The sequence below is a fragment of the Diceros bicornis genome, chromosome 31 (assembly GCF_020826845.1).
Source record: "Diceros bicornis minor isolate mBicDic1 chromosome 31, mDicBic1.mat.cur, whole genome shotgun sequence".
Classification (NCBI taxonomy): Eukaryota; Metazoa; Chordata; class Mammalia; order Perissodactyla; family Rhinocerotidae; genus Diceros; species Diceros bicornis.
Window position 1 is genome coordinate 19,536,807 of NC_080770.1, and position 127,359 is coordinate 19,664,165.

The 127,359-nt window shown below is 35.6% G+C and overlaps 9 protein-coding genes and 3 pseudogenes across 9 annotated transcripts; 4 read left to right on the forward strand and 8 right to left on the reverse strand.

The window, feature by feature from the left end:
• The first annotated feature begins 4,577 nt into the window (after positions 1 to 4,577).
• Positions 4,578 to 5,516, forward strand: LOC131395398 (olfactory receptor 5D14-like). The gene has a single exon (XM_058527288.1). It carries the CDS (start codon positions 4,578 to 4,580, stop codon positions 5,514 to 5,516), a length of 939 nt encoding a protein of 312 aa, XP_058383271.1.
• Positions 5,517 to 13,670: 8,154 nt separating this feature from the next.
• Positions 13,671 to 14,624, forward strand: LOC131395399 (olfactory receptor 5D18-like). Its single transcript, XM_058527289.1, has one exon. The coding sequence runs from the start codon at positions 13,671 to 13,673 to the stop codon at positions 14,622 to 14,624; it is 954 nt and encodes a 317-aa protein (XP_058383272.1).
• An 11,282-nt stretch (positions 14,625 to 25,906) lies between these two features.
• LOC131395722 (olfactory receptor 5L1-like) lies at positions 25,907 to 26,857 on the forward strand. The gene has a single exon (XM_058527561.1). It carries the CDS (start codon positions 25,907 to 25,909, stop codon positions 26,855 to 26,857), a length of 951 nt encoding a protein of 316 aa, XP_058383544.1.
• Positions 26,858 to 34,479: 7,622 nt separating this feature from the next.
• Positions 34,480 to 35,412, forward strand: LOC131395723 (olfactory receptor 5I1-like). Its single transcript, XM_058527562.1, has one exon. The coding sequence runs from the start codon at positions 34,480 to 34,482 to the stop codon at positions 35,410 to 35,412; it is 933 nt and encodes a 310-aa protein (XP_058383545.1).
• A 10,731-nt stretch (positions 35,413 to 46,143) lies between these two features.
• On the reverse strand, positions 46,144 to 47,082 carry LOC131395724 (olfactory receptor 5W2-like). Its single transcript, XM_058527564.1, has one exon. The coding sequence runs from the start codon at positions 47,074 to 47,076 to the stop codon at positions 46,144 to 46,146; it is 933 nt and encodes a 310-aa protein (XP_058383547.1). The 5' UTR covers positions 47,077 to 47,082.
• A 5,612-nt stretch (positions 47,083 to 52,694) lies between these two features.
• LOC131395725 (olfactory receptor-like protein OLF2) lies at positions 52,695 to 53,606 on the reverse strand. The gene has a single exon (XM_058527565.1). The coding sequence runs from the start codon at positions 53,604 to 53,606 to the stop codon at positions 52,695 to 52,697; it is 912 nt and encodes a 303-aa protein (XP_058383548.1).
• A 6,919-nt stretch (positions 53,607 to 60,525) lies between these two features.
• On the reverse strand, positions 60,526 to 61,456 carry LOC131395726 (olfactory receptor 5W2-like; annotated as a pseudogene).
• A 10,355-nt stretch (positions 61,457 to 71,811) lies between these two features.
• Positions 71,812 to 72,735, reverse strand: LOC131395727 (olfactory receptor 5W2-like). The gene has a single exon (XM_058527566.1). The coding sequence runs from the start codon at positions 72,733 to 72,735 to the stop codon at positions 71,812 to 71,814; it is 924 nt and encodes a 307-aa protein (XP_058383549.1).
• Positions 72,736 to 78,956: 6,221 nt separating this feature from the next.
• LOC131395400 (olfactory receptor 5W2-like) lies at positions 78,957 to 83,115 on the reverse strand (annotated as a pseudogene).
• A 7,189-nt stretch (positions 83,116 to 90,304) lies between these two features.
• LOC131395401 (olfactory receptor 5W2-like) lies at positions 90,305 to 91,243 on the reverse strand. The gene has a single exon (XM_058527290.1). The coding sequence runs from the start codon at positions 91,241 to 91,243 to the stop codon at positions 90,305 to 90,307; it is 939 nt and encodes a 312-aa protein (XP_058383273.1).
• Positions 91,244 to 91,376: 133 nt separating this feature from the next.
• On the reverse strand, positions 91,377 to 101,448 carry LOC131395402 (olfactory receptor 5W2-like; annotated as a pseudogene).
• Positions 101,449 to 110,144: 8,696 nt separating this feature from the next.
• On the reverse strand, positions 110,145 to 111,083 carry LOC131395728 (olfactory receptor 5W2-like). Its single transcript, XM_058527567.1, has one exon. It carries the CDS (start codon positions 111,081 to 111,083, stop codon positions 110,145 to 110,147), a length of 939 nt encoding a protein of 312 aa, XP_058383550.1.
• Between the last annotated feature and the right edge of the window lie 16,276 nt (positions 111,084 to 127,359).

Below are 127,359 nucleotides of genomic sequence, written 5' to 3' on the forward strand. Positions count from 1 at the left end.
GTTCACCATGATGGAAGAAATCTTTTATAGCTAGAATTAAGTGTCAGAATACTCTAAATCACTCCATCTATTTCAGGCTAAGTTGCTTTTGGGCACTGGCCAAGTGATAATTCTTGCTTATTGGAAAGATTGAAATAATATGTCACTACCATTATTCTGAAGTATCACACCACAAAAATGCTTAGATTTCAGGAATATCATGCATAATTCACAAGAAAAAGTATCTGAAATATGTAAATACATTGCAAAATATCTGTGGAAATCTCTCTCAAAGCAATGTATACTTACTTGCTATATTGTTTCAATTATGAATTCTTATAAAAGTTGGCCTCTTTGAAGACAAAATAAAGGAGAATTTCTTTATGATTTCAGAGCAGGCAAACATTCAGAAAGCAAAATAAATGTTACCACAGTAAAATTAAAGCATATTTCACTGAAATACACAGCAACATTGAAAAGAGAATCCTCAGAATGAGAGAAAAATTATGCACCATATTTAACTGACTAAAGATCAATATCCACAATATAGAAATATCTATGACAAATTAATTAGAGAAAGAGTAAATAAAAGTGTTAAAACTTATAAAAATATAGGAAACAAATCATCTTCAGTTCATCCTTGTATATTTTCTGTGTATATCATGACATGAAAAATTGGGGCAAATCACTGCTCTAGAGAAACTAAGTACATAGGCCCAAAACGAACGGTACAAAAATGTCCAGTTGCATATTGCGTGTAATGACAGAAATGGAAATAGTCTAAATAGACATAAAAAGTGATTATAGTCATACAAATGAACACTGTATAAGTTAAAATGATTGCATTAATATATATCAGTTAGTTATAAATCTCAGAAATATTGTTCAATATTGTTTACACAGTTCAAAAGTGCAGTGAATACTATATATTGGTTAGGGATATTGACAAACAATAAATAATATCATGGGTATGAAAATCACCAAATTAAAGATGAAGGTTATAAGCAGGTAAGGAGAGAAGGCACTGAGATGGCAGAAGCTTATGAAAGAGTCTTTAGTCCAATCTGTGATGTAATGTTCTAAAGAAGATTGGCAAGTTTGGGGGCTGGCCCCGTGGTGTAGTGGTCAAGTTTGTCGCACTCCACTTCAGCAGCCCCAGTTTGCAGGTTTGGATCCCAGACACGGACCTACACCACTCATCAGCCATGCTGTGGTGGCAATCTACATACAAAATAGAGGAAGACTGGCACAGATGCTAGCTCAAGGCCAATCTTCCTCAAGCAGAAAGAGGAAGATTGGCAACAGATGTTCACTCAGGGCCAAACTTCCTCACCAAAATAAACAGGCAAATGTCCATTTTTTTTCAATTCATTCTCTCGGTGCTTTAAAGTTGAAAGTGTAGCTTGGAGCATATTTCATTTGCCTTTTGCTGAGGAAAAACCACCCCAGAACTTAGTGGCTGAAAACAATTTGTTATTTCTCACCATTCTGTGGGCTGAGTGCACGATTCTTCCGCCAGTCTCACCTGGGCTCATCACGTGGCCGCAATCTTTTGGGAGCTCCGCTGGGGCTAAAACTTCCAAAATGATGTCACTCTTTGGTCAGGTGAGCGGGTGCTGGCTATTGGCTGGGGTGCCTCAGTATTCTCCCACAGAGTCTCTCATCCGCTGGTAGGTTACTCTGGCTTCCTTATGTGCTGATCTCAGAACAGTGTTTGAAGAGACAGAAGGAGAAGCTGTAAGGCGTCTTGGTGCCTCTACTGCAGAATCTACTTAACATCATTCCTACTACATTTGTGTCGTCAAACATGTCATAATTCCAGCTTAACAGATCCATCACTGTGTTCCATAGTGGAAGCATCACTCCTCCAAACCACTAGAGCTCATAGTTTCATTTATGCGAAGCAGCGATTTAGCTGGTGGATCATTAATGATAACAGGGGACAGATCCATCCCTATCTCCCCCCCCCAGACCCAAAAATTCTGGGTCTCATAAACTATTGGAGAAACAGTAATGAACACTAGTTCCAGATTTAGAGCATATAACAGATTCTTGAGGCAATTATTCCATCCTTCTAAAGTATTGTCAACAAGCTTTTCCCTAACTGAGTTTTAAAAAGCCTATTCCAGGGCCGGCCACGTGGCTTAGCGGTTAAGTGCGTGCGCTCTGCTACTGGCGGCCCGGGTTCGGGATCCCGGGTGCGCACTGACGCACTGCTTCTCTGGCCATGCTGAGGCCACGTCCCACATACATCAACTAGAAGGATGTGCAACTATGACATACAACTATCTACTGGGGCTTTGGGGGATAAAAAAAAAAGGAGGAGGATTGGCAATAGATGTTAGCTCAGAGCCGGTCTTCCTCAGCAAAAAGAGGAGGATTAGCATGGATGTTAGCTCAGGGCTGATCTTCCACACACACACAAAAATAATAAAAACAAAACAAAATGAAACAAAAAGCCTATTCCAATGTTCCAGGCACACTTTTTGAATTTCTGAATACTAGATGAATTTTCCTCTACCACTGTCTTTCAGGAACACCCCAAGGCAGGATTGCAGTGGTGCAAATGTCCACTTTTGTGTGGTGCCAGCATATCATGCAGAATCATCTGAAGATAAGGCCCCAATGCTTTCTTCCATATTCATGTTGTCATAGGGAAACCTTATGAGGCTACAAGTTCAGGCTGTGAAAGTGAAAGCAATGCAACAAGAGTATGGACCAAGCATCTGGACCACTTGCTCAGGAACAGGAGTGCTGTTGACTGCTGTGCATGCCTAATGTTCTGGATTGGTGAGATAGAGAACAGCCAGGGCATGATGGGAAGTGTAGGTTGCTTAGTAACTTAGTAGCCTGTTGTCAATCATTCAGTCTCTATTAGGGCCCATTAAAAAGTCAGAAGCTGTTTCTCAAATGGTGAAGAGTTATCTGCAGAGGAAGCTATTGCTTTGCTTTAAAATCCTAAAGGTCTGATCTGTAATCCACTCTAGGCGCTTATCCAAATTTCTGAACAACCCTTATCTGCAAATACTCTTCAAGGACAATCATATATGCTGGGTCATGTGACCCAACTAGCACAGCAGCTGGCATGGCAGACTGGACTTGTTAGAGTTTTCTCTTGTTTTGAAATCCGTTCAAAATGGAGAACTCTTCGGGAAACTTCGTAAATGTTTGGAATAACTTGCCTAAAGTTGGTATATACTGCCCTCAAAGTCAAGAGGCCCACTGAATTTTGTTACAGATGAGGCAGGACTTGAGAAACACTGCCTTACTTTGGTTTTATTTTAGTATTGTTAATTCCAGAGGGCATTTTAATTATGTGCAAACAAGGCCTGGTAGTCAATTTCAAGATGCAACTTTTCTGTGTAGTTTCAAGGAAATTCCAGCCATTAAAAGTGGTACAAGGGACCTGGCATTTGCCTTGATGACTTGTTTTGATTCTTGAGAGGAATAACTTGCTAGTGATTCTCCAGAGTCTGAGTCCCCAGGGCTAAAGAGTGGAATGTAAGAGCCTCGGGCCCCAGTTATACTCAGCTCACAGAGAAACAGGAGGATGGTGGCCTGTTTCTCTGGAGCAGGTAAGTTTATTCAAGTTTTCATGAAACAGTTAAAATATTACATTATTTTCATGATATAGTAACTTGGGTCTACTTTTATTTTTCTTTTTATGTTAAGTCACTGTGTATACTATCCAATTCTGAGTCCAATAATATTAAAGAAAAAAGTTAATACTCACGGAAATATTTGGCTTCATGTCTATTGACAGTCATTTGATGAAGAACAGAATAAACTTTTCCCCTGGAAATGAATATTTATCCATATCTCTTTATGTGCATCTTAAATTGGTATATAAGCTTTCACAAGAATGAGAATTAGTTCTGAGAGAATTCTTACCTGATAAATCTTGAGACTCTTAAGAGATATCTATATAATGTCTAGGCTGTAACAGAAGTTAACCCTTAGACTATAAACCCTAGTAAAGTGCACACTACACTCAGAGGTCAAAAGAAGCTATTTTCCTCCTCAACCCTCAGCAGCTCAGCTATTCAATGCGAGATGTAGCCTTTACCGAAAAAAGGTGCTTAAATTGGACTGATATATTCTTTTCCTAGATTTCTCTTTATTTTACTTTATTCTTGGAATAAAAGCATATTCTCTTGAAGATGTTAGTTGATTTTTGTGTACAGGTAAAATAGAGTAGCAATATGTGTTGTTCTGAGGCAAACATTTCACATTTTTCACAAACTCCATCACTATTTTAAGCATTTATGTGCAAACATTTCCTATCAGTTATGTGCATGTTATGATACTAGCTAATGTGTGGACGTACACACTAAAATATGATAAGTATTTCTTATGGAAACACAAATTGCAATGGAAATGCAAAGATGTTTCAGAGACTCAGCTTGGTTTGCTGTATCCATAGCAGTTATCTCCATGAGGCTCGTTCTACATGGACAAAATTAACACCAATAACTCTTCTCATTTTCTTTTGTCTACCATAGAAAGTCATGGCATGTTTGTCACTCACCTCCGTAAATCTTCTCTTTTGCAGAAACAACTCTCCTCCCCCACCCTCTCCCTTTAAAGGCAATGTGGAGATGGTTGTAAGAAATCTGAGTGTGGAGACAACCTTTGTCCTCTTGGGTTTCACAGATTACCCAGAGCTTCAGATTCCTCTCTTCATGCTGTTTCTGATCATGTATGTTATCACTGTGGTAGGAAATCTTGGGATGATAATAATCATCAAGGTTAACCCAAAGTTTCACACTCCCATGTACTTTTTCCTTAGTCACCTTTCTTTTGTTGATTTTTGTTACTCCTCCATCATTACTCCCAAACTGCTTGAGAACTTGGTCGTGGCTGATAAAAGCATCTTCTACTCTAGCTGCATGCTGCAGTACTTCCTGTTCTGCACTGCTGTGGTGACCGAGTCCTTCTTGCTGGCAGTGATGGCCTATGACCGCTTTGTGGCCATCTGTAATCCTCTGCTTTATACGGTGGCCATGTCACAGAGGCTCTGTGCCCTGCTGGTGGCTGGGTCGTATCTCTGGGGTATGTTTGGCCCCTTGGTACTCCTTTGCTATGCTCTCCAGCTAGACTTTTCTGGGCATAACATAATCAACCACTTTTTCTGTGAATACACTGCTCTCATTGCTGTCTCGAGCTCTGACATACACATCCCCCACCTGCTGCTCTTTGGTTTTGCCACCTTCAATGAGGTGAGTACACTACTCATCATCCTTGCTTCATACATATTGATTTTTGTGACTGTCTTAAACATCCGTTCTGCCAGCGGGCATCGCAAAGCCTTCTCCACCTGTGCTTCCCACCTGACCGCCATCACCATCTTCCATGGGACTATCCTTTCCCTCTACTGTGTGCCCAACTCCAAAAACTCTTGGCAAACCGTCAAAGTGGCCTCTGTATTTTACACAGTGGTCAACCCCATGTTGAATCCTCTGATCTACAGCCTGAGGAATAAAGATGTGAAGGATGTCTTCCAGAAATTAATGGACACAAAAGGCCCATTTCCCTGAACCAATCTCCAAGGATGTTTTTAATCCTAGGAATAATGGGAACAGAGCTTTCTAAAACCTAGAGCATATATTTGCATGAGATTTTTTTGGTGACTGTGATGTTAGTATATTGTGAATTGGTAAACTGAAATCCCTTGAAGTTATTTGTGTTGTATATCACTGAAGCATAGTGTCTTTGTTGGGAGATATGGATGGACATGCTGTGTGATAAAAGGGGGAATGATCCTTTTCTGACACCTCCATTCCTTGGGTTCTGTGAATTCTATGAAAGCACAGTCTTCTGCTTTCTAACAGTCAGCTTATGCTGAGAAGTACATTGGGCAATGACAGTTACATCTAGATGATGACACAGAGGTTCAAGAAACTAGCCTCGAATTGACAGAAATGGCTAATTTAAGAGAGGAACTCAACCTTGTTGACTCTAAATCTAGTGCTTTTTCACTATAGTTCCTCTGAGGCTATTAGTCTGAAAGGTCACAGGAATTAGTTTTGTCCTTCAGAAAGGATAATCTCCGGAGTCGTTGCAATATTCCTAGATTATCTTTGGATATTATTACTCAAAAGGCTGCATTCCCAGTATTATCAGGTCTGGAAATCTCTACAAGCATTACCTAGTCTAGTTCCTATGTTTTAGGACCAGGATAAATGGAATATACATTTTATCTGGGAATATTGAGGAATAATGTTACAACATTTCCGTTCTAATGTTTATATGAATGCCAAAACAAGTACGAACATCTGGTAACAAACATCCTAAAAATTAAAGCAAATTATAGTAGGAAGGCTAACCCTATAGAATTTGAATAAACTTAATGTCCTTATTATTAAAACAGTGTCATTTGGAATGAATAGATAACCATTTGAGAAGGAAGATAAAATTACATCTCTTTATTTCACACACGCTCTTTTGGTGTGTGAAATAAGGAAGAGATGTAATTCAAAACAAATTTAAAACTTAGATTATATGAATACACAAAGCTTCCTGGCAAAATAACAGATAGGAAATTAGGGATTGGCCCTGTGGCTTAGCGGTTAAGTGTGTGTGCTCCACTACTGGCGGCCTGGGTTCGGATCCCGGGTGTGCACTGATGCACCCCTTGTCCAGCCATGCTGAGGCGGTGCCCCACATACAGCAACTAGCAGGATGTGCAACTATGACATACAACTATCTACTGGGGCTTTGGGGAGATAAGGGGGGGAGATAATGGTGGAGGATTGGCAATAGATGTTAGCTCAGGGGCGGTCTCCCTCAGCAAAAAGAGGAGGATTGGCAGGGATGTTAGCTCAGGGCTGATCTTCCTCATAAAAAAAAAAAATTAATTAATTAATTAATTTAAACGACAAATGAAAAGCTGAGGAAAAGTCACTACTTATGTTACACATAGTGGAGGAGAACATGAATACCCTCTATAAAAATATACACAGGATATAATTAACGTTCTATACAAAAGAAGACAAATAGCCCTTAAATACGTGAAGAGTTGTTCAGTCTAACTCATAATAATAGGAATACAAATGAAAACTGCCTTGAGCTGTACTTTCTCACCTTTCAGAGCGGCAGAAATCCAAAAGTATAATGATATGTCCTTCAGTGAAGCTGCAGGGAAACGGACATTTTGATACATTGAGGGCAGGAAGGTAACACGTTACATGTGATTTGAAGTACGAGCAAATTTACATACGCATTTATCCTCTTTCAAAGCATTCTCAGTTCTAGGAATCTACCCCAGAGATAGAGTGGCAAAAATATGTATAAATAACATATTCCAAACATTATTTATAATAAGAACAGACTGGATAAAATCCAGTATGAAGGTGGTTTATTAAACTACGGGTCACGATAAAGAAGTACACAGCTGTGCAAATGGAAAGAGGAAGGTTTCTGTGTATTGCTACGGAGTGGCCTCCAGAAAATTTTCTTAAGTGAGTAAAGACAAGATGCAGGAATGTTGTATAGCACCATAAACTGTTGAGGGAAGACGGAAAGGTGAAGCAAACACTAGTAAAGATAGGAAGAGACGAAAGACAACTTTTAGGAATGTACATTATAATATCGCTCTGCTTTAGGGGAATATTTTATATTTTACATAGTATAATAGACATATTTATGTCCAAAAGTAAACAAAAACATCTCTAATTTGAAAACAAATAAAAACAAATGAATCTATAATGTTGGACACATGCTCATAAAGTAAAACATTTTCGATGAAGGACTTGAAGCACAGAATTTTTAGTGTACATCCTCGTTATGCAATGTTTATTTTAGTATAAAACAGATAGTAATTATTGAAATGTCAATGAAACTCAAGTTGTAAGCATAAAAGAAGAGTTACAGCTCTAAAGTAACAGAAGGTAAGTAAAAAACTTTTCATCTTAATTTGAAATAGAAATTTATTTTGAAACAATTTTTCTCTCTTAAAAATAGTACCATTCATAATGATAACGGAATAGCAATGAACATCCCTATTCTCAAAATTTTCTCTGAAAGGAAATCTTTGCTCTCTAGCAGACCAGAGTTTTTTGGAGGAATAGCTGTTTTGAAGTCTGAGGTAGAAAATGTAATGGGCCTTGAGCAACTTAATTCCCAGAAAGCAAGAATGCTATGAACAGCTAGCTGGATCATTTCAAAGAGACTCAGGACGCAATTTGAAATGGCTCCCACTGGCTTATGATCAACATAAAAATGAATATTGACGGCAATTCATTTAAAAGCATCAAATATACTTACATCTAAAAATTTAAATCTAGATACTAAAAAAGAAAAATAATACATCACTGGTTACTATTAATAGTTGCTGGGGGTATCAAGTCATTACTCTGAAAATTGGTAAAAAAAAAAGAGTTAAATAGTTATTCTCTTTCCTTTAAGATTTGTATTTCAGGGTTACCTAATAGTTTACGAGGGGAAATTCAGAACAAATAAAAGCAGAATAGGGATGGAATTAGAAAATCACAATTTTAAAACTCCTAATAAAAACCTGGATCCAGGCGATGACTCAGTAGCTATTAAAGTCATTGAGTGGAAAGCTGGTGGGAAATGTTAAAAGGAAGCAACCCAGCTGACGCCCCCTGCATCCACGGACCAGCCTAAGCAGCGCTACACGCCGGACGGCCAGTCAGCACGTGAGCACAACCTGCCGTGACGGGCAGGAGTCAGCCCACCCACGAAGAGCTCTCGCCCGAAAGAAACGGAAGAGAGAGCCTGAGCTAGTAAAGCTTCCCGATGTGAGTATCAGGTTAAAAGAATTGGTGCGGGAACAAGTCGTTATGACAAATAAAGCAATAAGCCAAATACAGAACAGGCAGCATTCTACAAATGCTCCAATTTTTCCAAAAAATCACCTGAACACACATACATGTACACACACACACACACACACACACACGGAACTGTTACATACTACACAGAACATAATGTTACATAATACACGGAATTGTTACATAATAAAAAAATTTAGTTATAACAACCAAATTTGATTCTTCATTCAAACTAACTGTAAAAATATATCTTTGAGACAACTTGGGAAATTTAAACATGGGTTTGGTATTAAATTATATAAGAATATGTTACTGTTTTTCTTAGGTGGAATTTCGGCATGAGTGTTTATTCAAATGTTTATTTTATCGATGGTTACATTTTTTATAAACTCCTATTAATGACTTAGTTCTGTAAGCAAGTGGATTGATAGAGAAATATAATATCCTATAAATATAATTATATTTTAAAGGACTCAAATTTATAGGATTGGAAGTCAGGGACTCACTGTCCCTAAAATGTCTTGACCCGTCAGGACAAAGAACACCACACACAGTCTTGCTTTCCAGGCTGCACACAGCACTTTCGGCCAACAATATATTTGGGAAAGGAAAAAATCAGTGTAGTGAGCAGTTCTTGTAGTCCCTTGTTTTGAGGCTTGTAGAATTGGCTGAAGTACTTTTTGTTTCCTTGAATAGCTTCAAAAGAATTAAAGTTTTAAAATTACATTGACAAACCAATTTCAGTTTTATCATCCCAGATTATTTCTGCAGACCTGAAATTACTTAATGATAATTTCTTAATGAAAATGTACTGCAAAAACACTCAACTAATGTCTTCCCATATTTTCTTATTGTTCTAAAAAATACCAACATAGTGGCATGAACACAGCTTTAAATGACCACCCATAGATATACCCAGATAGGCTTCCTTCTTTTTCTTTGTGTCATAAATAGTATCTGCCTGAAATATCCAAGTTACATTTTTGCAAAAGAGATTTAGAAAGCACAGAACATCACCACAAACTGTAGAATCATTTAGATGCATAAAAAAAGCTGACTATTTATTTCAAAATCAGTTGTGTTTGCTGTTCCCTTTACCTCAAACTCAACACTCTTCTCCTGGTTATTTGCACAATTTGGCTTCTCACTTCATAATGGTCCATGATCAAATACCATCTCATTATGGTCTTCTCTGACCTCCCTATTTAAAATGACACCTTCGATTATATATTTTTTGCATTTATAATTACTGGAAAATGATTACATATTTATTTGGTTTTTTGCATTCCCCATTAAATATAAATTTATTGACAAAGGGACATTCTTTCCCCTTTTCCCCAGTACCTAAGATAACACATAGCTCAGAGTAAACATGTAATAACTATTTATTGAATGAATGAATGAGTAATTATGTATCCTCATTATGTACTCAACCTTCTTTCCCTGATTTCTGCCTAGAGATAGAAAATTCAGCAGAGTGGACATTTGTTTTTGTTTTGTTTTATTTTGACTGCCTAGTTTCAGTAATCACTTCTAAAGTATCTTATTGTTCTTTGTGAAGTGTCTTCTCTCTGAACTGAAATTCCTCATAGTTCTGGTAAGTTTGGCTCTATTCCCAGTTCCTTGGAAGCTCATATTTATCATTCAATAAGGATTCTTGCTACACTTTATGCTAGTCACTGATCTAGGAGCTTAGAACATATCAGTGAATACATTCTATGCTTTTCTGGAACTTTTATTCTAGGAGGAAGAAACAAACGATATATAAGAAATGCAATAAACAAGGATTAAAACTATATTTGAATGACGTCAAGTACTTTAAACACTAAATTGGGTAGTGAAGTAGCCTTTACAGTATAATAGTGTGTTCATGGAAGGTTTTATTGAAAAGGTGCGTTTGAGCAAAAACTCAAGGGAAAGTATTTCAGGGTAGAGAAAAAAACTGGTAGAAAAGACCATAAGGAAGGAATGTGCTACATTTTTTGAGAAACAAAAAGCAAGGAACAAAAGCAAAGAGGTAAGACTAGCTAGAGAGAGAGTAGTAGAATAGCTCAGAGACTTAAAAGGGACTAGATAATTTTCCCAACTTATATTTAACTTTTTAAATATTTCTGCTTTAAGTCTCAAGGATCACGATGACCTAAAAGATGGATCTTCACACTTCTCCAATATGGTGAGAGTGGATGGTGTGGAGGAAAAGGGTTATGCTTGGCATATAGTAGTCACTCAATTAATACTTGATAATGATGACTTTTATAGTTACATGGTTCTGATAATTGTAGGAAGGTATGGGAGTACTCAAGGAGTTGGAGGGAGTGACTTTATAAATTTTTATCTGAAATGCCCCTCACGCTGCTCCAGGTTTCCTAGTACACAAGAATTACATCAGAGAAAGATGATTAATTTTAATTGCTTATTTAATACCCTCAAGAGAATGGGGCAATAGGTGGTTTCTAGGGTTCGTGTCCCAAAGGTACTGACTATGTCTGTAAGAACACATGCATAACTCCCAACCAGGAGATGTCCTCCCTTTGCCATCAGCAGGTTTTAAGATTCTAGAGACAGATTGATATTAATTTCAATGTGGGGTATGTAGAAAACAATGTGAGATCTAGACCATGAGATTTAGATCTAGACAGTTCTGGAGAAATATTTAGGCACCACCAAAGTTACATATCTGAACGTACAAGAAAGAGAACAGGTACTTATTCTACAGAGCTGTGTGTTAGACGGCCTGGCTCAGCTGAGCTCCTCACTAACAGCCCGTGAACAGCAGGTACCGGTGTGTGTGTGGGGAGAGAAGAGCTCTGAGAATTTGAGGGAATGTGCATTGTCCTGATTCTATAAATTTTTGGAAGTGGAATCAAGGTAGAATAGACAAATATTTGAATAAAATGAAAGAAGCAGAGATTGAATAGACTCTAAAGTGAAAAACAATTAAACAGGACCAGCTTTAATTAAGAGTATAAAGCAGGAAACAAGAGTATAAAACAGGATCCTGAGAGCAAAAATTACAACAAAATGGGGAAACGAATTATAAGAAAGAAGATTTCAGCTGTTATATTTTCTATACAGCATTTGGGACACAAGAGCCATTATGTTAAATATAATATTAGTTTAAAATGAATTCTTAGGGCTGGCCCCGTGGCATAGCGGTTAAGTGCATGCATTCCTCTGCTGGCGGCCCCCGGTTCGGATCCCTTGGCGTGCACCGATGCACCACCTGTCAAGCCATGCTGTGATGGCATCCCACATAAAGTGGAGGAAGTTCACCAGGATTTTACCTCAGGGCCAGTCTTCCTCAGCAAAAAGAGGCGGATTGGCATGGATGTTAGCTCAGGGCTGATCTTCCTCCCCCACCAAAAAAAAAAAAGAATTATTGAATACCCTGGCTAAATTAAATATTGTATAAGAAAAAGGTCTGATAATTAGAATGTCTGGCTTTGTGATGGATTGTCTTTTGATGTTGTCTTTAAAACTCAAATTTATGGGTATAGGAACAGATTGGGCCCTTGTGTGTCTGAGTTTTGCATATGATCTGATTTTTATTGATGAGCCATCTGAAATGTATTTCTTGTGTTGTGAGATCAGAGATAATCTTACCAGAAAGGATAGAAAAAGAGTTTTCTAGGATGATAAGATCTTAGACGTGCTGGCCACCATTTTGAGAAATATAATTCTTTTGCATTACTATTTTCTCAGGAAATGTCTTTATAGTGCAGTACTACCTCCAATTTCCAATCCCTCTCCCTCTCAGGGAATAGAGGACAGAATGAATATTCTATATGTCTTGAAAGGAGAGTAGAAAAAGAAAAAGAGAGAGAAAGACCTAGGAAAGGGAAGTTTCTAAGTCAGAGTCTTCACTATGGTTAGTTAATTCCTGGGAGAGAAAATTTACCTAAATCCCATTCTCATTTCATCTTGATGCTGCTTTCTGGTATAGCTCTGTGGCATATACACTGTCATTGGCCTATTTCCCATAGTTTTAGAGTCTCTAATTTGTCAATTAAAGGTATGATGATTTAATAAAGGAAATACGTTAGTGTCTAGAGTAGAGCGTGGAGTAGAGTCTGGTGTAAAAAAGTGGATCCAGGGCTGGGAGTCTGGGGCTCTGGGATCTAGTCACAGATGTGTAGATTGGTCCTTATTTGCATGTCATTGCAAAAGCCAAGATTCTCCAGCTTCTGTTTTGTCACCTTTAGAATAAGGAAGTAGACTAGATTATCTTTATCATCTGTTCCAATTTTATTATTCCTCATGCAATGAGGAAGGATTGACATTTGGGACTTCCTGAGCTGAGGAGCATACTCTCTGAAAAAAATTAATTAAGATTAATTTTACTGAGTCAGAGAAAAAAAACGAAGGTTAATTTGCTATATGGAATTAACAGCAAAGGCACAAATGTAAAGCATGAGGGGTGTTCATTCTTAATGTCACAGTGTGAACGTGTAATGCAAAAATTAATTTGTTTAGAAATTTCACATTTTATTACTGATTATAGGGCTGACATAATCAGTCATCGTGTTATGCTAGGCTTATCTTTTGTGAACTTACAATGTTCAAGGAGAGCTGAAAGTGTTATGGGAGGACTGGATTTAAAATAACCATAAATCCCTAGATTTCATATTCTTATTTGCAAATATTAAAAATTACTACTGAGAACTAAAATAGTAATTCAATAATTGTATTAACTTAAAGAAAAATTTTAAATAGTTATGTTTTAAAATTTTAGATATTTAGTATATCTTGCATTAAAAATACATAGAGAAATTCTGAAAGAGATATTTTGCTTCATCTTCCTGTCTTGGGGAGGGGTAGTTAACCATCTTCTTACATCCTCACTCTCCTTAATATTTTTGCTTCCAGGACTGATTCAGATTCTAAGAAACAGCAACCATGTTACGGTCAGAGAGAAATAAAACTGCGGCCACGTTCACTCTCTTGGGCTTCTCAGATTTCCCAGAACTGCAAATCCCCCTCTTCTTGATTTTTCTGGCCATCTACAGTGTCACTGTTGTAGGGAATATTGGGATGATTGTAATAATCAGAATTAACCCCAAACTGCACACCCCTATGTACGTTTTTCTCAGCCACCTCTCATTTGTGGATTTCTGCCTTTCCTCCAGCGTTACTCCTAAGACCCTGGTGAACCTAGTTGCGGAAGACAGAACCATTTCACTTTCAGGATGTGTAGTACAATTCTTTTTCTTTTGTACCTTTGCAGTGACTGAATTCTTTTTATTAGCTGTGATGGCCTATGACCGCTTTGTGGCCATTCGTAACCCTCTGCTCTACACAGTTGCCATGTCCCAGAAACTCTGTGCCATGCTAATGGGTGGATCTTATGCATGGGGAGTAGCTTGTTCCTTGATACTCACATGCTCTGCTATCAAATTATCATTTCAGGGTTTCAACACAATTAATCATTTCTTCTGTGAATTCTCCTCATTGCTGTCCCTCTCTTGCTCTGATACTTATGTCAATCAGTTGCTCCTTTTCATTTCTGCCACCTTTAATGTGGTCAGCACACTACTCATCATTCTCATGTCTTATGTATTTATCATTGTCACCATCCTCAAGATGCGTTCAGCCAGTGGGCGCCGCAAAGCCTTCTCCACCTGTGCCTCCCACCTGACTGCCATCACCATCTTCCACGGCACCATCCTCTTCCTCTACTGTGTTCCCAACTCCAAAAACTCCAGGCACACAGTCAAGGTGGCCTCTGTGTTTTACGCAGTAGTGATCCCCATGTTGAATCCTCTGATCTACAGTCTGAGAAATAAGGATGTCAAGGATACAGTCAGCAAAATAATGAAAACAAATTTTCATATTGAATGCATGCATTGGTAAACGTTTGCTTCAGTTTTAGCAGAACACCTTTCTGATTTTTGAATAAACTGTGTATCAAGAGTTCATTTTCAAAAATCACTTTAGATTTTCAAAAAGAAAGAACATGAAATTTAGGTTAGAGAGACTATATCTGGCTCTGATTGTATAAACCAGAGAAGATCAATTATCTTGACTCCATCTTTATTTACAAAAATGATATAATATGATTTAGTTCAAAAAGTGGTGTGTGGAACAAAAGAAAATGTAGACAATATATCTGGTATATTGCATATGTGCAGTAAATGTTACTTCTGTTCCCCTTCCTTCTCTGAAAACTGATAGGTTGTAGGTGCTAAAAAAAAATTTTATATTTTATATTTAGTGAAATAGATGACAGGAAAAGATATAGTTTCACTTTCCAGAACCTCACAATTCAGCGTTGTTAGTAAATATCACAATAGGGTTGGTGGGGAGAGATAGTGCAAATCATTTGTAGCTCTCAGTGCTTCATAACTGCAGGCTTCTTTTACTTGGCCCTGAAGGGTAAGTTTTTAAGACAAATAAAAGAGAAAGACAGTAGTTTTATTCAGGAGTAGAGAGCATGAACAATGTTCAAGAGGCAAGTACATATAATTAAGTCAATGACTCAAAACATATTTTGAGCTACTATTTTATGCCATATGCATACAAAGTATCTTGTTAGATACTCAAAGGAATGAAAACTTGCATAAATTTTAGCAATTATTCTAAATTATCTTAGGAAAGAGTTCCAGTGTGTGGGATGAAAGGATTTACAAGAATTTTAGGAATATTAGCTTGTTTCTTGAAATAGTGAGAGCAAAAAAAAATAAAATATATTCATGTTCTATGCTTTATGCTTCCTTTCTGTCACTGACCAGTCAGTGTAAATATATTATTAATTCATATGGTAGCTTGACCAAGGGTATACATCTATTTTCTTCCTTGGGACTCTCTAGGCAGTCTTCATCAAATAATTGAACAGATTCGTTGCAAGTATTGAGAACAAGGTGCTTTCCTTAGACTTTAATGTTGCTTTAAATTAACCCTTATATTTAATTATATCTAAACAAAGAAAAAATCAACCTTAGATTACTGTGTATATGAGGGAGGATTGATTTTTCCTCTAACAACTGTAATGCCTATTATAAGATGCCCTCGCAGACACAAGTTTCTAACTTGGAAAATTTATAACATCATATTGATCTTTTATTTTATCTCTTCTATCATGAGTTTTGCTCGAATTATTTATACATGTTTTCCCTATTATACTCTTTGTGTCTGAATGAACTTCCAAGTTTAGTCAATAAAATATTGAGAAAACAAATTCTAGGTGTTTTTGTGAAGGTAAAATGAAAACTGGGCAACAATTTGATATTGGCTTAATGAAGTCATTTGAAATGATTATATGGTTTTAAACTTAAAATGATAAATTAATATCACCTTTTTTTCTGGTTAATATTTGGATATGTAATGGCAACCAACATTGTTTTATATATTCACAAATAAACTGTCTCCTTCTACACATTGTCATTTACTTGATATTCAACTGAAATAGAACAATCATGTATAAGTAGCAGAAAAGTTATATTGGTCTTGATTGGAATCAGTGATGAATAATCCATTCTCAGAGAATAAATCTATGTTTCTGTTCTATCTTGGCAAAGGATGACTAAATTTTTGTGAAGTCAGAGACAAAACCCCTTTACTTGTTTTTCTGAGGAAATGGAGATACATATTGTTTAAGTGCTCTGATCATTGTTTTAAAATTAATGGGTGACATACTCAAGACAACAATTGGAGACTTCAATCCTACAGGCCTTAAGACTTTTCATTAAACACTGATGTAAAATTTCATACTCTTTCATTTTCTAACTTTAGACTTCGCATTATCTTTGGTAACTTCTACAGCTGCTGTAGAACATGATTTTTGTTAGTGTGATTCAATCTTCATTAACTCAGGTGCTTCTTAAAGAAATCAATTTTTAAAAATCTATACAGATGTTAGAATTTTCAATCGACTTCAAAAATAACTCAACATAAATTTAATTGAAAAATAAAAATCTAATATCCAGTGCACACCAAGGTTATCTTATGTTCATAATAATTAATTTGAAATATAGAAAGCATCAGATTTCATACCATTTCTTTTATCCCTGAACTTATATTTAAAATCACTTACTCTCCAGAATAATATCCCTTAAAAATTATGCTAGTATATTATTTTGCAACAAAAACACATGTAAATTGACCTATTTCCTTTGTTAATAAAGTTTTAAGTGATTTTTATCTACACTGAATTATCATTATAATGATCATTACCTTACTTCTATTCAATAACTTAAATGTTACACATTTTTGTAAAATTTTCAAAGATAAACTATATAATGTCATTAGAAATGCATCTTGATATTGATTGAGATGATTTTATTTTTATTTTTTATTTCAATTGGTAAAACTATCCATGGATGAATATTTCTGTTGCTGGAATAATACAGATTTCAGCATACTTAAATTTGGTTGTATTATGAAAAGAAGGATGGGAACACAACAGTGATTTTTTTGTAGTAGGAATATCACTCAGTACTTTTTAACATCGCGGACATATTAAGTCAAAAACCTCATGAGCCCTTATCATTAATGGTTATTTGAGTAATTTACTAAATATAATTATATGCATTTCGTTTCTCATTTAAGGTGCATCTGGTAATCTAGTTTTAAAATGAAGCTGATGTGCAGTTATTGGAGAAATTCACTTTCTTACTTTCTTAGAAGTTTATAAAAAAGGCTTTGGTATGATTTATTAAATGGCAATTTTTAAAAATGTGTTATAATTTCACTTAGTTAAATCTTTCTTAAGCCTATATTATTAGTCTTCTGGTTTAAGTATTGGAGGTAGCAAGCTAGAAAGAGATTTGCTCCCAACATTGCAGCACAAAAAGCTAGATATTCTGCAAATTTTAAACATTTTTGGAACCCACTGGTTAGCTGGGGTCACTAGGCCAGCAACTAACACAAACCTAGAGTTACCAGTGACAGCATTCCATTTATTGTTAGAGGAGGCGGAAGAATGAGGAGAGAGAGCCTCTCTGGGTACATGTGCAAAGGGAAGACTTAAAGTTTAAAGTGGATTATACATTGAAAATATATTATAAGCCAACTCTCATCCTACATGTACGGTAACACCAGAGTAGTTTGAAGCTCGTGGTGCACTGAGGGGGCCACAGTGTTAACAACACTGAAGCCCAGCTCAACTCCAACACTTAATGTTAAGCAAAAAAAGTGAGTTAATTTCCCGGCAAAAGTACCATTTACTTCAGTCTCTGTTGTCCTACAAGTGATGTACGTTCTTAAGCAAAAATTACATGGCAACACAAATAAGCAGAAGAAAGCAACCCACTGTAAAAAAGATAAGATATTAACAGAATTAAGTTCAGATGTAACCTAGACATTAGAAACAGCAGACAGGCAACCTAAAATAAATAGAGTTCCTATGGGCTCTATTGAAAAGGTAGACAACACGAATGAATAGACGGGGGGTTTCAGTGAAGTCATGGAAACTATAAAACTGAATCAAATAAAAATGCTAGAAAAACATTTTAAAAAATAGAGATAAAGGATATTTTAAAGGGTACAACTATAGCTTCAACATAGATGAGGACAGAATTAGTGAAATTAAAGATAGATCAATAGAAAACACCCAAAATTACACACACACACACACAAAGAGTGAAGAAAATAAACATTTAAGAGCTGGGTAACAATATCAAATAGTAAAAGTAACTATAATTTGAAACTCAGATGTAAAAGAGAAGAAGGTAAGGGCCAAGGGAATATGTGAGGAGACAATGGCTAAGAAATTTCTTAAATTAACAAAGGACACCAAACCCAGATCCAAGAAGCTCAGATAACACAAAGCAGAAAGAGAACACACACACACACACCCCACAGAAGAAAAGAAAGTAAAAGAGAAAATGTTGATTGCAAGAACCATTACATATTGAGCAGAGCTTTTCAACCTCAGGAATACTGACATTTTTCACTGGATAATTTGTGTTGTGGGGCACCGCCCTGTGCATTGTAGGCTGTTTAGCAGTGTCCAGGGCCTCCACACACTAGATGCCAGCAGTACTCCCTTGTAGTTGTGATAATCAGAGATATTCCAGGCATGGTCAAGTGTCCCCTGTGTGTTTGTTGGAGGGAGGAGGGCAGAATTGGGGACAAACCCAAATCTACTTTAGAAAAACTAGTCTAAAGGAAAAAAAGATGAGCATTACAGCAGATTTCTTTTCAAAAAAATGTGAAAATCAGAAAAAATGTACAGAAAATGGAAAATGTTAAAAGGGAAACAACAAAAAATCAGTCACTCCAGAATGATATACAAATGAAAATATCTTTCAAAAGGGAAAGAAAAAACAACTTTTTTGGGAGTAACAAAAACTGAGAGAATGTATTACATGTAGGCATGTACTACCAGAAATATTAAAATAAGTTATTCAGGGAGAAGGAAAATACCACCAGACAGAAAATCAAAGCTACACAAAGCAATCACACTGGTAATTCCTTAATGAATAAATGTATTTTGTTGCATATTGTTAGTTGTTCTAAAAGACAGACTGTCTGAAGGAAAAAATAGCAATGAAATGGCATTTATAGTCTGTAAAAGTAAAATATATAACAATAACGTGAAGGATAAGAGAGGACTTAGAAATTTACTGTTTTATGATTCGTAGAAGACCTATGATTTATTTAAAAAATTTATGGTAAACTCTTAGAAAACCATTATAGTTTTTAAAAAAGTAAAATAATAAATCAATAGAGGAGAAAAAATAAATAGAATCATAGAAAAATTCTTTCAATAGAAGACAAAAAAGGGAAAGTAATAAGGGACACATTAAACAGATAGAGACAAGGTATAAAGATGGTAGATTTAATTCAGCCATATGAGTAATTACATTAACTATAAATAGTCTGGACATCCAAATTAAAAATGGAGATTGTCATATTGGACATATAACAAAATAAATCTCTGCTCTATGCAAAGAAATCTTCTTAATTATAAAGACGTATTGAGTTAAATATAAAAAATAAAAAATATCTCATGCATGGATATATTAATATAAATCAAAGTAAAACAAAACAAGAACAAAAATAGAACAAAACAAAATCTCAACAGGATTTTTACCTTAATTGACAAGCTGATTCTAAATTGTATACTATAGGAACTAGAAAAGACAATGTAGAAAGTTACAAAATCATTGGAAGATTTTCATTACCTGATTTCAATACTCACTATAAAGCTAAAATAACTAAGACAATGTGGTATTAAAAATATAAACATTTAGATCAATGGAACAGAATAGAGGATCCAAACACACACACACACCTAAATGATCAAATTATTTTCCACAAAGGTACATAAATTTGTAAAATGGAGAAAAGATAGTTTCTTTAATAAAAGATGCTAGATCATTTAAATATCTGTATGCAAAAAATGAACTTCAATTCATAAATCACACCATATAAAATAATTAACTCAAATGAGCATAGAACTAAATAATATCACATTTATAAAACTTCCAGAAGAAAATATAAGAAAAATTCTTTGTAATTTCACATTGGGCAAATATTTCTTACATACGAATTCCAAATCATGATCAATAAAAGAAAAATGATGTGAGATGTCATCAAAATTAAATACTTTGCTGTTCAACAGCCACTATTGAAAGAATGAAAAGACTAGACACATAATGGAAGAAACTCTTTCCAAGTACACGTCTCATAAAGGATTTGTATCCAGGATATAGAAAAAATTGTCAAAATTAAACAGCACACTTATAAATAAACCAAAGGCCAAAGAAGAAAGCACAGGAGAAGTTATAGAAAATTTTTAATAGAGTAAAAACAGAAACACAATCTATAAAATTTAAAAATATGTTTCTAAAGTGCTTAGAGGGAAATTTAGGGCTTTAAATACCAATATTAGAAAAGAAGAAATGTCTCAAAACTAGAACCTTAGCTTCCACATTTAGAAACTAGAAAAAAGAATGATGAACTGAAAAGATCAAAAAATAAAAGGAAGGATATAATAAAGACTGGAGCATACACGAATAATAGAAAGATGAAAAACAATAGAGAAAAACAAAGAGTTTGAATTTTGAAAAATCAAATTGACAAAAATTTTATCTAGAATCACTAAGAAAAAAAGACACAATATAAATTAACATAATCAGGAGAGATATTGACCTTGAAGAAATTAAAATGACTAAAGTGAATATTATAAACAACATATGTGAACATTAGTCAACTTAGATGATATGGACAAAATCCTAAAAAGACAAAATTAACAAAACTGACAAAAGAAGAAATAGAAAATCTGAAGAGACATAAAACAAGTACATAAACTGGATTTTTACTTAAAGGATTCTCTTTTCCTACCAATATCTAGACACAGATAGCTTCATTGGTTAATTTTACTAAACATCTATGTAAACATTATACCAAGCCTTTTTTTATTTTAATTTTATTTATTTATTTATTTATTTTTTTCCCCAAAGCCCCAGTAGATAGTTGTATGTCACAGCTGCACATCCTTCTAGTTGCTGTACGTGGGGCGCAGCCTCAGCATGGCCGGAGAAGCGGTGCGTTGGGTGCGCGCCTGGGATCCGAACCCAGGCCGCCAGCAGCAGAGCGCACACACTTAACCACTAAGCCACAGGGCCGGCCCCATACCAAGTCTTGATTAACTCATGTCAAAAATAGAAGAGGAGATCCTCTTTCCAACTCATGTTATTAAGCCAGCATTACCCTGATAACAAAGTCAAAAAGGAAACACAAGGAAAGAAAAAACAACACAATATCTCTCACGGTTGTAGATACAAAATTCTCAGCAAAAGTATTAACAAAATAAATCCAATAATACATATAAAATGATAATAAATTATGCCTAAGTGAGATCTATCCCAGAATGCAAGGTGGGTTTAACATATGAAAAGTAATTAATGTAACACATCATTTATAGAAAATAAAAGACAAAGACCATTTGGCCACCTCAATAAATGCAGAAAAGTATTTAACACAATCCAACATCCATTTAAGATAAAAATTCTCAAAAAAGTAGAAATAGAGAAAATTACTTCAACCTACCAAACTTGCTTCTAGCATCACACTTAATGGTTAGGGAGTGAGCGATTTATCCCTAAAGTAAAAAACAATGCACATGTCCACTCTCAGTACTGACGATGGATAGATAGAGAGAGAGAGAGAGAGAGAGAAAGATAGATAGAAAGATAGATAGATGATAGATAGATTAATAAATCAGTCAGTCCTCTGGATTTGAAGTAAAACTCATTTTATTCACAGACCATATGATCTTTTAAGTAGAAAATCCTAACCATTCTACATAACCCACACAAAAACCACTGGAGTAGTTGAGTTTGTCACAGTCACAAGGTACAAAATCAATATACAAAAACAATTTTAGTTCTATATAGTAGCAAAATAATATCTGAACATGCAATTAAGAAAACAATGTGATTCATGATGACATAAAAAATACTTAGAAATAAATTTAATGAAAGAAGAACAGTCCTTAATACTGAAAATTACAAAACATGGTAGTTGGTACTGGCGTAAGGTAGACAAATATATCAATATAATAGAATTGATGATCCAAAATAAACACATTAATGCTTGATCGATTTTTGACAAAGTTACCAGGGCTACTTATTGGGAAAGGACAATCTTGTCAGTAAATGGTGAAAAGTAGTTGACTATTTGTATGTAAAAAAGATGAACTAAAACCTAAACTTCACACCAAACACAAACATTAATAACTCAAAATGGATCATAGGTCTAAAGTTAAAAAAAAAAAAGTACCAATTATATATCTGATGAAATTTTTATACCAATAATATACAAAGAAGACTTACAACTAGAGTACAGTCATGCACCACATAAGGACGTTTCGGTCAATGATGGACTCCTTACACAGAGGTGGTCCCATAAGGTTAGTACCATATAGCCTAGGTGTGTAGTAGGCTATACCATCTAGGTTTGTGTAAGTGCGCTCTATAGTGTTTGCACAATGACAAAATCACCTAATGACACATCTCTCAGAACTTACCCCCATTGTTAAGTGACACATGACCGTATAGAAAGTCAAATGCAATTATTAAAATAGGCAAAATATTTGAATAGACGTCTCAGCAAAGAAGATGTAATCTGAAAGGAATATTATGAGACGGAAAGAGGTAGAAAGACATGCTATGAGTTTAAGGTGCCTTGTTTGAGGAATAAAAAAATCAAAGACAGTCTTAAGAACAGCAATATTCCAAGTTATTCCTTTTTTTGACCAACAGGTTTCTACTCATGGGGTTAATACACCAAATATGAGTTGGTGGGAGCTTTTCTTTTCTTTTGTTAATTGTGAGAGATGATGTGGGAATGGAGAAGCTCAGCCTTGGATGCGGTCTCTGGCACATCAATTTTAGGAACATATTGTATGGTGGTTGAGAATATAAACATTGATTTACTTGAAACTACTTTTCCTTGAAAAGTCTTTGTGTGCACCCAATGATACACAGAGACAAGGAGAACACGGCGGCCTAGACTGATGTTATAAAGTCAGAAGAAGAACACACCCAGAACAGATCATTGAAATGATCCCATTTGATGGCTTCCAGCATTAGACACGCATTAGGAAAATACAGCCTAAGAGCTGGTTCTGGGTCTGTTCTTTTCCCTATTCAGTCATTTAAGTAGGAAAAACTAGAGAGCAGCGTGGGGCCTTTTCCTGCAATTTATTGTGACTTTGTCCAAGTTACAACTCAGTGTCTGTGCTGCCATCATTTCCTTTGTAAGATAAGAGTAAAAGCAGAATTCTTCTCTTGGCTTGTTATCATGAAAATTAAATAAGTTAATACTTGTATAATATTTAGAATAGGTTGTAACACATAACAAGTGTCTAATAAGTATAATCTATCATATAGTTTTCTGACCAGTATGTTTATTTTCTTCCTAGTGTTTGAAGGAATTCTGGTGTGGCTTTAGTCACTGTGACTTGAAAGAATTTAGGGGATTTTGTAATATTAAAGAAAGAGAGAATTCATAAGAAACATTCATGATGTTTCAGAATGGCAATATGAGATGGGACTCTCACATATGACACCAAGATGCAGTATTATAACGCACTATGACATCTGGAAGAAGGCATGTTTGGTTTTAAACAATTATTTCACAAATTGGGGTATTCAAAAAAATTCCTGATGATATTCCACAGGGAGTATTATCTGTGTCTTATATCACATGTAGTATTCATTTAATTTTAGCTTATTTTTATACTATAGACATTAATAACTGACTTGGAACTTGAGGACCATTCCCCAAGAGCTTAAATGACAGTATAAATCCCTCACTGTTACTGTACACATTCTAATGTCTTCAGCACCAGGGAGGAAATGTCTTTCTCGGGTATGTTAGCTAGGACTAGTCCCTGGTTACTTGAAAATGAAAATGAATATATTTTCCCAGCAAACAATTATTTGAAAGATATGTCTACCTCACCTGGCTTCTAATTAGAGAATGTTTTAACAGAACGCATATTCCTGTGCATTTACTAGTTAAAATGCTTTTGTCTTTTAGTATTGAGAAGCTGTTGATGGTGAAATTAGAACAATTTCCTCTGTAACATCAAACATTGATGTGTATGAAATACAGAGTAAACAAAATGATAAGTGTGTGTGTCTCTCTCCTTCTCTTTCTACCTCTTTCCACACTAATTTCTGCCATGGAATCTAGAATTTATGACAATGAGCTCACTCATTGTCACCCTAACTCTGAGAGTTGAATTAATGCCTCTGAGCTGGTCATGGGGAGTCAGGACATGTGAACTATCTCTGCTCAGTACATGAGGTGAATTCTTCTGGGTTTACCATAAACTAGTTTCTTATTATCAGCCTAGAACATCAGGAAGAAAATTTCTCAAGTTGATTTTTCTGCTTTAACTCTGAAGTGGTCAAATAACTCAGTGTTTTGCTTCAGGTAAGTAACTAAAGGAAAGTGATATTTCTACTTCTTTAAAATTAGTTCAGGATACGGAGAAAACATCAGATTATGTTTCCAGTCCAGAATCTCTTCACTCAGTTTCATTGTACGTGTGTATATGAAGGCATGGGTACATCCCTCCTGCTGTCTAGGAAAGAAGGCAGAGATTAAAATTCCTCACTTTCCATTTGCCTTTGCCCTAGACAGGGCTGAGTGGTACATCCCACTTATATGGAATATACAACGTGACCACTTCCCCCAACCAACAATTTGAAAGAATTTGGGAAAGTTTCACTTATCTCCTTTTTAATGTGAATAAAGGATTTATCTCTATAAGGTTGTAGCCAAATCAAAGTGATAATACATGATGTCTCTATCATATGTGTTCATACCTCTACATGTGCATCTTCATTTACATCCACATGTATACATCAAGTGTACTATTCAGTATCCTTTTTTTTTAAAATTAACCATCTCTAAAATATAATTTCAAATAGCGTGATCATTTTCTACCCTAGATCTGATGCACCATAGTTTAAAAATTGCTCTATTTTTGACAATTAATTTTCCCATCATTCATATAAACAATGCTTTAATGTGGCTTAGGACATACTTTTTCACAATTTTATCAGTGTAATTAAATATTTATTATAATAGGTTATTAAAAATAAAATTTCTCATAAAAAATATCATATAGCTTTTACTGTTGTCAGGGTTAAGACTTTGGATATATGGAGCCACTAATCTCAAAAAAATTGGTCACAGTCCCCAACAAGGGAGTTGTACAGGACCTCCTCACCTGCTGCAAATTTATGCAACTCATAAACTGAACTAAAAAAATAATAGTGTACACTATAGAGGATCATAATAGCTGTTACCCTACTTGAACAGAACTTACTACACTTTTCAGGGAGCAGAGTTTACCTCCATGAGGCTTAAAATCATTGAATCTATTTCAAATTCCAACAAAACACCTAATTTAATTCATCAACCCAATTTAGTGTGGTAGATAACACTTGGGAATCGTATGAGTTTCTGCTGATGCTTAATTTTGATCAGTGGGATGCATTGAGACATTGAACATTTTGAATTATTTGACAACTGCGTTTTAAATACACTGTGTTTGATATCAATGTTATATTTTTCCAAAGTCAATATTAATGTGTTGTTTTCTCTCTTGTTCTCTTTTCAGAAGAAATACAAAATTTATCATTTGATTTCCCATCCTGATAATGGTGGAAATGGGGGAGGAGAACTGTACCCTTGTGACAGAGTTCATTCTTCTTGGTTTATCAGATGTCCCTGAGCTGAGAGTCTTTCTCTCTCTTCTGTTCCTTTTCATCTATGGAGTCACAGTTTTGGGCAACCTGGGCATGATTGCACTGATTCAGGTCAGCTCTCGACTTCACACCCCCATGTACTTTTTCCTCAGCCACTTGTCCTTTGTGGATTTCTGCTATTCCACAGTCATCGTGCCAAAGATGCTGTCCAACATCTTAAACAAGGAAAAAGCCATCTCCTTCCTGGGATGCATGGTGCAATTCTACTTGTTTTGCACATGTGCAGTCACTGAGGTCTTCCTGCTGGCTGTGATGGCTTATGACCGCTTCTTGGCCATCTGCAGCCCACTGCTGTACATGGTCTCCATGTCCCGGAAACTTTGTATGGTGCTTGTTTCTGGCTGCTACCTCTGTGGAACTGGGTGTTCTCTGGTTCACTTGTGTTTGGCTCTTGATATCCGGTCCTATAGGTCAAATGTAGTCAACCACTTCTTTTGTGATTTGCCCCCTCTCTTTACTCTTGCTTGTTATGACATCTCTATTAATGAACTCATGGTGTTCATTGTGGCCACTTTCAATGAGATTGTTACCATCATGATCATCCTCACCTCCTACTTGCTTATTCTCATCACCATCCTGAGGATGCACTCTGCAGAGGGAAGGCACAAAGCCTTTTCTACCTGTGCCTCCCACCTCACAGCCATTGTTGTCTTGCAGGGAACAATACTTTCCATTTATTGCAGACCCAGTTTAAGCAACAATAGGGATACTGACAAAGTCGCCTCGGTGTTCTACACTGTAGTGATTCCCATGCTGAACCCCCTGATCTATAGCCTGAGGAACAAGGACGTGAAAGAAGCTCTCAAGAAAGTGTTGGGATCCAAATTGCCTTTTGAAAAGCTGTTTTCTTAGATAGACTCAAGGTTTCATTAGAGACATTTAAAGAGGGGCTTGTTCTGGGTGGATGTGAATGAAAAGCAAAATAGAGAAGTATTTTTTGAGCTAGGAGACAATGCATGCTTTTTTGTTTTCCATTGCCTATCTTGTTAAGACAAATCTTATCCCTTTTATTGGAAAATTCAATGCGTCTGCTACCCTTGATCCCTAATTGCCTCGAATGGGTTTTTGAAGTGATATTGTTAGACTCAATTTCTTGGTGTGAGATAACATTAATATATTTATAACAATGTGCACATAAAAAGATAAATCTTTTTATCATCCTTAGTGCATGCAGCCATTCTTATTAAATCAACTTCATTTTTTTTTACATGAAATAAATATACATTATCCTCATATTCTCTCTTTTTTCTTGAAAATTTAAAGTAAATTTCCTAAGTGTTTATGTGTATTTCTAAGCATTATTTTTTTTTTTATTTTTTTGGTTCTTTTCTCTTTTATTACTTTTTGATTGCTAGGTAATAATTTTACAACTTTCAAAACCTTCTTTTCTGCAAAATAATGTTAATATTACTCTACTTTTCTAATAAAACTTTCATGAAAATTAAATGATGTGTCTTCAGTTCTTAGCACTATAAGTGGTATAGCATAGCTGATTAAGAAATTATCTGCTGTTATTACTAGTTTTTTTTACTTTTATCTTTTGTTCTTTATTTTATCTTAAGTCTTGATTAGACAAGTATATTTGATGCCACGCTTTTTTTAAGTTTCCATATCCTGGTTAACTTTTTTGGCTCTGCCTGATATTATTTTAAGCATTTACTGTATTTTCCAAACTTATTATATTTTAAACCAATTGCATTAGCTTCCCACGCCTTGTGAAAAAAAGTGCCTACAAATTTGGTGGCTTGAAACAGTAGACTTTTATTCTCTTAAAGTTTCCGAGTTCACAAGTTTGAAACTGATATCATTGGGCCCAAATCAAGGTGTCAGCAGGACCGTATTCCCTCAGGGGGTTTTAGGGGACAAGGTTTTCCTTATTTCTTCCATATTCTGGAGGCTGTAGGCATTTCTTGACTTGTGGTCATATTACTTCAGCCTTCCTTCAAGGTTAGCATCTTTAACTCTCTCTCTTCTCCATCTTGACTACATTTTCGTGTGTGTGTGTGTGTGTGTGTGTGTGTGTAAAATAATCTTCAGTCTCTCTCTTACTAGGACACCTGATGGCATTCAGAACACACCCAGATAATCCAGAATAATCTCCTCATCTCAAAGTCTTTAACCTAATCACATCTGTAAGCAACTTTTTTCCAAATAAGATGACATTTGCAGGTTCCAGGGATTAGAACCTGATAAATATAAGGGTCCATTTTCAAGCTTAAGACACTCATCTTTTAAAGCCCAAATGATAGTTTACTTTTCCTATGTTCCTACAATGTTAACACTTCATTTGTTTTCTTACCTTCTTAAGCTCTACTTTTGTATTTGTTGTTATCTATATATTTACTGGAGTCATATTTAAATGCAACAAAGATCTTTGTTGCCTTAGTGAAGTAGGAAAAAGATGACTTGAGATTAAAACTTGGGTCCAGGTTCTGATCCAGATGAGTGATTTTTGAGGAAGACACTTAAACTTGTTTGACCTAAATTTTCTCCAGTATAAACCAGGGATAAGCTGCCAGCCTCAAAGAGTTATCATTGGACTTAAACATAGTAACAAAACCGCAAGGACCTGTCCCTTAAAATGCACTCTTATTAGTGATTCTTTAAAAGAAATCTTTGAGGGTAAGGACCACTTAGAAGTATTCTAGTGCCCTTGGTGAAGACAGCTACTTATTATTTCCTTAAATAAAGAAGTAAGTAACCACTAAAAGAATGAAGTCATATTGTGCTTATGATGAAAATACGGCTCTGTACTGTTTTTCAAATGTTTTAAATAGAAGGAGATTTCCCATATCACCCATGAGTCTTTGCATTTTAAGATGAAGGTAAGAGAAACATCTTTCACCTTTGGTCCTCCAATTAAAACAAGGCTTCTCAACCTTAGCAATGATGACATTTTGAGGCAGGCAATTCTGCTCTGTAGGTGTCTGTCCTGTGTACTATGGATGTTTAGCAGCATCCCTGACCTCTACTGATTAGATGTCAGGACCACCCCTCCCCACTTTGTGACAAGCAAAAATATCTCTAGACATTGTAAAATCTCCCCTAGAGAGCAAATTAATCTGAGCTGGGAGTCACTGGACTAGAGAGGATCAATATACTAGAGCTCTGGTCTCTTTAGTGGAAGCTTCAATATTAAGCTCTCCTTTGTTTAAGAAGCCTTTTCAGCTACCCAGGTGCTCACATTTTATACAGTTACTACTTTGATCACTCTCCAGAATCTACAATGTCCCTCCCGGAGACTTTGGATGTTAGGGCTTCAGGGACACAGAGTTACCCACACTTTACCATGGATAACTATCCGTCTCCAAGTTGTATTAAGATATAGACACATTTTTCATATCTAAAGACTGATTGTTTCATTTTGTTAGCAAAAAAGGACATCAGCTTTACATTCAGCTTAAAACTTGAAATGTCAGATTTTTCTTTCCCTCCCAATGTTACATCATAGGTAACACCCCCAGTTGTCCGGGAATAATTGAGGTACACTGAGTACTCCTCAAAGATGTCTGAAAAGCAACCACATAAAAGTTTCTTTTGTACTTCTTTAAGTGGTTTTGTTTTACATGTATAATCTGGTCACTCCCTTACTTTTAAATTATAGGGGTCAATATGTCTTTCTCATTCTTTTACTAATAGCATCTCAGTTTTCTGGTGGGGACCCAGCCTTTCCTATTCTTGGTGGGTCTCTGTCTTTGCAATTAATGGGATTTGGAGAAGTGTTCATGGCAAGACAGTGATTGTTTTCTGGGTGGACACTCGTAAGCTAGTGACTTAACTATGGGATTTTGCTGGAATTATTGAAAAAGAAGAGTTTCTTTCTGCTGAGATTAATCCTCTGGGCAGAGGGAGAAGCTCAAAACTGCTCATATCTCTCTTTGCTAAGATATATATTTATACATTATATATATATATGTTTCAAGTATTATCTTTGTTCAGTAGGCAACACATTCTCTATGAGTCTCATTTGCAAGTCTCCAATCATACCATGGACTTTCCAATCTCCATATAATTGCTTATGTTGTTTCATCCACTCTCTCTCATTCACTATTCTATAACTGAAGAAATTCTTAATGTTGAGTTCAAATTATCCTCCTTTTCGCTGTTTTGTACCTGGAACACTGCCTGGCACAATATATTCACAGAGTAAATGTATTTATTGAATGACGATTTTCTGATCTATTCTGGCCTTGGATGGCCAGAATTCCTATTGAACATAAATGCACATAAAGCACATATCAGAGGCATTAACTTCTTCATCCATCTACATGTTTGCTTGCAAGATCTTCTAATTTTCAATAGCTAGATAGATACATTTTTGCTTCTTTCCAGTTTATTCCACCATCCTATCACATAGAACATTCTAATAGCTGTTTGATAAATTGCTTTTAACCAGTTAAATCAAATTGGACAGCAAATATCAAAATCCAATTTTATATAAAATCATCTACTATTATGAGAGCTAAATATATTTTTCTTTGAGATTCTCGGGAAGTAGAACAACACATTACATCATTTCAATTTTGTTTAATCAGCTCCTCAGTAGAACCATTTAATTGCTCACATAACTTGTCCCGCTGGGATTCGGATATTAGTGTGTGTGTTCTTGGGACCTGATGTGAGATTGGAAAGCTAATCTCAAAAGCCTCAAAGCAAAATATAAAAGATCTTGCGTTATTCTAAGGAACTACAGCCTTCCTAAGGGAGGCACAGGTTTCTTCTATGAACACAGAAGGCTTGCCCAAATGGATTACGGAAAATGTTGCAGTGGGTCAATTTTTTAATCTCTAACAGCCAAAGTTGATTTTTCCAGTGAAAAATGAACTGATGCTGACAAGAAGGTGAATGAAAGATAGTGATCTGGCAAGTGTTCTTAACATAATCCTAGGATATTACAGCTGGGTAGGATTTAAGTGCTCATCTTCTTATAGTCACTTATCTTACACATAAGAAACTGACATTTTGAGAATAAACATGCCTAGAATGACACTTTTTAAGTCCTCAAGGTATTTCCAACAAAAACAACAACAGCAGCAAAAAAGCACACTTAACAAGTGATATTCTTAAGACAATCCTCAGCATTCTTGGATTCTGATTCAGAATCTAAGTATAAACACAATTCTCTTTACCTATTATTTCTTTTTAAAAGTTGTGTAGGCTTGGATATAAATTAAAGCTGATGCAATTTGTATATTTATTTTATCCTGTGGCAATGCATTGGGATCAATAGTTATCAACACAAATAAAAGGACTGGGGTGAGGTTAGGCAGTTAGCTTTAAGGGAACAGAAAACAAGTTTACAAAAGCAGTGACTAGGGCTCAATATAGAGAAATGACTGCAGGAATACATAAGTTTGGTGATCTCTTTCAGAAATCTCCATTTTCATTCTCACCTGCCAGTTGCAGAGAAGAACAGATGCTTTGGCTCCTCTTTGGACTCCTCTTAATTTTTTGTTTGTTGTATTCTTTTCCCTTTTCATTCTTCCATTTGGCTTTCATATTTCATTTTTTTTTTTTTTTTTTTTTTGTGAGGAGATCAGCCCTGAGTTAACATCTGCCAATCCTCCTCTTTTTTTGCTGAGGAAGACCGCCCTGGGCTAACACCTGTGCCCATCTTCCTCCACTTTATATGGGACGCCGCCACAGCATGGCTTGCCAAGCAGTGCGTCAGTGCGCGCCCGGGATCCGAACCAGCGAACCCCGGGCCGCCGCAGCGGAGCGCGCGCACTTAACCGCTTGCGCCACCGGGCCGGCCCCCATATTTCATTTTTTAATCCTGCAAGTTTCTTTCAGTACTGAAGCATGTAACATCCTTGAAAAATTATTACAGGTAAATATTTTCTATATAAACTAATTTCTTCATTTCCTTTAATTATGTGATTGGAAATAAGGGGTTTAGTAGAAAACAACTTCAGCAAAGAAGTGATTGTTCCCCAGAGCTCAGATCTGGAGCTTACTTAAGCATTGTCCCTAAAGATAAGCCTCTTTCTTTTATGTCTACGTTATAATGGTTATTCTTCATAATTACCAAATAGATGACAGCAGAACAAAGAAACATTTTCATCCACCCTTCCCTCACTAACCACTGGATATAACTCCATCTTTCCCTCACATTCACAGCAGTGGCCATTGCTCCACTGCTAGGTCAACACACAATCTTGTCTCGTGTTCGTAGACAAGTATGGGTGGACTGTCACTCAATGAACGTTGATATTTTCTAAGGAGGAAGCCACAGGTATTTCAAGAAAAGAGAACTCCAAAGAGTTGACTAGTAGCTCAATGATGCTTTCTTTTTCCAAGTAACACTTTGTTTAGAGCAAAAAGTGAATCCTGGTTGATAATAAAATAATAAATGTTAATGTTTAGTGAAGGTCAAACTTGTCTTAATGGTTAAATAATAATAGCAAGTATTTATTGGATGTTTGCTATTGGAAGAGCCCTCTTCAAAATACTTTACATGTAATAGCTCAATTAATCCTCATCATTACCTTGCAGACAAGTGTTCCTATAATATGCAGTTTACATATCAGAAAAGGAAACCATGGAGCTGCTGAGATTTTGCCAAAGTCCTACAAATATTAAGTGGTACAGCAGGGTTTAAACCCAGGCAGTCTGGCTCCAGAGTCCATGTTTGTAATCAGTACAAAATACTCTCTCTGTTACTGTGTCAAAAGAAGTAAATCTGCCTATTCTAGCACATTCCCTGAATGAAAATCTAAGATAGTTTTCAATTACTATGTCTATATCAAATTTAACACATTGAGTTTTTGGAAAGTAATGATATTTGCTCCAATCTTCTTCCTAAGTTCCACAATCTCTGACACATTTCCATCTTTGGGAAGGCAATGTTTATTGGAGAGTGCTCTAGCCCAATGACATGAAATTTCCAATCTCTGGCCCTGGCTCTTTGATTGCAGGGCTATGGAACCCTGGACTGGTTAATTAGCCTGAAATCATCAGGTCCTTTTCAATATAGTTGAGAGATAATAAATTCTTAACATATTTTTAAAAAGCTGTGAGAATTAAATTAGATGTGAAAGTTCATTGAAAATTACAAGATGAAAATATATTAATGCCAGGTATACACTTACCCAGAATTCACCTAATTTAGTGAGAAACAGAAAAAAGGTAGAAAATAAACTTTGACTAATAATCCAGAATCCACAATAATTATTGTATCTCTATTTCAATCTCTGTACCCAAGGAATAACTTCCCAGATAGTTACACTCTGCTTATTAACTCTAAATGTATGCAAAGTTTTAGTAAAGAGATTTAGTTTTATTAAAAACCTGGAACACATAGGAAAGAACAGGAGGGTAAGATTTTGCTAATGTTATTAGATCAGGTTCTGAGATGGAAGATATGAGATGACAATGAAAATATACGTCAAATCTGAAATTTCAATGCTAAGCTTGTAGGACATAGGGAATCATTTAAGGGTTTAAGCAAGAGAGAAACACAGTACAAAATCTACTTACTATAGGTAACTCTTACAGTGGTTTATGGATAGATTTTGTAGCACGATTGAAAGTAGGGTGAGAATTGACTGGAGACAATGAAGCCAATAAAGGAGGTTCAACTGAGGAAAAATAGGGATGAAGTTAACTAATGGGATTTCAGTGACGATAAGGAGGAAATGTTGCATATCTGCCACATTTCCAGATAAAATAAAATAAATGTTCACGTTGACTCAGAATTGTTATTTCCAACTATAGAACAGTAAAGGAACAAGATGGTAGGGATATTAACACTGTAGAAGGAAATTCATTAACAATTATAATTTGATGAAAAAGGTACTATCATTCTCCTATCATAAATGATGAAACTGAAACTCAGTGAATAGTGAGGCTGCCCAAGGTTTCCCAACTACTGAGTGACAGAGCTACGATGCAGTCACTTACATAACTAAAATAGAACCTTTCTTCTTTCTATTTTATCAGTAGATTTCAAACAACTGTAAGGAGGTCCTTTGTTCCTCAGCGGCAAAGCCACATCTCAAGGTGTGAAATACAGAACTTCTGCTCTTCTATCTTTATAAGGCTTCACCTTGAACAACAATGCTTTTATATGTTGTGGAAATAAACAAAAACAACACAAATGGGAACAGAGGCTATTTATTAAGAGTTTGCTATGAGCAATGTGGTTAACCACAATCACCGGACATTGGTGGAAGAAGAGACAATTGAAGAAAATAAGAGCGAAGCCTAGGTTTAGAGTTCTACAACTGGTTTGATAATGGTGCCATTTAATGTGAAAAATAATAGGTTTTCAATTAAAAATAGTGAAAACCTATGCATTATACTATTCTAACCATAGATATGCCTAGGTGCTATCAGGATGCCCAAGTGCATTTAGAAGTACTGTTCTATTTATTTTGATCATTTTATCATTTGTTTTTGTTAATGTTGAGATTATTATTAACACTGCCATCATTGCTCTCTCACAACTTCAAAGTCCAGGAGCGCTGTAGAGAATGGAGCTGAAGAACAGCACAGTGAAGACTGAGTTCTTTCTCTTGGGATTCAGTGACCATCCAGAACTTCAGATTGTTCTGTTTGCCGTGTTTTTTTCCATCTACTCTGTTACGCTCATGGGGAACCTTGGAATGATTTTATTGATCACAATCAGTTCCCACTTGCACATCCCTATGTACTTTTTCCTCTGCATATTGTCCTTCATAGATGCATGCTACTCTTCTGTTATTGCCCCCAAATTACTTGTGGACTTGGTTTCTGACAAGAAGACCATTTCTTACAATGGCTGTGCTGCACAGTTATATTTTTTCTGCTCTTTGGTTGACACAGAGTTTTTCCTCTTGGCTGCCATGGCTTATGACCGGTACATAGCAATCTGCAACCCACTGCTTTATACTGTTATTATGTCCAAGAGGATTTGCTGCCAGCTTGCAGTTGGAGCATTTTTGGGGGGCACATTAAGTGCAATTATTCACACCACTAATACCTTCCACCTGTCTTTCTGCTCCAAAGAAATTAACCATTTCTTTTGTGATATCTCCCCACTCTTCTCTCTGTCCTGCACTGACACTTACATGCATGACACTGTTCTGGTGGTCTTTGCTAGTTTGGTGGAGGCCATCTGCCTTCTAACAGTTCTTCTCTCTTATGTCTGCATCGTAGCAGCTATTCTTAAGACAGGTTCTACTGAGGGAAGAAGAAAAGGGTTCTCCACTTGTGCTTCCCACCTGACCGTGGTCACTATTTACCATGGTACCCTGATCTTCATTTATTTGCGCCCCAGCACTGATCATTCATTGGATATGGACAAAGTGACCTCTCTGTTCTATACATTGATTATACCTATGTTGAACCCCCTAATTTACAGTCTAAGAAACAAAGATGTCAAAAATGCCTTTAGGAAAGTGATTAGTCAAAAATTGCTTTCTTAAGAAAGGATGAAAATGAGCTTGACAACTTTGCAGCCTGTCTGATTCCTGACCTTCGGGAGTTTTAACTGATGAAAAAGTCAATTTAATGTGGATGTTTCCAATTCTGCGGGTAATGAGGCCTCAAGCACAGAATAGGGTCAGAGACTCACATCAGAATCAGGCCCTCTCACATCACTTGTATTATGTCTAATTCTTTATCATTTTAAAGAAGAAATTTTTATCACACTCATTCATCGTTGGTGGGAAGTGTAAGTTAGTGTTGTCTATGGAGGATAATTTGTGACCGCTTTTTAGCGAGGATAATTATCTAACATATGAAAATTAAATATGTATGCACCATTTAAACCAGTAATTCCACTTCTAGGAACTGAACCTATAAAGTTCACCTTTGCAAAAGTATTCACTGCAGCATGGTTTGTAGTAGCAAATGATTGGAAGCAATCTAAATGTCTATTAATAGGAAATGGGCTAAAAAGATCAAGTTGAATTTTTGTTGTTTATTCTAGGGGTAGACTTACCCTGCACATAATGTTCTATATCTAATATTCTTATTTCTTTTCTCCCTATCCTAAATTTTATCACAACTACTACCAATATTTGATAAGTCATTGACATATCACAACTCTCTTTTTATAAAAGAAAATAAATGAAACTCTTTTTCAAGTAATTATTTCCATGTTAATACATGTACATTGTAGCTTAACGGTTCAAACTATACTCACTCTAAAAATCCTTGCTCAAGTATTAACTCCTATACGACTTTTTTCTGACACCTTCTTCAATTACAGATGACGCCAACTCAAATTCTAAACATCACTAGCATCTTAAGTGTGTTTAAGACTCTCAGCATTTCTGACTAATCATGTAGTTATTTGTGTCTGTTCTATTCTTCTATTAGATTTATTCTTTAATTATTATTTTTTTATTTGATCCCTTGCCTCTTTATCACAGGATCTTCCCTAGTCTAGACACTGAGTAAGTTTTTATGAAATAAACATGATTAAGTTTACTGTGGATTTTGTATAATTTAGTTTATATGCCAGTAATAGGCAGAAACTATATATTTCTCTTGCAGTATTTTTGGATCCTTCTCCAGAGGGGGGTACTGTATACACACATGACTATTACAAGATAGTGTCAAGTACAGTGGCTTTTTAAAAAGTAATTTGCAAATGTCAACTGAATAAAAGTATGGCTAGTAAAATATTTTCTCAAGAATATATTCCCTCTGAAATCTCTTGATTGGTAAACAAACAGCTAAAATTTCTGAGAAAGGCTATCCCTCTGAGAGCCGGAGATGGGAACTAAAACTGACAAAAAGTGGGATGTGGCCTTGGCCAGTTCCTAGAGCATGACCAAAAGAGAAAGTACGGCTATAAAATGCAAAGTAAGTCGTAACATAAAGGTGAGGTTGAGTAGTGGGAGAAAGGATGAACTAGAGAGGACAGTTTTCTGATGATAATAATGTATGCTGGGTTCTAAATCTAGACCACAGTTCCATTTACCACAGTGGAACGAACTTTACAAGAAGGGTTTTGTCCATACAGATCAGCAGTGAGGCAGGGCTTTGGCCAATGTGGGCTTTCAATAGGGAAGAAAGTAAACACAGTTTGAGGGTGTTCAGAACCAAGTGCTTCTTCCTAAACACTGAGCAGGAAATATTCTCTGGAGTGCATGTGTTCATCATAACGGAAGGATATTGGCTCCTTTGCAGCTAAGTGTAGCATTTCAGGCACGGCCCTTGAGATTGGGTCACACAGAATAACATAAAATGAAGTACTCTGGGATTAATTATATAAGTTCATTTCTTGGCAATATAGGATCTGAAACATAGATCCATAGGGCAGTTTCAGGCCTCCAGCCTGGACATTGAAATGATGTGGCCAGCATGGGTAGATGTGAAGAAACCTATGCTCAACCTTAACCAAGAGTGAAGACAGGGTAAGGGAAAAGAAGTCCTAAGGTCACTGGGCAGAGAGCTCCAAACATGACCTGAGGCTAGAATCTGCAACTGGAATCTGACAGATTGGGTGAGCAGGCTCTAAAGTGGATAAAGTTGGACCATGAAGACTCCAGTTCATGACATGATGCCATGAATGATGCCATCTTTTCTTTCAGCGCCAGGGATTTTGTCCTTGAAAGGGAGGTAGTTGGCTAAGGTCACAGAGCTAACAAGTAAGTGACATTATACAGATTTAAATTCAGGACAGTCTCACTTAAAAGTCTAGTTCTTATCTTAAATTCTCTCATATCTTTATCATTTTCTTAAAATTAATATAAAACAAAAACAAAAACCCTGGTTTTCTGACCATCTATAAAGGAAATTCTTTAAAGGAAAAAGTAAAGGAAAAAAAGGGAACATCTTTTTCCCTTACATATTTATGAGAAAGATGACCAGTGAAGCTAACTTTACATAACAAAATAGGTTTAATTTTTATAAATATGAAATATTTAATACATCTTTAATAAAGTACATTGAGTTGGGAAGAGGTTTGGACAGAGATTGAGAGGTCTTAGTATGTGATATATTCTACGAACAGCAAATAAATTATTTGAGGTTATAAAAGAAAATATTTATAAGATAAAGAAATATTTTTGTCTGCAACTCTTCAATTCGGGATGCAAGACAAATAACTTGCTGAAAATTGAATGTTTTTAATATGTTGTTTCATCCCATTGATGTTTTGACTGGATAAGACTCAGCACATTTTAGACTCTAAAGGGGTATGTAAAATTAGAGAAGAGGACCTAAATGAGAAACCTTATATAACCCATTACTCTCTTCTCCCAGGAACCAAAAAGAGGGTCTCCATGTTCCTTTCATGATAACAACCTAAAATAAAATGAATACCCTTGAGAAGCTGAAATTGCATTATATTTTTCACAATTTGATTAATTACTAATTGATTACAGTCTGAACAACATGCAGAATTAACTCATTAAGTTTTTGGAATAGATTACAGGATTATCTCACATCCAACTACCCAGCAATGACCACTTGCAAAATTTTGTATAGAATATCCTTCCAGTATATTTCATAGATACACAGAGAGCCAATATAAACAATTACAAATGGAATACTAATGTAAATACTACTTTTCATCATTTTTTGTCCAAGGAACATATATTTATGTCAAAAACTCATTTATGTCAATAACTCTTCCTTTACAACTTAAACTGTGTCAGTTGGGAATTTCAGTTTTTGTGTTTTTTTTAATTTTAACTAGTATAATGCTATGAACACATTGGGGAGATGAAGCCCTCTTTTCCAGTGGCCTTTGGAGAAGGTCCAAGTCTTTGACCTCCAACTTCCATCCATCCAGTGTCCATACAGTTGTTAATAGCACCATATCTGTTCTCCGGAGTGAGGGCAAGAAGGGAAATTCATAGACTGATGTGAAATCTGTGATTTGCAATATAATCTATGACTGCTGAAACTGGGGATGTCTGCTGATATAATTGAGGCAGAATGTTGAGGAATAGCCTGAGAAGATTTTTACATCAAATAACCCCTGTCCCAGGTTTTTATTTCAGCCTAGGCCAGTGACAGCAATGGCAGAAAGATTTCATCTAACATGAACCTAAGTGAATAAAATTAAAGAAGGTAGTTCTTTTTTTGGTAAATTTACAGAGGTTCATTTTTGCATCAGTTTTCCAGGCTGCACTCATTCATTGAATCAAGTAATATTTTTGAGCGGCATCCTTGAGCTGAGCATTATAAACAGCAAAGCAGAAAAAATAGTGAACGAGACACCCAAGGGCCATGCCTTTATGTAACTTTTAGTCTAGGGAAGAAGATTTCAATATATTCTTATTTATTCATTTACTACTTATAGACTTATAAGTGTTATGATGGAACATTTATAGGGTGATACTAGTACATAGGAAAGATACAAACACACCTAATTTAACCCACTAGTGATCCCTTCTGGCTGAGCGAGTTTATTAAACTTATTGTTTTAAAAAAATTGCAGCCTTGGGAGATTAAGTTGAATAGACATAAGGTGGTAGTTTCTATGCCCGTTTTATCTCATGGGGCATACCTGTGAACCGAGAAGGGAGGCATAAGACAACCCTCCACAAGACAGCAAAGTGAACCTATTAGCGCTCTTCCTTAGTTTGGAGGAAAGATTAAGATTAATAATGACTGCTCCCTACACTCAATTTAGGCACAAATGTATGTAATGGGAAATATCCAGAAGGTTGTATTGGTGAGACTACAGGAATCTACGTCAAAGTACCTGAACTTTAGCTTTCAGAATCTTTAAATAAATACTTTTGGATGAAAACATAGTTTCACCCAGAACATAATTTAGTGTCAATTGCTTTTTTCAGGCCGTTTCTCATTTCCAGTTCTCAAAAAATCCGTATACAGACATTTCATTTTATTGTCATAATTTACAAAATAAATACACACCCACTCATGCTTACACACTTACTTATAAACACGTACAAAAACAGTCTCCCATTAGACACATTCAAAAAACTGACCATAATAACACTGCCTAGGGATAACTAAATTTTGTTGTCTATATTATTGGATTTTTAATTTTTAAGCATAAATGATGTCAGTATAAACATAATGAAATACATTAATTTATCAATTTATTCAGTCTATCCTCTGCTAATGACCACTTGGTTACCATAAAAACTCTAATATGAGTAAAATTATACATACATAATTTATCACAACCAAGTATTTCTGTAAAAAATTATAAAATATGAAATTTAAGAGCAAAGAGATATTACTTTAAATAAATTTTGGCCTTTTTACCATAGTTTCATATTATCTAATTACCAGTACATATTATCATACATTTTATATGTTATCAAAAGTCCTGAGTTGTCTCTAACAACCGCATTATATGATACAGAAATTGAAACCCAGAAGTGATAAGTAAACTTCTAGAGTCTCATAGACATTAAGTTTCATTGAATCCCTGGAAATTGCTCACAATAGGTTCCCAAATACAGAGCAATGAAACGAATATGTCTTGAAAGAAAACTCTCTTAAATACTCCTATAGAATGTTGTAGTGTGTTTATATTAAAATGGCATTTGAAAATTCACAAAATTAATGACTCATGGACTCTTTGACTTCTGAGAGAACTGAGAAATCACTCAAGCCCTGCTTCTAAACCAAAGCAGGATCTCGATAGTATTGGGGGCAGAAGAGAGCAAATAGGAAGGACCGCCACAGTGGGAGGTAATCTAATTTATTTACATCAGCTGTGCAAATGAATGAACATAATTATATTGGTGTGAAGAGAAAATGATGTGGAGGGTGGCTACACTGCACAATTCTAGGAAGCAAAGACATTAAATAAATTGACGGCCTTGGACGTTGTGCAGCCTGGCAGCTTTAGGGGATCATCTCTATATGTCCATTTATTCACATTTTACCATGTGTGTGAATCATTGCCGTACACTTATGAGCACAGGCTGCTATGTGTCTCTAAATGCCTACCGTTGATTAATGTTCCAAGAAATGTACAATAATCACGTACATTAGCTGTGCATCTTGAATCTCAATGCAGTTAATTTAATTGCCTGAAAACTTGTAAACGCAAATTTTGTGTAAACAACAGCGACACAAGATGTGCAAAGCATTTTCCTGTTTTTGCATTCCAATACCTCAGGCAGTTTCATATTTCCTCTGAAAACTCACGTGGAGTAAAAGAAAGGGAGGTTTGCTGTTATTTTTGTTTACTTGTTTGTCGTGTTTGTTGTTACAGAGTTTCCTCTTACTTCCTATAAAGCTGGAATATTTTTCAGGTAAAATTCAAAGAAATTAATATATTTTTAATTTCTGGAGAAGTAATTTCAGTGACCAATTTTAATGCCCTTTCATAATGTATTGCTGCTATTTGTGTGATGATCCCAATACTAAAATACAAAATGGACTCCTGTGAGAGATATTGAGACAAGTCTCAACCCACCTAAGGAATTGCCAATAATTTTCCACCAGATAAACTCAAGAAAATGATATGTTAGTGGTACCTAAGACCTTAACTACCATTCTCTGCTTCTCAGCATATTTGGAGGAGGAGGAGTCTTCCTTGAGCACCTTGTTCTGATTCTTTTACATCCTCATTTTCCCTCAGGTGTGTCTCTGTCTCCAGGGATGTCAAATTCCTCAGGCTACACTCTGTTCAGGCAGGATCCAGACTTTATCTTCATAAAGACGGCTTCCCCTCCAGACCACACAATCAAACTCCCACTCTCCATTAAATCCAGAGCATGGGTGGAAATATATTGTGGAAAATTGGATAATCTAAATTACTTCCCACAGGAATTTGTGTGTTAATAAGGAATGATTTTTTAAATCGTGGAGTGAAAAGACTTAAGGTGGAATGTAAGGTGTCAGAGACAAACAAGTGAGGAAAAAATAACTGTATCTATATGTCTTTCCTGGTATCTCTGGTGCCCTAAATATAATACCACATAGGCAACTGTCTGCTTATATATTCCTTCCTTGAGAAAATGGTTGTCTGCCCCTGAGGCATGGGCCGTTATCAATTAAGTTCAGTTCATGATAACTGCATCAAGAAAATTAGGTTCACTAGGTCTTCCTGTTGCAGGAAACAAAATGATGGGGTTCAGGCAGGGCATCCCCAAACATGCCACGTTAGTACATTGATTATTTTGAATTCAAGATACTTAAGAAACAAACAGCCAGTGCAAGAAGGACACTCTGACCCTCCTTTATCTCCTGGGAAACAGGAAATAAATCTCTCACGTGAGAGATACCTCCCTGCACCAGGAGGTGGAGAGACATGCTTGTGGCCAGAGACGGGGAATTCAGGGCGAGACGCTGTGCAAACAAACTCTGCTTAGTTTTCTTCACTAATTAGCACCCAAGCCTAAGTTTCTTTCTCTTGTCAGTTCTTCACAAATTTATTGTTTCTTTGTTTAAAAGGTATAAAAGTTGCCTGCTTTGGTCACTTCTTTGGGTCTCATATCTTTGGTGCCCTCATATGTACAAAATTAAATTAATTTATTTTTCTCCTGTTCATCTGTCCGTGTCAATTTAATTATTAGACCAGTCAAAAAAAATCAAGAAGGGGGGAAATTTTCCTCTCCTCAACAAAGAAAAGCAGAAGCTGTGGTTTCCTAACAGCATCTTTATTCTAAAAGCAAGAAACATATTTTTAGTAACAAAGAAGATAATTATTTATTAAAATATTCTGTGAAGGTTGTATGCTCTATTAATTTTACAAGAATATCTTAAAAACATATTATGTACAATAAAGAACTAAAGATTTAAAAATCAGTGTTCAAATCCTGCAGTTGTCTAAAATCTGATAGCAAATTGTCTTTGTTTTTGAAAACCTTTTAAAGTTTTATATGTATATGTGTGTATGTATATAGATGTGTGTGTATTTGTGTGAGTGCATTTATTTTTTTACTATAAAAACAAGCGAACTTTCAGAAATGAATACACCCCTGCACCCAGAACTGAGACCAAAATACAGAACATGAGGAGCATTTCAGAGACTGTCTGTGGGCCCTAACGAAAATCCATGTTCAATGTGACAGTTTTGTATGTTTTTTTGAATCATAATATAAGTGAAATCATTTAGTTTTTATCCTTTTATGTCTGGATTCTTTTGATCAATATCATGTATGTGAGATTCCTCCATGCTATTGTATGTGGTGATGGTTCATTCTTGCTCCTGTGTAGTATCCCAATGAACAAACATACCATACTATGGGGCCAGCCATACTAGATTCTGCAATACAGTTTTCCGAAGTTGAATGTCAATTCTGACCTACTGTCAACATGTGAGAGCTGCCGTTTTTCCACATTCACACAAGTAATTGATAATTAATATTGTGAATCTTTTTCATTTTAGCTGCTCTTTAGATGAGTTATGGTACTGCATTGTGGTTTTAATTTTTATTTACCTGAACACTAATAAAGTTGTATAACCACTTCTGTGAAGTTTTTAAAAATCTGAATGCAGAATGAGAGGCCAGTTGAAGGAGCTGTGTTAAGTATTCGATCTCTCACAACTCACACTCTCTAGTGATATCATTATTGCCGTTGAGATCAAATCAACCTAGAGACACTGCAGCTCTTTTGTATGAAGAAGAGTCCTTTTTTTAAAAAATTATCCCCAATAGTGGGAGTAAGTTTATACAGCAGTAGAATCATAGATATATAGAGACAGATGGTCAAAACTGAAAAGAAATTTAGAGATAATCAAATGTGAGACCCTCTTTTACAGAGGAGGGACTGAGGTCTAGTGAGGAAGAATGATTTGTTAAATACCACAGAGATTTGGAGTAGCTTTGAGTGCATGGTTCATAGCATATTTCTGTATACAGTTTTCCAGGGAGGTTAAAAATTGCTCCCTCTAGCTTTACACAGAACCTCCCATTTATTGGATCATTGGCTTTGCTGCTGTTGTATTCTAACAAACGTAGTCATGCAGCCTATCAGCAGTATGTATCTGTCTGTTCATTGTGTTATACATGCGACCAAATCTACCATCACTATGTAATTATTATCTGTAGGGATTACAGTGCAAGGCTGAAATAAAGGAATCTAGACATAGAAAAATGCCTATTATATTAACCCACTTCACACAGTCATTGATAAGATCATTTTGTATAATAGTATTTTCATCAGTCCCTGATGAATGTGTGAGAACAGCGTGATATAGAGAAACAGACAGTGGAAGGAAATGGTGAGGAATGAAGTAAATGAGCTAGAATAGACCAAAGCCTTTTGATGTTTTCCCTGTTTCTGTGGAATCTCAACACAATAGGGTTAGTTCAACCGTCTTCTCCAAGTTCCCACTTAAGTGATGAATCTACTATGGGACATTCCCAGTAAGTGATTTTTCAACCTCTAACTGCATAAATTCAGGGAGATGAAGCCTAGAATTAATCAAATTAGTTTCTTTTATTTTCACACATACATTTATTGACCTGATGATACTTTTATTTATGGGGTTTAAAACTTTCTTCTCCTTTGTTTAAACTCATTAGATGTGACTAAAGTGACCAATATGCAGATCAAATCAATCTTTACATGATATTACTGTCATATGTCATATGCATGGAAGATGACATGTTTATAGCTTCTGAATTAGTGGCAATCCGCTGACCCTCCAATTTGTTTTGACTTTAATATATTTCAAACAATGTTTCTGCCATGTTGCTGCTGTTAAGAGAGATTGACAAAAGAATGTGGGTAAATTGAGAAAATATGGTACAGGTGGAAACCCTTAAAACTTTTATTCTGGAAGAAGCATTAACCATTGATTTTTTCCACTATCATATTTTCCCTTAATCTGTCACAATGTTCTACAAACGCCGTCTTGAAAAGCAAAGGAGATTTTCTTGGGGTTTGCTTCCTTTTTGAAATTCTTTCACCAGGGACATTTACAATTACTTAAGGAGTATAATTCTAAAGATAATTAAGAACATCTTTGAGTCTTATATGGTCCTTCAAAAATATAGCCATATCCATGTTTTCTCAACAAGCTGCTTCCAGTGGTGGACATCGGAAAACTTAAGCAGAGCCAGATGAAGCAGAGCACATCAAAAAAGTATGCAGATGAATGTTTTTACTTCCTGTGAAATTAATATGAATATCTTTATAGATTTATGACCTTAGTATCCAAAACCATTTTATGCACTTTCTTAAAAGCTATTCAGTATATATACAAGGCACATGTTATATCCTCATTTGATTATGTTTTGACAGATATCTAATAAGCATTCAAAAATGTTATGGCGTATGTGGTTTTTATTATTTTTTGTTTTTCCATTCTGTGCTCCAGACACAATGCAGGTACTGGGAGGACAGGAATGAAACACTCAGTCCTTGAACAATGAATGTTCATAGTTTCGTTGGAGTCAATGGTTTAATCATCAGAGTGAGAGAGAAAATGATGCCTTGAGAGTATTATTTACAAACAAAAAAGAGTCATTTAACTAGAAATCAGAGGGCAGAAGAAGAGAACAGTTGAGTGGAAGTGACTAAGTTGAGAATTTTAGCACAAGGATGTACTTTGCCAGGACCCACCACTTTTGCTTATATCCTCTAAGAAGACATTGTCTATGCACTTCAGGATCTCTAATCCCCAGCCTCTCTGTGTAGAATCCTTACTTCACCCACCATCCATTGTGTCTCTATTGATTGTTTATTTCTGAAACTGAATGTCAAAAGATCTTTTCTTCTCTGTGCTCTAGATTTAGACATTTTGCTTGAACTTAGAGCATGTTACTCTTTTACTTCAGGGTGATTTAGAGTTTATTATGAATATTTATAATATTGGTTAAATAATCATACTCATTTCTCTTAATTAGTATGCATTCATTAGGATTCATTAGTATAGAAATTATTGATTCATCATAACATGCAAAGCACTTAGAAGTACAAGTGTAATCTAAACTCTAATAGCTCTTAGAATAATTAAATTACTGCCTAAAATAAACATTAAACAAGTGAAAAATTGGCAGGCTAAGAAGGCAACTGGAAAGTTTTCTAAAAGATAGAGAACACCTTAATTAAATGGAGATATACAATGAAATACAGATTATTTAGGAAATTCCAAAATATCGGTACCATTACCATTCCGGCTTAGTAAACTTATTTTATTAATTAAAGTATTTGAAACAACTTTATAGTATAATAAATGATTTGGAAAATAAAAGATTATGTTTGTATGTATACATATATGAATACATATTTATTTGTACTATATACTTATTTACTTAAAATCGAATTTTAGTTTTCAGTTTTTCCAGGGCATTTTTCACATCTTTGTTCCGTAGGCTATAAATCAGAGGGTTTAACATAGGAATCACAAGGGTGTAAAACAATGAGGTCATTTTGTCTTGATCTAGGGAGTAGGAAGAACTTGGCCTGAAATACATGAAGAGCATAGTTCCCTGGAAAATTGCCACAGCAGTTAAGTGGGAGGCACAGGTGGAGAAAGCTTTGACCCTCCCCTCAGCAGAGTGGATCTTCAAGACGGATAAGATAATATAACAATAAGAGATAAGAACTCCTGAAATGGTACTCAGTTCAATGAAGCCAAAAATGGTAAATATCACCAACTCATTGACCTGTATATCAGAGCAGGAAAGGACGAAAAGTGGTGGTAAATCACAGAAGAAATGGTTAATCTCATTTGACCCACAGAAACATAAGCTGAATGTTAATGTCGTGTGTATCAAAGCATCTGCCATTCCCATCAGATAAACCCCAGCCATGAGCAGGAGGCACACTCTGCTGGACATGTTGACTGTGTAGAGCAAGGGGTTGCTAATGGCCTTGTACCTATCAAAGGCCATCACTGCCAGCAAAAGACACTCAGAATCTGCAAAGATACAGAAGATGAAGAATTGCAGAGCACAACCAAAGAAGGGGATTGATTTGTTCTTGGCAAAAAGGTCCACCAGCATCTTGGGTCCAACTGCTGTGGAATAACAGAGGTCACAGAAAGAGAGGTGGCTGAGGAAAAAGTACATCGGTGTGTGCAGCTGGGAATCCATTCTAATTAAAATGATCATTCCAAGGTTCGCGAGAAGATTAACGAGATAAACAAATAGAAACGTGGTAAATAGAGTCAGTTTGGTCTCAGGGTTATTGGTAATTCCCAAGAGAAAGAATTTGGTCAAGGAAGAGCAATTTCCACTATCCATCTTCTTTATTATTTTTGTAAAGTTTTACAAAAATGATCAAGAAAATAATAGTTCAGCATTTGAACCTTCTGGATATCCAAAAAAATATTATCTGTAAGACAGAAGATGATTTATTTCTGTAAATTGACTTCTTTACCCTCAGAAAATAGCCCACCAACTGTCACTTTAAAGAGGCACTATTATCTTGTGAAAAAACTAAAAATGTCTAGGATTGGAAGTTGATAAACTTTTCTTCTAAAGCTACGTATCACTCCTGAGATATGTGACTCATCTTGGCTTCTGTTGCCCAATTTGGGCAGTAGATTTGAGTGAACTGAAAGCTTATTCTGCATCCAAAATAATATAAGAGGGACAATAAAGTTAGAAAGACAAGGCCAGAGGATACAGGACTAATATATGTTTGACAATAAGAATCATATTTATTGCATTATTTAAGAAGCATATTGGGGGGAGGGCCAAATGGGTAAAGGGGTCATTTGTACAGTGATGGATGGAAATTAGACTTTTGGTGATGAACACTATGCAGTCTATACAGAAGTTGAAATATAATGATGTACACATAAAATCTATATAATGTTATAAACCAATGTTACCTCAATACAAAAAGAAACATGATTGTATTTATTACTGACCATGATATTGCATTAAATTAATATGATTATTGAACTTTTTTTTTTGTCTTTAGTTTACCGAAACATGACCATGTTTTATAGAAGTATCCTATCACTCTTCCTCACTGGTTTGCCACAGTGTTTATAACCCATTTCTATGAGTGACCTTTGCCAAAGGAAAGATCCCTTCACAAGCCAAAGAGAAGTGCTAAAAAGAAGTGGGAACAACAGATTATGATATGTAAAATTGCGTATCTTAGATTTTAAGTTGACTTTTTCATTAAAATGAAAATGGGAAGATGAAAAAAATAAATGTTTCCGAGATATATAATCTTCTGTTTCTGGTATTAATGTACGCATTGTGTATGTGTGTATCTATTGATTAATATGAAAATAGTAGTGTGGGCGATTTCTTGATTTTTATTTTTCTAGACTTAAGTATTATGATACGTGGTCCATATGCACTTGGACTTACACATATTGGTATTTCTAAAGTATTATTGCCCTTATTTTTTGAAACAATAGAGCAAATCTTAAATTTACACATATAATGATATTACTTGCACAGTGATAAAAAAGTAATAGTTTACTTATTAACCTTGATTAAAATATAAATAGGTAAAATCTTACTATCTTTATACAAATCACAAGTGAGGTCAGTTAAGTTCACACAGGGCTAATAAAGCAATATCATTGGCTATTAAATTGCAGAGTTAATTCAACTGAGTGTGCAGGTATAAAATGATTCATTTACAAATTCTTCAAGACTTAATTCCTCATTTTTCCAAAAAAGTAAGTATTTTTCCCTATAATTTTTAAAATTTAGTCATTTAGAAACCTACCTGAAATGAACAAGTCTTTGTGTCCTCATCTCTGGTACGTGAACAATAGGCAGATTGCATTTTATTTCTACCTAGTGACTTTTGGGACTTAAATCTCTAGAGCCTCTGCCTTCGCTCTTCTGTGCTACATGAATGCAATTGATCAGATTTCTGTTTCCGTATTTTTCCCCTGTGAATGCTGCAACAAATGTAGCAAAGTCTGAACTTTTAATTCTTCACTCATCACCAAATTGATCAATGACAGAAATTTACCACAATTTATTTTAATGCTATGCTCATGGCTGCCATGAATCTAAACCCTCCTGCAGTGAAAACAGATGTCTGATGAAATTCAAATAGATCCTCTACATAATGCTTTTCAACTCTTTTTCATTGTTCATCCTGCTTCTTCCATTTCTGAATTACTCTCCTTCACCTCTCATTTAGAAGTATGGTAATCTTATCGCTTTTTTTATTAGTTATTTTCTGATTCCTTTCCCCCAGCAACATGTCAACCACCCTCATTTCAATGATTTTATGACTGGATGACATCCACTGCACCTAGTATATTCTTTATTGACATAATCACATATGTGTCTTTCCACTTTCCCACAGTTCCTAGCATGAGGATTTGCATGAGTAATGACTCAGTGCATGTGTGTTAAATATTTCCCTATTGTAAGGCTGCCGGGTTTTCAACAAAGAGTAAAAATAAACAAACTTGAGGGCTGTTTCTACTAATATAGTTCATATGTACAAGGATGATCCTTTAAAAAAAAACGTGTGTCAGAATAATGCTTACAAAAAAAGCCAAGTTCTCTTTATTTCCAAAAATAACTTGTGTGTGCTGTTATTCATGGTAGAAATTTGAAAATTGGGAGTTACTGGAAGCGTGAATTTTGTGTCTACTTGAATCCCTCTCCTACAGCTACCAAATAATGCTCCACCCTCTCTGAATATTGGTCAACCACATTGTTCAACTGTATACTTATAAACTCCTATCTTCAGAAAACACTTGTATGACTCTGAGTCATGGGCCATTATGAATACAAGCTCAGTGCATGATAATGATATCAAGAAAAACAGATTTTTCTGTTTCCTTGTTCCTGGAAACAATATTAGAAGTACTCATAGGTTGAATAAGACATCTTTGCTTTATAAATTAATCAGCAAATTTGAATAACAAAAGATATAATTATTCACTGAAATAGTCTATGAAATTTACAACACTTATTTTACAAAACTATACTGAATTTTACTGTATACAAGATGCTACTAGAGATAAAATTTTATAATAATAAAATTCTGAAGTTTCTTACAATCTAATGGTGAATAGACTTTGCTTTTGGAAATCTTTTTTGATATGTAGAATACATGTAGAGAATACTTAAACGATAAGTATACTGCTAGATAAATTTTCAAAAAAAAATTACCCCTGCAACCAAGATGCAGACCAAGAAACAGAACATTACTAGAAACACCAAAGCCTTCTACTTGCTCCCTCCTAAATCACTATTCTCTTACTCCCAAGGAGTAATTACTTTGTTGATTTTTAGCACAGTAGACTAGTTTCGTAGTTTTTGACCCATTCCTATGTAGATGCCTGTAACATATACTGTCTCATTCAACAACATACTTGTGCAGTCCATCCATGTTGGTGCATGTGGTTGCAGTACATTCATTCTCATTGTTGTATAGCATTCTTTCATACAAATATATCATCATTCATTTACCTACGTTAATGTGGTTAGGAATTTGAGTTGTTTTCCCTTTTTCTATTACCAAAAAATGTTAATGTGAACATTCTTGTACATTTCTTTTTGGAGGGATGTACACTCACTTATCCTGTTTGTAAAACCAGGAGTTGGAAACGTGTGCATAAAATTTAGATGTAGTAAATGTTATCGTACAATTTTACAAAACAGTACGCCAGTTCAAATTTTCACCATCACACTGTCAGTGTGTGAGTCCCCCAGCTGTTCTACAGCCTTACCAGTAGTTAATGTTGCCTGTCATTTTAATTTTAGCCATTATGTAGAGTAGGTGATTTCCCTGATGAGTAATAAAGTTGGGTATCAACTTTTATGAGGTGTCTCCTTACGTCAAAACGCAGAACAGAAAACCAGTTAAATGGGTCCCACTTGATAGTATTGGGGCTCCTTCATCCCACGCCATCTATCTATCTGTCATCATTGCCACTTCCATTTCGGTTCAAGTTGTACTAGAATTGTAATGTAGTCCCATCCATCTGTTATTTTTTAATCTCCCCAAATATAGAAGTGAGTTTCTGCATTATGCATTGATAGAATCACATCAATATGGATACCAGAATGTGGTGACTGGAACGTACAATAAATATTGACATTCAATTTTACTTGAGCTTTAGTGTTATTTTATCTGACGCCTGCCAGGCTGCTATTCAAGATAGTACATAATTCATAGGTAAAATTTACAAAACAGCATGGATTAATTGATGAGATATTACGACTTAAAGAAGCATCATCTCCTGTTTTTTCTACCTCTATACTTGCCCCTACCGTGTGTCAGCATCCCAGAAAGACCATCATCCTGGAGAGCAGAGAAATCTCATTGTCCTACTTGGGCTTTACTGTCAATCTGAAATGTTTTCACTCAAAGGCATTTTACAAGGGCACCCAGACAGCCTCAGATATTGAATGGCTTGTAGCTTATGTAGTTGGAGCAAACATGTGAGTGCCCTTGATTTTTCTGTGGTCCTTCAGATGCATGTCCTTGTCCTGTTTCTAAACAAGCCACTTCCAGTGATTTGATCATCATCAAACTAGAGCAGAGCAATGTTAAGCTGTTAAATATCTTGTAAACACTCAGATAAGAACTTTTTGTTTAATTATTTTCCAAATAATTTGTTTGTATATTTTTAACTTTCCATTACCTTTAGCATTCACAACCACTGTCTGTAGTCACATATAAGAGACAAAAAAATGAACTCAAGACACATATTAGACCCTCAGTAATTATTTTTGGTCTTATATGAATAAATATTCAATAAAAATAACTGTTTTTTGCATCTTTCTTTCTTTACCCAGTTGCTATGCTGCTGCTTGGGTAAAGAGATAAAATGCACAGTCCTTAAATTCAGAGCTTTCATAACCCCACATTGAAGGTAAGGATTTAGAAAACAGAGTCACCGATTCAACAATGTTCTGAGGCAAAGGGTGGCATATGAAGCAAGCTTAGAGAGTGCTGGAGGGAAGGAAAGTCCCGTGGAGAAAGTGACTGCGTGTGAATTGTAGCCGCATAATCTACCACACTGGTTCTCTTTAAATTCCACAGAAATCACACAGTTTTGTCCACCTCAGGCCCCCCTCTAATTGCTGATTCATCTGCCTAAAATGTTTTCTCTACCTACTTGCATCTGTCAGATAATTCCTACTTATCTTTTAGATCCCAGATTAATTGTCTCCCATGTTCAGGAAGCACTTTTTAACTTCCTTCACTATATTTGAACAATGTGCTCTGGGTTAATAGTGTCCAGTCTTTTTACATTATGGCATAATTATAGTTTATTATAAATACAGTCATGCATTGCATAACAATGTTTCAGCTAGCAATGGACCACAAATACACCGGTGGTTCCATAATTTTTGTACCAAACAGCCTAGGTATGTAGTAGTCTATAATATCTAGGTTTGTGTAAGTACACTTTATGTGTTCACACAACGACAAAATCACATAACAACGCATTTCTCAGAAGGTATCCCTGGTGTTAGGTGACATGTGACTTTAATTTGAATAATTATGCAAATAATATTTGTCATTTTCATTAAATGATAAGATTCATCAGTACAAAACCTGCTGGATTCACCACGAAATAAAAAGCACATAAAAGTGCAACAGACACTTAGAAAACACATAACGTTTAGAAAACTAAATTAATGAACAAATGAAAGATTGAAGAAACAAAAATTTAGCAAAATAAGAGTCCAAAACTTTTGCACAAATAGGGAGTAGCAAATATAAATTCAAGACATAAAATGAAGCATGGCATATTTAGAGAATGACAAATTTTGGTATGGTTGGAAGATTGAATAAATACTCATTGGATCACCCCACATTAGTCAAAACAATTTTGATTTTCATGTATTACAGTGTAAGACTGGGAGAAAAATATATACATACAGCTTTTCAATGATATTACTTTTTATTTTTAAGTTTTTTTCAGAGCCTCTTTCATATCCTTGTTCTTTAGGCTATAAATCAGAGGGTTTAACATGGGAATCACAAGAGCGTAAAATAATGAGGTCATTTTGTCTTGATCTAGGGAGTAAGAACTCAGCAAGAAATACATGAAGAGCCAAGTTCCCTGAAAAATGGCCACAGCAGTGAAGTAAGAGGTGCAGGTGGAGAAAGCTTTGACCCTCCCCTCAGCAGAGTGGATCTTTATCACTGCCGGGATGGTATAACAATAAGACACAAAATGCCCTGAAAGAGTAATCAGTTCAATGAAACCAAAAATGATAAATATCACTAACTCATTGACCTGTGTATCTGAGCAAGATAGCAATAGGAGAGGAGGAACATCACAGAAGAAATGGTTAATTTCCTTTGATCCGCAGAAACATAAGCGGAATGTTAATGTCGTGTGTATCAACGCGCCCGCCATTACCCCCAGATAAACCCCAGCCATGAGCAGGGAGCACACTCTGCTGGCCATGTTGACTGTGTGGAACAAGGGGTTGCTAATGGCCTTGTATCTATCAAAGACCATCACCGCCAGCAGTAGACACTCAGTATCTTCAAAGGTACAGAAGATCAAGAATTGCAGAGCACATCCGTAGAAGGGAATTGACTTGTTCTCAACAATGAAACCTACCAGCATCCTGGGTCCAATTGCTGTGGAATAGCAGAGGTCACTGAAGGAGAGGTGGCTGAGGAAGAAATACATCGGTGTGTGCAGCTGGGAATCCATTCTAACTAAAATGATCATCCCAAGGTTTGCAAAAAGGTTGATGAGATAAACAAAAAGAAACATGGTAAATAGGGTTACTTTCATTTTGGGGGTGCTGTTAATTCTCAAGAGAAGAAATTCATTCAAGGAAGAGCAATTTTCCCCATCCATTCTTTATTCTTCTAAAATTTTGCAGAATTGATCAAGAAAATGGTAGATCAAAGTCTTAACCTTTCCTGACACTCACAAAAACATAACCTGTAAATCGGAAAGAATTTATTTCAGTACTTTATATTCTTTATCATCAGAAAATAGCTCAGACAAGTTTCATTGTTATGTTGTGGACAAAAGTTACAGTGTCTGGGAGAGGATTTTGAGAAAGGGCAGTTCTCAGTTTGGATGTCATCCGTGAGGTATGTGGCTTGTGTGAACCTTCACTGCTGTATCTCAGTAGTCAGTCGTGAAAGCTCATTACAAGTGAAATATAATAGGAAAGTCACACTCAAATTAAAGAAAAAGCTGGAATATACAGCCTGTATTTGAAAAATAAATATCCAATTGAGTATTAAAGTGATTACACTTACTGAGTTCTTCAAGAATCATGATTTGTTTAACACTGTGTATTAAGTTCATACACCATGAACATATCTGTATTTAAAAAAAATGAAAAATATGATGTTACTGTTCTTGGTTTACACTGTTTTTAGTATTTATTAAGACATTAAATATATTTTAATAAAATTTGCTCTAGAATATATTATTGCTTTGCCACATTATTATTACCCACACGAAGCAGCAGTCTTGTGCCAAAGGATATGTCCCTTGACCAGCAAAAGAGAAATGCTAAAAACAAGCGGAAACAACAGAATTTACCACTTATATTTCCATTATTTTAAATTTTAACCCTGACTCGTTCATTAAAAACAGAGATGGGAATAGAAATAAGAATATATCTTGATATATAGGCTTTTGTGTGTGTGTGTGTGTGTGTGTGTGTGTGTGTGTCTGTGTATGCACCTATGTCACTCTGTTGGAGTATGAGAGATTGTCTGATTTTATTTTAGACTTGAGTAAATATGATGTGTGGTTCATATGGGGTTGAATTTACACAAATTAGTATTTGTATTGTGATATCTCAATTATTGCTGGTAAAAAAACTAGAAAAAAATCTTAAATTTGCATATACCATTCCACGGTGATTAAAAAAGTGTTCTTCTTGGGGGCCGGCCCAGTGTCGCAAGCGGTTAGGTGCGTGGGCTCTGCTGCAGCGGCCTGGGGTTTGCCGGTTTGGATCCCGGGGCACACCGGCACACTGCTTGTCAAGCCATGCTGTGGCAGCATCCCATATAAAGTGGAGGAAGATGGGCACGGATGTTAATCCAGGGCCAGTCTTCCTCAGCAAAAAGAGGAGGATTGGCAGATGTTAGCTCAGAGCTGATCTCCTCACCAAAAAAAAAAAAGTGTTCTTCTTAGTTTTGGTTAAAATATAAGTAAGTAAAACTGTTCATTTGCTAATCAAAATAAAAAGAATTCACCATGCTTTAATAGGAATTATTGTTTTTTACCATTAGATTTCAGACTATTAACTAAAGGAAGTAAGTAAAAAATATTTATTTACAATTTTCTAAACATTTGATTCCTCATTTTTCCAAATGTAAGGTTTTTATTCTTCATTTTTTCAGTTGGCCACTTATAAACCAACCTGTGATAAGCAAGTCTTTCTGGGCTTACATCTGGTAGCTGAGCAATATAGACAGATCACATTTTATTTTTACTTAGTAACATTTGAGATTTAAATCTCTAAAGCCTCTGCCCTGACACTTCTGTATTACGTAAACATGTGATTAATTAGGTTTTTAGTTCTGTATTTTCCCCTGTGAATGTTGCAACAATTCCAGCAAGAGCTGAACTTTTAATTCTTCCTACTTGCACCAAGTTGATCAATGCCAGGAAGGTAAAATGAGTTTTTATAGTATGGTTCATTGCTTCCTGAGTCTACATCGTCTTCCTCCAGTCAAATCAGACATCTAATGAAACTCAGATAGATCCTCTACCTAATTATTTTATCTCAATTATAATGTATCCTATTAAATTCATTAATTTAATAAATTTCATAAATAAAAATTTAATAAATAAAATTATAATAAATTTTAATTTTAATAAATAAAATTATAATAAATTTTAAATTTAATAAATAAAATTATAATACATTTTAAATTTAATAAATAAAATGATTATTTTTTTTTGTTTGTGTGTGAGGAAGATCAGCCCTGTGCTAACATCTGCCAATCCTCTTCTTTTTTTGCTGAGGAAGACTGGCCCTGGGCTAACATCTGTGCCCATCTTCCTCCACTTTATATGGGATGCTGCCACAGCATGGCTTGCCAAGCGGTGCATCGGTGAGTGCCCGGGATCTGAACCAGCGAACCCCGGGCTGCTGCAGTGGAGCTTGAGCACTTAACCACTTGCACCACCGGGCCGGCCCCTAAAATGATTATTTTGTTAATTATTTTCTATCCTTAATTATTTTTAGCATGTTTCATTTCTGAAACAATATCCTTTACCTTCCCACTTAAAAATGTAACAACTTTTCAATGGTTTTATTAAATACTTTCTTTTCTTTAAGCATGTGTGATCCATTCCTCCAATCAGGTCACCCATCCGGATTTCAATGATTTTATGACTGCGTAACATCCACTATACTTAGTGCATTTTTTCTTAAATTATGTTTATTTTATTCATTTTTGTGTCTTTTACTAAATTGAAGGCTCCTTAGAAATAATAGCAGTATTTGGCTAATTTCTGTATATCCTGCAGTCCTAGTAACATGACTTGCACAAGTAACACTTAATTTAATATTTATTCTTAAATATTTTAAGTGGTTAGACTGCTGGGTGATGGAAAAATAGTAGAAGTAAAGAGGCTTTTGGAGACTGTTTCAACTAATAGAGATCAAACGTGCATGTGTGCATGGAAAACACTTTAAGGAAAGCCATGATTCTATTTTTTATTAAAAAAAATTGTTTGCTTTTATTCACTGCAAGTTTTACAAAGTTGAGATGTATTGGAGTGTAATTTTTTGTCCTCTCCTCTCGAAATATTGTTAAAATATCTATACTATATAAAGCTATCTACATCTTCAATCTAGATGTGCAATCTCTATAAAAATTACAGTAGTGTTTATCACAGAAATAGGAAAAACAATCCTGAAATTTCTATGAAACCAAAAAAGACCCTGAATAGCTAAAGTAATCTTGAGAAAGTAGAACTGGACTGGAGACATCACACTTCCAGATTTTAAACAATATTAATTCTCAATAATCAATTGAGAAGGATTGATATTAATTCTTCTTGAAATGTTGGTAGAACCAGTGAAGCCATCTGGTCCTGGACTTTTCTTTGTTGGGAGTTTTTTTGATTACTGATTCACTCTCCTTACTAATAATCGGTCTATTCAGGTTTTCTCTTTCTTCATGATTCAGCCTTGGTGGGTTGATGTTCTAGGAATTTCTCCATTTCTTCTGAGGGACGGTTTGTTGGTGTATAATTGTTCATGGTGGTCTCTTATGATCCTTTGTATTTGTGTAATATCAAGTTAATGTATCTTTTTTCACTTATATTATTTATTTGAGTCTTCTCTCTTTTTTTCTTGGTAAGTCTAGCTAAAGATTTATGTATTTTTTCTATCTTTTAAAAAAATCAGGTCTTTGATGTTTTCTACGTCGTTTTTAGTCTGTATTTCATTTATTTCAGCTCTGATGTTTGTTGTTTCATTCCTCCTACTAACTTTGGGCTTAGGTTTTTCCTCTTTCTAGTTCCTTGAGGTGTAAAGTTAGGTTGTTTATTTGAGGTTTTTGTTTTTTCTTAACAGAAGCATTTCTCACTATAAACTTCCATCTTAGAACTGCTTTTGCTACACCCCTACCTTTAGGTATGTTATATTTCTATTTTATGTGACTCAAGAAATTGTTTGAATTCTCTTTTGCTTTCTCCTTTGACCCATTGGTTGTTCAGGAGCATGTTGATTATTCTCTACCTATTTGTGAATTTTCCAGTTTTCTTCTTTTATGTGTTCTCTAGTTTCATACCATTGTATTCAAAAAAGAGGCTTGATATGATTTTAAACTTCTATCCATTCTTGAATGGAAGCCTTGAAGGCTATCAAAGCCAGGAGATCTGGGGACATATTCCTCAGGGAGCATCCACAAAAGCTGGGGTGCAGATGTGTACATATGCTCCTTCCAGGGATGTACTTGTGACTTGGCGTGGGCAAGAGGGAGAGAGTGGAGGCAGTGTCCACAGGCTTTTCTGTTCTCCAGGGAAGATCTCAGTCAGCCACTAGACACTTGCTAAATTAGCAGCCTGTCCCTCAGGCAGCAGCTTTCAATGTGTGCATGTAGACTCTATTCAGGGAAAAACGGAGAGATGGGCTTTTCTGCCTGATATTTCCGCTCCGAGCCCTGGCGTGATAGCTGCAGCTAGTGCTGGCTTCTCTTAATAACTATGCTTTTGTTTGCTACACTTTTGTGGACCTTGTGGAAACAAGCCCCATTGACTTTCTGAGCTAGAGCATTTGGAGGCCTGTCCTTCTGTTGAGAGTCTTAAAAGTTGGGACTCTGGATGTGGGGTCTAAACCCTTCACTTCTCAGGGAGAAGCTGAAAGCCAGAGGTTTCCTCCCGATTATACGTCCCTGTGCTGGGGGTGGGATTTAGTACAAAAGTCTGTCTCAGCTTTTCCTAGCCATTTCAATGTGGATATTTTTTCATTCTTCTGATGTGTAGGAGTCACTCAGCTAGTTTCTTGATTTCCTTCAGAGAGAATAGTGCAATATGTGGCTGTTCATTTTGTATGTCCTGGGGAAAGAGGAATTCAGAAGATTCCTATGTCACCATCTTTAAAGACCATCCCTTGACCCCCAAAATACTTTCTTTGGACAATAATATTTTTCATCAGTCACCGGGGATGTGTGAGAAGGATGTGATGTAAACAGACTAAGAAAGGAAGTGAATGAGGAGAATTGAAGTAGACAGGATAGAAAACATCAAGTCTTTTGATGTGGTATTCCCTATTTATGTAGAATATCAAGATAAAAGAGTCATTATAGGACATATGCCCAAATTCTATTTCAGTCATGAATCTCCTAGAAAATATTCCCCATAAGGTGTTATTCAACCTACCAAATTCAGGGAGAGGAAGCCCACAATTAATTCAATCTGTCAATTCTAAGTTTGGAATTTCATGTATAGGGCTTAAAATTCCTTTGTCTTAATTCAAACCCTCTCATTCTGATAAAACTGTCAATATAGGGATAAATTCAGTCTTTAGATTCTGTAATATATATTTGTTATATGGGAGGGAGATAAGTTAATTAGATGACATATTTACCTCCTCTAAATTAGCAGCAATCCACTGACATCCTATTTTTCTTAGACAATAAATTTCAAACAATGTTTTCTACCATGCTGCTACTCAGAAGTAACAATTCCAGGAGGGTATGTGTTAACTGAGGAAATATGGTTCAGGTGAAAACCCTTAAAGCTTTTTGTCAAAAAAAAAAGATATAGCCTCCACAGGTTTTTTTTCTATCATGATACTATGTGACAGGTCACAGTGTCCCACAAATGCTCCTTAGAAAATCAGAGAATCTTCTTGGGCTTTACTTCCATTTTGACATGTTTTCACACAAAGACATTTTGCAATGGCAGCTAGAAAATCTAAGACATTCTGTGGCTTTTAAACTCTATAATTGTAACGCATAATAAACAACGAGCTTGAATCTTCTAAGGTCCTTCAAATATATGGCCATACCCATGTGGTCTCAACAGGCTGATTCAGTGCTTTAACCATCAGAAACTACAGCAGAGATAGATGAAATACACAAATATCAAGAACATAGATGGACAGATGCTCTTTACTTCTGGTGTAATTAACATGCATGTCTTTACAGATTTTGTATCTACAACCATTTTATGTACTTTCTTAAAAGTTATAAAATACACTTATTCAAGCCACATACCAGATCTCCAGTTAATTTTGTGTTGCTTACATCTAGTAAGCAGTGAAAAATGTTATCTACAGGTTTATTTTATTATATACTTGTTTGTTTTGTCATTTTATGTCCCAAACACTAAGTAGGTGCTTTGGATAACAGGGATGGAACGCTCAGTCCTTGAGCAAAAATTGCTCACAATTGATGTTAGAGACAATGATTGAATAAACAGGGTGATATCAAAACACTGCTTAAAGGAGGGAGTTGTCTGTGAACTATAAAAAGGGACATTTAACCAGAGCTGAGAAAGGGGAGGAATGGAAGAGAAGCTTCCTGGAGGAAGTGATGGAGGAGATGATAGTTAATAATTACAGCACAATGATGTAATTTACCAAGGCACTGTACATTCCTCTTTACCACCTATCTTTCTTGGGCTTCTTTAATGCTAAAACGTTATAGAAAGGGCCACCTCAAGACTTCTGTAACTGTCAGAGCCTCTATGTGGAATCCTTTCCATTCCCCAATGTGCATTGTTTTAGACCTAAGACTATTCAGATATTCTTCTCCATCCAGGGAAGCCTTTCCTCTACTGATTAGATTTTGACATTTTTTTCTAGAATTTTACCTCCAATCCTTTACTTTATGAAAGTTTTCAGCCTTATTATGAATTATTTGAGTATTTAGTTAATTAACGTTTATTTATTTTTCTAGATTATAGGATCCTTAATATAGAAACTACCGGATTCATTACGAAGTACAAAGCTTATAAATGCACAAAGAACACACAGTGAACACAATAAATCTTAGTATACTTGAAATAATGCTTCAATTAAAGAATGAAAAAATAAAATATGGCAAAATTAGAAGAGTCAGGAAAGTTTTCTACAAAAAGATGCATCATAACTAACTTCAAGACCATAGTGAATTATGACAGGTTTGGGGAGCTGCCTCATTTTCTTATGGCCGTAAAGTACAGATACTTATTTATTTAAAAATGTGAGAAAATTATGTTTCTTATGTATCATAATATATAATTTTATGAACACGATCATTAAATGTGTGTGAGTGTACATGCATACACATAACATAAATATTTAAAATCATCTTTTATTTTTTAATTTTTCTAGGGCCTCTTTCACATCCTTGTTCCGTAGGCTATAAATTACAGGGTTTAACGTGGGAATCACCAGGGTGTAAAACAATGAGGTTATTTTGTCTTGATCTAGGGAGTACAAAGAACTCGGCCTGAAATACGTAAAGAGTATAGTCCCCTGGAAAATTGCCACAGCAGTTAAGTGGGAGGAGCAGGTGGAGAAAGCTTTGAACCTCCCCTCAGCTGAGTGGATCTTCAAGACTGACAGGATAATATAACAATAAGAGATAAGAACCCCAGAAATGGTACTCAGTTCAATGACGCCAAAAATGGTGAATAATACCAACTGATTGACCTGTGTATCAGAGCAGGAAAGGAGGAAAAGTGGTGGTAAATCACAGAAGAAATGATTAATCTTATTTGACCCACAGAAACATAAGCGGAATGTTAATGTCGTGTGTATCAAAGCATCTGTCATTCCCACCAGATAAACCCCAGCCATGAGCAGGGAGCACACTCTGCTGGACATGTTGACTGTGTAGACCAAGGGGCTGCTAATGGCCTTGTACCTGTCAAAGGCCATCACAGCCAACAATACGCACTCAGAATCTGCAAAGGTGCAGAAGATGAAGAATTGCAGAGCACAACCAGAGAAGGAGATTGATTCGTTTTTGGCAAATAAGTCCACCAGCATCTTGGGCCCAATTGCTGAGGAATAACAAAGGTCACAGAGAGAGAGGTGGCTGAGGAAAAAGTACATTGGTGTGTGCAATTGGGAATCCATTCTAAATTAAAATGATCATTCCAAGATTTCCCAAAAGATTAGTGAGATAAACAACCAGAAACATGGTGAACAGGATCATTTTCATCCCAGAGTTATTGGAAATTCCCAAGAAAATGAATCCACTCAGGGAGGAGCAATTTTCTCCAACCATTCCTCTCTGTTCTCACCTAAATTTATGAGAAAATAATTTAAAAAAGGATAAATACATTTTATCTTTTCTGCACATCCACAAAATACTTGAAAGTCAGAACACAATTTCTTTCTGTAATTGTCTTTTAATACTCAGAAAATTACCCAGTCATGTACCCAGTCTTTAAAGAGTCATTGCTATATGTTTGATAAGGGTAAAAAATAAAGAGATAGACATTGGAAAAATTTTATGTGATCTGCACGTCATTCATGTTGTATATGATTTTCTGTAGGTTTTATTTCTCCAGACTTTAACTTTCTTATCTCTGGCAGTAGATTTAGATGCATTGATATCTCATTCCACATTCAGAATAACATGGAAGAGACAACAATGTTAGAGGGACGAGGCAGTAAGACGTAGGACTAAGTATTTCCTAAGCCTGAAAATAGTCACACGGACACAAAAAAATGATTACTATTGTTATGTTCCTTAAAATATATGATTGGCTTAAAAAACTTTGTTAGTTCTAGAAACAGTGAGTTTCATTAATTAATAATAATGGAAATGATTATGTTATTGTTCCTGGTCTAAGTTGTCTTTAGTATTTGGTGAGACATGAGATGAACATTAAACCTTTCCTTTAGAAACTTTTATTGTTTTGTCACGATATTCATTACCTATTTGTGGAGCTGTCCAGTGTCAAAAGATAAGTCTCTTGACCCGTCAAAGAGAAGTGCTAAAAAGAAGTGAAAACAATAGAATATAACACATACATTTACATCTCTTCGGTTTTTAAATGGACTTTTAAATTAAAAAAATGCAAAAGGTGAGGGACAATAAATGCTTCTGAGATATGTAGGCTTCTCCTCCTTGTGTTTGTGTATATGTATGTGTGTTATGTGTCTGCATGTATATATGTCTCTGTTGATATATGAGAATAGGAATGTTGGTGATTGTTTTTTCTTTTAAGAGTTCAGTAAATATGGCATGCCGTTCACATGGAGTAGAGTTTGCACGTCACTATTTGCAATGTGGTAACTACATTATTTCTGAAAGGAAACAAAAAAAACTTAAATTCATGTACATACTTCCCCCAGTGACAAGAGGTTCTTCTGTGAACCTAGATTAAAATAAAATCATTAAAATGCTGTTTTGTGGATGCTTCTAATTTCAGTCAGTTCAGTTCTGAGAAGAAAATATAATTTTTTGACAATAGATTGCCAAGTTTATTAAGCTGTGTAAGCAAGTGTAAAATCAATCATTTACAAATTTCTCATTTTTTTTCAAAAGTTTCCTCTATATTTCTTAAATTTGGGGACTCAGGCACCTACCTGAGATGAGCAGGTCTTTCTGTACTTGCTACTGGTGGCTGAAAAGTAGGCAGATGGCGTTTTATTTTACCAGGAAGCATTTGGGACTTAAATCTCTGAAGCTTCCACCCTCAGCCTTCAGTGTGTGCTAATGTGTGATTCACAGTTATATTTCTTCTTGTGTATTTTCCCCTGTGAATAAAGCATTAACTTTAGCAAAACTGAGGCTTATTTCTTCACTATTGTGAACAAATTGATCTGACAGGAAGAGAATTGCAAATTACGTTTGTGTTGAGCTTCCCATTGACTCTGAATCTACACACTCTGTCTGCAGTAAAAGCAGAAAACCAATAAAATACAAAAAGATTACCCCCCTAGAAATTTCTATCTCCTTTTGTTTTTCATTTTGTCTCTTTTATTTTTGAAACATTCTCCTTCACCACCTCATTTAGGAATATTACTATTCTTTGATAGTACTATTTTTATTGAGACATAATTTTATATACTATAAGATTTACCCTTTCCATGTATGCACTTTAGTTTTTTGTATTTTCACAAAGTTGTGCAGCCATCACAGCTATCTGAATTGAGAAGATCCGTCATCACCCCAATAAGTAACTCATACTCATCAGCAGGCACTTCCCCTTCTTGCCTCCCCCCTACTCCTGGCAACCACTAATCTACTTGCTGAGTATATGTGGTTGTCTATACTGGATATCTCATATCTTGGCATTATACAATAGGTGGGTTTTTTTTGTTGTTGTTGGTTTTCTTTTGCTTAGCATAGTGTTTTCAAGGTTCATCCAGGTTTTAGCATTTTCAGAATTGCCTTTTTTATGGCTGAATTGTATTTCATTTTATGGATACGGCATATTATCCATTCATCAGTTAATGGACATTTAGGTTCTTCCTACATTTGGGCTGTTATGAATAGTGATGTTTAAACATTCATGTCAATGGAAACTATAAAGGTCACTTTCTTCAACAATCATTACCTTATTCCCGTCCCCAAAACACATGTCATCCATGCACACTTCATTGACTGTATAACTCTGTCACATTCTCTAGGCTTAGCACACTCTTTCTTGAATTATGTTTATTTTATTCATATAAAAATCTCTATTACATTTAAGCCTTTATAAATAAGTTCAATGTTTATTTTTATATTTCCCAAAGTCCCTAGAACAAGGATTTGCAAAGATAATTATTCCCTAAATATTTATTATTAAATATTTTAGGTTACTTGAAGTGGAAGGTGGTGTACTAACAGAAATACACTAACGTTGGGAATTTTTTTTCTACTAATATAGTTCCTATGTGCAAGGATGATTCAGTTAAAATTTTTGCATGGATAATCATTTTTCCAAGAATAAATTTAGTTTGCTGCTATCCTTACTAATTCTTTAAGAAACTGACAATAGTTTTAAGTTTGAATTTCATATCCTCCCCAAATACTTCCCAAGAGATAACAATCAAATTCTCCATACTTCCTTTTTTTTAAAATCTTTTTTTTTTTTTTGTGAGGAAGATCAGCCCTGAGCTAACATCCATGCCAATCCTCCTCTTTTTGCTGAGGAAGACCGGCCCTGAGCTAACATCTATTGCCAATCCTCCTCCTTTTTTTTTCCCCCTTTTTCTCCCCAAAGCCCCAGTAGATAGTTGCATGTGGTAGCTGCACATCCTCCTTGTTGCTGTATGTGGGACACCGCCTCAGCATGGCTGGACAAGCGGTGCGTCAGTGCGTGCCCAGGATCCGAACTCGGGTCGCCAGTACTAGAGAGCATGCACTCAACCACTAAGCCACAGGGCCAGCCGGCTCTCCGTACTTTTTAAACCTTGATTATCCATCTTGGAATCTGGTATGACTGGGCTGCTTTCCAAGGTCCCAGCGCTAACCCTGCTTTCACAAAGACAATAATTATTGAAACGCCTATCACTCTTCCTTCTATATGTTTGCTGGTCAAGTACTGCTTCATTCTGTGGCTTTGTAAGTGTGTGCAAAATAAAGAATTAAAGGTTACACATATACTCATGTATTTACTTAAAGCGTTAAAAACTACTAATAAAAGAATCTGGAATGAGAAATCTCAGAGTTCTGCAATGGGCTGATGATAGTTCGGGCAGAGTAAAGATGACTGCACACATCTTCACACCTTTCCCTTAGAGTCATAGTGCCTACTTACCTTCTTGTTGAATTTTTGCTGTTCTTTAACTGCTTTGACTAACAGAAATAGGCAGAAATACTGTATATCACTTCTGAGTCTAGCTATTAAAAAGACAGTCACTGAAAGCCATGAGCTGCCATGTAGGAAGTCCAACTGTCCTTCTGGATAAACGTTGTGATAGGCTCTGAGACTACACGGAGAGGGAAGGGGGCCAGCTGAGCCCATCTTTCTAGGCATTCTCATCCTGATGCCAGTTATGAGAGACCCTACAGCTTAACCCAACTCTCAACTGAATACCTCATTGTGACCTCATTCAATACGAAGAAGAACAGAATACTTGCCCAATGGTCATTGTTTTAAGCCGTATAAGTTTTATATAATAAAAAGTAACTAGAATAGTGTAGAGAGAATATAACCAGAGAGAAACTTTATTTCAGGAAGCATTTATTTTACTATTATGTGCTTTTTCATAAACACACACACACACACACATACACATAAATGTATACATATTCTATACAAAAAAAGGGAAGCCTGTTTCTAGTCTCAATTCTTGAACTATCTCTTTGTCTTTGATTCATCAGAACACCATCCAAATTTTCTAAGTTTCTTTAGCAGATATAATTGGTCTAGATAATTCACAATACAATTTTCAGTAGTAAAAGGCTGTGAAGGAATCCCAAAAGCAAAGCATGCAAGGTTAACACATTCAGAAATAAGTGCCTAAAATCAACTCTAAGTTACATAAATAATGATCATAGGTGTGGTTTGCAGGAATACCTAGATTTCATTACCAATGTTTAGAAATGGAAAACGGGAAAAAAATGTACTGATCTTGCACGGTATAGATCTTCATTTTTAAAATGAAGGTATATCTTCTGTGGTATATCTCCATTTTTAAAATGATGATTGACTCACAGTATTAGAGTTATCACTATTCATCTTATAGTTTCCTCTGTTTAATGAGGCAAAAACAAGATTTTTTATAAATAAGAATTGATGATGCATTTAAATTCTCTTAACAATTATTTTATTAACTCTCTACAGTAAATGAGTGATACCACAATACAAATTCAGACACATATTATATTCAATAGTAAACTAATAGCTTGAGGAAGGGTTGGAGTTAGAGGATTGTCCTCCCAACATTGATTTGTATATAGTACGGCAACTTTATCATTTGGCCTTAGAAGAAAAAATAATATCAGTAAGCCATGTCCTTTACTCACCAGGAACAAAACGCATGTACATGTATATATGTATGTAGCCTATGTACATTTGTGTGAGTGTGTGTTTCTATATGCATGGACACACATGTTGAATTGAGGTGGAAGAAGATTGGGTTATATTAGTTTTGGTATGCTCTATAGTATGCAACTGTTACAGTATTCCTTCAATTTTGCTTAATAATTGGCAGGGATAATGTTTATAGCTAATCATATCATACACACACACACATGAAGAAACATACACAAACACACACACTTATAGAAAACTATGTATATATAATGCTCCTTGTATGTGTATGTATTTGAATGTGCAAATTAAAAAGAAAAAAAATTTGCTAAAATGTGGCTTAAAAAAATTAGTTAAGAAGCTATATTACGGTATTTGACCTTCTCCATCTGACTTATTTCATTTTGCATAATACCCTCACTGTCCATCTGTGTTGTTACAAATGGCTGGATTTCATCCTTTCTTATGACTGAGTAGTATTCCATTAAGTAGTAGATAATAACAACAAACAAACACGTATAGACAGAGATTGGATTGGTGGTTACTAGAGGGGAAGGGGGGGGGGCGCGAAAGGGATAATTAGGCACTTGTGTGTGGTGATGGATTGTAATTAGTATCTGGGTGGTGGACGTGAGAACATGATGTAATCCATGCAGAAATAGAAGTATAATGATGTACACCTGAAATGTATACAATGTTATAAACCAATGTTACAGCAATAAACAAAAAATAAATAAAAAAATTAAAATTAAAATAAAAAAATAGAAGCTATATTAATGTTTCTTTCTTAAATCACAGAAGAGCATCCTGAATTCAAATCAAACATCCTTTATGATGTTCATTGCCGCATTACCTACAATAGCCAAGACTTGGAATCAACCTAGGTGTCCATTAGGGGACAAATGGATAAAGAAGATGTGGTATGTACATACAATGAAATACTACTCAGCCATAAAAAAGGATGAAGTCTGGCCTTTGTGACAACATGGATTGACCTTGAGGGTATTATGCTAAGCAAAATAAGTCAGAGGGAGAAAGTCAAATACTGTAAGATCACACTCATAAATAGAAGATAAAAACAACGAAAACATAGAGACAGAGATTGGATTGGTGGTTTCCAGAGGGGAAGGTGGGAGGGAAGGGGTGAAAGGGATAATTAGGTGCATGTGTTTGGTGGTGGATTGTAACTAGACTTTTGGTGGTAAACATGATATAATTTACACAGAAACTGAAGTACATTGATGTACACCCAAAATTTATGTAATGTTATAAACCAATGTTACCACAATAAAAAAAAAAACACCATTTATGGCCATAATTTATCACTTGCTGATTGCTTTTTTTTTTAATAATTTTATTTATTTATTTATTTTTTCCCCCAAAGCCCCAGTAGATAGTTGTATGTCATAGCTGCACATCCTTCCAGTTGCTGCATGTGGGACGGCAGCCTCAGCATGGCCGGAGAAGCGGTGCGTCGGTGCGCGCCAGGGATCTGAACCCCGGGCCGCCAGCAGTGGAGCGCGCACTTCACCACTAGCTGATTGCTTTTAAAGTTTGTAAACATGCATAAAACACAGTATCACCATAAAACCCCTATTATGAATTCACATCTTTATTATAAAAAATATTGCATATCTGTTTTTAACTGGAGAAAAGTCTACTTGAATAGAAAATGACTAATACTTTGTTTTATTTATTACAACTGGACACTTGAACATTATCAACATTTGTGTGAAAAGAAAATGATGTGGAGGTGGTTGCATTGCCCAATTCCATGGAGTAAACAGAAAATAAAAAGTTGGTGGCCCCTGAAATTGTGCAATATGGCCACCCTCAGGGATACTCTCTGTATTGGCCGTGTTCTGAGTGGTATTTATAACATGCGAGTCAAGACAGTCCATTTCAAAGAACAGATTGCTATGCATTCATTGAATGTCTACTGTTGATGGATACTTCAAGATAGTGTATAATAATCACACACATCAGCTGTATTTCTGAGTCCTAGTCCAGTTAATTTAATTGCCACTAAGCCAGTAAATGCAAAGCTTGAGGTGGGAGAAAGTAATATGTGTTAGGCATGTACTAGCTTATGCTCTAGAGCATTCCAGGTTCTTTCCTGTTTATTCAAAACCTCACCTGAGAGTAAGCAGCGACATGGGATTTCTTCTTCTGGTTGGTTGTATCTGTTTGTTTCTTTTGTTTGTTTGTTGTTGTTTCCTTCTCTTGCTTTCTATAAAGCTAGAACACTCATCAGGGTAAAATTAGTAAAATTAATACATTTTTAAATTTGGGAAACAATTCATAGTGACAACTTTGAATGCCTTCATATATTACATTGTCGTTCTTTATGTGATGTTTCCAATACTAAGATACCAAATGTACTCCTGTGGGAGATATTGTTGACACAAAGCTCAAGCCATATAACTAATTGGTATCAATTATGCACCATTTAAACTCAAGAAACTGATGCATTTGTGTTATCCAAGATGTTTGCCATCACTGTTTACTCTTCTGGTAGGTATTTTGAGGAGGTAGAATTTTCCTTGGTCCTTTCTTCTGAGTCCTTTCAAATTAATTTTCCCCTCAGGTGTTTCCCTGCCTTCAGGGATGTGAAAATTCCTCAGGTTACATTTTGTCAGGACATAACTTTAGCTTCTTGAACAGGACTGCTCTTCCAGACCACATAGACTAAATTCCCTTCTTTCTACCCCTCCCAATGATTTAAACCTGAGTTTGTGGAGCTACATTATTATTAGAAATTGGCTAACTTAATTTAACTCTCAAATGGGTCTATTTCGCTATGAATGGAGTTCTTAAATAATTGAAAAAAACTGTCTTAAGGAGAAATTTTATACATTAGATATAAGCAAGTAAGCAAAATGTGTCTATATCTAGGGGTTTCCAGGTGCCCCTGGTGACACTAAAACAGGACTATGTAGACAGGTGTCTACTTAGAAGATCACATTCTTCAGAAAATAGTAGCCTGTCCTGAAACATTGAGTATTATGACAAAGATTTTATTTCATGATATTGGCACCAAAACACACTAAATTTCCCTGCTGCTGGAGGAAAGACTAGAAGGCCTGTGGGTGGATAAAGACACTGTTCTACAAGCAAGGCGGCACTTTCAGTAACATGAAGATTAATTACGTACTGAGATATGCAATGAAATTATGCACTATTTCAATTTAAAATATATATTATGAACACATTGTGTACAAGGAAATGATGAATTAAAAAAAAACTTATCATTGCTTACAATCTGATAGTGAATATACTTCATTTTGGGGAAATGTTTATAATATAGATACGGAAAACTTTCATTTAAAAAGGTAAATTTTCAGAGATGAAAAGATCCCCTCATCCCACCAGGCCAAAAAAGAAAACACTAATAGCGTTGTAGACATCCTCTCCATATCCCTCACAAACTGAGGTCCAATATGATAGGTTAGTTTTCACGTTTCTGAGGTATACAGCCGTAAAATCATACAGATTTTACACTTTTTTGTCTTGTTCATTTTACTCAGTATTATGTTTGTGAGATTTCTCCATGTTTTTACATGTGGAGATAGTTCATTCATCCTCGTTACTGTGTATTTCTCCAATGTACAAAGTTACCATGAAGTTATTTATCTAATATGGAACACGGGTCAGCAAACTATGGTGCATAAAGTTTTATTGAACTTGGGACACATCGTTTTATTTATATATGGTCGATGATTTTTTTGGCGACACATGAAATATCCTGCGTGATTGTGACTAGAGTTTATGACTGGCAATCTCTGAAATATTCACTACTTAACACTTTAGGAAAAGTTTGTCAACTGTTGATCTATTGTGTTGATGAAAATTTGAGTTGCTTTCAGTTTTATGCCATCGCAAATAAGGCAATTGTGAATATAATTGTACATGTCTTTGGGTGGACAGATTAACTCATTTCCCTTGAGTATAAACCTAGGAATGGAATTTTGAGGCCAAGGACATTTATATGTCTAGCTTTAGTAGACAGTGCCACACAGTTTAGCAAAATAACATGCCAATTCTCATTTCTGCTCTAAATGTGTAAGAGCAACAGTCATTCCACATCCTCACCAATATGTGCTATTTCCATTGTTTTCATTTGAACAAATCTGTAGTTGAGTCACAGTACTACATTTAGGTATTTATCTTTATTTCCTTGAATATCAATAAAGTTGGATATCTACTTCTATGAAGTGTCTATGAATTTCTGAATTTGAATAACAAGCCACTAGAAAGGGTCATATTTAAGTATTTGATCTTCTGAAATTCATACTCTCTAGCTGGCTTCATTGTCACCACTATTTCAGGTTAAAACAGCCTAGATGTATAATACAGTCCTTTTGTATTAAGAAGAAATGACTCATCTTTCTTTTATTTTTCAAAATCTTTCCAATACTGGAATGGGTTTGCACAGCAGTAGAGGCATATTTTATTGAGACAGATTGTTTCAGCTGGAAAGGACCTTAGAGCTAATCTAGGTGAAGTCCTTATTTTACATAGAGGTAACATGGGGATAGAGAGAAAGAGTGACATGTCATATACCACAATGATTTAGAGTTGCATTATTACCTAGTTCATAGCATGTTTCTGGAAAGAGAGATGTCCAGATAGGTTAAAAATTCCACCCCTGGCTTTAGCACTGGACCTCTTACTTATTGGGTGATTGAACATTATGACTGCTCTGTTTCTAACATATGTAGTTACATAGCCTATCCCCACAATGTATCTGTCTGTTCTCTGAGTCAGACATTTACCCAAACCTACTTTTGTTATGCCATACTTATGTTTAAGGATTCAGTGGCAAGGATGAAAGAAGGAGTCAAGATATAAAACTTGACCATAATGTTAACCCACTACACATAGTGATTGATAACATGATATTTGGACAACGATATTTGCCATCAGTCTTTGGTGGATGTCTGAGAAGGATGTGATGTGGAAAGACTAACCAGGGAAAGGAATTATGTTGATTAAATTTTGGAGTGGACATTCATTTATTTATTCGAAAAATATTTTTGAATCGTATCCTCTCGCTGAGCACTGTAAATTGCAAAGTAGACATATTAGTGAACAACACAGACAAGGGCTTTGCACTTATGGAACTTTGAGTTAGGATAGGAGTTTTTTATTTATTCTTATTTATTAATTTACTATTTATATACTTCTAAGCGTTATGATGGAACATTTATAGATAATACTAGTACAAAGAAAAGTTGCAAATAAATCTAATTAAACCCACAAACACTTCCTTCCAATAAGCAAGTTTATTAAATCCATTGTTTAAAAATATGTATTGGAACCTAGGAACCTTAGAAGGGCAAGTTGAATTGACATGGGGGGAGGGACTGCTCTGCCCATGGTAACTCACTGGGACATACCTATCAACAGAGAACAGAGGTATAAAAACCCCTCTTTACAAAATAGCAAGGTGATCCTAGTACCACTTTTCCTTAAGTTGGAGAGAAGATTAAGAGCAATAATGAAGGATCCCTACACTCAATTTAGGCACAATGATAAATCATAAATGGAATCTAGAAGGTTTATTGGTGAGACTGCAGAAACGTATGTCAAAGTACCTAAAATTTAGCTCTCAAAATCTTTAAAGAAATACTTTTGGGTGAAAACACAGTTTCACCTAGAAGATAATTTAGTGCCAATTGATTTTTTTCAAGGCACCTTTCACATCCTTATTCCTTAAGCTATAGATCAGTGGGTTTAACATAGGGATGACAACTGTGTAGAAAACAGAGGCTGTTTTGTCCGTGTCCATGGAGTAACTCGAGCTGGGTCGCAAATACATGAACAGGAGTGTGCCATGAAATATAGCAACAGCGGTTAAGTGGGAAGTGCAGGTAGAGAAGGCTTTGCGTCTTCCCTCAGCTGAGTTCATTCTAAGGATGGTAGTTATGATGTAGCTGTAGGAGAGAAGGACAGTGATGATGCTGCAGCCCAAGACACAGGTACTGAAAGTGAACAACACTATTTCATTGATGGTTGTGTCTGAGGAGGACAGGGCTAGTAAGGGTGGGATGTCACAGAAAAAGTGATTGATGATATTGGAATTGCAGAATGACAATTGAAATGTGCAATAGGTGAAGATTGCTGAATCGACCAAACCTTCAAGATACACAATGGCCACTAGCTGGGTACAGACTCTCCTGGACATGACAAATGTATAAAGTAGTGGATTGCAAATGGCTACATAACGGTCATATGCCATGACAGCCAACATAAGACATTCCACATCTGCAAAGACACCCCAAAAATACATCTGGATGGAACAGAAACTATGTGGAATCCTCTTTTGCTCAGATAAGAAATCAGCCAGCATCTTGGGAGAGACAGTGGAGGAGTAGCAGACATCACAGAATGACAGATTACTCAGGAAATAATACATGGGCGTGTGGAGTCTGGGCTCCATCTTGATCAGCAGGATCATCCCTAGATTGGCAATCACAGTGACGCCATAAACCAGCAGAAAGAGCACAAACAGCCCCTGCTGCGCCTCCTGTCTGTCAGAAAGTCCCAGGAGTATGAAGTCGGTGAACACAGTGCAGTTCTCAACAGCCATCACTTGGGTCTGCAAATCCCTGGTTGTGAAAGAAGGAAGTGGAAGTGAAAGGTAACATCATCTTTTTATCCTAACACTTGAACTGCTGGTCCTTCCTATTTTTCAGTAATAGAAAAAAATAAACAATGCTAAGTCTGCTTTAGGAAAACTGACTCTCTTGAAAATATAACCAATTTAATGTAAAATTGTAATGATAATATCCTACTTACATTTGTAGAGCGCTGTACAGGGTTTGTAGTGCACTTTCAACTCAATTAAATCATTCCATTTCCACATCAATCTATGTAGTATTTATGATAATTTTTGCTACTTCTATTTTATAAATAAGAAATTTGTGTCCTCACAGTCAAGGCAATAGTTCTCACAAGCAGTTGGTCCAGATAACCCACATCTTATGACATATTGCTTTCTTTCCTGTGCTGTAGAAATGTTGTTAGTTCCTGTAATAGAGGAGCATAGTTGAATGAGAGATGTAAGTAATGAATATTTTTCTTTGTTTTTCCAATTTCATTCAAAATTGTGGAGCAGCAAAACTATGGATATAACATGTCCGCCATCCTCATTAACCCCTCAGGTCCTGTGCAGTCTCAATACACAAGGGATAGGAGAGTCTGTGATTCAGGACCCTTGGAGCAGGGAGGGTGGGGATTGCTGGAGAAGATGGTGGAAGTGTCTCCATGAGTGATGCACTGGAGTGCACAGACAGAAGCATGCCAGGGCTAAACAGTCTCCCTCTGACAGCTGCTGTGGCACAGGGGAGATTATGAAGAATGCTTGGGACCTAATTGTTGTGATGCTGGCAGCACAGGTGACAGAGAAGCAAGAATGGGAGTATGGTTACCGCGTGAGTCCCTCTGCCCTAATAGACTAGAATCCACATCCTATTCACCAGCAGATCAGATTTGTAAGACAGGTAATAAACATCTTCCTGTGTCCACAGTCCAATGACTTTGGAGAGACATGTCTGAACTGTGCCCGATTCCAATTCCTAGAATTTGTAATATTGTTTTATTGCTTTTTTTATCCTAATTTCTCTTGATTACCCCTAAAATCTGCTTCTCTTTAGTTTAAAAGAGTTGTTGGTCCTCGCGGGGCCAATTGAATTCTATGGTCCACTGTTATATTTTACGCAAACCTATTACGTTTTATATAAAGTCACACATGACCTCCCCTGTTCTGTAAGAACATAAGAAAAGTGGAGTGGAAGGTAGATGAAGGACAGAAAAACAACATCTTAATATTGACTTAGTGATCAATGTGCAGGTCTCCAAAAAACTTGGTCTGAACTCATTAAAATATCTATCCCTGTAGATACATCAGTAAACAAATATTCTCCTTAGAAATGAAAATATTTTAAGAAATACATAAAAATACAGATAAAAGTTTAAAAATAATAAAAATGTACTGCTTCTTCCACAATACATGCTTGAAAATTATTATAAGCTATCCACGTAGGTATGTTTTAAAAATAAATAGATTGATAAAAATAATTAAAATAAAAAATTACATAATATTTCCTACCCTCTTTTGTTTTTATAACATGCTTAGCGGAAAGGCTAAAAGAACTAAAGAAATCTAAACTATAAATCACAGAAACAACCAGAAATATTCGTACCTGACCCAGAACAACTGACTCCTTTGTGCATGCAGTTCTGTCTGCAGGAGGTTCAGCATTGTCTGCTGACTGACTTCCATTATATAACCATGTTGGTGTTTGCTCCCTGGGTGTTCAATGCTTGGTCTCTTGGGAATAAGTGACTGATATAATAATGGTTTACCATTTGATATATCATACAAGTAGGGTGATTGAGAAAAATACAGATCTTTTTTAAAAATATTTCGCTTGTTCCTATCTACTTCACTGCCCAACATTATACCTATTGAACAACAGTAAATGGCTCCAAAGACCGTTCCTTTTCTCTATTTCGCCAATCACTTTGTAAACATTTTGTTTTATTTCCATAAGTCACAAATCAAATACACATACACTGACGCTCACACTTATACAGACACAAATACCAAACACTCCCCACTAAACATATTCACAAAATAAAGATTTTTGTAAAGGCAGTAAAAACTAACCGTATTCTCACTGTCCAAGGATAACCAGATTTTGTTGTCTATACCATCAGATCTGTAATTTTTAAGCAAAACTGATATCAGAATAAACATAATTATACATATATAAATAAACAAGTACTATGAACAGAGGCAGTGCATTCCTTTCTGTTACTGACATTTATTCAATCTATCCTCTGCTAATGGCCACTTGGTTTATACACAATCTTGGTGACATAAAAACTGATATAAGCAAAATTGTATGATGTCTGTAATTTATCATAGCCACATGTTTCTTCAAAATAAATTTTAAGAGATGGTCTTTAAAACAGAGATACATTTTTAAATAAAGACAATTTTTGCCTTTTAACCATAGTCAGATGTTTTGTAGTATCTATTTATCATCACATATTATCATATATTTTATATATTATCACATAAGTCCTGACTTGTCTCTAACAACCTCATAATATCTTATAGAAATTGAAACCCAGAGGTGATAAATAAACTTCTAGACTCTCTCAGACATTGAGGTTCGTTGAAATCATTGAAATTGCTCACAAGAGACTCCTGCATACAGTGCAATGAAACAAATTTGTCTGAAAAGATAATTCTCTTAAGTATTCTCATGGAATGTTGGACTGTGTTTATGTTAAAGTAACATTTGAAAATTTACAAAATTAATGACCCATAGCCTCCTAGGTTTCTGAGAGAACTGAGAGATCATTCAAGTCCCACTTCTAAACCAAGGCGGGATCTCAACAGGGATTGAGGGCAGAAGGGTTACCACATTGGGAGGTAATCTGTATTATTTTTATCAACAGTGCACTTAAACATTATTAATGTTAGTGTGAAGAGAAGTGAAGTGGAGGGTGGGCTGCATTGCACAACTTCAGGAAGCAAATAGAAAACGAAGAAATTGGTATCCCTTGACATTGTACAACCTGGGAGCTTTGGGGGATAATCTCTGTAATGGCCATTTATTTCAGTGTTATCTGTAATGTGTATGTGAATCATTGCTGCACAATTACAAGCACAGGTGCTATGCGTTTTTTTAAATGCCTACTGCTGGTCAATATTCTAAGAAAATGCACAATAGTCTATATATTAGCTGTACATCTTGGGTCTTGATGCAGTTAATTTAATTCCCACAAAACGTATCAATGCAAAATTTGTGTAAACAAATAACAAAAAACGTAAGATGAGCAAGACATGTACCAGTTTATGCCTTCCAGTAATTGAGGCAGTTTCCTATTTCTTCTGGAACTTCACCTGGAGTAAACAGAAACATAGGTTTGCTGTTATTTTTGTTTACTTGTTTGTCTTGCTTGTTGTTATGGCGTTTTCCCCTGCTTTCTATAAAGCTGGAACACTTTTCAGGCAAAATTCAATGAAATTAACATTGTTTTAACTTTTGGCAAAGTGATTTTAATGACGATTTTTATTGTCTTTTCATAATGTATTGCTATTCTTTGTGTGATGATCCCAATGCTAAAATACCAAATGGACTCCTGTGGGAGGTAGTGTTGATGCAAATCTCAAACCACCTAAGTAATTGCTAGTAATTTTCCATCAGGTAAACATAAGAAAATTATATATTTGTGGTACCTAAGAGCTTCACCACCATTCTCTACTTCTCTGGTGCATATTTGGAGGAGAAGTCACCCTTGGTCACCTTCTTCTGATTCCTTTCCATATTCAGTTTCCTTCAGGTCTTCCCTGTCTTCAGGGCTGCCAAATTCCTCAGGCTCCACTGTTCAGGCAGGATCCAAACTTTGTCTTCATAAACGTGGCTTCCCCTTCAGAATATATAATCTAACTCCCACTTCCCATAAATCCAGAACACAGGTGGTAATATATTATTGAATATTGAATATTTTAAATTACTTCCCTCAGGAATTTGCGTGTTAATAGAGAATAGCTATTTTAATCAATGGGGGAAAAGGACATAAGGTGGAATTTAAGACGTCAGAGACAAACAAGTGAGAAAAAACATCTAAATCTACATGGCTTTTCTGGTTTCACCACTGACTCTAAACATAATACCACATAGGCAACTGTCAGCTTATAAACTCCTTCTTCCAGAAAATGTCTGTGTGGCCCTGAGGCATGTGCAGTATTCAAATAAGTTCAGTGCATGGTAATGTTTCCGAGAAAAACCAGATTCACTAAGTCTTCCTGCTGCAGGAAATGAGAAAAGCATTACCTGTGGGTTGTTAACACATCTCTATTCTCTACACAAGCGGCATATTTTAGTAACATAAAGGATAATCATTTAATAAAATAATCCATGAAAGTTGTATGCTTTATTAATTTTAGAAAAATATTTTGAGAACATGTTGTGTACAAGAAACTGCTAGAAATTTAAAAATTCTTAATGAATTCCTACCAGATTGCCTCAGTTCAAATCTCAGCTCTGCAATTTATTATCTAGCTCTGTGAGCTTGAGCAGGTGAAGAAACACTTCTTTACCCCAAAGCAGTAGACAGCCTCAAAGATAACCCCCTAAATAAGAGGAACCCCAATTGAGTTAAATATATTTAAACAAATTTTTTTCCCCATGTTGCTGCTCATAAGAAAGATTCACAAAAGCACATTGTTAAAATGAGAAAATATGGTACAGGTGGAAACCCTTAAAACTTTTTCCAAGAAAGCATTCCTCATAAGTATTTTTCTACTACCAAATTTTTCCCTAATCTGTTACGTTGTTCCACAAATGCCAGCTTCAAATCAAAGGAGCCACTTGGCCTTTACTTCAATTCTGAAATGTTTTCACAAGGACATTTACAATTACTTAAGGAGTACAACACAAATGAGATAGTGAAGAATGCCATTGAGTCTTGTACGGTCCTTCACATACATAGCCTTATCCACGTTTCCTGAACAAGCTGCTTCCAGTGCTTTGAAATCAGAAAACTTGAGCAGAGACAGAGTAAGCAGAGCACATCAAGGCAGTGCACAGATGGATGCTTTTTACTTCCTGCGTAATTAGTATGCATGTCTTTATAGAATCATTACCTTAGTATCCCCAACCATTTTACATACTTCCTTAGAAGCTGTTAAATATATGTACAAGGCACATCTAGTTATGTTTTGACTGATATCTACTAAGCACTCAAAAATGTTATCAAGTTGATAATTTTTATTAATTTTATTTTAAATTATTAATTATCAATTAAAATTTTGTTAATTTTTGGTTACTAGGTTTTATTATTTGTTTTTGCCTTTTGTGTCCCAGCCACAACGTACGTACTGGGATGGCAGGAATGAAACACTCAATCCTTGAGCAAAGAATGATCATAGTCTCCTATTGGAGACAGTAGTTTAATCACCATCGTGAGAGAGAAAATGATACCTTGAGAAAAGTGTTGTTTGCAAATGGCAAAGAAGGACATTTAACCAGGATTGAGAAGGAGGGAAAAGGGGGAGAACTGCTGAGTAGAAGTTTCTGAGTTGAAAATTTCAACACAAGGATCCTACACTTTGCTCTTTATCTATCCTGTGTTGCACTTCACATCCCCTGAAAGAACATTGTTTGCCCACTTCATAATCTCTAATTTCCAAGCTCTCTCTCTAGAATCATTTCTTCTCCCTACCCTCCAAGGATCTCTATTCATTGTTTATAACTGAAACTGAATTTCAAAGGATCTTTTCTATTCTGCACTCCAGATTTAGACATTTTGCTTGAACTTAGAGTATCTCCCTTCTTACTTCTGGGTGATTTATAATTTACTAGAAGTTATTTGTAAGATTACTTAATGTATATCTCTCATTTTCACTGCATTATAGAATTCATTACTATAAAAACTACTGGATTCACCATCAAATGCAAATCAACTAGAAGTACAACAGGTGCATATTAAACACTAATAATTTTTAGAACAATTAAATTAATACTTAAAATAAAGAACAAAGAAGTGAGAAATTAGCACACTAAAATGAAGATTGGAAAGTTTTCCTAAAATAGAGAGCACTTTATTAAAATTACAGACATATAATGAATTACAGCATATTTAGGAAACTCCAAAATATTGGTATCATTGTGGCTTAGAATAATACTTTTTGTACTAATTAAGGTATTTGAGACAACTTTATAACATAATTAATATTTCAAAAACACAAGAGTATACTGTGTGAGTATATGTGTATAAAAACATATTTATTTATAGTATATACCTATTTACATAAAACCAAATTTTATTTTTCACTTTTTCCAGAGCTTCTTTTACATCCTTATTCCACAGGCTATAAATCAGTGGCTTTAACACCGAAATCACAGGGTGTAAAACAATGAGGGCATTTTGTCTTGATCGAAGGAGTAGGCAGAACTTGGCCTGAAAACTATGAAGAACATAGTTTCTTGGAAAATTGCCACAGCAGTTAAGTGGGAGATGCAGTTGGAGAAATCTTTGAACCTCCCCTCAGCAGAGTGAATCTTCAAGACTGTTAGGATAATATAACAACAAGAGACAAGAACTCCTGAATTGGTACTCAGTTCAATGAAGTCAAAAATAGTGAATATCGCTAACTCATTGGTCTGTGTATCTGAGCAAGAGAGATATAGGAAAAGAAGGATACTACAGAAGAAATGGTTAATCTTTGACTCACAGAAACATAAGGAAAATGCTAATGCCATGTGTATCAAAGCGTCTCCCATTCCCACCATGTAAACCCCAGCCAGGAGCAGGGAGCACACTCTGCTGGGTATGTCGACTGTGCAGAGCAAGGGTTTGCTAATGGCCTTGTACCTGTCAAAGGCCATCACTGCCAGCAGTAGACATCAGAATCTGCAAAAGTACAGAAAATGAAAAATTGCAGAGCACAACCATAGAAAGAAATTGATTTGCGCCTGGGAAGTAGGTCCACTAGCATTTTGACTTAATTGCTGTGAAATAACAGGTCACTGAAAGAGAGGTGGTTGAGGAAGAAGTACATCAGTGTGTGAAGGTGTTTATCCGTTCTACTTAGCATGATCATTCCAATATTTGCCAGGAGAGTAATGAGATAAACAACTAGAAACATGGCGAACAGGATCTCTTTTGTCTAAGGTCTGTTGGCAATTCCCAAGGGAATTCAGTCAAGGAGGAGCAATTTTCCCTACGTTCTTCTTGATCTTGTTATGAACTGCTACAGAATTATAAAGGAAATGATAGATTGGGATTTGATTCTTCTGGCTACCCAAAAATATTATCTCTATGACAGAATATAATTTATTTTTCAAATTTTCTTCTTTACCCTCAGGATGCAGCCCAACAAGTGTCAATTTAAAGAGGCATTGTTGTCTTGTGAAAAACTAAAAACGTCTTAGATAGGAAGTTGATGAACTTTGATAATATATCAATATGTCATTGCTGAGATAATGACTTGTCTTGGCTTCTGTTGCCCAAAGGCAGGCAGTAGATTTGAATGAACTGAAAGCTCACTCTAGATCCAAAATAATTTGAAAGAAACAGCAAACTTAGAAACGACCAAGAGATAAGCACTAAACCTCTCATATATCTGACACATAAATCACACTTATTGCATTATTCAGTAAACATAACTGATTTTATCACAATGATATTGCAACAGTTAATAAATGAAATCATTGTGATACTGTTGTTCCCATTACGGCACTTCACTTTTATGAAAGGCCTAAATTAGTGCCCGTTTTCTCTAACTGAAAGAAATCCAAAAGGAATTTTCACTTTTATAAAAAAAGGGAAAAATACCATTCAGCATTTGTTTTGCAGGGAAATCTTTACCTTGTACTCTGGAGCAGCAAGAGTGGCACTGCCAAGCTCCTTCCCCCTGAACTACGCTCAGAATCTCAGCATCAAGCCACCATAGGTTTGAACTGTGTCTGTGAGAATCTGCACTTTATTTCAACTTATTTTCTGCATCCAGTAGCAAGATGTGTCCCTAGGTGTCAGAAAAACATAAGAGAGCTTGCAAGAGTGTTCTTTAGTGTAATTAAACCTTCATGGTGAATGAAATAAAGAAGTGCGTACATTGAACTTGCCTGTGTCACTATTTGTACTATTTACATGCTGAGAGAAAGAATCTTGAAAGCTGCCAAAGTCAGTAGCAGAGTGGTCTCTTTTTGTCGGCATCCAGTAAATGGATAAAACGGAAAGTCTATTGCTTGAGTGGATTAACGGATGTACAAAGTTTGGCTTTCTGTTATCTTGTACTTAAGGAAAAATCAGTCTTTTTAATACTGAAGCAGAAAGCACTGGATGATGCTGATGAAAGTGTTGTGAAACTGGACATTATTTCTGTTTTTACTCTATTTTAGTATTGTTTTAGGTTTTATGTGTTATTTAGTATGATTTGGTAAATTATTTTTTGGGTCTGGGAATGCAAAAAACTTTTTCCGTACAAATTAATGATAACCGCTTCTTTGCTTTACACCATCTCCTCTTTCGAAGGAGCATTTCATAGGAATGCTCTACTTTCGGATGTGGAGGGAGGACCTGTAGATTCTCTACTTCATATTTTTCATCTCTTTGGTGTTCATTCTTTTTATTCTATTTCTGAAACAATCTCCTTCACCTCCCGTTTAGAAATATGGTAACCTTACGTATTGCTTTCTTCGTTAGTCATTGTCTGAACCCTTTCCTCTAACTCCCTGTCATCCCCCCGCTTTTCAATGATTTTTTGACTTTATAACACCACTACACCTAGTATGCTCTTTACTGCACAATGTTTTTTATCTATTCATGTATGTGTCATTCTGCATTCCCTCAATCCTTGGCATAAGTATTTGCATGAGTAATGACTCAGTAATACATGTTGTCAAATATTTTCCTGTTGTTAGGCTGGAGAATGTTCAACAAATAAAAATAAACAACCTTTAATAGCTGCTCCTACTAATATTGTTCATATGTACAAGGAAGGTTCTTTTTAAAAAAAAAACTCTGTTGGGATAATTCTTTCAAAAAAAGTCAGTTTGGTTGATTTCTAAATATAGCTTTTGTGTGTTATTATTCTTAGTAGTACTTAGAAAAGCAGGAGGTACCGAATGCTTGAATTCTGTGTCTACCCAAATCTCTCCCCTACAGCTACCAATGTAATGCTTCATTTCCTTGAATCTCGGTCAACCATGTTGGTCCCTGCTTTGAATGGACTCCTTCTTTGGGAAAGGGAGATAAATCCTGCATTCCCATTATTCTTATATGAAAGATAATTTTACTCTCCCTTCTATAAATTTGCTTTTTAAGCTCCTCATCATTCAACACTGGAATTGTGAGGCAAAAGGTGTGAATTTAAATAGAGATTATTATAGAGATCTTATCAAATGCTTTGGGTTTTTCATGTGTTATTTAACAGCTTCATATAGATCGTACGTTTCAAATATTCTCTTGTCTTTCTTGAGTTGTCTCTTATAATCTTATCGTGAAAATACTGAAAGTGAGATCCAGAAGTAGTCAATAAATTTCTGCAGTTTCATAGGCAATAAGTTTGTCTGACTCAAAAGTGTTTGCTCCTAATAGGTTCCTGACTACAGTGGAATGACCTTGAGGGAATTATGCTAAGTGAGATGTCAGACAGAGAAAAACAAATACTGTATGATATCACTTTTATGTGTAACCTAAAAAGAAAACAAACTCCAAGAAACAGTGTAGAATGGTGTTTACCAGGGATTAGGGGTGGGGAAATTGGGAAAATGCTGGTGGAAGGGTGCAAATGTGCGGTTATAAGATGAATATGTCCTGGAGATCTAATGCACGGTATTATGACTGTAGTTAACAACACTGTATTATATACTTTAACTCTGTTAAGAGACGAGATCTTAAATTATCTCACCACCAAAAGAAAAGCTAATTATGCGATGTGATGGAGGTGATATGTAACATATGGTGGTAATCGTATTGCAAAAAATAAATGTATCAAATCAACACATTGTACACCTTAAACTTATTCAATATTATATATTAATTATATTTCAATTTTTAAAAATCTCTCTTTTAAAAAAATAACTGTCTTGGCTACTCTCATGAAATGTCATATTGTATTTACATTAAATTCACTCAAGTAGTCGTGCAGATCCTTAGGGTTCCAAGAGAGCTGAGAGGTCATCAAAGTCCCACTTCTAAACCAAGGTAATAATCCACCGGTGATGGAGGGCAGAGGGGAACAGTAGGAAGGGCTTCAGATTGAAACACACTCTGTTTTGTTTATCTTAGCTGAACCCTTCATCATTATTAACTTTATTGTGCAATGGGTTTCTGTATTGCACAGTTCCAGGGATCACACAGAAAATAAGTGATATTTATTAATAGGGTGCCTCTGACATTATGCAATGTGCTTACCTTGGGGAATGCTCTCTGTATTGGCCATCTTCTGAGTGATAATTTATATGTGAATCATTGCAGGACACTGACAAGCACATATTTCTATGTGTTCATTAAAGTCTACTGTGGATTGTAATATATAACAATGTATTCCTGCTATACATTCTGCCTTACTGCAGTTAATTTATTTCTTTACCACAAATAAAATAAATGCAAAGCGTATATATACACAAAATAATTTATGAAGTGATGGGCATAAGTCAGCATATATACACGAACACTCCATGTAATTTGTTTCTTCTGAAAGCTCACCTGAAACTAGATAGAGACATTGCCTTTTTTCATGGTTCCTATAAAACTGGACCACAATTTAGGCTAAAATCACTAAAATAAAGTACTCCTCATTTGAGGAAAATCACTTTTTTTTTTTTATTTTTAATTTTTAATTTTTTTGGTGAAGAAGATCAGCCCTGAGCTAACACCCATTGCAAATCTTCCTCTTTTGATGAGGAAGATTGGCCCTAAGCTAACATCTGTGCCCATCTTCCTCTACTTTATATGGGATGCCACCACAGCGCGGCTTGACGAGTTGTGCATAGGTCCACGCCTGGCATAAGAACCTGCAAACCCCGGTCCACCAAAGCAGAGCACGTGAACTTAACCAGTATGCCACCAGGCCGGCCCCCATTAGTGATACATTTCAATGCTTTTTTAATATTTTATTATAATTTTTATGTGATGATGCTGGAACAAGTATACTAAATTTACTGCTATAGGAAATACTGTGGGAACCAAGCTCAAACTAAGTAATTGTAATAATTTGCCACCCATTAAACTGAAGATGCTGATGCAATTGTGCTATCCAAGAGATTAACTACCATTATCTACTTCTCTGGCACATAGAAGAATAATGGGATTTGTCTTTGTTCACTTTATTCTGATTTCTTTCCAAACTCGTTTTCCCATCAGGTGCTTCTCTGTCTCCAGTGATGACAAATCTTTTAAGGTTACCATCTATTGATGCAGGATCTAAATATAGCTTTCTACGCATGACTGCCCATGTAGACCATTTAGTCTAACTTCCCTTGAACTCTTCCTGTTAAAAACTGAGACTTAGTGGCTACATTATTATTAAAAATTGTATAATTAAACTCCCAAAGGTATTTGTATATAATTGAAGATTTCTTTCTTACATCATGGAGGGAAATGACATAGCGGGAATTTAAGACATCAGAGACAAGCAAGTGAGAAAAGAATTATGTGTCTGTATAACTTTTCTAGTGCCACTTGTGCCTCTGAAAGTAATACTATGTAGGCAACTGTCTACTTATAAACTCCTTCCTCAGAAAAGATTTGTATGGCCCTGAGTCACGAGCCATTACGAGTAAGTTCAGTGCATGATAATGGTACCAAGGAAAACCAGGTTCATTAAGTCTTTGTTCCTGGAAACAATATTAGAAGTGCTCATGGGTTAAATAAGCCATCTTTGCTTTATAAAAAAGACATCAATTTTTAATAACAAAAGAGAGAATTATTCTCTGAATTTTCTATGAAAGTTGCACCATTTATTCTATAAAACTATGCTGAACTTTATTGTATACAGGACATTAATTTAGACAAAAATTTATAATAATAAAATGTTGAAGTTTCTTATAATCTAACATTGAACAGATTTGCTTTCAGAAAACCTTTTTGATATGTAATGTATGTATAAAGAGTACTTAAATGGTATGTTACACTAGATAAATTTTCAAAAGAAAAAATACCTTTACAACTAAGACCCAGACCAAGAAACGGAAAATTACCAGAATCACCAAAACCTTCTACATGCTCCCTCCTAAGTCACTAGTCTCTTACCCCAATGGAGTAATTACATTCTTGGCTTTTATCATGGTAGATTATTTTTTTGGAACCATACATAAGTAGGTACCTAAAGCGTGTACTGTTTTATTCAACAGCATACTTGTGCAGCCCATATACATTGTTGCGTGCACTTGCAGTGCATTCATTCATGGTGTTGTATAGTATTTTTTGCAAATATATCATCATTTGTTTATGTACTTCAGTGTTGATAGACAGTTGAGTTGTTTTCTCTTTTTTCTATTACCAATAACGTTAACGTGAGCTTTCTTATACATGGCTTCTGGTAGAGATATGCACTCATTTATCTTCTGTATAAAATCAGGAGTTTAAAATGTATGTGTGTGTGTGTGTGTGTGAGTATAAAATTTATATTTAGTAAATATCATCATACAGTTTTCCACAGAAGTACGCAGATATATACTTCCACTAAACCTATCAGTTAGATGGGTCCAGATTGATGGTATTGGTGCTCCTGCAACCTGTGCAAGCATCTCTGTCATTAATGCCATTTCCATTTCAGGTCAGATTTGTCTAAAGATGTAACATAGTCTTTTATCATGAACATATTCACACCCGTCTGGTATATTTTAAAAATTTCCTCAAAGATAGAAGTGGTTCTATGTATTGATAGAATCATAACAATATAGGTACAGAATGTGGTAGCTGGAATATTCAATAATGGTTATACAGTTTAAGCCTCTCTTTTGACAAAAGGAAACAGAGGCCTAAAGAGAAAAAGTGATTTTTTTGATGGTCACAGTTATTGTAAATGAGAATAGAGATTCAGACCCAAATTTTTCGTCACTGCTTCTCCAGTTCATAGAATGTTTCTACAGAGAATTTCAAGCTAGGTTAAATTTGCTGCCTCATAAGAAAGAGCCACACACTTATCAAGATAGTGAGAACTATAAGTGTTTTGATTTAACAAATTTTGCTAACCAGCTTTTCACCAGTATGGAGCTCATTGCTTGTATCATTATACGTAGACCCTAATTGCCATCACTGTTTACACTTATGTTTAGGGATACCAATGCCTGAGCAGAAAAAAGGACTACAAAACAGGAATTGACCTATAACACTAACTCATTACACACATTTACAGAAGGAGGCTATGTTCTGGGAGCCAGAGATGGAAATTAGAGTCTATAAATGGTGGGATGATATTTTGGTCAGTGGCTAGGGCATGACCCATAGAAAAGATATGGCTGGAAAATCTAAAGAAAGTATAAAACCAAAAGGTGAGGTTGAGTAGTGAGAGAAGATGAACTTTTCCTAGTGAGGAAAGCTTTCTGATAGTGAAAATGTGTGTTGGGTTATAAATCAAAGTCACAGTTCCATTTACTGCAATGAAAACCAAATCTTTCCAAGAAGGATTTTGTCCATACAGATCTATGTTGAAGTATGGCTCTGGCTAATGTGGGCTTTCAACAGGGAATAATGGAATCATAGCCTGAGGGTGACAAGAACCAAGTGCTTCATCCTAAATACTGAGCAGGAAATGTTCTTAAAGTACATTGGTTCATCACAATACATTGATACTGGTTCTTTGGGAGCTAAGTGTGCCACTTCAGTTATGGCCCTTGGGATAGGGCCCCACAGAATGACATAAAATGGGGTGCTCTGGGATCAATTGTCTAAACTCATTTCTTAACAATGTGGAGACTGGGACGTAGATCAGTAGAGCAGTTTCAGGCATCTGGCTTGGACATGGGAATGGTGTGGCAAGCACGGGGAACTGTGAAGAAACCTCTACTCAGCTCTAACATAGAGCGAAAGCAGGGTCAGGAAAAACATGTATTAAGGAGGCTGGGTAGAGAGCTCCAAATATCACCTGAGTCTAGGATCTGCTACCCAAACCTGACAGATTGAGTGAACAAGTTCTAAAGAGGATAATGATGGATCCTAGAGACTATATCTGATGACATGATGCCGTGAAGGATACCAGTTTTCTATTAGCACCAGGGGTTTAGTGCCTGATAGGGAGTTAATTGGCTCTGTATTATCTTAGAAAGTTTTTGATCAATCTTATTTATATATATATATATTATATATATTAAACCAATGTTAAAGAGATGAGGAAACTGAGGCTCAATAAGATGAAGTAATCTAAGGTCACACCGATAGGTAAATGATAGTGTACAGAATTGAACTCAGGTCTGTCTCACTTTAAAGTTCATTTCTCAGTCCCATCTTGATGAGTTTCTTAAAATGAAAATAGAAACAAAAACAGAAAGTCTTTGTTTCCTGATGATGGATGAAGGCTATTAAATCAGTGTATTTAAAGAAAAAGATAAACAAAAAAAAAGGAAGGGATCTGAATAGACATTTTTTCCAATGAAAACATACAGGTATCTAACAAAGGTACTCAGAAATACTAATCATCAGAGAAATGCAAATCAAAACCATAAAGAGATACCACCCGACACAGAATGGCTTATATCACAAGAACAAGAAACAATAAGTGTTGGTGAGGAAGTGGAGTAAGGGAATCCATGTGCACTGTTGGTGGGAATGTAAATTGGTGCAGCCACTATGGAAAATAGTATGGAGGTTGTTCAAAAAATTAAAAATACAACTACCATTGGTCTAGCAATTCCATTTTTGAGTATTTTTCTGAAGTAAACAAAAACACTAACTTTAAAAGATATCTGTGCTCTCATATTCATTGCAACATTATTTACAATAACCAAGACGTAGAAGCAACCTAAGCGCCCGCGCCCATCAATGAATGAATGGATAAACTAAATGTGGTATATATACACAATGGAATATTATGCAGCCATAATAAAAGAATGAAATCTACCCATTTGCTACAACATAGAAGGATTTTTATTTATTTATTTATTTTTTTTTGTGAGGAAGATCAGCCCTGTGCTAACATCTGCCAATCCTCCTCTTTTTTTGTTGAGGAAGACTGGCCTGGGCTAACATCCGTGCCCATCTTCCTCCACTTTATATGGGATGCTGCGACAGCATGGCTTGCCAAGCAGTGCGTCGGTGGCAGCCGGGATCCAAACCGGCGAACCCCAGGCCGCAGCAGCAGAGCACGCACACTTAACCACTTGCGCCACCAGGCCAGCCCCCATAGAAGGATCTAAAGGGCATTATGCTAAGTGAAGTAAGTGAAAAAAAGACCAAGAAATACCACATGATCTCATTTATAAGTGGAATCTAAAAAACAAAATTTAAAAAAATGAACTCATATATACAGAGAACAAATTGAAGTATTGGAGGTTACCAGAGGTGGGGGTGGGGGTGGGAAAAATAGGTGAAGGGGGTCAAAAGTACAAGCTTCCAGTTATAAAATAAATAAGTCATGTGATGTAATATAGTTAATAATACTGTATTGCATATTTCAAAGTTGCTAAGAGAGTAGATTATAAATGTTCTTATCACAAGAAAAAAATTGTAATCGTGATGGCATTCACTAGACGTATTGCGGTTATCATTTCACAATATATATAAATATTATATCATTCTGTTATATACTTGAAACTAATATAATGTTACATGTCAATTATATCTCAATATAAAAATAATGGATACCTTTCTTCCTTACACATACATGTGAATGATGGCCAGTTGAATCCAAATTTATGTAACATTAATATTCTTAATTTTTATAGATATGAATATATTTAATATGTTTTTAATGAAGTACAGTGAGTTGGAAAGAGATTTAGAAAGTGATTGCGAGGTTCTGATGTGTGATATATTCTATGAATAACAAATAAATTATTTGAGATTATAAAAGAAAATATTTGAGATAATAAAGTATTTTTGTTTCTTGGAAAACTGTGTTCAATAAATAATGCAAGATGAATAACCAGCTGAAAATTGCATGTTTTTAATGTGTTATTTCATTCTTATGATGTTTGAAGTACATAACATTCAGCACATTTTATGCATTAAAGCGATACCTGAAATTACAGTATAGAACGTAAGGGAAAAACCTTGTATAATGTATTACTCTGTCCTCCAGAAACCAAGAGAGAGTGCCTCCATGTTCTTTTCATAACAACAACCTAAAATAAATAAATACTCTGAGAATCTGAAATTCAGTCGTGTATTTCATAACAATTAATTGCAAATTGATTATAGGGCAAACAATATGTACAGTTACCTTAATTAAGTTATTGGAATAGATTATAGGATAATCTAACCTCCAACCACTAAGCAAAGACCACTCTTAAAATTGTTTAGAATACAATTCCAGTTGACTTCACAAATATACAGAGAGCCAATATAAATCATACCAAATGAAGTACTATTGTAAATACTACCTGGTCTTTTTTTTTCCATTGAACACATGTTTTTGTTATAACTATTTCTTTCAACTTAAACTGTATCAATTGGGCATTTCAGTGTTGGAGATTTTTTAAAAATTTTAACTAGTATAATGCTATGAAAACTTAAAGGGAGATGGAGTCCTCTTTTCTAGTGACCATTGAGGAAGGTCAAGATGCTATACTTGCAACTTCTATTCATGCAGTTTCTGTACAGTTGTCAGTAGCACCATATCGGTTCTCCAGGGTTAGGGTAAGAGGGGAAATCTATAGGCTTATGTGAAGTCCAAGAGGTGCAATATAAATCTAGAGCTACTGATCCTGGGGTTGTCTGCAGATAATTGGGGCAGAATGATGAGGAATAAGGATCCGAGAACTTCTCTACATCAAATGATCCCTCTTCCTGATACTTAGCCCGGCCAATAAGCAAGAAGTGCAGATGGATTTTGTGGAAGATGAACATACTAGAATAAAATAAAATGGAGGGAATACTTCTCTGTAAATTGACAAAGAGTCCATTGTGCATCAATTATGCAGGGGACACATTCATTCATTCAATAGATATTCTTGAATGGCATCCTGGAGCCCAACATTGTAAACAGCAAAGTAAATATAATGGTGAACAAGCAGGAGATATTTTATTTGTTGTTATTCACTCATTTACTACTTATTTACTTCAAAGAGTTATGATGGAACATTTAGAGAATCATAACACAGAAAGAGACAAAGCTAATTTAACCCACTGACATTCCCTTTTGGATGAGGAAGACTATTAAACCAAGTGTTTAAAAAAAATTGGATCTTTAATAAGGGTAAGTTGAATTGACATGAATGGAGGAATTACACTGTCCAAGATATCTCTTTGGGACATACCCATGAACAGAGAAGGGATGTATAAAAAGACCCTCTCTGCAAAGAACAAAGTGAATTTGTTACTACTCTTTCTTAATTTGGAGAAAAGACTAAAGATAAATAATGACCGTCTCTTATACTCAATTTAGGTACAAAAGTAAGTAATGGAAAATATCCAAAATTTGTATTGGTGACATTAGAGGAACCTATGTCAAAGTGCCTGAACTTTAGCTGTCAGAATCTAGATAATTTAGTGCCAATTGTTTTTCTCAGGGCACTTTTCACGTCCTTATTCCTTAAGCTGTAGATGAGTGGGTTTAACATAGGGATGACAACTGTGTAGAAAACAGAGGCCATTTTGTCAGTGTCCATGGAGTAACTCGAGCTGGGTCGGAAATACATGAACAGGAGTGTGCCATGAAATATAGCCACAGTGATTAAGTGGGAGGCACATGTCGAGAAGGCTTTGTGTCTCCCCTTGGCTGAGTTCATTCTAAGTACGGTATTTATGATGTAGCAGTAGGAGATGAGTACAGTCATGATGTTGTACCCCAGAACACAACTACCTAAAGCAAACAACACTATCTCATTGATGGTTGTATCTGAAGTGGACAAGGATAGTAAGGGTGCAAAGTCACATAAAAAGTGATTGATGATATTGGAATTGCAGAATGACAATTGAAATGTGCAACAAGTATGGATCACTGAATTGATCAAACCTTCAATGTAGACAATGGACACTAGCAGGGTACAGACTCTCCTGGACATGACAATTGTATAAAGAAGTGGATTGCAAATGGCTACGTAACGATCGTACGCCATGACAGCCAACATGAGACACTCCACATTTGCAAAGACACCAAAAAAGTACATCTGAATGGCACATAAATTATATGGAATCCTCTTTTGCTCAGATAAGAAATCAGCCAGCATCTTGGGAGAGACAGTGGAGGAGTAGCAGACATCACAGAATGACAGATTGCTCAGGAAATAATACATGGGCGTGTGGAGTCTGGGCTCCATCTTGATCAGCAGGATCATCCCTAGATTGGCAATCACAGTGACGCCATAAACCAGCAGAAAGAGCACAAAGAGCCCCTGCTGCACCTCCTGTCTGTCAGAAAGTCCCAGGAGCATGAAGTCAGTGAACACAGTGCAGTTCTCAACAGCCATCACTCGGGGCTGGAAATCCCTGGCTTTGAAAGAAGGAAATGGGAGTGGAGGGTGACATTATCTTACTATCTTATATAAGTCTTTTATATTTTTTCGGTAATTAGAAAAATAGATAAACAATGTTAAGTCTGGTTTAGATAAATTGATCACCTGGAAATATATACAGTTTAACATAAACCCATAAAACGTTAATGATGATATACTGCTTACACTTGTATAGTACTGTATAGAGTTTGTAGGAAACTTTCATCTAAATTAAATCATATAAGTACCTATGTAGTATTTAGGATAATTTTTGGTACTTCTATTTTGTATATTAAGAACTTGATGTCCTCAGAGTAGAGGCAATAATTCTTATAATTAGTTGATCCAGAACACCCACAACTTGTGACAAGATTGTTTTTTTTTCAATGTTGTAGAAAGTTTGTTATGTCCTGTAATAGAGAAGCATAGTTAAGTGATAGATGCAGGTGACGAATATATTTTTTTTGTTTTTCCCTGATCGTCTAGAATTGTGGAGTAGGAGAGCTATGTCAGGTTCCTGGATATTACACACTCCACTTCCTCATTAAAACCTTCGTGTCCTATCTGGACTCAGTTAACAAAGGATAGAGATAGACTGTGATTCAGGACCCACTGGATCAGGGAGGGTGGAGGTTGCTAGAGAACAAGGTGGAAGGATCTCCATGAGTGATGCACTAGAGTGCACAGACAGGAATATGCCAGGGCTAAACAGGCTGCCTCTGACAGTTACTCTGGCTCAGGCAAGATTGTGAAGAATGCTTGGGACCTAATTTTAGGTATGCTGATAACACAGATGAGAGGCAAGAAAGGGATTGTGGTTACTGCATGAGTCCCTCTGCCCTAATTGACTAGAATGCACATGATCTATTCACTAGCAGATCAGATGTGTAAGACACGTGATAAAAGTCTTCATGGGTCCAAAGTCTCACATTACTGGAGAGAGAGTCATGCCTGAACTGTGCCCACGTCCTAATCCCTAGAAATTGTAATTATGTTTTACTGCTTTCTTTGACACCTATCTCTCTTGAATATCTCTGAAATCTGCCTTCCTTTGCTTTGAATGAGTTGGTGGTCCTTGGGAGGCCATTTGAATCCTATGTCCCGCTGTTATATTTTAACCAAACCAATTATGTTATATACAATGTCATCCATGATCTCCTCTGTTCTGTGCGAATACAAGCAAAGTGAAGATGAAGGTAGATGAAGGACAGAAAAAGAACATCTGAATAATTATCTAGTGACCAACATGCAGGTCTCTAAAATTTTGGCCTAATCTCAGTAAAATATCTGTCTCTGTAGACATATCTATGAAACAAATCCTTTCCTTAAAAAAGAAAATATCTTTAAAAATGTTCAAATATAGGTAAGATATTAAAAATAAATGTCTGATCACTTCCATTATCCATGCTTCCATTTTAGTGTATTCCCTGCCATTTATGTTTATATTTATTTAAAATAGATTGATAAAATTAATTAAAATAAAGTTCATATAATATTTAATACCCTCCTTTGCCTTTATAACTTGTTTCAGTCAAAAAAGGACAAAAGAACTAAAAAAAAATCTGAATTAGAAATCAGATACACAACAAGAAATATTGTACCTGATCCAGAACTACTGACTCCTTTGCTGCCTGCTGTTCTGTCTGTAGGAGGGTCAGCATTGTCTCCTGACTGCCCTGGATTGTTTAACCATCTCTGGATCTGGTCCCTGGATGTTAAACACTCGGTCTCTGAGGAATAAGTGACAGATATAATAATATGGTTTATCATCTATTATTTACTACTGTCTGGATGATTGAGAAAGAAGTAAGGAAATTTTTAAAAAATGTTACTTTTGTCCCTGTCTACCTTACTGCCCATTATTATACACATTTAACAACAGTAAAATGACTACAGTCAATGAGCATTCCTTCTTTCCAGATCACCAATCCCTTACAGGCATTTCATCTTAATTCCAAAATTTAGGAAACAAGTACAAATCCACTCATGCTCATACACTTACGCAGATACACATACACAAACACTCACCCCTTAAACACATTCACAAAGTAAAGATGGTTTGTAAATACAGCAAAAAACTGACCATAATCACACTGCCTAGATATAACTAGATTTTGTTGTCTATGTTATGGGATTTTTAATTAAAAAAAAAAGTGTTTCTATTGCTATACATTAATTTATTCAATCTATCTTCTACCAATGTCTACTTGCTTTATATACAATGTTCACATCATAAAAACTCTGATATGACTAAAATTATACTTACATAATTTATCATTGAAAGGTCTTTCTTCAGAATAAATTCTAAGAAATGGCCTTTAAGAGCAAAGAGATTTGACTTAAGATAAATAAAATTATGCTCTTTTTACCATAGTCAGATGTTTTATGTTATCTAATTATCACCACATATTATCATATGTTTAATTCTATGACCTATGTCCTCAGTTGTCTCTAGCAAACTCATTACACGATACAAAAATTGAAACCCAAAGGTGATAAATCAACTTTTAGAGTCTCGTAGACATTAAATTTCGTTGAATCCATAGAAATTGCTTGCAATACATTCCTGAATACAGTGCAATGAAACAAATTTGTCTTAAAAGATAACACTCTTAAATACTTGAATAGAAAGTTGTAGTATGTTTATGCTAAAGTGACATTTGAAAATTCACAAAACTAATGACCTGTAGACTCCAAGATTTCTGAGAGAACTGAGAGACGATTCAAGTCCCACTTCTTAGCCATGGTAGGATCTCAATAGCATTGAGGGCAGAAGAGTTGTCACATTGGGAGGTCATCTCTGTTATTAGTATCAGCTGTGCATTGGAACATAATTAATATGGGTGTGAAGAGAAAATGATGTGGAGGGCAGTTACTTTGCACAACTTCAGAAAGCAAAAAGATAACAAAGAAATTGGTGTCCTTTGATGTTGTGTAATCTGACAGTTTAGGGGGATAATCTCTGCATTGTCCATTTATTGAGTAATATTTTATCATGTGTGTGAATCATTGCTCCACACTTACAAGCATAGGCTGCTATGTATTCTTTAAATATCTAAATTTGATTAAGGTTCCAGAAAATGTGCCATAATCACATACATTAGCTGTACATCTTGAGTCTTAATGCAGCTAATTTAATTGCCACAAACCTGTTGATGAAAAATTCGTGCAAACAAACAGCATAGAAAATAAGATGTGGAAGGCTTATATCAGTTTATGCATTCTAATATTTCAGATAGTTTCATGTTTCTTGAGAAAAATCACCTGGATTAAACAGAAACATAAGTTTTAAAGTTATTTTTATTTACTTACTTTGTTGTTATGGAGTTTCTCCTTTCTTTCTATAAAGCTAGAATACTGTTCAGGTAAATTCATTTAAATTAGTATCTTTCTAGTTCTTTGAAAAGTGATTTTAGTGACAATTTTTAATGTCTTTTCACAATGTATTGTTATTCCTTGTGTGATGATCCTGATAATAAAATACAAAATGTCCTCCTGTGGGAGATATTGTTGATGCAAATCTCAAAACACCTAAGTAATTGCTAGTAATTTTCCACCAGGTAAACACAAGAAAATGATATAGTTGCGGTACTTAAAAGCTTTACTACCGTTCTCTGCTTCTCTGGTGCGTATTTGAAGGAGGTGGAGTCATCCTTGTTCACCTTTTTCTGATTCCTTGCCGTATTCATTTTTCCTCAGGTCTTTCCTGTCTCCAGGAATGCTAACTTCCTCAGGCTATCCTTTGTTTAGGCAGGATCCAGACTTTATCTTCATAAACTTGGCTTCCCCTCGGACTATGAAGTCTAATTCCCATTTCCCATTAAATCTGGAGCATGGGTAACAATATCTTGCTGAAAATTGGATAATCAAAATTACTTCTGAAAATGTTTCTGTGTTAATAGAGAATGGCTTTCTTTATGTGGTGAAGAGACTGAAGGTCGAATATAAGACATCAGAGACAAAGAGTAAGAAAAAAATGTGTGTCTACTTGACTTGTCTGGTATCACTGATGCCCCTAAACATAATATTCTGTAGGCAACTGTCTACTTCTAAACTTCTTCCAGAAAATTGTTGTCTGACCCTGAGGCATGGACCATTATCATATAAGTTCAGTGCATGATAATGCTGCCAAGGAAAACCAGGTTCACTAAGTCCCCCCATTTCAGGAAACAAGAGATCAGTGCCTGTGGTTACTAACATCTCTGCTTTATTACCAAGTCAGCACTTTTTAGTAACATAAAAGATAATCATTTAAAGGAATAGTCTATGAAAGTTGTATGCTTTATTAATTTTACAAGAATATCCTGAAAGTATATTGTGTTGAAGAAACTGTTAGAGATATAAAATTAATAATGAAATCCTGCAGCCGACTACAATCTCAGATAAATAGTCTCTATTTTTAGAAAAATCTTTAAAATTATATTTATATATATATATTTTAAAGCAAGTGAATTTTTGAAAATTAAAACATTCTGCATCCAAACCCTGACCAAAAAAACAGAACTCAATGAGCTTTGCAGAGACTGTCCATGGGACCTAACACAAACTGATGTCCAATATGATAGATAGTTCTGTATGTTTTTAAAAAACTGTACAGAAGTGAAATCATTCACTTTTCATCCTTTTGATGAATAAATTATAAGCAATAAGATATACTGGAGTATGTGAGGAAACTAGTTGGTTTAAAACTAATTTGGCCTGAACTTGTTTCTTCCAAAAAGGCCTGCCACAGCCTGTTGAGCATGCACTGTATATCTGCCTCAATCATTTACAATGTCCCAAAGCCAAGAACGATGCCCTTAAAGATAGGGATGTAGCTTCCCCCCATGTTGATGCTTCTCTAAGGATAAGCATCTTTTCCCAGAAACTATGAATTAATTACTGACCTGCTATAACTCATCTCCTGACCACTGATCTGCTGTGCTAGCCAAGCCTCTTGTGACAGTAGTAAAAGAGATATTTGTGTCATATATGATTTACATTCTTTGTTCCAAGACAGTGTATGAACACTCTCCACTCCCTGCTTCTTTGCAAAGTTTCCTTCTTTGGTGAAAAAGTTCTCCTGGGCTATAGTCCTAGTACTAGCTCATAATAAACTCACTCCAATATTGATTTACAGATTGATCGTGGATTATTTGCATTAACACTTTTATGCCTGGATTCTTTCACTCGACATTATGTATACAAAATTCCTCCGTGCTGTTACATGTGGTAATAGCTCATTCACTCTCTTTGCTGTGTAGTGTCCCAAGGAACAAACATACTATAGATTATTTGTTGATTTCAAATAATGCTACATACCAAATGCTACATTTGGGTGTACATACTCACTCATTTCTATTGGGTATAAAACTAGAAATGGAATTTTAGGGCCAGCTGTAATAGGTATTGCCATACAGTTTAACAAAGTTGAAAGTCAGTTCTGAGTTCTACAGTCACATGTGAGAGCCCAGTTCTTCCACATTCACACAAGTACTTGATATCAATATTGTGAATCTTCTTCATTTTAGCTACTTTTTAGGTGAGTCATGGTAGCTCATTGAGATTTTAATTTTTATTTACCTTAGTGGTAGTAAAGTGTATAACAATTTCTGTGAAGTGTCTTTTGAAGTCTTAGTGCAAAATGGGAGGCCAGTTAGAGGAGCTGTTTTCAAAAGCCCTTCCTCTTCCACAACTCACACTCTCTAGCTGATATCATTATTGCCATTGAGATCAAATCAGCCTAGAGATACAATATAATACTTTTGTATGAAGATGAATCTATTGGCCTTTTTTTTTTGGTTTGTTTGTTTTTTTTTAAATATCTCCAATAGTGGGGACAGGTTTACAGAGCAATAGAATCATAGAGATGGATTTTGGCAACTGGAGAGAAACTTAGAGATACAGAGTGGGGATGGAGGTCTAGTGAGGAAGAGTGATTTGTGAAACACCACGGTATTTAGAGTTGCTTAGGGTGCCTGGTTCATAGCATATTTCTGGAGAGGAATTTCCAGAGAGGTTAAAGGTTGCTGCCTCTGACTTTAACAGGCAGCCTCCCATATACTAGGTCATGGAGCTTACTACTGCTGTATTCTAACAAATGTGCTTATACAACCTACCACCAGTATATATCTATCTGTTCATAGTGCTATATGATGAAATATTTGAGCATATGGCCCTAATCTACCAGCAGTATGTCATTATTACCTTTAGAGATAGATTTCAGTGCCAAGTCTCAAGAAAATGAGTCCAGATATAGAAACATGCCTATTGTATCAACCCACTTCACACCATCATTGGTAATATCCTTTTTGTATGATAAGATTTTCCATCAGTCTCTGGTGGATGTGTGAGAATGGTGCGATGTAATGATGCAGAGAGTGGATGAGAAGGGTGAGAATTAAAGGAGATGAGCTACAATAGATCAAAAGTTTTGATATTCTGATTTCCCTATTTCTGTCGAATCCCATCATGGAAGGGTTACTTCACACCATTGGCCCCAAGATTCTATTTAGTCATGAATGAGGGGGAGTAGAATATGTGACCCCAAAATATGCCACTTGTGAGTGTGAATTACTTCAAGCTGAAGACAACCAAGGCCCAACACACTCAGGAAGAGCTGCTTATCTTCCCCTCAACTGCCTAAAAGAATTTAGATAGAGGGCTTGCACCAACAAAGAGCTAATCCCAAAGATAACTTTTTATCAGAAAGACTTCTTTGCATGGCATGGCAAACATTTGTTTACCAAACAATTATTCTTCTCATCTTCCTGTGAGTTGTCTTCCTCCCCTTTGAAGTCGGGAGCCTTACCCCCTTCTCCTTAGCCCAGGATCGCATATAAATCTGACCTGCCTGACTGTCTTTGGGCCTCATGTCTTTGGTGCTTCTGTAGGTATGAAATTTGTTTTTCTCCTGTTAACTGTCTAATGTCAATTTAATTATTATATCAGCCAAAGAACCTAGAAAATAATAAGGGAAAAATTTCCACCCCTATGTGAATTGATAATGCAATATTCCAGTAAATGAGTTTTCAACCTCTAATTGCATAAATTGGAGATGAAACCTATAATTAATCAAATTATTTTTTTCCTATTTTTAAACGCACACTTATTGGGCTTTTGATACCTCATTTATTGAGTTTAAAATTCCCTTCTTGGGGCCGGCCCGTGGTTTAGCGGTTAAGTGCGCGCACTCCACTACCGGCGGCCCGGGTTCGGATCCCAGGCACTCACCGATGCACCACTTCTCTGGCCATGCTGAGGCCGCGTCTCACATACAGCAACTAGAATGATGTGCAGCTATGACATACAACTATCTCCTGGGGGTTTGGGGGGGAAAAAAAAAGGGGAGGATTGGCAATAGATGTTAGCTCAGAGCCGGTCTTCCTCAGCAAAAAGAGGAGGATTAGCATGGATGTTAGCTCAGGGCTGATCTTCCTCACAAAAATAAATAAATAAATAAATAAATAAATAAATAAATAAATAAATAAAAACTTTAAAAAAATAAATAAATAAAATAAAATTCCCTTCTTGTTAGTTCTCACTAATTAGATCTGATTAAAGGGGTGAGTAGGCAGATCAAATCAACCTTTACATGATGTTACTGTTATATGTCATGATTCGAAGATGTCATGTGTATAACTTCTGAATAGGTGACAATCTACTGACCATTTGTTTGTTTGGACTTTAACATATTTCAAACAATGTTTTCTGCCATGTTGCTGCTACTAAGAAATATTCACAAAAGTGTATTGGTAAATTGAGAAAATATGGCATAGGTGGACACCCTTACAACTTTTTTTACATAAAAGCATTAACCATAGATTTTTTTCCACGATGATCTTTTCCCCTAACCTGTTACTGTGTTCCACAAATGCCACTTTGAATAACGGAGGAGACTCTTGGTCTTTATTTCCATTTTGAAGTGCTTTCACATAGGACATTTACAATTCCTTAAGGGGTACAGTTCTAATGGATAACTAAGAATGTCATTGAGTCTTTTGTGGTCCTTCAAATATACAGTCACATTTTCTCCACAAACTGCTTCCAGTGCTTTGACGTTAGAAATCTTGAGCAAGGACAGATGAAGCAGAGCATATCAAGAAGTAGGCATATGAATGTTTTTTCCTTTCTGAGTAATTAATTAAAATGTCTTTATAGATTTATTACTTTAGTATACATTATCATTTTATGTACTTTCTTAAATACTGTAAAATATATATCAAGACACATATCATATGTTCATTTAAACTGTTTTGACCAATATATAATAAACACTCAAAAAGGTTATCAGATATGTAGTTTTTATTATTTATTTGTTTTTCCCTGTTGTGTTCCAGATACACTGCAGGAACTGGATTGACAGGGATGATACACTCAGCCTTGAGCAAAGAATTCTCACAGTCTCATATTGGAGGCAATGGTCTAATAGAGTGAAAGAGAAAATCATGCCTTGAGGTGAGTATTATTAATAAACCACAACAAGAGCATTTAATCAGGACTGAGAAGGGAAAAGAAGGGAAGAAGAGGTGAGTAGAAGTGACTGAGTTGAGAATTTCAGCTCAAGGATGTACATTACCAGGACCCTCCATTTTGCTCTCTATCCTTCCCATGTTGGACTTCATATCCTCTAGGAAGGCATTGTCTGTGCACCTCAGCATCTCTAGTTCCCAGACTCTCTGTCTAGAATCCTTTCTTTTCCCCACCATCCATTGTATCTCTATTCCTTGTTTAGATCTGACACTGAATTTCAAAGAATATTTTCCTCTCTGCACCTTAGATTGAGACATTTTGCTTGAACTTAGATTATCTTGCTTTTTAAATTCTGGGTCATGTATAGTTTATTATAAATTATTTGTAAGATTAATTAATTAATGTTTCTCATTTCCACTACATTATAGTATTATTAGTATAGGAACTACTGGATTCACCATCAAATGCAAATCACCTAGAAGCACAACAGGAACATTCTAAATTCTAATAGTTCTTAGAATAATTAAATTAATGCATAAAATAAACATCAAGCAAATGAAAAATTAACAGACTAAAATGGATATTGGAAAGTTTTCCAAAAATAGAGAGCACCTTCTTTAAACTGAAGACATATAACAAATTATAGCATATTTGACAATCTCCAAAATATTGCTATCACTATGGCTTAGTAAATACTTATTATATTTATTAAAATATTTGAAACAACATTATAGTATAACAAATTATTTGAAAAACACAAGGGTATGTTCGTGTGTCGATATGTACATAACTATGCATTTATTAACATATATATATACCTGTTTACTTACAAAACAAATTTTATTTTTTAGGTTTTCCAGAGACTCTTTCATCCTTGTTCTGTAGGCTATAAATCAGTGTGTTTAACATGAGAATCACAAGGGTGTAAAACAATATGGTCATTTTGTCTCGATCTAGGGAGTAAAAAGAGCCCAGTTCCCTGGAAGATTAGAACAGCAGTTAAGTGGGAGGTGCAGGTGGAGAAAGCTTTGAACCTCCCTTCAGCAGAGTGGATCTTCAAGACTGATAGGATAGTATAACAATAAGAGATAAGAACTCTTGAAATAGTACTCAGTTCAATGAAGCCAAAAAAGTTAAATATCCTTAACTCATTGACCTGTGTATCTGAGCAAGAGAGCAAAAGGAGAGGAGGGATATCACAGAAGAACTGGTTAATCTCATTTGACCCACAGAAACATAAGTAGAATGTTAATGTTGTGTGTATCAAAGCATCTGCCATTCCCACCAGATAAACCCCAGCCATCAGCAGAGAGCACACTCTGCTGGACTTGTTGACTCTATAGAGCAAGGGGTTGCTAAGGACCTTCTACCTATCAAATGTCATTATTGTCAGCAGTAGACACTCAGAAACCTAAAAAGTACAGGAGATGAAGAATTGCAGAGCACAGTCAATGATGGGAATTGATTTTCTTAGCAAATAGGTCTGCCAGCATCTTGGGCCCAGTTGCCGTAGAATAGTAGAGGTCACAGAGAGAGAGCTGGCTGAGGAAAAAGTACATGGGCATGTGCAGTTGGTAATCCATTCTAATTAAAATGATGGTTCCAAATTTTACTAGGAGATTAGTAAGATAAACAATGAGAAACTTGGTAGACAGGGATTTAATATCAGAGTTACTAGTCATTCCCAAGAGAGAGAATTCGGTCAAGGAAGAGCAATTTCTCTTTGACATTCTTCTTTGTTTTTGTTCTAAAATGCTACAAAAATGATCCAGAAAATGATAGCTCAGGATTTGACTCTTTTGGATACCCCAAAAATATTATCTGTAATACACAACATGATTTGTTTTTGTAAATTGTCTTCCTTAACCTCAGAAAATAGACCAAAACTGTCAATTTTAAAGAGGTATTATTGTCTTTTGAAAAAAGGAGAAGTGTCTAGGATAAGGTGTTTATAATCTTTGATTCTAACTGTCTGTGTCATTCTTGAAACATGTAACTCATCTTGGCTTCTGTCACTCAATGTCAGGTAGTAGATTTGAATAAACTGAACACTCTTTCTAGATGCAAAATAATACAAAAGAAAAATAAAGTTAGTGAAAAAAGCCCAGAAGATACTGGGTAACATATGTTTGACAAAAAGGATTAAATTTATTGCATTACTCAAGAAACAGAATTGATTTTATCACTGCCCATGATATTGCATATAAGTTAATAAATGAAAATGTTTATAGTATTGTTTCTGGTGTATGGCACCTTTAGTGTTTACTGAAACATGAAAAATATTTTATTGAATGACTCGATCACTCTTCCCTACCTGTTTGCTAGAGTGTTTATAACCCATTTGTATGACTGACCTTTACCAATGACAAATCCCTTGACAAGTCAAAGAGAAGTGATAAAAAGAAGTGGAAACAACAGACTATGATGCATAAATTTGCATCTCTTTGGATTTTAAGTTGACTCTTCCAGTAAAATAAAGGGAAGAGGAAACGTAAACGTTCCTGAGATATATAGGATTCCATCTTTTCTTTACGTATGCATTATGTGTGTGTGTGTGTGTTGATATATGAAAATTTGAATGTGGATAGTGATCTGATTTTTTTTTTAGATTTACATATTGTGGTCCATTTGGACCTGTATTTACATATATTAGTATTCATAATGTGTTATCTCTATTATTATTTGAAAAAGAGAAGAACAAATCTTAAACTTACATATACAATGATATCACTTGCACAGTGAGAAAAATAATGGTTTACTTATAAATCTTGATTAAAATATTCATAAAAAAAATATTTTTCCTTATACAAATGACAAATGAGGTCAGTAAATTTCATGCAGTCTAAGAAAGAAATATTGCTGTTTGGCCGTTTAATTACAGAGTTTATTTAACAGAGTAAGCAAGTATAAAATGATTCATTTCCAAATTTGTTAATACTTAATTCCTCATTTTTCCAAAATGTAAGGCTTTCCCTCCCTATATTCTTTAAATTTACCCATTTAGAAACCTACTTGAAATGAGTAAGACTTTCTGTTTTTATCTCCAGCAAATGAACAATAGGCAGATTACATTTTATTTCTACCTCGTGCCTGTTGGACTTAAATCTCTAAACCCTCTGTCTTCACTCTTCTGTGTCATGAGAATGTGATTAATGAGACTTCTGGATCTGTATTCTCCCTTGTGAATGCTGCAACAACTTTAGCAAAGATTGAGTTTGAATTTTTCATTTTTGTCACCAAATTGATCAATGACAGAAATTTATCAGAATTTCTTTTGATTCTGTGGAAGATGACATGAGTGGAGCCATATTAAAATAGAGCCTGAGTAGCCACTTCAGAGGAACTGCCTTGCATGACTTGTTTTCTTTACCTTCCAAACTGGACCAATTCCCTAACATTTCGAGAAGTTAGTAAGGACAAAAATATCCTGTTTGTAAGGACTGTGAAATTGGACTTTGCTGATGACCAAATCACTAACCAATGAATGAATACAAATCTAGCTTCACGTCATCTAGCACCAAGAGAACTCTTCTTTAACATAACTTACCTCATCTTCTTCCCTTCTTCCCATTAAAATCCTAAACTCATATCCTGTAATCAGAACATTATTTGGGTTTCTACCTGAATCTGTGCTCCCCGAATTGCAATTCTTTGTTTCCAAAATGAATGCCTCTCTGCCTCTCATTTGGCTCTTTATTTTTAGGTTAACTAGGCAGTATTCACAGCTACCATGAATCTACACCCTCCTCCAGTGAAACTAGACTTTTACTGATAATCAAAGATCCCCTACTTAATGATTTTCATCTCCTTTTATTTGTCATACTATTTCTTCTATTTCTGAAAGTTTCACTTTCCAGTAAGGAATATGATTAGGCACATGTGTGTGGTGATGGATTGTAATTAGTATTTATGTGGTGAACATAATGTAGTCTATGCAGAAGTATAATGATACACACCTGAAATTTATACAATGTTATAAACCAATGTTACCACAATAAAAAAAAAAAAATGAAGAGGGCCGGCCCGGTGGCGCAAGCAGTTAAGTGTACGTGCTCCGCTGCGGCAGCCCAGGGTTCGTCTTCAGATCCCAGGCGCTCACCGACGCACCGCTTGTCAAGCCATGCTGTGGCGGCGTCCCATATAAAGTGGAGGAAGATGGGCACGGATGTTAGCCCAGGGCCAGTCTTCCTCAACAAAAAGAGGAGGATTGGCAGATGTTAGCTCAGGGCCGATCTCTCTCACCAAAGAAAAAAAAAAAGGAAAAAATACGATAACATTTTATACTGCTTCCTTCATTAGTATTTGTCTGATTCCTCTCCCTCAAGTATATGTCAACCACCCTCATTTCAATGAATTTTTGTCTGTATAATATCCACTACACCTGATATACTCTTTATTGAATTATGCATTTTATTTTTTTGTATGTCTCTTTCCACATTCCCACAATCCTTAGTATAAGTATTTGCATGAGTAATCACTTAGTACATTTGTGTTGTTAAATGTTTTCCCATTGTTAGACTGGTGGATGTTCAACAAAGAGTAGAAATAAACAGTGTTTGATGGCTGTTTCTACTAATATAGTAACATGTACAAAGATGATCTTTTATAAAAAATATGTTTTGGGATTCTGCTTTCAAAAAAAAAGAAAGTTTTTTTGTTCCAAAATAACTTTTGAGTGCTATCATTTGTGGTAGTAGTTTAAAAATTGGAAGGTAGTGCAAGTGTGAATTTTGCATTTGCTGAAAGCCCTCCCCTAGGCTACCAAGGTAATAGTCCACCCTCCTTGAATCTTGGTCAACCATGTTGCTCCCTGACATGATGGGGCTCCTTCACTGGGACAGAAATCTAAATCCTGTGTTCCCATCATTCTGCCTATAAAATGTTTCTACTCTCCTTCTACAAATGGGCTTTCTAAGCACTTCTTCATTCAGAACTAGATTTGTAAGGCATAAGGTATGGATTTAAATATAGACCATGGTAGAGACCTACCAAACACTTTATCTTTTTCATATGTCATTTAATTTATCTCCATATATATCATACTTCAAATATTATCTTGTGTTTCCTAAACTGTCTCTAACAAGTTCGTTATACAGATACTGAAAGTGAGATCAGAAGTAATCATTAAACTTGAGTGTCATAGGCATTATGTTTTTCTGACTCCAAAGAATTTGCTCTTAATGGGTTCCTACTACAGTGTAATAACCTTGAGGACATTATGCTAAGTGAGATAAATCAGACAAAGAAAGACAAATACTGAATGATATTTTTTATATGTCGACTCTAAAAAAGCCAAACTCATAGAAGCAGAAAGTATATCGGTGGTTAATAGGGGTGAGGGATGGGCAATTGAAAAGTGTTCAAAGGGTACTAATGTACAGTTATAAGATGAATAAGTTCTGGAGATCTAGTGCACAGTATTGTGATTATAGTTAATAATATTGTATTATATACTACAAACTTGCTAAGAGACTAGATCTTAAATGTTCTCACCACAATAAAGAAATGATAGGGGGCGGGCCTGGTGGCATAGTGGTTAAGTGCACACACTACACTGTGGCTGCCCAGGGTTTGGATTCAGGGCGCACACCCCGATGCACTGCTTGTCAGGCCATGCTGTGGTTGTGTCCCATATAAAGTGCAAGAAGATGGGCATGGATGTCAGCGCAGGGCCGGTCTTCCTCAGCAAAAAGAGGAGGATTGGCAATGGATGTTAGCTCAGGGCTAATCTTCCTCAAAAAAAAAAAAAAGAAAGAAAGAAAGAAATGATAACTATGTGATGTGATGGAGGTGGTAGCTAATAATATGGTGGCAGGTTTTTTGAAAAAACTTTCTGAGTTTTTTGTTCTTAAAAATAATCAAGCCCCCCACAACTGCCTAAAAGAATTTATGAGAGAAGGCCTGTTCCAGGGAGGAGCTAATGCCATGATTAACTATAGTATAATATGAACCTGGTGTGGTAGACTGAGAGAAACCCAGCAAGGCCCATTTGATCAAAGTCTTCTCCATGTCTCATCCCTGTGCAAGGCATGGCAAACATTTGCTTACCAACATTTGCTTTTCCATCTCCATGTGAATCAACTTCCTTTCCTTTGAATTCCCAAACCACTACCCCCAACATCCTCCTTTGTCTTTAGCTGAAGATGATATTTAAGGTGGTGGCTTCAGCCATTGTGGCAAGTTACTCAGTTTTCCTGGGTTTCTCCCATGTATACATGTTATTAAATTTGTTTGACTTTCCCCTGTTATTCTGTCTCATGTCAATTTAATTCTTAGACTAGCCAGAAGAACCTAAAAAGTTAGAGAAATATTTCTTCCTCCCCTACATAGTACACCTTAAAATTACACAATGTCATATGTCAATTATGTCTCAATTAAAAAAATCTCTTTTAAAAAAATAACTCTTGGCAACTCTCATGAAATGTTATAGATTATTTAGAGTAAATTTAAAAATATATTTTTGTTGGTCACTATCCCTTTACAGCTTAAACTGTATCAATTAGGCATTTCAGGTTGTTTTTTCCTCCATTGTGTAGAGTATTTGATTTCCCTAATGCCCAATAAAGTTGGATATGCACTTTTATAAAGTATCTTTTAAAGTCAAAATGCAGACTAGAAGGCCAGTTAAATGGATCCAGCTTGATGTTATTGGGGATCCTGCAGTCTGTGCCACCTATCTATCTGTCATCAATACCACTTCCATTTCAGCTCAAATTGGCCTAGAGATATAATATTTCCCATTGGTATGATATATTCCCACCCATCTGTTATTTTTTTAATCACCTCATATAGAAAAGGTTGATAGGTTCATATCAGTATAGATAGAGAATGTGGTAGCTGGAATACACAATGAAGATTATGCAGTTTAAACCCTTCTTCTAACAGAGTGGAAACTGAAGTCCCAAGAGAAAAGGTGGTGTGTTGAAGGTCACAGTTCTTGAGAGTTGAGAGTAGAGATTTAGACCCACTTTTCTTGTCACTGCTTCTCCAGTTCATAGTACATTTTTACAGAGGATTTCAAACTAGATTAAATTTTCTGCCTGTTAAGACACAGCCACATACTTATTGATACAGTGAGAATTATTACTGTTTTGATTTAACAAATTTTGCTAACCAGCTTTTCACCAGTATGGAGCTAATTGCTTGTATCATTATACATAGACCCCAATAGTCATCACTGGTTGTGCTTACGTTTAGGGATACCAATGCCTGAGCAGACATAAGGAATTACCATAAAAGAATTGATCTATCACACTGACCTTTTACACACAATAACTGAAGGGAGCTATGTTCTGGAAGCCAGAGATGGGAACTGGAACCTACAAATGGTGGGATCATAGTGTGGCAGGCTGCTGGGGCATGACCCATAGAGAAGGTGACTGGAAGTTTAAAGCAAGTGCTAAACCAAAGGTGAGTTTGAGCAGTGGGAGAGAGGATGAACTAGTGAGGAAAGCCTTCTGACGTGAAAATGTATGTTGCGTTATACATCAAAATCACAGTTCCATTTACTGCAATTGACACTATCTTTCCAAGAAGGGTTTTGTCCATACAGATCAGTGGTGAGGCAGGGCTCTGAGTAATGTGGGCTTTCAACAGGGAAGAATGGAATGGCAGCCTGAGGGTGATGAGAACCAAGTGCTTCCTCCTAAACACTGAGCAGGAAATGTTCTTGACGTGCATGGGTTCATCACAAAACATAGATATTGGTGCCTTTGGAGCTAAGTGTGCCATTTCAACCGTGGCATTTGGGATAGGGCTGCACAGAATAACATAAAATGGGGTGCTCGGGGATTAATTATCTAAACTCATTTCTTGGCAATGTGCGGTCTGAGACTTAGATCACTAGAGTGGTTTTAGGCATCTAGCCTGGCTTGGGAATGGTGCACCCAGCATGGCTAGCTGTGAAGAAATCTCTGTTCAGCTATAACATAGAGTAAAAGCAGGGTCAATAAAAAGAAATCCTAAGGTGGGTGGGCAAAGAACTCCAAACATGACCTAAGGCTAGGATCTGCGACTGGAATCTGACAGATTGGGTGAATAGGCTCTACAGTGGACACGGAGGGATCCTGGAGACTCCTTTTCATAAAGCGATGTCTTAAATGAGACCGTCTTTTCTTTCAGCAGCAGGGATTTCGTCCCTGAAGGGGAGTTAGTAGGCTGTGTATGATCTTAGAAACTCTCTTGAATCATCATATATACCTGATTATCTCCTTATAATACACTTATTAAAACCATATAAATAGATGAGGACACTGAGGCTTAAAAAGATTAAGTAATCTAAGATCGCACAAATAACAAGTAAACGATAGTGTACAGATCTGAACTCAGGTTTGCCTCACTTCCAAGACCAGTTCTTATCTTAAACTGTCTCCTATCTTTATCCTTTTGTTAAAATGAAAATAAAACACACAAAAAAACAAAAAAATTCTACTTTCCTGATAATATGTAAATGTTATTAAATCCATGTCTTAAAAAAGGTAAAGAAAAGAAAAGGAAGGGATATCTTTTTCCTCAAATATATATGGGAAAGATGGCCATTGAATCCAATTTTACCTAACATGAATAGGTTTAATTTTTATAGATATGAATATATTTAATATATTTTTAATAAAATACATTGAATGTAGAAAGGGTTTGGAAATGGTTAAGAGGTCCTGATATGTGAATTATTCTTTGAACAGCAAACAATTTATTTGAGATTAAAAGAATATATTTGAGTAATAAAATATTTTTATTTGTCTTAAAAATCTGTTTAATATGTAACTGAAGACAAGTAACCTGCTGAAAATTGCACGTTTTTAATATGTTGTTTTGTTCTTATGATGCTTTGAAATATATAACACTCAACACATTCTATACACTAAAGAGATATATAAAACTAGGGGAGAGGACCTAGATGAAAAACCTTGTATAAACCATTACTCTGTCCTCCTGGAACCAAAAAGAGTGGTTCTATTTTCATTTTTTGACAGCATAAAATAAAATAAATGGACAAGAAACTGAATTGTGTTATGTTTTTCATAACTACAGTAATTGTTAATTGACTACAGTGAGAAAAACATAAACAATTAACTGAAGTTGTTGGAATAAGTAAGGAAAAGTAAGGATTACTTAACATCCTGCTACTTACCAATGGCCACTATTAAAATTGTGCTTAGAATACGATTCTGGTTTATTTTACAGATACACAGAAAGTCAATATAAGTCATGACAAATGGAATACTAATGTAAATACTACTTCTTTCTTTTTTTTTTCTATTGAACACATATTTTTGATAATCACTATTCCTTTACAATTTAAACTGTATCAATTGGGCATTTCAGCTTTTTTAATATTTTTATTTTAACTAGTGTAATGCTATGAACACATCAAGGGAGATGGAGTCCTCCTCTCCAGTGGCCTTTGAGAAGCTCCAAGTCCTTTACCCCCAGTTTCCATTCATGCAGTTTCTATACAATTGTCAATAGCACCACATCACTTCTCCAGGGTGAGGGCAAGAAGGGAAATCCACAGCCTGATGTGAAGTCTGTGAGGTGCAATATAAATCTAGAGCTGGTGATCCTGGGGATGTCTGCTGATATAATTGGGCAGAATGATGAGGAATAGAGGATCCCAGAAGTTCTCTACATCAAATGATCCCTGTCTCGGATACTTATTCAGCTTAGGCCAAAAGACAAGAAACATATGGTGTTTGTCTAAGATGAACATATGAGAATTAAAAAAATAAATTAATTAAGGGAGCTATTTGCTTCATAAATTTACAAAGGCTGCATTTTGCATCAGTTTTCCAAGGACTTTCATTGTTCAATAAATGTTATTGAATGACATTTTGTAGCAAAGCATAGTAAAGATCAAAATAGAAATATTGGTGAACAAGACAGGAAAGAGCCTCGCATTTAAGAAAATTTGAGTTAGGACAGGAGATTTCTTTTTATTCATTTTTATTTACTTACTACTTATGTACTTCTGAGTGTTATGATGGAACATTTATAGAGTGATACCAGTACATTGGAAAGATACAAACAAACCTATTTCAACCCACTAACCCTCCGTTCTGGCTGAGCAAATTAATTAAACTCATTGTATAAAAAAAAATTGAAATGTTAGGAGGGTAAGTTGAATTGACATGGGTAGAGGGCTTGTTCTGCCCATGATATCTCCCTAAATCACACCCTTGAACAGAGAAGAGAGGTATAAAAAAATCCTCTATGAAAAACAGCAAAATGAAACTATTACTACTCTTCCTTAGCTTGGAGAGAAGATTGAGATCACTAAGGACTTCTCCCTACACTCATTTTAAGCACAAAGATAGGTACTGGAAAATATCAAAAAGATACATTGGGATGCTACAAGAATCTACGTCAAAGTGCCTGAGCTTTAGCTCTCAGAATGTTCATATAAATACTTTTGGTTGAAAACATGGTTTCACCCAGAATATAGCTTAGTGTCAATTGCTTTTTTCAGGGCACCTTTCACATCCTTATTCCTTAAGCTGTAGATGAGTGGGTTTAACATAGGGATGACAACTGTGTAGAAAACTGAGGCCATTTTGTCCGTGTCCATGGAGTAACTTGAGCTGGGTCGGAAATACATGAACAGCAGTGTGCCATAAAATATAGCCACAACGGTCAAGTGGGAGGCACATGTGGAGAAGGCTTTGCGTCTGCCCTCGGCTGAGTTCATTCTAAGGATGGTGGTTATGATGTAGCTGTAGGAGAGGAGGACAGTGATGATGCTGCAGCCCAGAACACAGCTACTGTAAGTAAACATCACTATCTCATTGATGGTTGTGTCTGAGGTGGACAGGGCTAGTAAGGGTGGGAAGTCACAGAAAAAGTGATTGACGACATTGGAATTGCAGAATGACAACTGAATTGTGCAAAAGGTGAAGACTGCCGAATACACCAAACTCTCAATGTACACGATGGCCACTAGCTGGGTACAGACTCTCCTGGACATGATAATTGTATAAAGAAGTGGATTGCAAATGGCTACATAACGGTCATACGCCATGACAGCCAACATGAGACATTCCACATCTGCAAAGACCCCAAACAAGTACATCTGAATGGCACATAAACTAAATGAAATCCTCTTTTCCTCAGATAAGAAATCAGCCAGCATCTTGGGAGAGACAATAGTGGAATAGCAGACATCACAGAATGACAGATTGCTCAGGAAATAATACATGGGCGTGTGGAGTCTGGAGTCCATCTTGATCAGCAGGATCATCCCTAGATTTGCAATCACAGTGACGCCATAAACCAGCAGAAAGAGCACAAAGAGCCCCTGCTGCACCTCCTGTCTGTTAGAAAGTCCTAGAAGTATGAAATCAGTGAACACAGTGCAGTTCTCAACAGCCATCACTTGGGTCTGGAAATTCCTGGTTGTGAAGCAATGAAATGAAAGTGGAGGGTAACATCATCTTACTATTTAATAGTTAAACTGCTCGTCCTTTCTATTTTTCAGTAATTAGAAAAAGAGGCAAACAATGCTAGGACTGTATGAGGTAAACCAACTGCCTGGAAATATATCCAATTTAATATAAATTGATAAATGATAATGATAGTAATATCGCTTATATTTGTTTAGCATTGTACAGAATTTGTAGCACACAGTCATCCAAATTAATTCCTGCTATTTCCACACCAACCTATGTAGTCTTTATGACAATTTTTGCTACTTCTAGCATATTAAGAAATTGATGTCCTCTGAGTTGAAGCAATAGTTCTTAAATAAATTGGTCCACATAACCAACATCTTCTGACATGATTGTTGCTGTTTTTTTCAATATTGCACAAATGTTGTTATATCCTGTAATAAAGAGGCATACTTCAGTGTGACATGCAGGTAATGAATATATTTCTTTTTCCCTCATCATCCACAACTGTGAAGCAGGCAGAGCTCTGGCAGTTTCCTGGATCTAACATGCCCCGTTTCCCCATTAACCCCTCAAGTCCTGTGCAGCCTCAATTAACAAGAGAAAGAGATAATCTGTGATTCAGGACCATTGGAGCGGGGAGGGTGGTGGTCACTGAAGAAGAGGGTGGAAGGGTCTCCATGAGTGATGCACTGGAGTGCACAAACAGGAGTATGCCAGGGCTAACCTGGTTCCCTCTGACAGCTGCTGTGGTTCAGGGGAGATTGTGAAGAATGTTTGGAACCTAATTGTAGGGATGCTGGTAGCACAGGTGGTAAGCAGGGAGCATGGTGACTTTGTGAATCCCTCTGCCCTAATCAACCAGAATCAACATGACCTATTCACCAGCAGATCAGGTTGTAAGACAACCTGATGGTAAAAGACTTCATGTGGCCACAGTCCCAATGACATCAGAGGGAGTTATGACTGAACTGTGCGCCATCCCAATCTCTAGACATTTTAATATTGTTTCATGGTTTTCTTTGATGCCTATTTCTCTTGAATATCTCTGAATTTGCCTCCCCTTGGTTTAAAAGAGCTGGTGACCTTTGGGAGGCCAATTGAATGCCATGTCCCACTGTTATGTTTTACCCAAGGCAATTCTGTTATATATAATGTCATACATGACCTCCTCTGTTCTACGAGAATATAGGAAAAATGGAGTTGAATGTAGATGAAGAACAGAAAGAGAGTATTGGAAAAGCATAGGTAGGATTAAAAACAAAAAATGTCTGACCATGTCTACAATCCATACTTGCATTTTATTGTATTCTCTGCTATGTATGTATGTATGTATTTAAAATAAATAGATTGATAAAAATAATTAAAATAAGTTTATATAATATTTTATACCTTCCTCTGTTTTTATAACATGTTCTCAGTCAAAAAAGTACAAAAGAACTAAAGAAATCTAAAACAAAAATCAGAGAAACCCCAAAAATATTAGTACCTGGCCCAGACAACTGACTCCTTTGCTGCATACTGTTCTGTCTGCAGGAGGGTTCAGCATTGCCTCCAGGCTGACCTGGATTATAACCATCTCTGTGTCTGGTCCCTGGATGTTAAACAGTTGATCTCTGAGGATTAAGTGACAGATATAATGATATGGTTTATCATCTGTTATTTACTACAGGCTGGGTGACTGAGAAAGAAATAAGTACATTAAAAAAAAATATTACTTTTGTCCCTATCTACCTTACTGCCCAATATTATACCTCCTTAACAATAGTAAAATGACTACGGTCAATGAACATTCCTTATTTCTGGCTTACCAATACCTGTACAGGCATTTTGTTTTAATTCCAAAATTTAGGAAACAAATACAAACCCACTCACGCTCACACACTTACACAGACACACATTCACAAACACCCTCCCATTAAACACCTTCACAAAATAAAGATGTTTGTAAATACAGCAAAAAACCGACCATAGTCACACCTAGAAATAACTAGGTTTTATTGTCTACGTTAAGAGACTTTTGATTTTTAAACAAAAATGAATTCAGAATAAACTTATTATATATATATATAAAAGTATTTTAAATACAGGCAATGTATTCCTTTCTTTTGTTGTACATTAATTTGTTTAATCTATCTTCTGTTAATGACCACTTGGATTATATACAATTTTTGCATCATAAAAACTCTAATATGAGTAAAATTATACATATATAATGTATCCTAGCAGGTCTTTCTATAAAACAAATTCTAAGAAATGGCTTTTAAAAGGAAAGATTTGACTTTAAAAAGGAGAGTTTTGCCCTTTCTACCACAGCCAGATGTTTTGTATTATTTAATTATCACCACATATCATATATTTTATATTATCACATGTCTTCAGTTGTTTCTGATAAATTCATTATATGATACAGAAATTTAAACACAGAGGTGAGAAGTCAACTTCTAGAGTTTCTGAGACATTAATTTTCATTGACTTCATGGAAATTGCTTACAATAGATTTCCTGAATACAGTGCAATAAAACAAATTGTCTTAAAAGATAACTCTCTTGAATATTCTCATAGAATGTTAAAGCATGTTTAAAGTGACATTTGAAAATTCAAATTTAATGCTCCATAGACTGCTAGATTTCTGAGAGAACTGGGACCATTCAAGTCCCACTTCTAAACCAAGGTAAAGTCTCAACAGTGATTGAGAGCAGAAGGGTTGCCACACTGGGAGGTAATCTGTTTTATTTATGTCAGCTGGGCACTTGAACATTCTTAATTTGGTGTGAAGCAAAAATGATGCACCATTCCAAGAATCAAATAGAATATAAAGAGATCGGTGTCCTTTGACATTGTGCAACCTGACAGCTTAGGGTGACAATCTCCATAATGTCCACTTATTGAGTAATATTTTATCATGTGTGTGAATCATTGCTCTACACGTACAAGCACAGGCTGCAATGTGTTCTTTAAATGCCTACAGTGATGATTAGGCACATGTGTGTGGTGATGGATTGTAATTAGTCTTTGGGCAGTGAACATGATGTAATCTATACAGAAATCGAAATAGAATGATGTACACCTGAAATTTATATAATATTATAAACCAATATTCCTGCAATAAAAAAATAAAAACTAAATTCCTACAGTTACTTAATGTTCCAAAAAAATGTGCAGTAATCATGTACATTAGCTGTACACCTTGAGTCTTAATGCAGTTCACTTAATTGCCACAAACTTATAAAAGAAAAGTTTGTGTGAACAAACAACAAAAAAGTAAGATATGCAAGGCATGTGCCAGATTATATATTCTAATATGTTTCATATTAGTTTCATTTTTCTTCTGAAAAATCACCTCATGTAAACAGAAACATAGGTTTGTAGTTATTTTTGTTTATTTATTTGTCTTATTTGTTGTTATGGAGTTTCTCCTTGCTTTCTATAAAGCTAGAAGACTCTTCAGGCAAAATTCATTTAAATTAGTATCTTTTAAATTTTGGAAAAGTGATTTTAGCAACAATTTTTAATATTTTTTCATAATGTATTGCTATTCTTTGTGTGATGATCCCGATACTAAAATACCAAATGTACTCCTGTGGGAGATATTGTTGAGGCAAATCTCAAACCACCAAAGTACTTGCTAGTAATTTTCCACCAGCTAAATTCAAGAAAATGATATATTTTTTATACCTAAGAGCTTTACTACCATTCTCTACTTCTCTGGTGCATATTTGAAGGAGGCGGAGTCGTCCTTGGTCACCTCCTTCTGATCCTTTTTCATACTCATTTTCCCTCAGGTGTTTCCTGTCTCCAGGAATGCCAATTTCCTCAGGCTACCCTTTGTTTAAGCAGGATCTAGACTTTATCTTCATAAACTTGGCTTCCCCTCCAGACTATGAAGTCTAACTCCCATTCGGCATTAAATCTGAGGCATGGGTAACAATATCTTGCTGAAATAGGATAATCTAAATTACTTCCCAAAAAGTTTGTGTTTTAATAGAATGGCTTTCTTTAACCATGGGAGGGAAAGACTTACAGTAGAATTTAAGACGTCGGAGACAAACAAGTGAGAAAAAAAATTCTAAATCTATATGGCTTTTCTGGTATCACTGATGCCCCTAAACATAACACTACATAGGCGGCTGTCTATTTCTAAACTCCTTCTTCCAGAAAATGGTTGTCTGACCCTGAGGCATGGGCCATTATTCCATAAGTTCAGTGCATGATAATGCTGCCAAGCAAAACCAGGTTAACTAAGTGCCTCCATTTCAGGAAACAAGAAAAGCAGAGCCTGTGGGTTACTAACAGCAGCTCTGTTCTATAAGCAAGGCAGCACTTTTTAGTAACATAAAGGATAATCATTTAATGATATAGTCTACCAACATTATATGCTTTATTAATTTTAAAGGAATATCTTGAAGACATATTGTGTACAAGCAACTGCTTGAGATTTAAAAATTAATAAAATCCTGTAGTTGTCTACAATATCACAGTGAATAGTCTTTCTTTTTAGGGAAATGTCGAGGTAAATAATCCATAATCAATCTATAAATCAAAATTTTTAGGGAAATGTCGAGGTAAATAATCCATAATCAATCTATAAATCAAAATTGGGGTGAGCTTATTATGAGCCAACTTTTGAGGACCATAGTCCGGGGCCCTCCTACCCCAAGGAAGGAAGGGCACCAAAGAAGTGGGGTGTGCAGAGCGGTTATATACTGTCAAAGAGCATGTATCACATATGATTGCAATGTCCCTTTTACAATAGCCACAAGATCGCCCTGCCAGATTGCCCTACCACAATAGCTATTGATGGATACAGCGGGGATCAGGTCTGCTGTCTCCATGGGCGAGGCTGGTGTCAGGTCTGTTGTCTTGAGCTGGTGGTCACGGGTTGAGTGCAGCAATCAAATCCTAGCCTGGGGAGAAATGCTTATCCTTAAGGAAATGCCAATGTGGAGGAAGATGCATCCTTATCTTAAGGGCATTTACTCTTCTCTTTGGGACATGGCAAAGGAGATACACAATGCATGTTTAAAGGAGACAGGCCCTGTTGGAAAAACAAACTCAGGCTGAATTAGTTTTACCCCAAATGGCTTCCTCATATGCTCCAATATATCCTATTGCTTGCCATTTATCTATCAAAACCTTTTAAACTTTTAAATGTTTATATATAAAGTGTATTTATATATATATTTAAACAGGTGAATTTTTGAAAATTAAAATGTCTTTGTATCCAAACCCTGACCACCTGACTTAAAACAGAACAAAATGAGCATTTCAGCTACTGTCCATGGGCCCTAAGACAGATTGATGCCCAAGAGGATAGTTTTGTTTGTTTTTAAAAAACCATATAGAAGTGAAATCATTAGGTTTTTGTCCTTTTGTGTCTAGATTCTTTCACTCAACTTTGTATATAGGAGATTCCTCCATGCTGTTGTATGTGATGATAGTTCATTCATTCTCTTTGCTGTGTAGTGTCCCAAGGAACAAACATACAATAGATTATTTGTTAAATTCCAAATAATGCTACATTGATTATTTTTTGCACAAGCTTTAGGTGTACATGCTCACTCATTTCTATTGGATCTAAAACTAAGAATGGAATTTTAGGGCCAGCTATAATGAATACTGCCATACAGTTTTCCAAAGTTGAACGCCAATTCTGACTTCTACTGTCAATGTGTGAGATCTGTAGTTGTTTCACAGTCACACAAGTACTTGATATTAATATTGGTAATCTTTTTTCATTTTAGCTACTCTTTAGGTGAGTCGCAGTCCAGCACTGAGGTTTTAATTTTTATTTACCTGAACACAAATAAAGTGTATAACCATTTCTGTGAAGTCTCTGTTCAAGTCTGAATGCAGAACAGGAGGCCAGTTAAAAGAGCTGTGTTAAAAGTATTTGAAATTCCACAATTCACACTAGAGCTGATATCATTATTGCCATTGAGGTCAAATCAGCCTAGAGATACAATTCAGTTCTTTGTATAAAGATAAAGCCACTCTTTGTTTTGTTTGTTTGTAAATATCTCCAATAGTGGGGATAGGTTTACTCAGCAGCAGAATCATAGCTATATAGAAACGGATTGTGGCAACTGGAAAAAAAACTTAGAGATACTGCAGTGTGAGGCTCTCCTTTACAGAGGGGAGGGCACTGAGGTCCAGTGAGGAGGAGTGATTTGTGAAACATCACAGTATTTGGAGTATTGCATGGGGTGCCTGGTACAGGGCACATTTCTGGAGAGGAATTTCCAGAGAGGTTAAAAGTTGCCATCTCTGGGTTTAACACACCAGCTCTCTTAACAGGGTCACTGAGCTTACCACTGCTCTGTTCTAACAAACGTAGTTGCACAGCCTGTCTCCAATAGGTATCCATCTGTTCACTGTGTGACACGACGTTATATTTGGGCGTATGGCCCCAATCTATCATCACTATGTCATTATTATCTTTAGAGATATCAGTGCCAAGGCTAAAGGAAAGGAGTCTAGATATAGAGACAAGCCTATTATATCAACCCACTTCAAATAGTCATTGGTAATACCCTATTCGGACAATAATATTTTCCATCAGTCCCTGGTGGACCTGTGATAACAGTGTTATGTAATGAGGCAGACAGTGGAAGGGAAGGGTGTGGATTGATGTAGATGAGCTAGAACAGACCAAAAGTTTTGATATTCTCTTTTCCCTATTTCTGTAGAATCCCAATATGGAAGGGTTAGTTCAGGCCATTGGCAAAGTTTCTATTTAGTCATGAATGAGGAGGAGAAGAATATGTGACCCCAAAATATGCCATTTTGGAGCATGGATTATTTCTAGCTGAAAACAATCAAGGCCCAACAGACCCAGGAAGAGCTGTTTACCTTACCCTTAACTGCCTAAAAGTATTTATGGAGGGACTGCACCAGCAGAGAGCTAATACCAAAGGTAACTTTTGATCAGAAAAGCTTCTTTGCATGTCATGGCAAACATTGGTTTACCAAAAATTTGCTCTTCTCAACTTCCTGTGAATTGTCTTCTTCCTCTTTGAAGCCTCAGACCCCTACCCTTCTCCTTACTTCAGGATGATGTATAAGCCTCAATTGCCTGACTGTCTTTGAGTCTCATGTCTTTGGGGCTCCTGTATGTAAAAAATTTGTTTTTCTCCTGTGAGCCTGTATTATGTCAATTGGATTGTTAGATCAGCCAAAGCACCTAGAAGGAAGGAATGGTAAGCTTTTGCCCCTCTCTGAAACTAGACGATATTCCCAGTAAATGATCATTCAACCTCTAATTTCATAAATTCAGGGAGATAAAGCCCACAACTAATCAAATTGGTTTCTTCCATTTTTAGACATATATCTATTGAACTTAAGATACTTATTTATCAGAATAAAATTTATTTCCTGTCAGTTTCCACTCTTTATATCTGGTTAAAGGGGCCAATATGCAAATCAAGTCAATCTTTACAGAATATTATTGTCATATGTCATATGAACAGAAGATGGTGTGTGTATAACCTCTGAATAGTGGCAATCTGCTGACCCTCTGATTGGTTGGACTTTAATGTATTCCAAACAATGTTTTCTGCTATATTGCTGTTATTGAGAAAGATTAACAAAAGAGTATGAGTAAACTGAGAAAATATGATACAGGAGGAAACCCTTACAACGTTTTTTTCAAATAAGCATTAACCATAGGTTTTTTCCGTCATATTTTTCCCTAATTTGTCACTGTGCCTCACAAATGCCACCATCACTAGCAGTGAAGCCTCTTGGGCTTTACTTCCATTCTGAAATTCTTTCACATAAGACATTTACAATTACTCAAAGGGTGCAATTCCAATTGAGAATGCCATTGAATCTAGTATGCTGCTTCAACTATATAGCCATATCCAAGTTTTTTCAACAAGATACACCAATGTTTAACACCAGAAAACTTGAGTAGAACCAAATGAGGCAGAGCACATCAAGAAAGTACACAGATGAATGCTTATTACTCCCTGTGTAATTAATATAAATATCTCTATAGATTCATTAACTTAGTATCCTCGACCATTTTATGTACTTTCTTAAAAGCTACAAAATATATATACGAGGCACATTTGATACCCTTATTTAATTTATTTTCACCAATATCTAATAAACTCTCAAAAATGTTATTGTCTATGTTGATTTTTACTATTTATTTTTATTTCCCTTTTGTGTCCCAGACATGACACAGGTACTGGGATGACAGAAATAAAACACTCAGTCCTTGAGTAAAGAATGCTCACAGTGTCCTATTGGAGTCAATGGTTTAATCAACAGAGAGAGAGAGAGAAAGACACCTTGAATAGAGGATTATGAACAAACCGCAAAGAGGGGTTTTACCAGGACAGAGAAAGAGGAAGATAGGAAGAAGAGCTGAGTAGAAGTGCCTGAGTGGAGAATTTCAGCACAAGGATGTACTTTACCAGGACCCTCCACTTTGTTCTCTATCTTTTCCACGTTGGACTTCATATCCTCTATGGAGGCATTGTCTGCCCACCTCAGGATGTCTAATTCCCAGCCTCTCTGTCTAGAATCTTTACCTCTCCCCAACATCCACTGTGTTTCTACTCATTGTTTATTTATGAAATAAAGAATCAAAGAATCTTTTCTCTGCATCCTAGATTGAGACATTTTGCTTGAACTTAGACCATCTTGCCTTTTTACTTCAAGGTGATATATAGTTCATGATAAATTCTTTGTTATGTTAGTTGATTAACATTTCTCATTTCTACAACATTATAGGATTCATTAGCAAGGAAACTACCGGATACAAAATTAAATGTAAATCACCTAGAAGTATAACACGTGCATTCTAAACACTAATAACTCTTAGAATAAACTCTTGCATCAAGCAAATAAAAATTGGCACACTAAATTTGAGATTGAAAAGAAGGATCACACTCATTGCTTCATCAAAGAAAAAGAATGGATTTTATCAGACAATTATGTTGCATATACGTTAATAGATGAAAATTATTATAGTACTGCTTTTTGTGTATGGCATCTTTAGAGTTTACTGAGACATGAAACACATTTTATAGAACTATTCTATCGCTCTTCCTCACTGGTTTGCTATAGCATCTATAACCCAGTTGTATGACTGACCTTTGCCAAAGGACAAATCCCTTCACAAGCCAAAGAGAAGTGATAAAAGTAAGTGGAAACAGCAGACTATAATGAATAAATTTGCATATCTTTGCATTTTAGGTTGACTTTTCCATTAAAATGAAAATAGAAAGAAGAAAAGTAAATGTTCCTGAGAGATATAGGCTTCTGTCTCGTATTTCTGTATGCGTTATGTATGTGTGTGTGTCTGTAGGTATATGAAAATTTGAATGTGAGTGGTGGTCTGATTTTTATTTTTTCTAGACTTAAATATTATGGTATGTGGTCCATATGCACTTGAATTTACATATATTGGTATGTGTAATGTGGTATCTCTATTATTATTTGAAAAAAGACAAGAGCAAATATTAAATTTACATGTATAATGATACCACTGGCACAGCAATAAAAAAGTAATGATTTACTTATCAACTTGATAAAAATTAATAAGTAAAATCTTTAATATCCTTACACAAATGACAAATGAGGTCAGTCATATTCACACAGGTCTAACAAAGAAATGTCATGTTTAGCTGTTAGATTACAAAGTTTATTTACCTGAGTAAGAAAGTATAAAATAAATCACTTCAAACTCCTCCCTACTTGATTACTCATTTTTCAAAAAATAAGGTATTTTCCCCATCATATTCTTTAAATTTTAGCATTTAGAAACCTACCTGAAATAAGTAAGTTTTTTCTGTCCTTATGTCTGGTACACGAGCAATAGGCAGATTGTATTGTATTTCTGCCTAATAACTGTTGGGACTTGAATCTCTGCCTTCTGTGTTACGGGAGCATGATCAACTAGATTTCTGGTTCTATATTTTCCGCTGTGAATGCTGCATCAATTTTAGCAAAGGCTGAACTTTTAATTCTTCACTAAATTCACCAAATTGATCAACTTGAGAGATTTACCAGAATTTATTTTAATGCTATGTTTCATGGCTACTGTGAATCTATAACTTCCTCCAGTGAACCAGATGTCTAATGAAATTCAGATAGATCTTCCACTTAATGATTTTCTTCTCCTTTTAATTGTTTATCCTCTTTCTTCCATTTCTGAAACATCTCCTTCACCTCCCATTTAGATATATGGTAATCTTGCATATGGATTTTTCATTAGTCTTTGTCTGATTTCTTTCCCTCAGGTACAGATCAATTACCCTCATTTTTATAAATTTCTGACTTGTAGGGGCAGAAAACTATTCCCTTCTTCCTCTAGGTTCTTTGACAGGCTTAATAATTAAACCGACACAATAAGACAGATTAACAGGAGAAAAACAAATTTAGAAAAACAAATTTAGTTTCATACATACAGGAACCACATAAAAAATATGAGACTCAAAGAAGTGACCAAAGCAGGCAGCTTTTGTACCTTTTTAGACAAAGAAATGATAAATTTGTGAAGAGTTGACAATACAAAGGGGTTTGGGCTTAGGTAGTAAATTAGCGAAGAAGTAACAAGATGTGTTTATACAGCATTCTTGGCCCAAAATTGCCTGTCTCTGGTAATAAGGATGCCTTCTCCTCTCCTGGTATTGCTAGGGTAACTTTCATATGGAAATTTATGTCCTGCTTTTAGGGAGACAAAGGAGTGTCAAGAGTCTCCTTCTTGCACTGACGGTTTCTTAAGTAACTTTCATTCAAAATAACCAATATGCCAAAGGGGCATGTTTTGGGGTGGCACATTCTGCTCTCCTTCAGCTGTATCACACCCACCACACTTGGTATACTCTTTATTGAATTATATATTTCATCTGTTTATATATATATATGTCTTTCTACATTACCCCGATCCTTAGCATAGAATTTACATGAATAATGGCTCAGTAAATGTGTGTTGTTAAATATTTTCTTGTTGTTAGGCTGGTGGATGTTCAACAAACAGTAGAAACAAACAGCCTTTGAAGCCTATTTCTACTAATATAGTTCATATGTACAAAAACCATCTTTTATTAAAAAAATGTGTTGGGATAATGCTTTAAAAAATAGCCCATCTGTTTATTTCCAAAATAAATTTGTGTGCTATGATTCATGGTAGTATTTTGAAAACTGAGAGTTACTGGAGATGTGAATTTTCCATCTGCCCAAATCTCTCCTGTGCAGCTACAAATGTAACGTTCCACCCTCCCCGAATCTTGCTTAAACATGTCAGTCCATGACTTGGTAGGACGCCTTCGCTGGGACAGAGAGATAAATCCTCTGTTCTCATTATTCTGCCCCATAAAATATCTCTCCTTTCCCTTTTGTAAATGTGCTTTTTAAGCATCTCTTAAATCAGCACTAGATTTGTGAGGCAAAAGGTGTTGATTTAAATACAGACCATTGTGGATATCTTACCAATCACTTTGTGTTTTTCATATATTATTTAACTTGTCTACTTGTATATCATTATACATTTCAAATATTATCTTATGTTTCCTGCGCTGCATCTAACAACCTCATTATATAGATATTGAAAGTGAGATCCAGAAGTAATCTGTAAACTTGTGGAGTTTTGCAGGCATTATGTTGTTATCACTCAAAGAACTTGCTCTTAATAGGTTCCTACTACAGTGTAAGGAACTTCAGAGCATTATGCTAAGTGAGATAAGTCAGACAGAGAAAGACAAATACTGTATGATATCACTTATATGTGGGATATAAAAAAGCCAAACTCATAGAAACAGAGTGTAGAATGGTGGTTACCTGGGGCTTGGGGTGGGGGAATTGGGGAGATTTTGGTGGAAGGGTATAAACTGGCAGGAATAATAAGAGGTGGTGGAAGGGTATAAACTGGCAGGAATAATAAGAGGAATAAGTTCTGGAGATCTAATGAACAGCATTCTGATTACAATTATAATATTGTATTATGGAGTTCAAAGTTGCTTACCTACTAGATCTTAAATGTTCTCACCAAAAAAGAAATAATTATGTGACATGGATCAGGTGTTAGCTAATGATGTGGTGATAATCACATTCTGGTATGTAAATTTATCCCATAAACTCTATATTTCCAGTAAGCACAATTCCAAGAAAATCAGTAAAATGGTGCCTCTGAAGTTGGTCAAAATGACAGCCTTGGGGATACTCTCTGTATTGGCCATGTTCTGAGTGATATTTTCTAATATGTGAATCATTTCAGGATGCTAGCAAGTGTAAATTTCTATATGTTCATTAAATTCTACTGCTGATTGTAACATACAATTATGCACCCCTGCTATACATTCTACCTTATTGCAGTTAACTTATTCCTTTGCCACAGAACAAATAAATGTGAAATTTGTGTGTACATAAAGTAATTTACTAAATGATAAATATAAATAAAAATACTGCAGGTAATTTGTTTCTTCTGAAACCTCATTGGGAACTAGACAGAGACATAGCCTTTTTTCAGGATCCTATAAAGCTAGACTACATCTTAGGCTAAATCCCTAAAATAAAGAATTCTTGATTTGGGGTAAAGGGCACCTTACTGATACATTTCAATGCATTTGTGTGTTTTATTGTAATTTTTTTGTGTGAAAATGTTGCTACAAATATACTTAATTTACTATTATAGAAGATATTGGGGAGACCAAGCTCAAACAAAGTAATTGTAATAATTTTCCACCTATTAAACTGAAGATACTAATGCATTTGTGTTACCCAAGAGCTTTACTACCACTATTTACTTTTCTGATACATATTGGAAGGAATGGAAATTGTCCTGGGTCACGTTATTCTGATTTCTTTCCAAACTCATTTTCCCATCAAGTGCTTCTCTGTCTCGAGGGATGACAAATCTCTTCAGATTCCACTTTGTGGAGGCAAGACCTAAATTTAGTTTCCTGAACATGACTGCCCCTGCAGACTATTTAGTATAACTTCCCTCCAACACTTTCCTTAAAACCTGAGCCTTAGTGGCTACATTATTATTCCAAATTGGAGAATAAACCTCCCAAAGGGATTTGTATTTAATTGAAGTTGACTTCTTACATCACGGAACAAAACGAATTAGGTGGAATTTCAGACATCAGAGACAAGCAGGTGAGAAAAGAAATCTGTGTCTAATAACATCCCTGGTGCCACAGTGCCTCTAAATGTAATACAATGTAGGCAATTGTCTATTTATAAACTCCTTCCTTTGTAAAATAGCCGTATGGCCCTGAGTCACGGGCCATTGTGAGTAAGTCAGTGCATGATAATTGTACCAAGGAAAACTAGGTTCACTAAGTCTCCTTGTTGCTGGAAACAGTAATAGTGCTCACGGATTAAATGAGTCATCTTTGCTTTTTTAATACCAAAAGGGATAATTATTCACTGAAATATTCTACGAAAGTTACACCATTTATTTTACAAAAATATACTGGATTTTCTTGTGCATAAAGCATTTCTAGTGATAAAAATTTGTAATAATAAAATTCTGAAGTTTCTTATAATCTAATGATGAATACACTTTGCTTTTGGAAAACCTTTTTGATGTGAAAAGGAAAAGGAAAAAAAATGTTTCTCTATATATGAATATGGAGAGAATATTTATGATAAGTATACAAATAGATAACTTTAAAAAAAATATCCTTGTAACCAGGACTCAGACCAAGAAATAGAGCATTACCAGTATCAACAAAGCCTTCTATATGCTCCCTCCTAAATGTCTAATCTTTTACCTCCACTTTTGTGAGTTTTATTATGATAGAGTAACTTCATACTTTTTGAACCCACATAAATTCATGTCTACAGTATGCTCTGTGTCATTCAATAATATGTTTGTGCCATCCATCCATGCTGTTACATTCAATTGCAATACATTCATTTTCATTGTTGTATACTATTCTTTGTACAAATATATCATTGTTTATTTATCTATTTTAATGTTGATAGGCAGTTGAGTTGTTTTCCCTTTATCTGTTACAAATAGTCTTAAATGGACATTCTGGTAAATGTCTCTTCGTAGAGATATACATTCATTTATCTTGCGTATAAAACCAGGAGTTGAAAATGTGTGGGCACACGTGTGTATAAAATTTATATTCAGTAAATATCATCATATAGTTTTCTATGACGTTTGCCAATCCACACTTCCACTATCACACTTTCAGTGGGTGAGTCGTCTGGCTGTTCCACATCCTCACCAATATTTAGTGTTGTCTGTCATTTTAATTTTTGCCATTATGCAAAGTATGTGATTTCCCTGATGACTAATAAAGTTGGATATCTACTTTTATGAAGTGTCTCAAAGTCAAAATGTAGAACATAAGGTAAGATAAATGGGTTCAGCTCAATGGTATTGAGGGTCCTGAAACCTGTGCTATCTGTCATCATTTCCAGTTCCATTTTAGATCAAATTGGCCTGGAGATGTAGTGTAGTCTTTTGGTGTAAATACGTTCCTACCCATCTGTCATTCTCTTTTAATCTCCTCAAATATAGAATTAGGTTTGTGCATTACTCATTGGTAGAATCAAATCAATATAGACACAGAATGTGGTAACTAGAATGCACAATAAAGATTATCCAGTTCAAACCCCTCTTTTGACGGAGTGGAAACTGAGACCTAAAGAGGAAAAGTGACGTGTTGAAGGTCACAGTTATTGTGAGTTGAGAGTAGATTCAGACCCAATTTTGTTGTCATTGTTTCTCCAGTTCATAGCATGTTTCTAGAGAGGATACCAACCTGGGTTAAATTTTTTGCCTAAAAGAAAGAACCACACACTTATCAAAGTAGTGAGAATTAGTATTGATTGTTTTTACTTACTTTGTTAAACACCTTTTGCCAGTGTGCAGTTAATTTCTTGTATCATTCTACATATACCCAAATCTGTCATCACTAGTTGTGCTTATGTTTAAGAATGCCAGTGTCAGGGCATAAATAAGGAACTATGATGAAGGAATTGACCTGTAATATTGACCCATTACACAGAGATTGATAATGTCTTACTTGGACAATAATATTTGCCACCAATTAGTGATGGGCATACTATGACAAACATAAGAGTTACAGAAATTGAGAGAGAAGGAAATGGTTAGGATTGAATTAGATTAAGTAAAATAGATTAAAGCATTTCAGTACTAGCTCTCCTTGACTTTCTTAGGAAAACCAGACAGAAATATCTTGCAGGTCACAGTCCAAGCCCCTAGTTCAATCATGAATTTCCCAATGTTTCCATTAAGTGATTATTCATCTTTTGCTTTCACAAATTTAGGCACAAGATCTCACAAATTTTAAAAATCAGTCAATTCCATTTGTAGACATCCTTTTATTGAGCTTAAAATATGTCATTTAATAGACAGTCCTCTCTAGTTCACGAATTAGAGTTAAGTTTGCTTATGGGAGCTAAGATGCAGATGAAATTTGATTTTAGATACATTATTGTTGTCTTATAAGAGAGCAATGTGCTAGTTAGATGGCATTTTTACTTCTGAGATTGACATCCAACTTTGCTTGGACTTTAGTGATTCAATCCCACTCCTGTCATGCTGCTTTTCATGATAGAATCTAGTTTATAGGTAAAATTTCAAAAGAGAATAACCCAAATTTCAAATGGTTTGATTGAGGAAATATTATAACTGAAAGAAGCATCCTCCGTGTTTTCTTCAACTCTATGCTTCCCCCTACCATGTCTCAGAATCCCATAAAGACTATCACTCTGGAGAGCAGAGGAGTCTCATTATCCTCCTTGGGTTTTACTGTCTATCTGAAATGTTTTCACTCAAAGGCATTTTACCAGGAAACTTAGATGGGATTAGATATTGATGACTTTTAGCTTGTGTAATTGTAGCAAATATATGAGTGCCCTTGATTCTTTTATGGTTCTTCAGATGCATGTCTTTGCCCTGTTTCTAAACCAGCCACTTCCAGTGATTAGATCATCAGCAAACTAGAGCAGACCAATGTGAAGTTATCAAACATCTTGTAAATACCTGGATAAGAACTCTTTGGTTTAATTATTTTCCAAATAACTTACGTGTATGTCTTTGACTTTCCACTACTTTTAGCATCCACAACCACTTAATGTTTTTACATAAAAGATACAAAAACGAATTCAAGGCACATACTAGACCCTCAGTGATTTTTTTTTTTTTTTGCCTTACATGTAATAAAGATTCAATAAAAAATAACTTTTTTTTAGTATCCTTCTTTCAGATGCTATGCTGCTGCTTGGGTAAAGAGATAAAATGCACAGTCCTTAATCTCA

What these genes read in the sequence shown, in the direction of transcription:
- LOC131395401 (XM_058527290.1), bottom strand. Translation starts at nt 91,243, where the DNA reads ATGGCTGTTGAGAACTGCACTGTGTTCACTGACTTCATGCTCCTGGGA.
- LOC131395723 (XM_058527562.1), top strand. Translation starts at nt 34,480, where the DNA reads ATGGAGCTGAAGAACAGCACAGTGAAGACTGAGTTCTTTCTCTTGGGA.
- LOC131395725 (XM_058527565.1), bottom strand. Translation starts at nt 53,606, where the DNA reads ATGGATGGGGAAAATTGCTCTTCCTTGAATGAATTTCTTCTCTTGAGA.
- LOC131395724 (XM_058527564.1), bottom strand. Translation starts at nt 47,076, where the DNA reads ATGGATAGTGGAAATTGCTCTTCCTTGACCAAATTCTTTCTCTTGGGA.
- LOC131395728 (XM_058527567.1), bottom strand. Translation starts at nt 111,083, where the DNA reads ATGGCTGTTGAGAACTGCACTGTGTTCACTGATTTCATACTTCTAGGA.
- LOC131395727 (XM_058527566.1), bottom strand. Translation starts at nt 72,735, where the DNA reads ATGGCTGTTGAGAACTGCACTGTGTTCACCGACTTCATACTCCTGGGA.
- LOC131395398 (XM_058527288.1), top strand. Translation starts at nt 4,578, where the DNA reads ATGGTTGTAAGAAATCTGAGTGTGGAGACAACCTTTGTCCTCTTGGGT.
- LOC131395722 (XM_058527561.1), top strand. Translation starts at nt 25,907, where the DNA reads ATGGGGGAGGAGAACTGTACCCTTGTGACAGAGTTCATTCTTCTTGGT.
- LOC131395399 (XM_058527289.1), top strand. Translation starts at nt 13,671, where the DNA reads ATGTTACGGTCAGAGAGAAATAAAACTGCGGCCACGTTCACTCTCTTG.